This window comes from Rhineura floridana, chromosome 2, assembly GCF_030035675.1.
Source record: "Rhineura floridana isolate rRhiFlo1 chromosome 2, rRhiFlo1.hap2, whole genome shotgun sequence".
NCBI classification, from domain to species: Eukaryota; Metazoa; Chordata; class Lepidosauria; order Squamata; family Rhineuridae; genus Rhineura; species Rhineura floridana.
This window is the reverse complement of record NC_084481.1, coordinates 143,514,597-143,638,318: the sequence shown is the minus strand read 5'-3', so window position 1 is coordinate 143,638,318 and position 123,722 is coordinate 143,514,597. Positions and strand designations below refer to the sequence as shown.

Sequence of the window (123,722 nt, the reverse complement as noted above, 5' to 3'; positions counted from 1 at the left end):
TGTCAATATTCCACTCTCACAGATGATGCACATCTGTTTTGAAGGTGCTCCTTAATCTGAGGATGATTTATAACACAAACCTGTATCTCTTTACTGAAATAAATTCCACATGGGACTATTGTCTAGTAAGTAGATTTAATAGGCCAGTAACTTATTTAAATCACCTTTTAGGCACATAAATGTTTGTAGTTATCTTCTCCAATAAAATGTCATTGTACATTCAAGTAGTGCACCCTCACACTCTACATATTTTTATTTATTTATTACATTTATACCCCGCCTTTATTTTCATGATAGAAACCCAAGGCGGCTTACATATGGTTCCCAGGCGGTCACCCATCCAGGCACTGACCAGCCCTGACCCTGCTTAGCTTCAGCAGGGAGCTAGCCTTATGTACCTTCAGACCATAGCCTGGGACCAATTTTCATAGTCCAGCAGTATTGCCTACACCAAGGTGAGAAATCTCTGGTCTAGTGCAGGTTCCAATTTAGCCCACAAGGCGTTTCCACCAAAGCACATCCAACTGCCCCCCACCTGTTGAAACAGAAGGGAGTACAAAAAGAGGAAGGCCAAACAAGAGATGGATTGATTCCATAAAGCCACAGACCTGAACTTACAAGATCTGAACAGGGTGGTTTGTAACAGATGCTATTGGAGGTTGCAGATTCATAGGGTCTGTGTAAGTTGAAATTGACTTTAAGGCACATAACAACCAGCAGTTAAATAAAATAAAATAAATTACTTAAGAAGAGTCTGCTGGATCAGGCCAATGGCCCATCTAATCCAGCATCCTGTTCTCACAGTAGCCAACCAGAAGACTATGGGAAATCAGTAAGCAGCACCCAAGTGAGAGAGCACTCTCCCTTACTGCAATCAAAAATTCATGTATATAACATTGTACAATATCCTATGTATATTGCCTGAGGCACAGATCTTTGGAAAAAAATGGGTGCATAGTTGGAAAGTAGGACTGTCCTGATTTTGCTGCATTCACATTCAAGAGACATAGAATGTGACTAGTTACAAAGGTAAACCAGTATAACCTTTCTAAACATATAACAAATCTCGTCAGTTATCCGGACTGCAGACAAGTTTCATTTTTCAGCAATCTATAATATAGCCTCTGCAAAATAGTTTCCATTCTCTATGCTGGCTTGAAATAGTTGCTGCACATTAAGCATGTAGCCAAACATAGTTGTTCTCTTTTGCAGAGTGTGGATGATCCTTATGAAGTACAGAAAGTATTTGGGAAAGTATCAGTGAATAATATTGTCTCAACCTTCAGAATACATTAGTTTGCAAACTTGCTGATTATTAATAAATTCAGCACCACAGAAAGAGGTTTTAAATTTATGGAAGTGTTAAACATTAAGGATCTTAATAGTATCAGAATATACTTAACCATCAAAACTAATTACTTTATTGACTTGCATAGAATTGCTCAGTGGGAAATTCATGGGGATTTTTACTCCTAATTAGTAAAAAAAAAACCAAAATCTGTGAACAAGCTGAAAGCATCGTACTATGTTGCATTTACATTGGTTCTGCAGACATTACCCTGTCCATACATGTAGTTTATGACTGATGGTGTTGCTAGGTTGATACTATTAAGTTGGTGAGTGCTGCTGCCTTTACAGTAGTATTTGTTTGCAGAATAGTGTTTAAAAGGGGGGCTTGGTTGACAAAAAACCAACCAAGTAAACATGTTTAGCATAAGTAATAGTCAATAGTAAAAGATTCTAATATCAGGCAAAATTTTGCTACTTTATGAATCCAGGAAATGCAATGGAACAGGACATCTTTGGACATTAAGAGAAGCCAGCGAATAAACAAAAGAGATGGGAATTCAGGCATCTTCCACATGGTATGGAATGAGGTGACCCTCAGTCCACTTCACTGCAGAGGAGATGCTATGTTGCTTCTCTTCAGCCATTACTGTCTTGAAACAAAGTATTATTCACATATCCACTTTTTCTAGTTCAATGTAAACTAGTTGTCAAATAATCTATGTTGTCTCATCTGTATAACATTTATTATGGAACCTAAGTTTTAATTTTAGATATCACTTCCTTTTTCCCATTTGTTCTCACACAATAGGCACCATAGTCTAATTTCTCTCAGAAAACAGAGTAATCTAGTTGCTACTAAGATGGATGGGGAACCTGTGGCCCTTCAAATGTTGCTTAAGTCCAACTCCCACGAGTCCCAGCCAGCATGGGCCATGGTCAGGGATGGACTTGTAATCCAGCAACATTTGGTGGACCACAGATCCACACAACTACTCTTATTTATTTATTACATTTATATACCGCCCCATAGCCGAAGCTCTCTGGGCGGTTTACAGCAATTAAAAACAATAAAAACAAGCCTAATTGCCCATCTCTACAGACTTACATTAGCAGTGTACTCCCAGGTCTTCTCTGGTAAGCTACCATTTCAACACATGGAGCCAGCAACATTTTAAATGTTAAGCAGGTAGAATTATTCACATTCAATTTTCTTTTTTTACATCCCCCACCTTCCTAATTAAAACCAGGCCTCTTTCCACTCTATATTCTGGGATGCAAACTATCTGTGCTACCAGAAGTTCATTTGGAAGAGACTGGTGGTGATATCTAATACAATCATGATTGTTGGCAATGTCCACGTCAAAATAATAAAGCTTCTAATAATTTAAATTGCATTGTTTTAATAAAAATCCCAGTTCTCAAGCTTTTGCCATACAAGAACTACAAAATAAATGCCACATTGGTCTGGAGAAGTAAAAAGCAATGGTTTACCAACCTGATCTGCAGTCAAAAGTCCAGAATATAGCTGCAAAGGCACTAATTTCCGTTTCTGCCAAGAACGCCCAAATTAATCACTAACCTCACATTTCTAATGTTTAAAACTCACAGTATTTGCATAGATATGTATTATTACAAGCTTGGCTTTGAACAATTCTAACACAACATGCATTTTAATAAGCAACAGTCACAAGAGGGGTTACTCACTATAATTTAAATGTACTACTATAGGCACCCTTTCCTATCCAAATCAGGTGTGTAGGTTTAAAAATGAAGTCTGTACATTAGTTAAAAGGCTAAGCTGGCTGCAATACTAAACTTTGTTTGGGTGGAAAAAAATGAACATTACCATGGCTACGCCAGCATCACAGAAAAGGCAGGCAGGTAAAGTGGCGATAGAAACAAAAATGACCCAACATACATTTGAATGTACTGGGGGGTATTTAACAAAAAGTTAAACATCAGAGTCTGATGCCTTGAAGGGTTTTCTTAACACCGGTAGTATTTTAACATACACTGAAGATTAGGAAAGATGGTGTAATTGGCTAGGTTGCCGTGGAATTTGTAAAAAAATACATCCACAATGTTGAATTCTAAATGTCAGTTTTTTTTATAAAGTCATTGACTCCAAGGTACTGCAGTTAAAAAACAAAAAAACTTGCGGAAACACACCAAGGCAGGTGAAACAGTTCAGTTCATGTCTAAATTTTTTACAAAGCACTTTTCCTTAAATCATTCCCATATGCAAATGTAATTCCTACATTGTCTTCAATATGTGCTTACCATTCAGATGCAGAAATCGTAACAAGAGGGATTCAAAGGTGCTTTTTAGCTTTACTCATGAAAAACACCTAGAAGAGTGTAGATGAGCCGTAAACTGATCATGAAGACTGAATGGGAATATTCTATTTATATTATAAAGCAGTAACTCTAGAATGGGCACCACAAACATAGACACACCTTCCTTAAACAATTCACAGTACATCTGTAGATCTCATTACTAGAGACTGATGCGAAAGGCAGTACTTTACTGGATTCAAACAGGAATTAAACAAATTTATTATTTTATCAACATATTAGTTATTATATGGGTTTGGAGATCATACTGTTAAACTTCTGAATGCTGAAAAAGACGTAATTGGCATAAAATACTATCTTATTTCTTTCTGATGGTTGGTCACTGCTGAAGACAGGATGCTATAGTACAAAAGGATGGTCTGACCAAGACAAATAAATACAATTATTTTACACTGCTCCTACGTTGTTGGAACTGTAGCTTTTCTATCACAAATAGGCCCCTATTAAAGAAAGAGTACTTCACTTTTCTCCAAGATGTAAAGGCAGATGACCATTTCCCCATTCTAGATTATCACTTAAGATCCAATTAACATAAAGCATACTACTAGTGTAGCCAGAACAGAACCATATTGATCTTCAGCTCATGCTTAAATCCAGATACCTGCAGTGGAACTCTACTACAAAGACAATTTTTGGGGGAGAGGTGGGGGAGAGAGGAGGTAATTTTTGGTTACTCCTTGTCCTACACACTCCTATGCACCTTACAAATCTGCTCCAGAGGACTTGAAAAGCATAAGAAAAGGGAAAGTCAAGAAAATTGACGTTTCCCCCTTCCTCCAGGAGGATTGGTATTGCAGCTAACAGAATGGATGCCCTGGATCCAACACAATGTTGCCTAATAATTTTGAGTCAATATGAACTGAACAATGAATTTTTAGTATTTAAGAAAGTAGAGCTCAATTTTAAGATGTCTACTTTGGTTTCATTACATTCAGACATAGAAGGGATGCAACAGTGCAAAGTTGTGCCATAGAAGTGAAAGACACCAGCTAGTCCTCAAATTGATTTTCCCAATTTTGTATGAATTATTCCATGAAATAGTCTGAGAATCTTCAAGGGTTTCCCCCCCCAAAAAAAGACAGCAAGAGTTTCTGGCCATTATATCTACAAATATAGGTCCTAGAAAGTATAAGGATTGTCAGGTAAAATCTCAGAAGCTGAAAAAGGAACTGAACAGCATTTCTAAGTATTTCGAATGTATCGCTTGATTGTGCTGCATGGCTTCTTCCAACCTATAGCTTGCAGAAACAATTGCATAAAATAAACACAAAAGCATGCTATTTGCATAATGTATACGTGCACAATTTCTCTAGACACAATTTGGGTTATCTTTGTATTTTTTTTAACACACCCCATAATCCTGCCTATTGAGTTCCCAATTTACCTTTGGCTTCAGATACTGTTCCAACCTGTTAGAAGATTTGCTTAGTTTTTTTTTAAAATGGATGGAGATCATTTTTCAGTAATAAAAAAGGATATCTGTTAGTAATTACATAAATTCTTCCTTGAGGTTGCCCTAGGGGTTGTAACTATCATGATAGTTGAAGATTTGCTACTTTCTAGATACATGGAACCAGGTGCAAATGTAAAGTAACTCACTTGGTAACTGGAGATTTTAAGAATTCACACAATTCTCTTTTCCCAGTTCAGTTAACCATATCCATAAAGCAGAAACAGTCTGAAAAGGGGCTCAGTACACCAATACAAGGGCACTGCATATAAGCAGGCTTCTGTAAATATATTCCCAAATAATTCAGAAACTTGTTCAGAAGGTTCCATGGACTGGATTGCTCCATCCAGCAGGTGCCATGCAAACAATTCTCACCACTGGATCAGAAGCTTATGTACAGCTCCAGTGAGATGGCTGGAACAGTCAGCATTAACGGTCTTTAGCTGTGGAGGCAGAGGGAGAGATGACTGCATCTCCTCAGGGGATAAAAAGTGTTGAGACACCACACAAACGTCTACATGAGGGACATCTATTAACTTTTTGAATATTTTTGAACACACGTTAACATTTAAAGTTCAGGGAATGTGCGTCTGAAGTTTCTGTTTCCCCCTTACATTTGCATCAGTCACTTAAGATACGTTAAAAGAATACATTTTTTTATATAAACATGTTTTATTTATCTTGCTTAGATCTGCAACTGCTGGCTGTAATTTCCCTTAAAGGGGAAACCAATCCAAACACATACTGGTGCTTTTCAAAAGAGAGCAATTTAAAAGGGCAGCAGCAGGGATATGAGATTTCTTAAAACCTTCAGACTGCAAAAGAGAAATCATGTGACCAAAAGTGTAATGAACATCCATTAATTTCTCTCAGTACCGGCATCAGTTATTTGGGTAAAAATAATACAGCAAGATCAAGTATCGGTGACAGACAATGTGCAAGTCATAAGGAAAGATAAGAATACCTATCCTTACAAATGTCATTGCTATCTAGGAAATGTGTTCAGGAGAGAACTCTTTAACACTTCACATTGGAACAGATGTAGCCATTCAGATTACATCTTCTATTTCTTACAGAAAAATTTAAAGTGCCAATCAAAGCCTAATTTGGGGTTTACACAATTATATCAACAGCTACACAAAATAATTAATGCATCCCTTTGCCACAGCATGTCAGGCCTAGTAGAAAATGCTGTAACTAAGGGTGTGCCTAAGCTGTCCATCAGCTTATTAGTTGGGGTGTAGGCATCATTTATTATGCTTTGTATATGTTCAGTGCTTCAGTCTAACAGAAAAAGGTTAAATGCAATTGCTCTGTCAAACCACACTTCACTTCTTCCATCTTCCTTTCATGTAAAAGTTTAAATAAACCAATTGTTTAAGTAAAACATTTATGGATTTAGAGATTTTTATCCAAATTTGCTTCAGCACTTTATAACATCAATGGAGTCAATTGGGTTATTTCTGCCTGTTCAGTTAACTATGGAGATTTTCATCACCCTAAAACTGCCATTTTGCTTTTAATCAGAGCAAGGGTAAAAATTCTGGATCTCATGTGCAAGGCTGAAGATGATGCTTAGGACAGAACATGCAGAGTAAACGTTGTTTCTTTCCATATCCAGGTATATAAAGCCGACAAACTGTAGTCTTGTCTTTATGGGCAATGAAAATAATCCCTTTACTAAGAACTTCCTATAAAGGAGAACAAAGAGATAACTCTTCTGGAACATGTATGGTACACTGGCCAGTGTGTTTTTGGCGTTTAAATGTAATCCTGTGAATTAGTTTAATTCACTTGCTGAGCATTCATTTGAGGCATCCCTCTGTTGGGTCTCGGGGGCCCTCCACGACCTAGAAAATAAAAATAGCATTTTATTTTTGGATCAAGTGAGATCCTTTGATATTCAGAATGGCTCTCTTTCTAAAGTCTGGTCGCCTAGTAGGTTTGTCTCATAATGCCTACAGCCAGTAAGAAGAGGGCTGATACCTGTTCGCTTACAGGGGAAGACAGACTTTGAATGTACACAAACAACTTGCATCAGTCTTAAATCTAACCTTTGTTCCAAATGCCTGCCATTTTACTACTAGTAAGTCATAAGCTATGCTTTGTATACAGTTCTAAACTAAAACTATAAAAATACAGTAGACAATTCCTGTACTGATCCCAGAAATTAAAAGGGCAATATCTCTTTACAACTTCAGTGGTGTTCAGTATTTGAGTACATCAAAACAATTATAACAAATTTCTGTAATTTACTTTTGGTTCAAGAGGTTCTCTAGAAACATCTATCATCAAACTTGCACTAGATGAGATTTAGCAGTCTTTTCTGTCTCATGAAAATTCCTACATCCATTTCTAATTGGTCTATTTTAAAAAAACTGGCTCTGATCCACTCAAGTGCAAACACAGTGTCTAAATGTAGAGTCCATCCGCAGGACTAGAGCCCTTCCCCCCACCAATTGTGCACACGAGTGGCCTAAGGCAGCACTGCAGGGTATCAAAGATCTGCTCATGTGCTTCCTATAGCGCCATCTAGCTCCCTTCTGTGTGCCCTGTGCTTGTATTGACAAGGGAAATTTGGAGGTGGGTGGATAAGGGGCTCTATTGAGCCCTCTGAGATGACGTTTTGCATGGGAGGTGCACCCACATTCGACTGAACTAGATCCCCTGCTTTGCTTATTTTGCAATTACAAATTATTTTGTGTATATTCATATTCAGCAGAGCAGGATAAAGTTGTCAATGTGTAAATTACTTATGTACGAAACTGAATAGGTAGTTTTCAACAGATTCCATCTGAATACAAAAATATAGTAGAATTTAACTTTATGTAGCTGAAAACAAAATTTCTGAACAGTCTACAAATAATGCAAGATCTTTATTGAAATTTAAGTAGCAATAGCAAAACACAAATGCAGACACTACTGGAGCTTGGCAAACATTTCACAGTAGAATTACACACCTCACAACTGAGTAAGCTTACTTTTCAAGGGTTGCTTGTGCAAGAAATAAAAAGCAACCTAGTAGCCTTAAATATAAAGCTTAGAAAGGAAGCTTAACAATATACAATTCAAGAGCCAAATTCATTAACAACTTTCAACAAATGTCTACAACAGTTGAAATATATTTGAACTGAAACAGCTGAAAGTCTGCAACTCTCTAGACCCTCTCTACAGATTCAATCAGAGATTCACCACTTGAATATTACCTCGAGGGGCTCCCCGAGGACCACTTTGTCCAGAGCCACGCTTGAAATTCTGTTGATATCCATCCTAAAATAAAAAGAAGATCCTAAGAAAAGTACAAGTGAAGCTACATTTCAAAAGATTTTTAAGCACTTTTATTTTAGGATATTTTTGCAAATCCTTGCCCAAAGGGGCACACACACACAGAAGTGCTTTCTGTTTATACATGGGACAGTTGGGATATTGGCCCTGGTGTCAACCCTCACAATACTACAAGTTTTCCATAGTGCAATGTAATATATATATATATTGTGTGTGTGCGCTTTGGAGGGTTGAGGGAACTCCCAGAATGGGGAGGAAAGGGAGGGGAAGTTCCACTGCACATCTAAAAATGCTTGTGCTGGGGGAACTATTTAACTGGATGCTGCCCAGAGTTATTTCCTAGCTATATTGAAGGGGGGGGGAGGAAACAGTTCTGAAAAGTGGGAAAAGACAAAAGGCATCATTGCTCCTTCCTTTCTTCTACCATATAGCTTAGGGAGGGGATGTGTTTTTGTTTGTTTTTTAAATGTCACAGCATGCATTCCCTCCCAACTCAACCCCTCAACTCCAAGATACTTATTATATGTAGCCAGGGGCTTGAGCTGGCCAATTTCCTCTCTCTCCCTTTCTGCCATGTTCTCTCCCCTTCAGCTGACACAAAAACTTAGGGCCTGGTCTATTTGTACCCAATGAGAAAATTATTAGCCAATTATTTCTAAAAGTAGATTTTATCTAAGGTTAAAAAAATCTGAATATTAATTTCTTATCCAATGACATTTAGACACTAGAAACTTTATACTTAAAAATATGCATTTTCTCAAGTACTATAAACTAGGAAACCTTTTCAATCAACTTACCCGCTGGTAGTTTGAATAGTCCCGAGGAGCATTAAATTGTGCCTGTGTGTAACCACTATTTGGAGTGTTGGAAAAGGAAGGGCGGTAGCCATCATACCCTCCTAGAAATTGGGAGGAAAAACTAATTGAAAAGTATTGCACACCTTATATAAGATATATGTATGTATTCAGAACTACATGGCAATATTCATTCTGCGCTAGAGGAAGCAATCCAAATGTCATCTAGCTGATTGAGAAAAAACAGTGGGGGGAGGGAGATAACATGTTACACTGGTAAGTTTTTTAAATATATGGAACTGTAAGTCCAATAACATCTGGGGACCCAAGATTGAAGAGCACTATGCCAGATTTTCTGGATACAATGATGTCTGGCAGAAAAGTAAAGTACTGCTATGTCTGGGCCTTCCTGATGCAAAATAAATGGATAAGTGTTTAAACTGCACCTGGGCTCCCGTGCACCATTCAGTGTCTTCTGTTTTGTTCAAGACTTCACATTGTGTATAATATATATTTAGCAATGCCATTAATTTAAGTGATTTAATAAATGCAGTCACCAAAATAAAGAATCTCACTAAATGTCATAGTCTGAATAAATGAAAGACTTGATTTTGTAAGCCAAGAAACAAGCCCTGAAGAAGATGCAGCCATTTAGCAGGTCACAAATATAGAAAGTCAGTTTCATATTATGTTATGTTAAATTTCCACTGCAACAATTCCAATTGTTAGTTCCCACTCATGGCTTTCTGTTCTGTAGTTTTAATTTTGTTCTTATAGCAGAGCAAATGCAGCAAGCTTAGACAACTCTGTTGTATATTATTTCATTAAAAAAAATAAAAAATGTTACTATAATGCTTAAGGTTCTGGACATTTTGCATTTCTGAAAGACATTCAGAATTAGTCTCAAAAGGTTTTTAAGTTTTTACCTCTAAACCCATTGGCTGGTCCCCTGTATCCATTCATTAAGCCTCGAGTGCCGCGTGATCCACCACGAGACACTCCCCGGCTGTTATAATAAGGCTGACTGTTACGTGGGAACCCAGTATTCTGTTGTGGAGGCTGTTGGTGGTTACCTGCCACTTGATGGGACTGGTCCGGGGAACCATGGTAGGTGCCAACCACTACAATGAAGGGGGGAAAAGTGCAAATGCTCAGAATTTTCACTCAAGTTTCCTAAGGACTCAAATAATACCAAGCTAACTCACCAATGAACTTTGCTTAAGAGCCACCAAGTACGACAGTAAATGTTTACCTACCTAAAGAAAGATTGTTTGCAGAATTAAATCCAACATGGCAGTCTAAATACCTTAACATTTAGAATGTTCCCTAGATGTCTAGTAGAATAACCACAGAGATTTAATTTGAGTGTTTCTGTGGTTTCTTTTTTTTCTTTCTTTTTACCAATTGGGAAGTGGATTTTATCATCATAAAGGCACTCACATCATAAAGGCACTCACAGTAACTGTATGAACTGTACTTTTTTTCCTTTCTAGGTTCCTATAAATACTGTAAAGCTGCCTCCCTTCACCACACATGTTCAAAATGCTATTTCAACAATATCAATCAGATTTTGTTTTATTTGGTCTACATTATCTTGAAAACTTATTTTCAGAATAAAGCACTTAGGTTCTAGCTTTCACAAGTTTACCTGTCTGAAGCTGCTGTTCTTGCTGAAGTTCCGATTGCTCTACTTGGTGAGGTTGGCTGGCGAAAGTCTGGCTGTAACTAGTCTGGTATTGATTTTGTTGCTTTAGGGTTTCTGGCTCACTGACAGGAGGAACAGGTGCATTCATGTTAAATACCTGTATGGGAAGTAAATAAGAACCAAATAAGACTCAATATTCTGAATAAAGAAGGTATGTGCTTTTTACCAAATACTGTTTTGGAATTTGTGCAAAGCTAAATAGCTTGTAAACTACTGTTATTGTTCATGGCACAATTTACCATCATTTTATCAAGACACTAGCTTCCAAATATTTTGCCATCTATAATAAATATGTTTAGTACTTACTGTTTGCATGGACTGGAATGGAGCTGCGTTAACATTGATTCCGCTGCTATGCAAAGGTTTGCTAGAGGCAGCCTGAAATACCTGAGGCTGGGATGCAGTTGGAAGTGGTGATGATGTTGGTGTCTGATCTGCACTTAAGGTTATTGAAGCCTATAAAATAAATTTTAAGCTGATGTTAGCAAGCCATGAATCAAAATCATTTGATATCCTATTATGAAGCAGAGGTACCTGATGGTCAAGTGTTTCCATGGCAAGGATAAGCTATGTTTTCCATTGATGTAACAGTTATTGTGATGCTCTATATCACTGGGGAGAAGGACCTCAGTATTTACAACATCCTTAAGCCTGAATGCAGGAAATAAGTTCTTGAGCAGATCACACTGAGTCAGCAATCTTTCTTCTCCTTATCACAAAAATACCATTCATACCCTGTCACCTTCTGATTTATTTATTTATTTATTTATTTATAGCCCACCCTTCCTCCCAGCAGGAGCCCAGGGCAGCAAACAAAAGCAGAAAAAAACACTTTAAAAAGTCATAAAAACAGACCTTCAAATACATTAAAACAAAACAACTTTAAAAACATTCTTTAAAAAAGCTTTAAAAACATCTTAAATAAAAAGGGTTAAAAAAACATTGTTTAGGAAAAAAATGTTTTAAAAAAACATAAAAGCAATTCCAACACAGATGCAGATTGGGATAGGTCTTAACTTAAAAGGTTTGTTGAAAGAAGAAAGTCTTCAATAGGCACCAAAAGATAACAGAGATGGTGCCTGCCTAATATTTAAGGGGAGGGAATTCCACAGGGTAGGTGCTGTCATGCCCCTGAGCCCCTCAAGGCACCAGAAGTCATGCTTCAGACCCAATTCCCACCCTTAGGTTAATTGTTCTGGAAACCCAATATCCAAATTCCTCCTTGCCAAGGCTGTGCAAACTAACACCAACCCTGCAAGGCAGGAAGTAGGCTGCCACCACCCCTGTCACTGGTTCAACTCACAGCTAGGGGAACTCTGAGCCCAGAAAATAGGTAAACCAAGGTCCTATAGGACAAGAGCCAAATTTACACTCCTTGTCAGGAAACCTCTGGTAAAACCCCACAAATTAGACTTAAGCTTTTAACTTCTTTTCCCTCTTTGGTAGTTGTAGCTGAATGGTCAAGGTGCTGAATTCAGAACCACCCTTACCCTCAATGAACACACCAGGTTAAATAGAAGTAGCTTTATTCAAAAAATGTAAGTGCACATTAAAATATAGCAGCAAACAATTCCTCCAGACCATACACCCAAACAGGGGTTTAGGTACACATAAGAGAGTTCATTCACACAACAGGAAAATAACAACCTATCTAGCCTATCTACTTACATAGGAGGTAGTTGGTTGAAGTCACGTCTCTCCTCAGAGAGAATAGCATCAGTTACAAAGCAATGGAACCCTGCTTAGGTTGCCTCCCATAGGCAACAGTCAGAAGGAACCTTTCAGAACCTTCCTGAGGGAACAAAGGCTATGGGTCTCAAGCCCTATACTTAAGGAAAAGAATCCCAACGGTCCAAAATTAATTAACCAATCAGGGGCTGTCTGATGTAATCCCTTTCTAGATGTTTCTTCACTTTTCCACTCCTTCCAGGCCCCCCTCCCAACAGGGTTTCAATCTTCTCAGACACGGATGGCCTTGAGTGCCAGGCTCTTACTGATTAGCACTGATAACCAGGTGCCTCTGCTTAGCCCTCCCTTAACTGTTCTCAGCTGGGAAACGAAACTTAACATTTTTCCCTTTCCGAGGCCTGTTTCTCTAGCAGGATGACACTCCCAGAGTTCTTTGCACTGAGCCATGATGGTACATATAATGTTAATATTTTATGAACATATCCAGGTTCATGACAGGTGCCACCACACTAAAGGTCTGTTTCCTATGTTGTGCAGAACAGACCTCCTGATAAGATGGTATCTGCAGGAGGCGCTCACCTGCAGACGCGGTGATCAACTGGGTATATAAGGGGTAAGACAATCTTTCATGTATCCTGGTCCCAAGCTGTATAGGGCTTTGTACACCAGAACTAGAACCTTGAACTTGGCCCATTAGCAAATGGGCAGGCAGTGCAATTCTTTCAGCAGCGGGGTGACATGTTGGCGATACCCTGCCCCAGTGAGCAGTCTTTGATTTGATGTATAGAAACAAATTTAAATTACTTCTAATAAGGGGGTTAAAATAAAGTGTTATCCAACATTAGAAGACAAAAAAACCAGGACTCACACACAAGCAAGAAAATGGTCAAGCAACAGATACCTTGAAAATCACTTCAATTTCTGATTTCTTTCGGGAGCCATGCATTATCTATACATGCAGGAATGCAGCATGTTTTTCACCTTTCCAGAAAAAAATGAAGACTTGGCACTTGCCTGAATCTGGTCAATTGATTCTTTCTGAGGCCGTTGCTCTGTTGAATGCGAAGGCTGATACATGGGCTGGGATGCTGCATATCCCTCACTTGTGGAAGAAACCAAGGGGACCTGTCAAAGTTTTAAAGTTTAGCACAAACCCCTGCTAGGGCCTCTAGATAAATTCTTGACATGAATTTCATAAGATTTTATTGACATTGGTGCTAACAACTTTTTTCTGCATAATTTAATCAATTTTACAAACACTAAAAGATGGTAGATAACCTTTAGTATTTCTTTCTTTGAGTACATAACCACTGCTCTGGCCAAAAGTCTTATTTTGCAACAGTTCTCATCACAAATGAAAAAATTGTTAAAATGTTGTCACATCCTAGTATTTGCAGGCCTGCATGCAATCATAGCCTGCACTTAGCACTATAAACATCACTTCAGATACTTGGGTCCATGACAAGGGTTTTCATATGATGAGGCAAGACTAGAACTCAGGAACAAACATGCCAAGCAACACAAGAATAGTGGTTTGTTATGAGCTGGGTGAACTAAGCTTATATTGATTATTGGCAAGACAAGATGATCCTTTCCATTCCCAAAATGTTCCTACATATAGCCACTTACATGGGCACTTCTAAGGACCAGTTCCAGGCCTAAACATGTAGGAACATTAGAAGTTGCCTTACACCATCCAGCTCAGTATTGTCTACACTGACTGGCGCAGCTCTTAAGGGTTTTTTTTTGGGGGGGGGAGGGGAATTCAGCCAATAGTTTTCAAGGTACAGTTCTTACCTGGGTGGCTTCGGGTTGTACAGGAACCTGGGTGGGCTGGGCAAGCCTGGATTCAGTATGAACTGGAAATACAGTAATGTTAAGCATAATGAAACAGCATGTACATTATAAATTATCAGAATTACTGCATTTCTATTTGCTTAATACCAGCTTGCATTCAAGGCATATGAGTTTCCCAAAGAACACCTAACAGTTCCAAAGTCAGCCTCACACTGTATCAGATTCTTGTTTTTATTTTTATTTTTTATTATTTTTAATTGAATTTATATCCAGCCCTTCCTCCCAAAGGAGCTCAATTGTTAAGATACAACTGCTTGCTCTTTGGTTAGTAATTATAAACCCAATACCAAACAGACATCATCAGATTATAAGAAGTACTTCACATCCTATTAGCCCACTTGAAAATCTTAACTACAAAAAAAAGGGTTTCTACCAAACTTTCTTGAAAAGACTTAAATAATGCATATTTACTGATTTAGCTTTCTGAATTATTAGTAACTGAGAAGTTCTCCAGCTATACTAAAACCTTGCTTGATCTATGTTACCAACCTGGAGGGCAAACCATCTGTGGCATATCCAAGTTTTGTGCTGGATTCATTGGTTGGGCCGAAACAATAGCAGGGTCGAGTGCCTGGTTCTCAAATTCCAACATGGAGTCCTAAATAATTAAGACAAGATTGGAAAACACTACACTAGAAGCAGAATCCCTTAGAGAGTAACCAATCAGGCAGAGCTGGCCTCTCTGGTTTAAATGAATGCAAATGAAAATGCTCAGCTTCACCTGGATTGTAATCTATTTTTCTAATTACTGAGAATCCCTTTTGAGCAAATCATCAGCTTCAAACAGGGGAAATAACATACCTGCATGAAGTTGTAGGGGCCTTGCATTTGTGCCATTAGGTCCTGTACTCGCTGTCTCCTAACGAGAGGATCTGCTTGAGCCACAGCAGTAAGTGTATGGACATCAGGAACTGGAGGAGATGTAGCCTGTGGCTGTTGCTGCAGTGAATTTACCACCTACATCAGAAATGGCCAACACTAAAAATCAGTCTGTCAGAGGTTTCAGTTACTGGCCCTCTATTATGATTACAATAGCTACACTAACAGCAATTTGTTGTTGTTAGTGCGACCCTGTGAATCAGCGACCTCCAATAGCATCTGGCATGAACCACCCTGTTCAGATCTTGTAAGTTCAGGTCTGTGGCTTCCTTTATGGAATCAATCCATCTTTTGTTTGGCTTTCCTCTTTTTCTACTCTCTTCTGTTTTCCCCAGCATTACTGTCTCTTCTAGTGAATCCTGTCTTCTCATTATGTGCCCAAAGTATGATAACCTCGGTTTCATCCTTTTCGCTTCTAGTGATAGTTCTGGTTTAATGTGTTCTAACACCCAATTATATGTCTTTTTTGCAGTCCATGGTATGTGCAAAGCTCTCCTCCAACATCACATTTCAAATGAGTTTATTTTTCTCTTATCTGCTTTTTTCATTGTCCAACTTTCACATCCATACATAGAGATTGGGAATACCATGGTCTGAATGATCCTGGCTTTAGTGTTCAGTGATACATCTTTGCATTTGAGGACCTTTTCTAGTTCTCTCATAGCTGCCCTCCCACTTAGTCCTAGCCTTCTTTTGATTTCTTGACTATTGTCTCCATTTTTGTGAATGACTGTGCCAAGGTATTGATAATCCCTGACAGCAATGGATATGTAAAAAATGCATTTCATGTAAGGGCCAGCATTCTTTTATAAAAATACCTATCATAACCAAGAATAAAATTAATGACCAACATGGAATTTAATCCAGACTGGCACATAACCCAAAAGGTTCTCTTTCATACGGCTTGCATATTTGAGCATCTTCATCAAACGTGGGGATCCCCTGGCCCTCAAGTACCCTCCCACTTATCAGCTATTCAGCAGGGAGCCACTGTAAGAATAAAAGGGCTTTGCTGTTGTACAAAACATATAAATGCAGTTCCTCCTGCAAGATATGTAGCAAAATGAAAGCAGAGGAGAAAACATCACAGCAAAATGGCAGATTTATATTCACTGAAAATATGTAAAAAGTGTCCATGCATTTGGCAATTGCATGCATGCTATTTTCAGGATGCAATTGCATTCTCAAGTTAGGATTTCAATAGCTGTAAGGCAGGGCTTGCAGTTCTGCTGTGCACTGACTTGTTTGTATTCTTCTACTGGAATTACCAAGTTCTTTCTGCCTTTTGCAGAGTAAGGATGGATAGTGTGTAGGAGATATTTTGTTTTATTATAAGAAATTTTACATTTTAAAAAGTCTATGGAGAAAATAGGTGAAACCTGAGTGGAGGTACTAAAATTAGATGCCTCTGCTTCCATATAAAATAAGTGTGCGCGTGTTGTGTTAAGTTGCTCAAATCATATCGACCAATTATAGCATCTAAAGAAGAGATGGAGAATTTTGGTTCTCCAGATATTACCCTATCAGCCCCAGCCAGCAAGGCGAACAGTCAGGGATGATGGAAGGTGTAATCCAGCAAAATCAGGCAGGCCAAATGTTAGCCACCCCAATCTAAAACATACTATGCACTGATAATACTGCTTGAGCAACATAGCCTATATATATTGTCCATAGCATTTTATTTAAAATTTACCTCTTCCCTATTTACTCATGTGCTGTTTGGGGGAGGGGAGATTTTCTTCTAAAACTTTTTCATCTAGTGCTAGAAAGTTGCGAGTGTTGCTCTGCAAGCAAAGGCACAGAACCCATATGTGAGTCTGTAGAGATCATGAAGAAGGAAAAAAGCTCCAACGGATTGATTATTCAGAATGTCAAGAGTCAGATTTTTTCCCCCAGGACATCTACATGCACAAAAGAAGTTACTGACACAATTTCAGGTAACTATTCTTTTTTATAAATACAATTTCATTTGATAATAATCAACATTTTATTATGGATAGCCCTTGGATTACAAATGATAAATGCTTGTGGCTTTTAAAAGTATATTGAAGTTCCACATAACAATTCTGCAGCATGGCTTTAACTTAATGGAGATGGATGAATAAAATGTTGCAAGTCTGCTTCAGAAAGTCAACCGACAAATGCACAATTTCTTCAAAGGCTGAAGACAACTGTAGACAAAGCTGTAAATCTCCAAGTAGATTCTATTCTAGGGTTAGAGTGAACCAAAGCCTTACATTCAACCATCCTGAAAACACCTATGGTACCTAATGGGGGGGTTCACTTCAATTTGTCTATCAAAACAATCTGAAGACTGATAGCATGCTGCAATTGTAAATGAAAGACTGCAGAAAGTCTTCAATACTGTCAGCAAAAAGGTTCCTGAAATATAAGTACATATCTTAATTACACTATTTTACATATGATGGAAGGTTCCGCAATTGTTTTAAAGAGGAAGTTATAAGGCAGAAAAATCTTCAACTAGAATGTTGAATGACAGATACAGTTTTGGATCCAAAGCTGCACAAGCTGAACTCTGCTCATGCAAACAGGATTTTGCATCTTCTCCTGTTGCAGCCCCCTACCCTCAATCTAAAAAGCCAATCCTGAGGGTCAAGGGATTATTTAGAACAGTGTTAAATATGACACAGGGTGCTACAGAGGGAGTGGGATATTGGCAGAAATTGAGGGGGGAGCTTGTGCGAGCACCTTTGGATCTGAACCATTTTCTTCTAACATGTCAGTTGGTTCTTGGTTATGTATCAGCATATGAATTGTGATTTAGTTTACATATTTAATTTTCAAATGCAACTTTTTGCTGTTAACTGTGGGCAATAAAGCATAATAAGCACAGAAAAGGGGACTTTCATTCAATCTTGCTAAGATACCACAATTTACACAATTGGATTTACAGCTGCATTCAAGTTATGAGGGAATGAAAACAGACTGCAACTTTATGTAAACATTCAGAACACCTTACCTCAACAGTTTCAACTGTCCACTCATCTACCTGCTCCTTCTCACTACTGCTGAACTGAGTTTCTGCCATGAACTGTCTGTTTACATACTAAAATAAAAGTGAGAAAGTACAACAGTAAGACAGCAGCATTCCATTTTAAAAGGCAGCTACAATCTTCCCACTGAATAGTACCTCTGTTGATTCAACTTCGCTGGGTTCAGTGTATTCTTCCGTTGGCTCTGGCTCTAAGAGGAAAATACATGATTTTAGGTAAAACTATTAAAAAATATATAATCCTCACACTTTTAGTATACAATTGTATAAACAATGTTAGTATTGAGATAAAGTCAAGCAAAGTAAAATTATACTGTAACAAAAGAATGCAAATGTTCATGAACTGTTAAGGTTATGACTTTAGTAACGTATCTTGAAAATTAATCTCGATTTGTATTTTCAAAAAGTAAAATTTAGATAAAAGCAAAATTTTAAGTAGTAAACAATTTAGTATATATAAATTACAAGTCCAGTTCTCAAAGGTTGGTTATAATAAGAACACTATAAACTAAACACATCTACACTACAACCTTTACCATATTTTATAGGTCCAAAGGTTGTGTGGGTAAAGCCAATAAAAGTTTTAAAAATCAGTTAAAGTTTGTAGGAGAGATACAATCAGTTATACAACATCTTAATTTTGTTTATGATGGCTAATTCCAACAAACAAGTATAACAAAGGCTTCAGTAGGCCTACAAATCTACCAAGTCTGCAATTCTATGCACATTAACTTAGAAATAAAGCTCATTAACAAAGTACAACCTGCTTCTGAGTTAACATGCTTAGGATTAGGCTGTAAATGTAATTTTTGAGTTACCAGCTTCTGCAACAGCATCTTCGATTGCAGGTGCAGGCACTGTGTCCTCTTCTTCACATAATCCGTTCTGATGGTTGTGAGTACTGTCAAAGTAACTTGTTTGAAGAATGCGTTCAATAACTTCTCTTAGGGCCTTATCTGTGAAAAAACCCAAAAACAGATTTTAAAAATGGTTTCACCCATCAAATGTTTCAGACTGCTTCCCCTGTGTGTTCCATTAATTTTTATCAAATTATTTTATTTATTAAAATCCTAACAAAGAGCATTCTAGATTAATATAACCTTGCACTACCTAGCACAATGGTCTACTTTGCACATTTCTGCGTTTTTTAATTTTATATAATGAAGACTTACTTAAAGTGAATGCCACTTGTATATAAATCTTGATTCCTCAAGAATAATCTTGTATATCAATGGATGAGGTGCACACAATTCAACAAATTATTTTGGCCTTCCAATGCTTCTGTAAGATAAAAACTCTATCCAAAGCCTACATGCACAAGTAATATCTGACTTCTTACTCTTATTTTCACTGGAATGAGAATGGGAGAAAGGCACATGATTAAACAGGGCCATCCTGGATTGGCACTGGTGATAGAAGAGAAAAGGGAATTGCTCGTCTAAAGCTGATATCCACTGTTAGTCATACTCAGACTAGACCCATGAAGATCATGGACTCTAGAAACTTAAGTCCATTGATTTCAATGGGTCTTCTAAGAAAATGACTTACTTGGATATCACCGTATGTGGCTGTATCACTTATTATAAATGGGAAAGATTAAAACTGAAGAGAAAAGGGAAATGGAATCTCAAACAAGAATGAGACCATTTTTCTGTACTATTATTTGGCATGATTTGTCTGTCGCTGAAGCCACATGCACATCAACTATAGTAACACTGATACAGAGCCAGTGTTAGCAGTTGCCACCCTTGGGCCTTGGCACCCCAACAGGACCTAGCACTGACACTTGCCCTCAGCCTTCTTTTATATTTCTCCAGTATTGTGCTCAAACCAATCACCATTTTAATTTCTCACAATGGCCTAAAACAATCCTATGTCAAAGGCATTGTGGAAAACTTAAAAGACAGCTAGATCCAACAATGGGGCAATGCTCAAGAGTGCTGCTATTGTCAACTGCTACCCACCACTTCTTCTAGGGTGCTCTTGACAGATGGGGCCCACCAGATCCCCCTCAAACCTAGAGCTGGTACTGGATGTCTAGCAGACCAATTTATCTGGCAAAGTAGTGGTAACTTGCTTATGACAGTAGAGGCAACAGAAAGTGGGGCTGTGATCTTTAAAACTGATAGACTAAGCTCAAGTTTAAACAGAGAAACTGAACAGTCAGGACTAGGCATAGGGTATCTGAAAATACATGTTTGTAATGAACAATGTTTTGAGGACAGAATGAACCTGTAGCACCAGATAGCTAATAGGCATTCATATAATACAGAACTATTGAATTTTCAAATGGAGCAGGATTGAGCAAAACAAGACCATTACATCCTTTTTGGACATATCTTCTGGGTTCTGCAGTGCTGTACAGAAGGAGCTGACTCAAATTACTGTGTGAAGCAAACCAAGGTTTGGTTTCAGGAAGCCATTATGATCCACAAGGCCTAGGCTAAAGAGAGGCTGTGGAAACTAAAGAGATACTGGCCAAGCATTCTTGAGCACAGAGGATCATTCTTCTACTGTAAAACGTTTGAGATAATCATAAAGACAAGCCCTATATTTTTCCTGACAATGGGGCACCAGTCTAATAAGGGCCAAAGAGATGCTTAGAAGATTCAGTCCCCTCCTCCCAGTATTTTAAATGAACAGGAAAAGATAGTTTTTCCTTCTGTAGACCATTCAAGCCTATGCTGGAACACCACAGCATTTCTGTTTAACTGGAAATGAAATATTAAGCCATAAGGCTAATGGTATCTGAACTATGACCTGACCAGAACTCTGTACCATGTCAGGAACAGACGGGGTGTTTATTGTCCTTGCCAAAACCTGCTGAATCTTCCTTTGATAGAAGGGCGAAGTAATGTGAATCCTAAAAAAACTTTTTATTCTTAGATGGACGAAGTCCTGACGGGTAATAGTGATTGGTGTTATTCTTTGGTTTTAGTCTCTGTATGGTTTATTTTTATGTACACCACTTAGAAATGCTATAAATACCTTATATAAATACCTTAAATAAATAATAAAGCAAATTATCTTCATATATCTTTGTTAGCAGAACTTAAGAGTAGGAGCAGGTCTTCTACTACTTTAGAATATTTACTTTTATTCTTGCTTTGAAAGATCAGTAGAAGCCTATATTATCATGTACTGTATTTCAATTCCCATAAGCCAGTACCAGAACCTATTACACTGATCCATGGTGGGGTTTTTTACTTCATATATTACCTGTTCAGAGTTAAAGAATCGCTTACATTTTTGTGTGATTAAACTGGAACGGAGTATTTATGGAAAAGCACCACAAATATCATAAACCATAGGAATTGGGGCAAAAAGGGGTTATAAAACATGAAACAAGAATTTCAGGGGTGAGGTGAATGATGTTTTCCTGTATTATCTAATGACTATGTAGATGTGTGTAAAGTAAACCTAAGGATGAAGATTTATCTCCTAGAATGTTCTGGGGGTGGTCATGAGACAAAGCACATCACTTTTAAATCAATGCATAGTTAAAAGTTGATAGGTCCAGATGAAATTTTGTTTTTCCTTTTTATTCTTTTATGATTTTATTACTGGGCGGTTGATGCTACATGGTCTTACTGTGAAAACAGAACTCTGTATTTCAAGAGACATTAATTTTCTCTATTAAGAGAGAGAACTGGATGGCCTATTTTTTAAGTGTCCCAAAAGTTTAATAAAGCCCACAGTATTTATGAAATCACAGCTGGTATAGCACAGTGGGGAGGAGAGCCTGGCTGGGAGTCAAGAGTCTGTGAGTTCAAATCCCCGCTCGTGTCTCCCGGGTATCAAGGGCCAGCTAAAGATCACCCCCACAGTGAGTGGCTCAGGGGTTACATGCTCTGCCACCTCTGCAGCCACGGGCAAGCTGCATAGTCCCAAGGAGCCTAGTTGCCCCCCAGCTGGCAGTTACGGACAAGGATGGGACGGGCTTGTGCAGCTGTGGCAAGCTGAGCAGGCCCTAGCCACCTGGGAAGGACTAACCTCAGAGGGAGACAACAGTAAACCCCCTCTGAACACCACTTATGATGAAAACTCTATTCATAGGGTAGGCATAAGTCAGGATTGACTTGAAGGCAGTCCATTTCCATTTCCATTTATGAAATTAGAAGACCAGTTTCCTTTTAAACATCTTTTCCCTGTTTCAACGTAGAAGCCTCTACTTTGGGCAATTAGGTTATGAAAGGGAGCCTACACTGTTTTTCTTCCTCCTTTCACAGTGGCATCTCTCCTGAATGCTGAAGATATGATGGGTTAGGCTGCAATCCCGTACACAACTACCTGGGAGTAAGTCCCATTGAACCTAATGTACCTTTTGAGTACACATGTATATTCGATCGCAGCTTTAGTGTTCTTGGGAGATAGGGAGAGCTCCCCAATCATCCTGAGTGGTTTTTGCACAGGAATCTTCCCATGGAAACCAGTGGACCTCACCACAAGAAATCTGGTAGATATGGACCTTTTGATTAGTACTTTTCCAATTTACAATAATTTGTTTACTCATTATTCCCCAAAGTCTTTAAGTTCATTCCAATCCTAGGGGAGTAAAAGCATTCTTACTGCTTTTGCTCTTAAGTTAGATGGACTGGAGGCAAGGTGTTAAAGCAGAATAAAGCAATTCTCCTCCTGTTTTCCATCTGTAATTCCTTATTATACCTTAAAAGCAGTCGTTACAAATAGTTTTATATTTATTCTATTTAGTGTTTCTAGTAGCTCTACTTTTTCATCTATTACATTGTGATCATTTTAATGTAATTTTCTGTTTATTCCACATCATGCTTTCACTGTTTTTAGTGAATATATACAGTTTTTCACTAGTTTAAATTACTTTTTGTTTTGGTATGTTTCTGGATCGTTGGTAACTAGCCATATGCTCACCTGAGGAAATTTAATATAGTTAACAAATCCTCAGTCAACAAATTCTTGGAAAGAAACCCATTTTAGCAAAGTCTTTTTTGGGTGCAGGGGGCATAGTGCACTCTCTGACATAGTCAGAATGTGGCTCCTTGACTACTGGATTGCTGCTGCTGCTGCTGCTGCTGCTGCAGGCAGCTCTTATACGTATGACTGGAATGGTACTCCTTTCCAGGTGGTTCAGGTGCATCCGCCATAAACAGTGCTTTGGGTGCCCTGGAAGCACTGTTTACTGCAGACGCATCTGCTCGAGTATACAGAAAGATGGCAGAGAGAGACATTTCATAGGGTGGTGGTAGCGGCTGCCCCTTGCCTGCATGCCTGAGTGTATGAAGCCTTCAAGTGGTCTAATATGTAAGGCTTACCTGACCTGGCTGTTTCATTTCAGACATGCATATTATTAGTTCTGAATAAAAAGTTTGCTGAAATATGTTGAACTGCTCTTCTTTTTTATGGTGTAGCAACCTATCCCTATTCTTTCCAGGTTATTCCTACCTCTGGTACCAAAGTTTCTGTTAAAGAAGAAATGTCCAGGAAAACAAAGTAGATGGGTTAACAAACTGAGGTATTGCTGTATAGACTGAATTTAGAACCCATTATTTGACAAACAGAGAAGAAACAGTATTTTCCGCAAAAAACAGGACAAGAGCTTCTCAATATTAAAGACATAGATATGAAAGTGATCACAAATTCTATGATGTACCATTTACTAATGATCATCTGAGCTAAAATGAATACATCAAACCTCCTTCAACTATACGGGAGGTAACTATTCAGTCTTGGTTAATCCGATCAATGTGAACTATAGACATCTCTGTATAAGCCACCTTGGTGCTTACCAAATGTGAATTCAGCTCTATGAAGTGATTAGATCCCAGTGATTCGATGCCAACTCATGAAAATGTCTAGGAGTATATGCCTAGCCTTGATATAATTATATCATGAGTACTTTTAGCAGGTATGATAAGAGAGCACAGAAGGTAGATTTTGCCAGATCCATCTGATCCATCTTGACAACTCTGTTACAAATGTTCTGACATAGTTAACAATCTGGGAACCCAAGAATCCCAAGAAATATTAGGTGCCTATTTTGCATTTCCAAGGAACAGGAAAAAGCATTTATTTTCAGATTTCTTAGATCCACCCTTCCTTAAGACTACAGTAGAATCAAATGTAATGCATCCCTGCAAAACTCTTACAGAATGGGAACAAATTAACAGTATTTAGAAAGCAGTGCTCAAACCACTGTTCGCTCAAAAAATTAAATTGGATTTTCCCAATTAAAGTGACAGGCAACAGGTTTAAGATGTGTACCAAGAAACATATTGCCACACAAACCTACATTTTTGTCAGTGATATAAAATGGAGGAATAGCCAGCAGTATATTTTCCCTCAGATTAGGTCAACTCCAGGGTACCTCTATCAATGCTAGAAAGCCCAATAACAAGGAGAGAAATTCCCACATACAGAGACAGTACCTCCAATTACCACTAAGATATTGATGATTAACAACCAGATGGATTGTGTCTTTACATCCTCCTTGGGAACTATGTTGACTATATAACAGACCTAGCATGGAAATTCTAGAATTCTTACCCAAGAAACTTAATGAAATTAGCAAGAGTCGTACTACAGGAGGCTTCAATCTAAACATACCCATGTTGGGAAGGACTTGTATAAGTGTACTGCTAAGCAATATTCTGGGGAAAAATCATTGTCTCAAGCGGAGTACTAAACTGGTACCTGACACATCAACACTATTTAAACCAAGCCAGTTAACTACTAAATCACCCTCAGTTCCCACAAACAAAAAGTGCTGCCCTTTAAACAAAATTTTAAAACATTACAGTAAACTTTTTTATATAAAATATCTCAGTAAATATTACTACCCCCTCTAGGATGCACACCTTAACGTGGTGAGGGGATTTGAGAGTGTTGAAGAAGCTGAGAGCAATGCCATCAGGAGTCGAGACCAAGAGGCTAGACTCCTAGCAGGGACACCCAAGGCGGAATGGTCAAAGCTGAGACACCAAACTAAGATGCATCCAAACCCAGAGGAAGGCAATGGTCAACCACCTTTGAATACCTCTTACCACGAAAACCCTATGAACAGAGTATCCAAAATGCAACACAAGATAGTGCTGGAAGATGAGACCCCCAGGTCAGAAGGCACTCACCGAGCTACTGGGGAAGAACAAAGGACAAGTAAGAGTAGTGCTGTGACTAATGATACAGCTGGGTCAAAGCCGAAAGGAAGCCCAGAGGCTGATGTGCACAGATGCGAAAGGAGAGTCCAGAATTGTACAATGCACACAATAGGAACATGGAATGTGAGAAGTATGAACCAGGGAAAGTTAGAAATTGTCAAGCAAGAAATGGAACGTATCAACATTACAATACTTGGCGTGAGTGAATTAAAATGGACGAGAAGGGGATATTTTCAATCAGACAACTACAAAATATTTTATGCAGGAAATGAGAAATGAAGAAGAAATGGGGTTGCTTTAATAGTGAGAACTCATGTAGCAAAACCAATTAAGAACTATAACACGTCTGAACAAGTTGTATCAATGAGATTAAACAGGAAACCTATTAACATAACCATTATCCAAGTCTGTGCTCCAATGGCAAATGCAGAAGAGGAATTGGAGAGATTTTATGCAGAAGTACAGGAACAAATTGATCACACATCAAAACAAGATGTGCTGATAATCATGGGGGATTGGAATGCAAAAGTAGGGAACAAAGAAGAACTAGGAATTGTGGTAAAATGGGGCTTAGGAGATAGAAATGAAGCAGGAGAAAGACTTATTAAATTCTGTGAAGCCAATAATTGTGTCTCGCAAACACATTTTTCGAGCAACCGAAAAGATGACTGTACACATGGACATCACCAAATGGTCAGTACAGGAATCAAATCGATTATATGGTAGCAGAAGATGGGGAAGTCCCATACTTTCTGCAAAAACAAAGCCAGGAGCAGACTGCGGTACAGATCATGAACTGGTCATATCAAAAATCAGAGTAAAGCTAAAGAAGAACAAAGCAATCATAATGCCAAAATACAATTTAAATAACATTCCAGAAAAATATAAAGATTAAATAAGGAACAGATTTGAGGCTTTAAACTAAGTTGACAGAGAATCAGAAGAACTATGGAGTGAAGTCACGAGACATTATCAGGGAAGAATGCAAAAAGACAATACCTCTAGTTAAAAAGAGAGAAAGACCTCAATGGATGATGAAGAAAATGGTTAAAGAGAGAAGGAAAGCAAAAGCAAAAGTAGATAGAAACACGGTTAGAACCCTAAATGCAACAATACAGCGACTGGTACGTAGGGACAAAGAACTATTACAATGCTTATTGTATAGAAATAGAAGAGGACAACAAAAAAGGAAGAACAAGAGCCCTATTCCAAAAGATTAGAGAAATGAAAGGGAAATTTAAACCAAGGGTTGGGATGTTGGATAATCAACAGGGGAACACACTGACTGACTGAGATGAAATAAAAGGAAGATGGAAGCAATACACTGAAGAACTCTATAAAAGAGGTCACGATGACAGGTTCATTCATGGAGAAACTGTATGATGAAAAACCAGAGATTTTAGACTGTGAGGTGAAAGCTGCTCTTAAAATACTTGGAAGAAACAAATCACCCGGAACAGATGGCATACCAATAGAGTTGCTACCAGTTACTGAGACTGAATCTGAGCAAAGCTTGACAAAAATTTGTCAACAAATATGGAAAACTAAACAATGGCCCACAGATTGGAAGCATTCAATATACATCCCAATTTCAAACAAAGGGGATCCCAAGAAATGCAGTAATTATTGAACTATTGCCTTACTATTCCATGCAAGTAATGCACAAGATTCTACAACAAACGCCCTTACCATATATGGAGTGAGAAATGCCAGACGTCCAAGCTGGATTTAGAAAGGCAAGAGCACCAGAGGTCATATCGCAAACATATGCTGGATAATGGAATAGACCAAGGAATTTCAGAAGGAAATCACACTGTGCTTTATAGATTATAGCAAAGCCTTTGACTGTGTAGATCATGAAAAACTATGGAATGCTTTAAAAGAAATGGGGGTGCCACAGCATCTGATTGTCCTGATGCGCAACCTATACTCTGGACAAGAGGCCACTGTAAGGACAGAATATGGAGAAACCGATTGGTTCCCCATCGGAAAGGGTGTGAGACAGGGGCGTATTTTATCACCCTATTTGTTTAATCTATACGCAGAACATGTACGGAAAATGGGATTGGACCAAGATGAAGGTGTGAAAATTGGAGAGAGAAATATCAATAATTTAAGATATGCAGACGATACCATGCTACTAGCAGAAACCAGTAATGATTTGAAACGAACACTGCTAAAAGTTAAAGAGGAAAGCACAAAAGCAGGACTACAGCTGAACGTCAAGAAGACTAAAGCAATGACAACAGGAGATTTATGTAACTTTAAAGTTGACAATGAGGACATTGAACTTGTCAAGGATTATCAATACCTTGGCACAGTCATTAACCAAAATGGACAGATGCTATTGGAGGTCACTGATTCATAGGGTCGCCATAAGTCATAATTGACCTGAAGGCACATAACAACAAAAATATTACTAAATACCGTATATTCCGGCGTATAAGACGACTGGGCGTATAAGACGACCCCCAACTTTTCCAGTTAAAATATAGAGTTTGGGATATACTCGCCGTATAAGACTACCCCTGCTTATGACATGCAGGTACTTAGCAGGAAAACTGTCACTTATAAACTTATAAATATTAATATTTGGATTGTCCAGTTGTTTTGTTTTTGTGCCTAGGAATTACCACCAAAAACTGGGGAAAGATGTGAGAAATCTTTTTTTTAAAAGCAACATTAAATGCCTAGACTCTAGTTTCCAACACTATGGAGTATTTATTGATTGATTAAGAGAATTTATATCCTGCCCTTTTGCTGTTAAAAACAGAGCTCAGCACAGCTTACAAATATAGTAAAAACAATAAAAATACACAATCAGAGAAAAACAAGCCAAAATGTTAGGAAAAGGAGTCTTTCACACCACATGCTCAGTTGTAAATACTGTTGCAGCAAGTTTTACAAGTTCCTCCAGTATTCCACTGGTGCAGGCACTCAGACATTCAAAGTACTGTATGTTTCTTAGGTTTTATAAAAGCAGAGCTTTGCTTAACTCAAAATTTCTTCTCCCTTTCATAACCACATCTACACAGGTTCCACCTCCATACTCAAAATGAAACTGAGCCTGGAAGTGTACAACAACCCCACACATACCTTGCTAATTCGATTATCAATGCCAGGATGTCTGTCTTATCGACTACTCTCCTGCTCCCCCCCCCACACACACACACACCGGGCATCATGAAAGACCCAGTCCTGGGCTCAGAAAGAAAATAAATAGCTGGTCCTCTTCAAAGTATTGATAAGCCTCTTGTTTTAATTGAAATAATAATTATAAATTCTTGTTCTTATCACTAATGGGAGTTAATTATCTTGCATATGCTGCTGTTGCTTCTATGGCTGTAACGGAGTGAGGTTAAAGATAAGTGAAATGCAAATAGGAAAAAAAAGTACAGAAGGCAGTAACACTTTCCTAAATGTAATACCATACCAACCACAACAAGATTCCTATAAGGCAAAAAACTAAGCATCTCACAACCAGTCAGGATTCCTAACCAAAAACCAAAAATATGATAAATGAAGAAATATTTATATAAGCATAACTATCAAATATATTTATTATTTACACAAACTGTAAAGATATTTATAGTGCAATCCTAAAGTTATTTATTCAGAAGCAAGTCCCAGCGTATTCAATGGGGCTTACTCAAACAGGGACGGAAATGCAACCTCAAGTGATAAGCAACTTCATTCACACAACCCAAAATTCCAAATCATGCCACTTTACACTGTTTTGCAACTGTTTATACTTGTTTTTATGGTTATTGGATTTTAAATGGCTTTATTTCTTGTTGTGAGCTGCCTTGGTTTCCAACCCTACCTCACAGGGGTGTTGGAAAGACTCCATACACACACGCACACACTGCAGATGTATAAATACATACAGCCCATATAATAGTTTATTGTCAAACCAATTGGTCATTGCAGAAAAATCAGTATTAGTTTTTTAAAAATCAGTATTAGTTTCCTACAGAATAAAAACTGCAATACCTAAGTAAGCCCTGCCTACTTGCTTTAAAATAGGACTGGGGGGGGGGGGCAGAAAGAGAACACAAACACAATTCTTTTTTACATTCACTCCAAAGTCCCATTGATTTTCAGCACATTCATAATCATGTCTACTCAAAAGTAATTCCTACTGAATTCAATAGGATTTACTCTGGACATATGGGATTAGCACTGTTTTTACCCCCAAAAGCAACTATTGGGAAGGTTTTCAAAACACTGCCCAGGATCTGACTCCTACGCACAACAGGGGGAAAAACTGAAATGTATATACCTACCCAATTTATGAGATTTTCAGATAAACAGGAGGGGAAACCACCATTTTCTGGCCTCGCAATTGCAGACACTGCCACCAAACAAACACTTCACTGATTGGCTGAAATCCTGAACGGGTGGGGTTAAAGCTACGAAGTGCTATACAGTAGTTTAAAAAAAGATTTAACCGGGGGGGGGGGTGCCTGACGTTTTTATATATATCTCGAGAACCGCACCACCTAGAAACTTAATTTTTTTTTTAAATGAAAGCTGAGAATCCGGGCCACCTAAGGGGCTAGCCGGGCACCGGGTGGCATGCTTAGAATCCGGGTAAAACCCTGCTATCCGGGCAATATGGCAACCCTAATAAGACAACCCCCGGCGTATAAGACGACCCCCGACTTTGGAGAAGATTTTCCAGGGTTAAAAAGTCGTCTTATACGCCGGAATATACGGTACTTTACATATATTTAAATACACTACTCTTGGGTTATATACTTCCAGCTTTAAATTCTGCTGCTATAACTTCTTCCAGTCATTGTAATCGGAATTATTTTGGAAACAATGAACTCAACCCCTCTGTTAACCATCCTTTAGAAGACCCTAGGTTTATATTAACATACAAAATAGGACCAAAGGCAACAATTCCATTCCCTTTATGAATGATCACATCATATACAGGAGATTCCATCAACCCACATGCATCTAGTTTATTTAGTGTATCTGCTGCAAGATTTATCCCCAGCTATCAACTGCGACTCTCCTTCACTTGATGGCATACGACACATGTATTATTTTATTCCATCAAATGTAACTTTGTTTGAAAGGCTCTTTTGCTAACTCAAGTTTCTGGAAAGCAGTGTTGCTAAGCATCAGTCGCAAAATACTGATGAACAAACAGAAACTAGCAAATGGGTTCCATTAAGTACTGAGTAAGGTTACAGGATAACAGAATACCACATGCTATAAATTAGCATTTTGCCATCTATTCAGCTACTATATAACCTCTGACACTGGAAATAGCATGTAAAAGAATCATCCTGAAAATTCTAAAAACTTGGTATTTGAGGTACTACTTTTGTATATTGTTAAGAAAGGTAAACATACTTACAGGTTGTTCCACATACAGGTTTTTCTTTCCCTTCCAGTAAGTCCCACAGATGAATGGATGCCTGTTCATACTGTTCACTCAACCTTCAATAAAAATATTAACAGAAGCATAAGGTAACTCAAAACTTTTATGTTGCAAAGAAACTAACTGAATTACTCCATAAAACTTATCAGAATTATTTTGGCAATTACAATACCTCACATTCATGTCCCGTTCAGGTTCAACTAGCTTGTAAAATTCATCTAGTGTTGACATTTCTGTCTCTGTTAATACCGGCACTCCATTTGTTCCTTGTTTAAGGTCATTGCGCACTTCATCATCACCCAATTTGTCCAAAATAAACTGCAATTCAAGTACTGTTTTTAAACGTTTTTGTTCAGCTTCTTCTCTCATTAGTTGTTCCCGTCGAGCTGTCTTCTTTATTGTTTTTTGAATCTAGCATAAAGTACACCAGGTTAACAAATATTTGTGACCAGTTTAAACTGTTTTCTAGAAAGGTTAATAGAATGTGGCATGTCAACAGTTAAGTTTCATACGTGTATGCGTGTAGGAGTTTTGTATTAATCTGTTTTGCACTAATTTTTTCATGGTATAATGTATTTCTGTTTTTGTTTTTAAATGTGTTGTAAGTTGCTTGGAGGTTGGGTAATAAGCACCTAACAAGTCTAATGAAGATGATGGAGAAATTGCTCAATGACATTCAATCAAAATGGAACCAGACTACTAGCGCTTATCGAAAGGGTCTATGTAAAACATTCAAGAAAACTTGTTTTGATGACTGTGTAATAGGAGACTAAAGTTAAGATATCAGACAGGAAACATTTCAAATCTTTTAACTTTTATACATTCAAGAATAGAAAGAAGGTCAACAACTTTGTAACTGTTTGTGTCCTCTATCCCCTACTTTTCAGAAGATCTATGCCAATCAACCTTTTTAGGACTATCCCCCAACATCTATAATTAAAAAGATGTAAAGCAGAAATGCTGTGAGAATTGATAATACTAAACTAGATCAACTCTGTGTTACTAGATATGTGAAAGTTGTAAGAAAACATGATTAATATGAATCAACATTTTTAGGAATCTCATATTCACAGATACCACACTCATTTTGACCAACAGTGCAACATACCTAACCATGTCTATTCAGAAATAGGTTCTACTGAAATCAATGGGGCTTACTTCCAGGTAAGTGGGCTAAGGAGTGCAGACTAATACCTTAAACATGAGCTGAACAGAGAAGAATGGACCATTGTTCTCACCTGAAAGGTGGTTTTCCTAGGTATCATACCATCAGATAGGCAGTAGCGCCTCCTGGTGTCCAAAGGCAGGAATGCATAAGAGTCAAGACTTTGGCTGCTCCTTCTGGCTTGACTCCATTCCATTCCATTCCAGACGAACTGTACACTGGATCCATGCATCTCTCTTCAGACAAAAACCTCTCAGCCATAAAATAATATAAGGAGCAGCAAATATAATACACATCCTGATTCTGAACAGGAAATATGTACAAACAGTAAAAAAAAAACTGTAAAGAACAGCCTTAGCAGTAACATGACTCATGCAGTAAATGTAATGCAGGTAATGTAGTTCAAACTGGATTTAACTGAAACAAGTTGAAAAGTTTTTAAACAATGGCAAAAAAGACTAGGCAGCCACCCTCAACAGGGAGGGCCCTGATGGTATGCTACCTGGGGAAACCACCTTTCAGATGAGACCAATGGTCCGTTTTCCCCAGATAGCATACCATCAGGTGGGATGTACCAAAGCAGTCCCAGTAGGGTGGGCCCAGGCTGCCTAAGAGGACAGTACCTGTTGCAATCAGAAGCATACTGATTCACTCTGTAGTGCCTAATGAAAGAACTTGGAGTAGACCAAGATGCAGCTTTACAGATACCTGCAACTGGAACACTGGTTGCAAAGGCAGCCATAGAGGCTGCTGATCTAGTTGAATGAGTTGTGATGTTTTGGAGCACTGGAACTTTAAGGAACTCATGGACCAGGGTGATGGTCCCAATGTCTTTGAAGGAAAGGATACAAATAGAGATTCTGTCACATGAATGTCTCTAGTCCTGGCTAGGTAGACCTTAAGGGCTCGACAAACAACTGGAGAATGCCAGAGTCTCTCAACAAGTTGGCTTGAATGAGGACAGAAGAAGGGTAGGACCATGTCCTGGCTGCAATGGAAGGTTTAGGACACCTTAGGATGAGAAGCCCAATTTGTACCTAGGACAATGGAGTCCTGACAGGTGAGGATCAGGCTCCCAGATCAAAAACTCTGCGAGCGGGGGAGATTGCCAACAGGAAGAGCACCTTGAAGGAGAGCAAGTATAACAGAACAAACTGCAGTTTAGGCACAGTTATTCATGCCAAGTGACCTTGTGGAAAGAAACATGATGTAACGAGGCCCCGATAACTCTTATGTCAGAGAGACGGATGGAGACTTAGGCTAGCCAACGACCTGGGTACGAATGAGGTAAACCTAGAGAGCCCCTTGAACAACTAATGAATGCCCAGTCTTCTCCACAGGATGAGCCGGATTGAAATTAAATGGGACCAAAGGATGCCCTCTTAGTGAAGGTTGTCTTGGAGACACAACGTAAGAGATGGCTGAAACCTCCCAACACAGAGTGTTAGGCTTCAGTCACATATTCAAACCAGGAAGGACGTGTCCCCTGAGAAGAACACCACTTGGAAGGCATGACCCATGAACTCTGGTAGGATCCTAGCAATGATACCCTGAAAGAAAGCCCCCAATGACTTGACTGCCATTGCTGAGAAGACCAGACTCCGGAAGGTTGCCTGGGACAGAAGACCTGGCCTCACTGGCAACCCCCTTGAATCCATGATGGACAGACTCAGGAGAACTGAATACCACGGCCAGTGAGGTCAGTACAAGATGGGAATTCAGTCCGTGCCACCAGGAGTAAAGGAGGCCAGGCGTAGAGCAAACTGCCAGAAAAGCGCTGACTACCTCTGCTTCCATCTTGAGACAACTAGTGAAAAGGCGGGAAAAGCTGCATGTTATGAATCAAGACAAACAGATTTGCAGATGGAGGCCCAAACCTACTAGCAACTAGTGGAGACTTTGTGATGGGAGTTTGCACTCCCATGGCCCCCCTTGTTGCCTGCTAACCTGGACCACTTCCAATTCCATGTCACTGGTGAGATGCTTTGCCCTGAAGGAGCGAAGGGACACCTAGCCCAGGGGACTAGAGGAGTCGTTCCTGCTTGAAGACACATCAACAGAGTACCCCCCAAGGGGGATGAGCCAAGTAAAGAGCAGACTGATACCTGTGCTATATATCAAGCTTGAGGCCCAGAGAAATGATTCCTCTGAGCAGCATAACTTTCTTGTGCGACCAGATTGTGTTAAGTAGATTTGCAGAGGCATTTTAAGATGAGACCACGCACACCAAGATGGTGGCAATCATGTCCCCTAAAAAAACAGCATTCTCAGAAGAAGCAGTGAATTGACAGACCGGAGGGCCAGTGAATTGACAGACTAGGTCTGGAAGGTTCATTGGCCCCTGGGACGTTCAATCAAGCCTGAATGGATGCAAAAGAGGACCTTGAAAGCAGCATGGCTACATGCACTGGAGATGCTATAGTGGAGGAAACTCCCAACTTATTGTTTCCAGCAAACATGGCCTACTAGCCAAGGTATCTGACTACCACTACCATCATATGGTCACCTGGTAAAATTCAAATTCCTATTTGAAGAGGAAACCAGTTGCAAGATTAAACAACTTGATGAATTCCAAAATAAAAGAAACATCTTAGAGACTATTGCCCTCAGAAACCAATCAGAATTCCTTATGGAGTTTCTGGCAGAAGAAGAACATTGCACCTCCATGGAATCCATAAGTCTAGACAATTGCTTCATAAACTGAATCACTGTCTTAAGGCTACCCTGTTATTACACAGAGAGATAGCCAACAACTTGGGTATCCTTACTATTGTCTTACAGCTACTGTGCAGATACGCAGGGAGGGAGCCAGCAGCTTGGCTAAGTCCAAGAAGATAAGGCAAATACATGGAAGACAAGGCAGCAGTGGTCACCAGACATGATGAATATGCTCTGACTGCATAAACAGGGACAAAACGCTTCAAAACCCTAGCCATCCGAAACCGTGGGAGCATGCTGCTGCATTCATGTCCTGCGTCTGAGCCTCCTCTAGACATATGGGGCTGCTGGAGAATAAGCCACAGGTAATAAATACTGGAGAGTCAGCCACAGGAAGTGAATACCCAGGAACATATTCCGACTAAGTACCTGTGCAGTAACCAATCCACAGGACTACCAGTCAAAGCAAAGGGTAAAATGAACTGTTGGTTCTCACCTGAAAGGTGATTTTACTGGATGCCAGTCCATCACGTGGGTAGTAGTCTGTCGTCTGGTCCAAGGACAGGAAATGTGCTGACGTTTGCAGTTGCTGGCCTGCAGACCCCAGTTCATTTTCGGACGCTGTCAACCAAGGCGTAATACTGGAATAGCTTATGTGCAGTCCTGGCACAAATCCAGAGAGGTTAATAACCCTGAGACCAGCGACGGCCTAGTATAGCTAATGGAGAAAAAGGGCTACAGTGATAACGTAGGCAAAAAGCGTTCCATCTATTTACAAGGAAAAATGATTGGCCCAGAAGGTCAATTCTCTCTCTCTCTCTCTCTCTCTCTCTCTCTCCCCTTCTATGAGAGCCTTCGAATGCACTGGCAGCAGTTTCACTCTAAGTTAGAAATAGTGGCCGAGCCCCGATGTATCGAACTGGGCGGGCCGTGATGGACTGGCATCCAGTAAAATCACCTTCCAGGTGATGCCAGTCCATCATGTGGGACATACCAAAGCCGTCCCAGCTGGGTGGGTTGGGCGAGCCCACTAATCTGTAGAGATCGCTTGCTGCAGGACCCGTCTCCCGAAGGAGGCCTCGACCGAGGCGTAACGGTCTATCTTATAGTGTCTAATCAAGGTAGAAGGAGAAGATCAATTTGCCGCTCTGCAGATTTCTCTCAGAGAGGCGTTAGTGGAGAAAGCTGCCGAGGTGGAGGCTGCCCTCATTGGGTGGGCCATAATGCCCTGTGGTGGTGCCAAGTTGCTGGCCTTGTAGGCCAGCCTGATGCAAGTTCTTAGCCATCTTGCTAAGGTTGGAGTGGAGGCCTTTTTGCCCAGAGACCTGGGGTGGAGCGATATGAACATTGCCTCCATGGACCCCCAGATGCTGCAGCTGTCGGGAGGGGGCTAGGTGGCTCTTCTCATGGTTGACTAGGAAGCCCAGTCTGTTGCGGAGAGTTAAAGTAAGGTGCACATGGTCCCGGGCGCACTGTAAAGTGCTCTTGCTCAAGAGCAGGTCGTTGAGGTACTGATAGATGTATACTCCCTGAAGCCGGAGATGGGCCACTGTGGCCGCCATGATCTTTGTGAACACCCTCAGGGCTGACGAGAGGCCAAAAGGCAGGGCTCTGTACTGAAAGTGACGGTGCCCAAGCGAGAACCTCAGAAACCTCCTGTGCCCAGGAAGGATCGGTATGTGGAGATATGCCTCCTTCAAATCTATGGAGACCAGGTAATTGCATTCCTGCAGGGCTTCCCTGATGGAGGCTAGGGATTCCATCTTGCATCTGAGACTGTTCAATCTCCTCTACGGCCTGGATCTCCACCAGGTGTTGTACAGTCGCTGACAGATTGAGCTTTTTTGGTTGATCCCCTGGAAGCCTGGAGGAAATGTATCTGGGATGTGGTGGGTGGGAGAATTCTAATGAATAACCTCTGGTGACTGTGTTGAGGACCAAGGCATCCGCCCCAATGTCCTCCCATGTGGGGGCCAAGCATAGCAGATGGCCCCCGATGTGTAAGGTGTCACTGACAACAGGCCCGACCGCCATGCTTGGGGGCAGCAGCTGTGTAGTCTGAGCAGCATCCCTGAGCTGGACGCTGCTTGGTGTTGTAGTGGGGTCTAGCCCATGAGTAGCAGGAGGAGGGTTTGTAGTCTCTACCTCCTGGGGATTGTCTAGAGGCTCGAAAGGACTGGAAAGAGTTGTAGGGGGCATATTTTCTCTGGAAGCGCCTGCCCTCACGGTCACCATGTATGGCTTTCTCCTTTCCTTGGGGTCCACGAGCACTTCCTTGAGCGTCTCATCGCCGGACAGCTTGCCTCCGGCGAAAGGCCTAGTAGCGAGATTGGCCCTGGCTGTGTTGTCAGCCTCCCAATGCTTAAGCCAGACAGTGCGCCGTGCCACGATGTCGGCTGCCATGGATCTGGCCGTGATTGGGAGGAGTCCATTGTGGCATCTGCGATGAAGGATGCTGCTCTATGAAGCTTTAACAGCGTCATCTTAGTGCGCTCTGGGTCCTGCTCAAGGTTGTCCAGTTGCTTGTCCAGCCATACCAAGGAGGCCCTAGCGAAGGCTGATGCAGTGCTAGAGGCTCTGAAGGCAATGGCGACAGCCTCGTGAGCCCGCTTCAAGGCATAGTCCAGCCGGCGCTCCGTAGGGTCCTTTAGCTGTGTCTCCCCTTTAGGGAGAACGGATCTAGAGACGAGGCCCAGCCCTGGAGTGTCCACTGTCGGGATCTGAAGAAACTCCCATGACATCAGCTTCAATGATGTATAACTTGTCATCCAGGGCCCTCCTTCTACAGGACTGCAAGGGATTGTTCCATTCTGCCAGGGCAGACCTGCAGACCGGAGCTGGAATGGGAGCTGCGAGACAGGGTGAAGCCTGTTCTGGATTTATGCCCGTAGTAGCAGCCTTATCAACCCCCAGGCTTTCCATGCCCAAGGTAGTCCTGACTCTCCTCAAGAATGGGGGGTAGTCAGAAGGCTTGAAGAGGCACTGCAGAAGAGGCTCAAGCTTCTCGTCCTCAGAATCGGTGCTCCAACTCATCCGATGGGAGGTCATGGTCTTGTGGTTGGTCCTTGCGGAACCTGCCTCTCGATGCGTCAAAGGGACTTGGGGACAACTCCCCCTCCTCCTCTGGATAAGGGAGAGGCTCCGTCGTGCAATGAGACTTGCTCCTAGCCTTTTGACTCCCGGAAGAAATCGACTCGGAGGGGCGGGTAGAGACTGTGGCTTGAAGAGAGTCGAAGCTGCTAGCCATGGAGCTAAAGAAGGCTGTCAGCTGTGCACTGAGACAGCAGTGCAGGCAGGGCTGGAAATTCCTGGGTATTTACCAGGGCGGGAAAGTCCTTAGCTGGCAGCTTGGTCGTAAATCTGCCAGGCTAACAAGGATGAAGTGTGATAAGGGCAAGGCCCTTTCGAAGCTTACGTGCCAAGCCAGAAGTCCAGAAGCGAGGTCAGTAGAGGTCTGGGTTCAATTGCTAAGGGGTCAGTCCAAGATAAGGTTCAGGGAATCTGGAAACACATGAAGCCACACCTTACATTGTAGTCAGCAACAAGCTGAAGCCAAGGTTTGTCTTTTAAGGAGTAGGTTTGTCAGCAGGTGTGAGCCATCAGCGTTTGGGCCTTAAGTGGACAGGCCTGCCCCTCTTCTGCCTGACCTTCTGCTGTCTACGTTCTGCAGGTGAGGGGGGAGTATCCTGTTCACTGTCTGCAGGGCCTCTGCTGTGTCTGGGGTGCTCTGCAGCTGAGGGGGAGAAGCAGCTGGGTTCTCAGGAGTTTCCTCTGTTTCTCCTTCTGGGTCTGCTGCTGTTACTCCCGAGTCATCCTCGTCTGATGAGTCCTCTGAAGGGGCCATGACAAAGGCGTCCCTAAACTTCTCCATGAGATCCTCCTTAAAATCCAGAGGCTGGCCCCAGCTCGAAGTAGAACAGCTTGAGGAGGCATTAAGCAAGCTGTTCGCTGTGAGAGGTTACTAGATTCGCCATCTGAGGGCTCTACATTGGGTACATTGCCTGACCCCGGCCCTGAGGGGCCCTGGTCCCTGAGGTTATGGGCTGTCTGGGGCGCTAGGACCTGTGTCTGCTCCTCCTGCCCCATATATCTAGCCCTGCTGGAGGGCTGACTAGAGGGTCTCTTGGACTCGCTGACCACTGTGGTGAGTCCCTTTCTGCTCTTCCCAGTACCGCAGTTGGTAAGGGGTGGCAGCATTACATTTGAGTGCCCCAAAGGTTTGCTCTGCCCAGTACTGTGATTGGTATGGGGTGGTAGCATAACGTCTGAGTGCCAGCCAAGGCTTGCTCTGCCCAGTACCGCAAATGGTATGGGGTGTTAGCATGATGTCTGAGTGCCGGCCAAGGCTTGCTCTGCCCAGTACCGCGATTGGTATGGGGTGGTAGCATATAATGTCTGAACGCTGGCAATGGCTTGCTGTGCCCAGTACTGTGATTGGTATGGGGTGGTAGCGTAACGGCTGAGCGCCAGTCCAGGCCTACTCTGCCCAGTACGACGATTGGTATGGGGTGGTAGCATAAAAAACTGACTGTTGGTCAAAGGCTTGTGGAGGCTTAGGATTCCAAGGTATAAACAAGATCTGCTCTGCTCACTACCGTGATTGCTATGAGGTGGAGCTACATTATACAAAAAACTTGACTTGAATTCCTATTTCATCCTATTAGCTTATTCACATTTCTTTTCATAATTATCTTTGCTTACTTTTAATTTTTTTTAATTATTATTATTTTTGACCAGGAGGGGGCGCAGCAGGCTGAGCAACCTATTCCTTCCCTATTCACCACATGGGAAGCGGTTGCGGCGGTCCGCCAGCCAGCTAAAGGCTGGGGGGGCGGAAGCAGCAGTCCCATCAAGGGGCTGCCTGCTGGAGGACCGGGGGGCAGAGCAGGCTGCGTGCCGTCATGCAGGACCTGCTGTCCGGCTGCACACTCCGTGCGGCTGGGCTGGCCCCGCTGGGCTGCCTAGTGCTGGCGGGGTGCGAAGGACCCACTGGCCAGCTGATCGTTGGGTTGCTACTGGGTGGCCGAAGCCGCAGAAGGGAAGTCGTGACCTGCGTGGATCCCCCGGCCGTTGGGTCCCAGTCGATGGCTGCAGCAAAGAGCGGATCTCGCCTGCCGGCGGCTGCCCAACAGCAGCTGCAGCCGTAGCAGGAAGCACCGCTGCAGGAGAGAGGGGGCTGCCACTGCTCTGCGCCGGTAGGGCCGCAGAAAAGCGAGGCAGCCGAGCTGGGTCAGTTTCCCACACACGCTGCCACAGCGGAGCCCGACAAAATGGCACCCATTTGCACCAAAAACTTTAAATAACTTATAAAAAAGAAAAAACCCTTAAGGCTTAAAGGGCCTAAAAAAGGCTAAAAAGGGGGCCAGAAAAGAACAAGGGGGGAAGAATCTCCATCCCCATTGCCCTTAAATAAAAGGGAATTTAACCCCTAGGTAAGAACTCACGTGGAGAGTAGTTCTGATGCGTCTGCCTTGGACCAAGACAGGAAATGAACTGGGGTCTGCAGGCCAGTGACACCCCCTCAGACTGCAAATGTCAGCACATTTCCTGTCCTTGGGCCAGACGACAGACTACTACCCACGTGATGGACTGGCATCCAAGGAAAATCAATATTTTTTTTTAATCCACTGAAATGCCTATTTGCAGGTAGGGAAGCTGAATATGCCAATGTGTGTAACCTTGAGCCACACTACACAAATTTAACAGTGAAGTAAGCCTGACCAAGGGCTAAATCGTTTTGATAAATTTAATATGGAATTTTAAACTGTTGTAAGTAGCTCAGAGATCTTCATATGAAGGTCAGGAGCTGACTGAACAACCAAGTACCTTCCAGGTGAACTGCACCTCAGCACATATATGCCAATGTGAGTAACCCTGAGTCTAGTATCACAAATTGAAACAGCAAAGTAAGCCTTACCAAAGGCTAAATGGAATTTTAAACTGTCTTAAGTCACCCAGGAACCTGCTAGTGAAGGACAAGACTTAATTGAGGAACTAGCTTAATTTACGATATCCTGCTAAATTAAGCTTACACGGGAGGGTGACCAGCAGACCCTTTAAGCTTCCAAGGAAGTCTCTGGATAAATCCAAATATTTACTCAGACTATTATGAAGGACTGCAGCTTTTCAGAGAAGCAAGCTGGAGCTTTGCATTGACGCCCCAGAAACAGATAAGGCAGAAAACCTTGAGTAATTGACAAAGCTGTATTCAGCTTAATTTACTTATCTTGCTTATTTACGTTTTCCCACAAGAATGACAGTAAGATCCTCCTCTCTAAGGAAGTCACTGGATAAATCCAAAAATTTACACCGACAGTTATGAAGGGCTGCATCTATTCAGAGGAAGAGACTGAAGCTTTGAGATGAAGCTCATGAGGCAATTCATATACCTTCACTACACTGAGGTCCCCTTATGGGAACCACTAAGTTATGAAGGGCTGCAAAAATTTACACAGACAGTTATGAAGGGCTGCATCTGTTCAGAGGAACAGACTGCAGCTTTGAGCTGAAGCTCATGAGGCAATTTGTATACCTTCATTACACTGAAGCCCCTTAGAGGAGCTACCACATTATTCTACTACTGTCTCCGTAAATGGCCTGCTGCTGTTCAGACCTTGGGAGAACTGGAGCTTTGAGCTGAGGCTCAGGAAGCAGTTCATATGCCTTCACTACACTGAGGTCTCCTGGAAGAGCCACCAGGTTATTCTACTGTTGCCTCTAGAAATGGCCTGCTGCTGTTCAGGCCTTGGGAGAACTGGAGCTTTGAGCTGAAGCTCATGAGGCAATCACTACACTGAGGCCCCTTAAAGGAGCTACATTATTCTACTGGTGCCCCTGGAAACGGCCTGCTGCTGTTCAGGCCTAAGGATAAAGGGAATCGGGTCTCTTAGAAATATTGAACTTGCTGTTCTAGTGCCTCCAATAAAAAAAGGTGGAAATACTTCTCAGTTGAGGACTATACCATATCTCTGCCCAATAGTTCTGAAGGGTAAAGCTAGGCCCTTTCCACAGTCACTACACAGACTGAGACCATGTGAGAATAGAGGTACCATAAAAAGGGTGGGGAAATTCCCCAGCAGAGGACTATACCATATCTCTGCCCAAGGGTTCTGAATGGAAAACCTAAGCCCTTTCCACAGTCACTGGACAGACTAGGATCAAGTGGAAATAGGTACCATAAAAATGGTGGGAAACCTCTTCAACAGAGGCCTAAGCCAAATCTGTTCCCAAGGATTCTGAGTAGCAAGGCTAGGCCCTTTCCCCAGGGTTCTGAATGGAAAAGTTAAGCTCTTTCCAGTCCCTGGACAGATTAGGACCAAAACTGCAGCATAGAATAATAAAGGGCTGCCAATTTCTCTCAACCACAAGCAACGTCCATACAAAATGTTGCTGTTCTGGTGCAATTTCTGAGGAATACTTGGAAGGCCCAAGTTTGGCTGCCTTGCTTACCTTAGGGCCTGAGGTACCAAGGTATTACACACAGGAAGAACTGAGCACACAAGGTGAAGCCCAAATTACATTTCAACATTCTTCCTGGTGGAATTCCTTCTGATGCGGTCTGTGAGATAGATGGAACTGATGGCCCCTGAGATGGCTGCTGCTGCATATCACTGTGCTGTGCATCAACAGCGATATCCATAAAAACAGCACAGGATGGCCCAGTCATGGTTACATGCACACAGTAGAGGGGAGTGGTACCAGGCATTATATGAATAGATGCCTGATTAATCAACACATGCACAGGTAAGAGGGGTGCGGTGGATTAGCGAGGCCCAAAATAACCGCACACAATAGAGGAGAGTGGTTTGACCTCAAAATGCAGCCAAGAAATGCAGCCAAGGGCAAAAATCACCCCATACAGTGGAGGGGAGAAGTTAGATCTCTAAACGCAGCCAAGAGAGAAAATTCTTTTTTTATATATAAAAAAAATTACTGCCATGACTTCAGCCTTGTCTAAAGAGGAAAGGAAGAAGGCACAGACAGGAGGAACAGACTGGAGCCTGTAGAAAGGGGGGGAGGCAGAAAAGGGCGGAAAGCCTAATAGAGAAAAGGAGACAAAATAGTAGTTGTGAAAAGAGATTGTGAGGCTGTGACTGAAGCCGCAGCTGAGGCGGCAGCAACTGACAGGGAGATTCACCCCCGCTAGCCTCAGCAGCCAAAGGGGCAATCCGTGGCCGCAGACACAATTGGGCAGTAGGAGGAAAAAGAAGCCGCAACTGGGTGGTGTGGGGGGACACAGCTTCCAGATGACTTGAGGGGAGAATGAGGGAGATGCTAAGAGAAGAGAATCCCCAGTAGCTGCAAGGCTGCTGACCAAGCCTGAGAAAGAAGGCCAGCTGTATTAACACGACATTTTTTTTTAATAACAAGCAATTAAGGGAGAGAACAGTATACACAACAAAATAGAGGAACACAGTAATAGAGAACACAATAAAGGAACCAACTCACAAGAGCTGAGGCAGAAGGAGCCAACCTAGGACAAAGGTAGGAATGGACTGGAGTTAAACTGGAAGGAGCAGCCGAAGTCTTGACTCTTGTGCATTCCTGCTTTTGGACACCAGGTGGCGCTACTACCCATATGATGGCATGCTACCTGGAGAAAACGATCCAGTTCACAAATCCGCCAAACTCTAGGAAGATGGTGAGGACTGATGTATTTCCACTTGCTCAAATGATTCACTTTCTGGTTCAGAGTAGCCTGAATTTGCCGTATCACACAAAGCAGGTCAATGCCTTTGCAGATACAGTAGGGCCCCACTCATACGGCAGGTTAGGTTCCAGACCCCCACTGAAAAGCGAAAATCACTGAAAAGTGGAACACCGACAATAAAATGGCGCCCGATGCCCGAAAAAGTGGAACAAGCACCATATGAGTGGGGCCCTACTGTAATTGAAAACTACCATATTAGTGGAACGCCGAAAAGCAGGGCTCTACTGTACTAATTCTCTGTGCAGCCTATGTTTCAAGTATTCAAAGAATATTTCTGAAGATCTGTTTTTATTTTGTAATTAATTTATAAACATCCTATACACAGACACAAAGCACACACTTCTGCATAAACATATTTATCTTTAATAATGAACAAACTAATTTTTCTGTGGTTGATCTGTACTGAATCAGTCTGTGTCTATGTTGGAATTGCTTTTTAATATGTTTTTAAACCTTTTCTTTTTTTTTAAAAAAAAAGATGTTTTTAAAGCTTTTAAAAATGTTTTTAAAGATATTTTGTTTTAATATATTTTAAAGTCTGTTTTTATGATGTTTTAAAGTGTTTTTGGTGCTTTTGTTTGCCACCTTGGGCTCCTACTGGGAGGAAGGGTGGGAAATAAGTCAAATAATAAATAAACGTAAGTAATAATATTTACATCCTGGCTCAGAGCCATGAAACTCCTCTGCAGTTCCTTAGCGAATTCCAGGTTATTACTGACTTCCTGGTACTTGGACACAGCATCCTAAGGAGGAAGGAAAATTAATTTTGCATTTTTTAAGTGTGAAAATTGGCAGACTTTCCACAACTTTCATCCTCGCAAAAACCATCTATCAAATGTTAGTCTTTACTTTAGTGTTTATATTTTTTACAATTATTCAGGCACCTAAAATGTCAATGGCTAGGACAGGCCCTAAAATTCTTGCTGATTGATCCCCTTTACGCATGTTGCTTTTTTCCTAGTAACCTACACAGAATAATTCCTTTTTTTCTAATGGCAGAGGGAGGAAAAGGAAACGTGTACACATCTGTTTGCAGTGCACCTCTATTTAATAAAATAAAGAAGCAGTTATCAAGGACTCCATTATTCATGATACTGCAACAACTAGAACAGAAAGAATAAGGCCTAAAAGAAACCAATCCTTTATAGAAAAAATTGCCGTATACGTCAGCCAAAACATTTACCAATTGGTCTTGGTTAAGGCGTTCTCCTTTGTTCATTCGGTCCTGATAATCATCAAGTTTGCCCTGTAAAGAAAGAAAAATATTTCACAATATATATATACCTCAAACAAATTTAAATGGAACGAAGTGATTATGTTATATACTTTAAACATACAAGGCCAGTTTCCCATGTTCCACCGTTTAACTGAAGAAACCTACTGAAATTATTCACAGACAAATACCACAGGACATGTCAGAAAGTTGAAATGTATTTACTGAACTCTAGAACACTACTGTAACAGAACACTGCTAGGGTGGCATTTGTATTATTTCTTTATATATATATATATATGCATTTTGAAAGAAAAACAGTAATAGTCTGGGGAACAGGGAGTGGGTATGTTTAAAAAGTGTGTATGCAACATAGGATAAAGGTTCAAATGTTTTTCTGACACGAATTAAACAACTGAAATAAATAACTTAGTAGACTGTCACAAAGCAACTCTCAGAGAAATAAAAGTCAAGACTATGAAGCCCTGAGTGGATACAGATAAATAGATGCATGATAAATACTGCATTAATCACCAGCATTCTCTTAAGGAAAAAGATTGGATATCATAGAATCATAGAATAGTAGAGTTGGAAGGGGTCTATAAGGCCGTCAAGTCCAAACCCCTGCTCAAAGCAGGAATCCAAATCAAAGCATTCCTGACAGATGGCTATCCAGCTGCCTCTTGAATGCCTCCAGTGTTGGAGAGCCCACTACCTCTGTAGTAATTGGTTCCATTGTCGTATGGCTCTAACAGTTAGAACGTTTTTCCTGATGTTCAGTCGAAATCTTGCAACTTGAGCCCATTGTTCCGTGTCCTGCACTCTGGGACGATCGAGAACAGATCCCGGCCCTCCTCTGCGTGACAACCTTTCATGTACTTGAAGAGTACTATCATATCTCCCTTCAGTCTTCTCTTCTCCAGGCTAAACATGCCCAGTTCTTTCAGTCTCTCCTCATAGGGCTTGGTTTCCAGTCCCTGATCATCCTTGTTGCCCTTCTCTGAAACTGTTCCAGTTTGTCTGCATCCTTCTTGAAGTGCAGAGACCAGAACTGGACACAGTATTCAAGATGAGGCCTAACCAGTGCTGAATAGAGGGGAACTAATACTTCACCCCATTTGGAAACTATACTTCTGTTAATGCAGCCTAATATAGCATTTGCCTTTTTTGCAGCCACATCACACTGTTGGCTCATATTCAGCTTGTGATCAACAACAATCCCAAAATCCTTCTCATATGTCATATTGCTGAGCCAAGTATTATAACTGTGCATTTGGTTTCTTTTTCCTAAGTGCAGAACGTTGCATTTATCCCTGTTGAATTTCATTCTGTTGTTTTCAGCCCAGTGTTCCAGCCTATCAAGGTCCCTTTGAATTTTCTTTCTGTCTTCCACGGTATTAGCTATGCCCCCCAGTTTTCTATCATCTGCAAATTTGATAAGCATGCTCTGTACCTCCTCATCAAAGTCGTTAATAAAAATGTTGAAGAGCACTGGGCCCAGGACAGAGCCCTGTGGTACCCCACTCGTTAGTTCCGCCCAGTTTGAGAAGGAACCATTGATAAGCACTCTTTGAGTACGATTCTGGAGCCAACTGTGAATCCACCTGATAGTTGCTCCATCCAGCCCACATTTAGCTAGCTTGCGAATCAGAATATCATAGGGCACTTTGTCAAAAGCTTTGCTGAAGTCGAGATATATTATGTCCAAAGCATTCCCACAGTCTACAAGGGAGGTTACCCGATCAAAAAATAAGATAAGGTTAGTTTGGCAGGATTTGTTTTTGATAAATCCATGTTGGCTCCTAGTAATCACTGCATTGTTTTCAAGGTGCTTACAGATTGACTGCTTTATAATCTGCTCCAGTTTTTATAGGGATTGATATTAGGCTGTCTGGTCTATAGTTCCCCGGTTCCTCCTTTTTGCCCTTTTTGAAGATAGGGACAACATTAGCTCTCCTCCAGTCATCCGGCACTTCACCAGTCCTCCATGATTTTACAAAGGTAATAGACAGCAGTTCTGAAAGTTCTTCAGCAACTTCCTTCAATACTCTTGGATGCAGTTTATCGGGCCTTGCCGATTTGAACTCGTTCAAAGTGATTAAGTATTCCTTGACTGTTTGCCTATCAATCTCAAGGTCCAATCCTGCCCCTCTTCTACTTCATGTTTCCTGGGAGGGTCACAGACCCTTTTTTGGGAGATGACTGAGCCAAAGCAGGAATTGAGCACTTCTGCCTTTTCTTTGTCATCTGTTATCATTTTGCCATCCTCACTGAGTAGCTGTGCCACCATTTCCTTTCTCTGTCTTTTACTATGGACATACCTGAAGAAAGCTTTTTTGTTGCTTTTAGCATCCCTCGCTAGCCTCAGCTCATTCTCAGCTTTAGCCTTCCTGACGCTATCCCTGCAATTCCGTGCTACCGGCCTGTACTCTTCCTTTGTGGTCTGCCCTTCTTTCCACTTCCTGTATGTGTCCTCTTTTGTTTTCAGGTCATCTCTAAGCTTTTTGTGAAGCCACATTGGCTTCTTCTGCTGTTTCCCTCCTTTTTTCCTTGTTGGAATTGCTTGCCATTGCGCTTTTAGAATTTCCTTTCTTAGAAACTCCCACCCATCTTGGACTCCTTTTCTCATTAGGGTCACTTGCCATGGAACCGTACTTACAATTGTTCTGAGTTTATTAAAATCAGCTTTCCTGAAGTCCAGTGTGCGCGTATGGCTACTCTCAGCTTTTGCTTCGATTAAAAGCAAGAATTGAAGTATGGTGCGGTCACTTTCCCCCAAAGTTCCCGTAACTGCCACTTCATCCACCAAATATCACCGTTAGTTCAATTAAAACTCAATGGACTTAGGTAGCACTGAGTATGACTTAGCCGGCTATCACCCATAGGTTTTCAAGGCCTTCTTGAATGCCAGACCTGAAAGGGCTGAACAAATATTAACTGGAAGGTAGTTCCACAACTATGGCGCCACCACGAAGAAGCCATGTATCATGTGCTCACCAACCTATTAGATTTCACTAGCAGGATCTCGGATGCAGATCTTAGATTATGGGCAGGATCATACAGGTGCAGATGGTCCTTTAGGCAATTCACTCCCAAACCATTTAGCACCTTAAAGGTTAATACCAACACGTTGAATTGAGCCTGGAAATGCACTGGGCAGCCAGGGCAAATGGTGCTAACCTGGTGTCACATGTTCAGACCTCCTGGCCTCCATTCGCATCCTGGTGGATGCATGTTGTACCAGTTGAAGTCTTTGAGCTATCATCAGACAAAGCTCCATGTAAAGCACATTGCAGAAGTCCAGTCTGAAACTAAACAGAACATGAGTGCCAAAGTGACGGGGCTGCAGCTGGTGTACCAGCCTGAGGTGTTGAATGCACTCCTGACCACCGCCACTACCTCTCTCTCTAGATAGTGATGAGTGCAAGAGCTGCATACCCATGTAATTCTACCTAGGACCAGAGTAACTCCTCTATTCAGACTGACAGATCTCCCAACCCACAGCACCAACATCTTATTTGGATTAAGTTTCAGCTTATTCTCCCTCACCCATTCCAAAAATGCATCCAGGCACCTGTTCAGGAGTTTCATAGCTACCTTGGAATTTGTATGTGGAAAAAAGAGCTATACAGTAGGAGCCCACTCATACGGCGGGTTACATTCCAGACCCCCGCTATAAAGCGGAACTCATTGAATAGAATGGTGCGTGATGCACGAAAACTGCCATAAAAGCAGAACAAGCGCCGTATGAGTGGGGCTTTAGTTTAATTAAGACCGCTGTATTAGCGAAGTGCTGTAAAGTGAAGCACTGTAAAGTGGGGCCCTACTGTACATCATCAGCATATTGATAAGCAGCACAGTTACTACCCTCAGGAGTTTCATATAGATGCTGACATCACCAACAAGCAATAGACCATGGGATGGAACAGAAGCCCCCCAGCACTATTTTCTGTGAACGATCCTCCAATATCATTGTAGGATCCATTGTAACACAATGTCCTAAACTCAGCTTGGACAGGAGACATAGAAGGATTCTATGGTCAAGTGTATTAAAAGCTGCTAGCAGAACTAAGAGAGCTATACTCCCACCATCCAGTCCATGGCTTAAGTCATATTACACAGGAGAACTATACAAAAGCTTACATTTACAAAGCACAGAAGTCCCAGAAAGATTGGGATAATAATATTACATGTATTTATCGAGAGAGAGAGAGAGAGAGAGAGAGAGAGAGAGTCTGATAAAATTGATGAAGTTACACAACCTAAGCTGCAATCCTATACACACTTACTATTCAATTCAATGTGCTTTACTTCTGAGTAGCCATGTGTAGGCTTGCACTGTAAGGCTTTATGTAGTTTGATGAACACATCACAGTTGTTTCTTACTTCTGACTTTAATTCATTCCACAATGTTTGAAGGGTTTTTCCAACTTTCAAAATTTTAGAACTTCTGAGCAATATCCGAAGGCAGTCATACTCAGAGTAGACCCACTGAAATCATGGTACTAAAAATGCTTAAGGTTTTAATGGGTCTGGGTATAACTAACATTCGATATCAGCCATTCTTCCCAAACACAAATGTTGATCTCTTGACATTAAACAACATTTACAGTGTTTCTTCTGATACAAACTTTGTATCACAGGAAAATTTGGATTTCAGCTACTAAGATGCCTCTTTTAATTTTATGACTAAGCAGTTTTACTACAAAAAAATGAAAGAAAAGTGTGGAACATTAACGACTATTATGCAATATTCCAAACCTATGCATGCTTTTTGGAAGAAAGCTTCACTAAACCCAGTGGTGCTTACTTCTAAATGTGTATGTTTAACTTTGCAAAATACACTGTTAAAATGCAACCAATCTTACAAAAAAAAAACTACTAGCCAGATGTCAGAAATGCTTTCAGTTCTCAATGAATGCAAGGGCTGAAAACTGAGACGACCATGCACCATAAATACAACGGCAAGTGGATATGCTGAAGCCAGCTCTTAACATACAAATGTCCAGGTTTTTTTCTGACTTCTTGGTGGACATGGCAAGCCTATCCTATTTCCTGTGATCTACAAAACTCCTAGATCCTAATTCTTATTTTAAGTAGCAGCATGATACGCTCCAGATATTATAGGACTACATCATTTTCCATAATCCCAGACTGTTGGCCATGTTTTTGGGGGCTGGAGACCAGCATCTGGAGGGCACCACATTGGCCACATCTCTGCCTAGACGGTGTCACCCATCCTGTATTTGTACATCTACTTTTGCTTATCTAATGCAGATGTTTGCTATTTATCTCTATTTAAATTCATTTTGTTAGTTTTGGTCCAGCTACCATTCTGAATCATGAATCCTGTTTCGCTCTTCTAAGGTATTAGCTAGCTCTCCCAATTTGGGGTCATCTGCAAATTTGATGAGCATCCCCTCTATTCCTTCATCCAAGTCATCAAAAATTATCTGCTAACTTCTAACCACTGTGTAGTGTTAGGACTGTATAGGATCTAATACTGAAATCAACTTTCCTGAGATAGACATGCTATAAGTCAGCATAGTCCTAACTATGCTCAGCTTTCTCTTTTCTGAGGTACATGAATTCCAGAACTGTGTAGTCACTCCTACCTAATTCTTCTCTGCTGGTGAGGATCAGGTCTAAAAAAGATCAGATCTAAGATTTTGCCTGTTTTTCCACCTTCTGGAAGATGAAGTTGTCAGCAAAGTTTCTTGCTAATAATTTACCAATTATATATATCCTTTTTCCAAAACCTTTTGAGCTCATTAACCTCGCTTCTGGAAATATCCAAATACAATACTGCAAATTAGGTCTTAGTACTTTGGAGTGACTCTTTCAAGTTTTGGGAACAATGGGCTGGATCCAAATATGGCTTTTTGCCAATGGAAAGCCTATTTCACTATATCACAATGGAAAGCCTATTTCACCCTGTTCTTTCACAGAAGAACACTCTTAAGAAAAGTGACCCCAAAGACAGAGGAATGCATCTACTTGCACAGGCTTTTGTATAAGACTGCACAACCTCATTCTCAAAATGTTTTTGGCCTGATAAGAGTTTACACGCCACAGTTGTAACATCCTCATTCACTTCTTCTTATACTGTAATTCAACCCATGATACACTGACACACTGCACTGTGAAAAGTGTGCTGCTACATCTTGCACAGGAATGCAAACACTGGTGAATTTTCTCCTGTTCATGGTTCTTCAGATCCATGTCTTTAAGTACAAAAGTGGCAGCAGTAGTAACTGATTTTATTATTCATTCTATTCACAGATCCTCAAGTGTGCATTCCATGAACCACCATAGCTGATACTTTAAATACAGAATAATCACCCACCAGAAGCCATTAGATCACAACTATTGTTAATTACAAGAGGAAACAACAGCTTATTGCACTGTCAAGTTGTTCCTTTATAAAATTAATAAATATTTCTATTTGTTTATTTCAACTGTCTTTACAGGTATATTTTCTGTAAATGACCATGAAAAGCTAAAGGATACCTTTTAACCATTTCAGAAAGAACATTACATATAAATCCTATAAGCAAGAGTATTTCTAAGGCTCAAAATGTCTTGTTCTCACTGTTTCTAAAATAATCTGACTCTGTAAATGCAATGACAATTACAGTTTATAGGTCTAAACCTAGCATTCTGGCTTCAGAACAAAAAATAAGAGCATAGAAAATATACATCCACAGAAAATGTTGTAGCAAGTCCTTTTTTCACCCCTTTAAGACAGTAACTCAAACACTAACACACACAGAAAAATTCAACATATTTTGCAATCAGATTTAATACCAAGATCAGCTTTCTATGCATGTTTACTAGAACTTATGCTTTAACATTCCACAGTAGAATTGCCTGGGATCTCCTATCAAAACTGGAAAATGTTTTTCTAGTTTCGGTATGATGTTAAGATGTGTACATAACTAAAGCCAATGTATGTTTTTCCAGTAAACTTAATAATCACATACAATAAAGAAATTGCTATTGTTTAATTTTCACAAACTCTCTATATTCTGCATTGCAGAAGATTATTGTAGTTGAAAGCAGCATATCATCATGGCATTTTAATTTCTAAGTGTTTGTCTCTAGAGTCCAAGTTACATCACTGAGGACCATCATACTACATTATGCCATCTAATTAGGACCCTGCCACACCACGTTGCAATGTACTCCCATACCTGTGAATATTCCCTATTCAGGGCTCCAGAAAACCTTGCAAGAATCTTGTAGTGCAGTTCAAACTCCTAAGGGCTAGAAGAGTTTCAGAAGGGATTAAGGATAACTTTTCTCCTCCCTGCCATTCTCTTGCTGTGCCACCATTCCCAAACTTGAGCCTTTAAGTATATGTTAGGGGAGGTTTGGTTCTACCCCTTTTTCATCTTGAAACATCCCTATATAGCACAAGGAGGAAATCCTAATTAGGATACTTACCATAAATTGCTCAGGCTTAATCTCTCTCTCTGCTATCCACTTTCCCTTTTTTGTTTTCCATAACACCCTAATATTCTGTGCCACAACCATACACTTATACTCAGACACTATGCCTGATTTCTGGTTCCTTTCTGCTGCTCCACTGCTGCAGAACTGGCCACAGAAAATGGGGAAACCCAGAATTTTAGTATAACCATGACTGGACAGAAGCATACCCGCTCCCCGAACAAAAGGAAGCAACAAAGACATGAGTTCCCGTCTTTGGCACTCAATATGAATCTGGAAGCCACATAATTCATTTCCAGACTGGATTCAAGGTGCTCAAATTAGTGTTTAAAGCCCTAAATCTCCTAAATGAGATTTTTGAAATACTAATTGGTTTAGAAATGCTTTTAAATACAAAACAACCAACTTAATATATATATATTTACCATTTGTCCAGAGAGTTTGGAACAATTTAAAAATTACATCAACTCTATCCATCCCTCTATTAAGTTTACATTTAATAGTACAAATGACAATCCGCACATCCCTTTTCTAGATGTCCTTCTCACCATTGAAAACAACAAAATAGCCACTGATCTCTACAGCAAACCCACTGATGTCCACACCTATTTAAACTGGAAATCCTGCCATCCTAGGCATATAAAGAAGATTGTGTATAGCTTAGCTCTGAGAATCAAACTTATTTGCAACACTGAAGATAAATACCAGAGAAGGATCAGTGAACTTAAAGAACACCTTCTTCTAACAGGATATTCTCCACATATTATCAATTGCAACATCCACCGAGCCTCCATTCTGTCCAGAGAAAACCTCCTCCATCATACTGAGGTGTCAAAGAGCAGAGAGCAACGGATTCCATTTGTGGTAGATTTCCATCCAGCATCTCCTAACTATCACCAAGCAATCAGGGAGAGCTACCCATTGCTGGCAAACTGTGAACATCTTACCAGAGCCATCAGCAGGCCTCCTGTTATAGCATTTCGTCAACCTCCTAATTTGCGCAGACTGTTGGTGAGAGCTGTGCTTAAGCCACGTATCACCAATCCAGGGTCTCATCCTTGTCACTCCAAACGCTGTATCACCTGTGTGTACCTCAGGGAGACAGCCACTTTTACAAGCACTAGGACAGGCAGGACATATTACATCAAATAGAACATCACCTGCAGGTCCTGCAATATAGTTTACATCATCGAGTGCAAAAGACCAGGATGTCATATCCAATACGTAGGAAAAACCACAACTGATCTATGCACGCGCTTCAGGAACCACAAGTCGGTAATCTTGACCAAAAAAGTGGAGCAACCAGTTGCAAAGCATTTTAACATCGGGGGTCACAGCCTGTTGGACTTTTCCATTACAGCGATAGAGATGCCAGCAGATCCAGCAGCACTGACGAAAAGGGAAAACTTTTGGATTTACTCCCTGGACACATTGGTACCACATGGCCTGAACCTGGAGGACAGTACCACCACTACTTAGCTTCTGCAAATGAAGCCCCTCTGAGCATTCCATCCTCAAAGCTCTATAACTGCCACCTTGGTAGCAGCATTTGTATGCTAGCAGCTGATGAAGGCGGAAGCTGAAACGTTGTAGAATAAAAACCTCTGTTTGGTTATTCACAATTGCACGCACGCACGCACACACGCGTGCACGCACACCGCCCTTCATCCTAGCAGGAGCCCATGGCGGCAAACAAAAGCACTAAAAACCCCTTAAAATATCATAAAAACAGAGTTTAAAATACATTAAAACAAAACAACTTTAAAAACATTTTTTTTAAAGCTTTGAAGACATCTTTTTTTAAAAAAGTTAAAAAACATATTGAAAAGCAATTCCAACACAGAAGCAGACTGGGATAAGGTCTCAACTTAAAAGCCTTGTTGAAAGAGGAAGGTCTTCAGTAGGTGCCGAAAAGATAACAGAGATGGTGCCTGTCTAATATTTAATGTTGTGCAGAAATGACCTCCTGATAAGATGGTATCTGCAGGAGGCCCTCACCTGCAAAGCACAGTGATTGACTGGGGATATAAGGGATAAGATGGTCTTTCAGGTATCCTGTTCCCAAGATTTGTATAGGGCTTTGTGCACCAAAACTAGAACCTTGAACTTGGCACTTAAGCAATGAATATCTGAAAGACCATCTCTTTCCTTACAGACCATCTCAGGTGTTCAATCACCTGAGAGAGCCCTCTTGAAGTTTGTTTATTTAACAAAATTTATGCGCTGCTTGATTATAAGAAAAACTTATTAAGAAATATTAAAATGATCAATAAGAGTTAAAAAACAAATAATTAAAACATTTAAAAGCCAATTAAAACAGTAATAATCTAAAAGAGATTACAACAAATCAACATCTATGTGTCTGGATAGACTTGTCTAAACAAATGTTTTAAGCAGGTATTAAAAAAAATTAGCAATGAAGATGCTTGCCTGGTGTCAATAGGCAGGGAGTTCCAAAGTGTAAGTTCTGATACACTAAAAGAACGATTTCTTAAAAGTACGGAACAAGTGTTGTGGCATTTGCAACAGTGCCTGTTCCGCAGACTGAAGCAGTCAAGCAGACACTGCCTTCAGAGGTTCAGACAGTAGCAACCCAGGCGAGGACACTCTCAGCACCAGCTTCTAAGTTGTGGCATTCCCTCCTCACAGAAGTGCATCTGGCATCATCATTGTATACGTTTTGTTGTATGCTAAAGACACAGCTCCTTACCCTGACCTTTGACATCTGAGATATTTTTAGGACCCACCTTATTTTTCTCATTACAAATTCTTTTAACTGATTTAATTATCACAATTTCCATTGTAGTAACCTGCCTGGGACTGTATGGTGAATCTAATAAATTATTATAATTACTATTATTTCAAGGTAATGGGGTGAATTATTTCTCACTACCATATTAGTTGGATGGGCCCATTTCACTTATAAACCAATAGGCTAAAACAACCTGGGCTCACTGTAAGATATAATAATACTGTCCACAAAAAGTGAAAAACTGCCAAAAAAATCAGTTCAGCTTTTTTCAGAAGTGGTGGAAGAAACAAAGGAACTGATTTTCAAATGGCTTGTTACCTGTTTTATTTGTATTATTATGAGTCACCTATGCAAACGTCTCTAGGTGAGCTACAGCATACAGTATCATAAACACAGTATTTTAAAATACAATAAATAAATACAAAAATTCACTTATAAAAACAACAGAACTCCACTTGAATAAAGCAAAACACAGGGGGCACCATGACTTTTTAGCATATGAGAACAAGAAACCTTTTACATACAATAACTGGAAGACAAGTGTGCACCTAACCATAGTTCGGACAGTCTTGCTGTCATTTTATTTTGTTCTATTTTCCTTTACAAGGTCCTCATGCCAAGAGAAACAAGTTCAAAATCTGGAGGCTCATTATGCAGATTAAATTCAAATTTAAATTCATTAAATAAAATGAAATTTCACTAATAGGCAAAAAAACCTTGCAGTTTAGGAACATACCCATAGCCAACAGATATTTCTATCAAACTTTAAAAAGCAGGGAGATTGGGCAGCTATAGTAAATGCTCCAGGGGAGCAGAAGACCTGACCTCCTCTCTGAGATATTGGACTGCCCTACAAATTTGTCAAAATGCAAACACAATTTGGGTTGGTCTTTCACAGTCCAATCCACTTCCTGTGTAGCTTGGAAAACTTTGGTAACGTGCCTCTGAGCATACGGTGAGTGGTGGCAACACCTGCACTCAGCCAAAATAATAGAAAGAAGATATGTGCTGTGCTGATCTTGTTTTAGCAGAGAGGAAGCAACAATATTAAGATACAGTTGATATATCCCTCCTCCCCTCCCCATCCCGTGTCACCTATCCTAAGCATAACTGAAGGAGAGTGAATCCCACTGAACTCAATAAGCATGCAAATAATCAATGCACTCTCAGCAAACTCGCACAGGATCCCATTTCTTACCTCCTGGATTAAAAAGCAGAGAAATTCACTAACAGGCAAAAAAAACACCTTGTGGAACGTACCTAAAGCCAACAGATATTTCTATCAAACTTTAAAAAGCACAGAAATTGGGCAGTTATAGTGAATGCACCAGGGGAGCAGGAGACCTGACCTCCTCACTGAGATATTGTACTGCTCTACAAATTTGTAAAAATGCAAACACAATTTGGGTTGGTCCTTCACAGTTCAATCTTAGTTCTTAAACTGCAAGATTTGGGGGGGGGGTTGCCTAGTAGTGAATTTCTCCGCTTTTTAATCAAGAAAAGGGATCCTGTGCAAGACAGGTTTTATCATTTGCATGATTACTGAGTTCAGTGGGATTTACTCACATGCAATCATGGTTAGGATAGGTGAAACTAACTATGGTGGAGGAGGGGGGCTGGATTGGGCAGGGGAGGAGAAAGAGGAGAGGAGGAGGGGAGAGGAAGGGGAGGGGACGGGAGGGGGAGAGGAAAGGCACTCTGATCATCTGCATGCTTATTGAGTTCAATGGGATTTACTCATGTAATCATGCTTAGGATAGGTGAAACTGACCACAGGGGAAGAGAAGGGGGAGGGGAAGGGGCAGGAAGGAGGGGAAAGGAAGAGGAGGGGAGGGCAGGTTTGATCATTGTCTGCTTATTGAGTTCAGTGGGATTTACTCCTGTGCAATCATGCTTAGGATAGGGGAAACTGCCTTGAGGGAGGGTCAAGGGAGGAAGGAAGGTAGGTAGATTTGGTGGGTGGGCACTGGGCAGAGGGAAAGCCCCTTTCCTTTCTGAAAGGAAAACATTGTGAACAGTATCATTCTTTTTCAGGGTTTCCCCCACCTTTTTATTCTACAGCAGGCACATGTAGCCTCCCACCCAAATTTAAACCAAAGCTGTCCCTGGCTAATTCACACCAGACATTTATGCCACTTTAAACAGTCATGGCTTTCCCCAAAAAATCCTGGGAAGGGTAGTTCTTAAAGAGTGCTCAGAGTTGTTAGGAGATGCTCTATTACCCCCTCACAGAGATACAATCTGGGAAGAGGGGCTGACTGTTAAACACCTCTGGCCACTGGAGTTCTGTCAGGGGAATAGGAGTCTCCTATCTCCTCTCAGCACTCTTCAGAAACTACACTTTCCAGGATTCTTTGGGAGAAGCCATGACTGTTTAAAGTGGCACAAATGTCTAGCGTGTATGTGGCCCCATGATTAGATGTTAGTCTGGCTTTTAAAATACTGATAGTTGGCTCTTACTGACCATTATTACAGACTCCAATGTTAAATTTCTTAAATGAATTAAAAATCAGCCATGCATTTTTTTTAACTTTTAAACTGCAGAAGATGAAGATCAGAGTATAGGACAAAGTCAGTAATAGGATTACAGGTACTCTGTGAACATGGTTGATTTTTAATTAATTTCAGCAAATTATGAGGCCACTGACTGAAAAAAGTCAAACAGGAGTCTGGATTTTTTCCCTCATTTTACACTTTGAACTCTAGATTCTCTTTGAGTGTTTTGTGTATCTCTATGAATATTCAGAGGGCTGTTAAGCAAGCGTTCCTGAGTTCTGGAGTTTTGTAAGATTTTGTTTTGAAATGAGCTTATGGGAAGCATCAGAATGGCATGGGGATATTTTCAATTTAACATGACAGAATGTGAAAAATCCATGCTGGCTATAGTATACAGCCACTCTTGTGGGTGTATAATAAAAAGAAGGAAAAGCAAAGCAAGACATTTACTCAATAACGTAGCTGGAGAACCAGGCAGAATTGCCCATATGAACTTATCCACATGGTGACTAATCAATATAATCTGAAAATGCGGGTTCCATGTGCCTTCACTCTTAAGAAAGTAAATGTTTTTTTCTCTGTAATCATAGACTTGGTTCCATGTGCCTAAGGGAGCACCGGACTCCTGCTTCTTGAAGAGGAGCTCTCTCCCCCACTACCCAAAACATGCCACAAGGCAAGTCTATTTTGAAACAGAAGAAAGTTATAAAGCCCGACAGAGGGCCTGTCATTTAAAGAAAAAATGCAAAACTCTCGTGTTATGTAGCTCTTTGTATCCAAGCAGGTGTAATTTTACCTCTATTATAAAATGTGTCAATAACCACAATATACAAACCCACTTGTTTATGAGGACAGTCCTAGTTTGCGCCATTAGCTGTACTTAGAGCCCACTGAGTCCCACACTGTGGTTAAAGTAAGGATGAATTTTTGGGCAAGAAGATAGGTATACTGAAGTCCATGGAACAGGAGCGGGCAAGCAATTTTGCACTATGCAGATATGGAATTTGAGGAAGAGAACAGAGAAAGCCTGCAGCAAGAACTCCTAATCAGTAATTTGAGAATTGTACATCTGCATGAGGCTAATAATGTAGCTATGTAGTAGGCTTATTTAAATCTACTACATATTCTATGAGTGTACATAGCTACTGCTCTTTTAGAAAAATTCTAGGAACTATACACATAGAAATGATAGGGAAGTATGGCGATTTAGAGTGCAGAGCCATCAATATGTTATAAGCTCCACAGTGCCTAGAGTTGGTAATGGGTAGATTAGGATAAACAAACTGAAGTTTAATCCAAACAATACAGAAGTGCTTCTGGTAAACAGATCAGCCAATCTGGGACAGGAATTCATCCTATTTGCATGAGGTTGTACTCCCTTTAAAGAACTGGGTTTCCACACTAGGGGTGCTTCTTAATCTAGCCTGCTCAAGAGTCAAATGCGGCCCAGAGTGCTTTTGCCCATTTTAGGTCCGTGTGCCCGTTCCTTGAGACATGAGATGATACACATCTTAAATTATGCCCAGATTTACTACTGCAATGCGCTCCACATGGGCCTGCCTCTGAAAAGTGTCCAGAAACCTCATCTGGTGTAGAATGCAGCAGCCAGACCTAATCAGAGCTGGTTACTGGATTCACGATGGGATCATCATATTTAGATCTTCCTGCTGTAACACTTACACTGGCTTCTGAGTTGTTTCTAGGCACAATCTGAAGTGTTGGTCATAACCTTTGCAGCGCTAAACAGGACAAGCTACTCGGTAGACTGCTTACTCCTCCCTCTGTTATTCAGATCTCCTGGAAAGGCTCAGTTGTGTCCCCCACCAATTTCTGAGTTGTAAGAACAAGAAAGGGCATTTTCCATGCTGCCTAGAGTGCAGAATTCTCTTCCTACAGACACCTCGCTCCCATGTCTCTGCCTTTGGTCTGTAAGATTTGTCTTATGCTCCTGCTACTCTTTCTATTGTTAATGTTATTTATCTGTTCTTTTTTTACAGATGTCATATTTTGTATATTTGTTATATTAATCCGTCATTTTTGCTACTGTATTGTTAACTGCCTTAATTTATTTCTGTATTATTATTATTATTATTATTATTATTATTAATCACCTTCAGCATGATTCAAAGAAAGATGGGATACAAATATTTATGATAAATGCCCACACATAACACTTGAAAACTCTACTTTGAGAACTCTTTATTGATATCACACCTTTCAGCCACAACTAATTTTTATGTAAACAGTTGAAATGCACTCCAGGACAAGTAATCAAAATATCTCCCAAGGAGCAATTTCTACATACAGAATAAAGCAAGGAGAAGAATATTAGTTTTAGGTACCAAATTAAATGGGCAACACATGAATGTTAGGCAGAGACAGAAAAATCTCTACTGCTAGGATACTAAGTGAAACTTGCAAGATACACTCAATCATACTTCATTTTCAATTTGGTGTCACTTTCTGCTTATCATATGGACAGGTAAGAGAGCTAGACAACTGCTATCTGCAATATAACATCTGTACATTTTGGCAGTTGAGCGTCAGATTTTTTTAAACTGAAAAACTATTTGACACAATGATTTGTCTCAAGGACCAGTGTGATGTAGTTGTGAAAGTGCTGGACTAGGACTTGGGAGACCAGAGTGGCCATGAAGCTTGCTGTGTGACCTTGGGACAGTCAGTCTCTCAGCCTAATCTACCTCACAGGGTTGTTGTGAGGGTAAAATAGAGGGAGAACCATGTACACCTCCTTAAGGAAAGGTGGGTTATAAGCATAATAATAAAAGAAATATATATAAGGAGAAATACAATTTTCCTTATAGTAAAAAGGCTTGTTTTCATTTTTCATAGTTTAGCTTACCTTTTTTCCAAAAGCAATTCCCAAAACATACAAAACACATATTAAACATTTTACAAATGGCTACAATCTTATGTACTCTTACCTGAGAGTAAGCAATAATTAACACAGTAGGACTTCTAAATAACTAGGTTTAGAATTGCACTTATAAATGCTTGGCAATTTGAAGGAATACAGCTATGTAACCCTGTTCCTAAGGACAGAATATGGAGAAACCAATTGGTTCCCATTTAGAAAGGGTGTGAGACAGGGGTTTATTTTATCACCCTATTTATTTAATCTATACGCAGAACATATCATATGGAAACAGGGATTGGACCAAGATGAAGGAGGAGTGAAAATTGGAGGGAGAAACATCAATATGCAGACAATACCATATTACTAGCAGAAACCAGTAATGATTTGAAACAAATGCTGATGAAAGTTAAAGAGCAAGGCACAAAAGCAGGACTACAGCTGAACGTCAAGAAGACTAAAGTAATGACAATGGAAGATTTATGTAACTTTAAAGTTGACAATGAAGTCATTCAACTTGTCAAGGATTACCAATATCTTGGCACAGTCATTAACCAAAATGGAGACAATAGTCAAGAAATTAGAAGGCAGCTAGGACTGGCGAGGGCAGCTATAAGAACTAGAAAAGGTCCTCAAATGCAAAGATGTATCACTGAATAAAGTCAGGATAATGCAGACCGTGGTATTCCCGATTTCTATGTGTGGATGTGAAAGCTGGACAGTAAAAAAGGCAGATAAGAGAAAAATCAACTCATTTGAAATGTGGTGTTAGAGGAAAGCTTTCCGCATACAATGGACTGTGAAAACGACAAATAATTGGGTGTTAGAACACATTAAACCAGAACTATCACTAGAAGCGAAAAGGATGAAACAGGTTATCATACTTTGGACACGTAATGAGAAGACAGGATTCACTAGAAAAGACAATAATGCTGGGAAAAACAGAAGGGAGTTGAAAAAGAGAAAGGCCAAACAAGAGATTGATTGATTCAATCAAGGAAGCCACAGACCTGAACATACAAGATCTGAACAGGGTGGTTCACGACAGATGCTATTGGAGGTCACTGATTCACAGGGTCACCGTAAGTCGTAATCGACTTGAAGGCACATAACAAAAGGCTGTTCCATATGTTACATGGCTGGAAATATGTGCACATGCCCTATATACACAGTGAGGAACCAAAGCTAATTGCAGCTTCATGGAATGTGTACCTGTGAGATGCACAGATATAGTAGTGGAGATAGTAATTGTGCACATATTATATCACATTTATATGCCATCCTTCCCTCCAGATGCTCACGCTGATGTACATGGTTACTCGCAAAGCAATCCTATGAGGTCTGTTAGGCTCAGAGGTGGAAACTGGATCAAGGTCTTCCAGTGAGCTTCATAGCTAAGTGGGGATTTATACCCAGTCTCCCCATTCCTAGTCCAACACTAACCACTAAACCACACTTGCACTTTTTGGGGATACACTGAAAATCTGAACTATGAAATGGCTTTAATTATTACACTTTCAACCTTAAGATAGCAAAGAAGTTATTTTCAGTTTCTATTCCAAATAAAGTCTTCTGCTTTTTTCACATTAACTTTTACCTTTGACAAATACTTTCTTTTCACTTGATCCAATACAATCAAGGATGCTGAAAACTAAAATACTGTTGTGGTTAGGTCTAAATTTCATTAGCATGAATGAAATTTGTTTTAATGAGAAGGGAATTATCAATCTTGTCATGGAAATTTAAAATAAAAATAGTATTTTCTACCTGCTTGAAGTAGTTATTAACTGAACCTACATTCTTAGATCATATTTGATTGCACAGTATATAGCAGATGAAAAATCCTTCCCGCTTAATTTTGGTATTTGGAGCCAGATTTAGCATCACCTTAAAAGCAGTATATTCGCATTAGAAAACTGACCAATGGCTTCTTCCAAGAGAATTACTGTAATGTTCTCATCTTACATCCTCCTTTCAAACTACAGTTACTTCTTGAATTGGGAGCAATGCATGCATACAGAGCATTTATGGACCTTCTGCTCAGATTCTATATTTAATATATCTAGTTGACATTGTGACATGGATCCAGGGTTGTGCTCAGTGGAGTTCTGTTGACACTGGAGAAAGTGGGCAGGTAGGTGATCTTCACTAATTCCTCCTTTCCTGCAGCACCTCTTGAAAAGCTGCTCTAGATGGTTTGGAAATCCACAGCAGCATGACAGGTAGTGTGAGGGTTGCAGGAGAGAATGAGAAATCAGTAAAGAATGCCTCCCTCTCTCGTTCAGTGGGGAGACTCTGCTGGTTCTCAGTGCATTACATGTAAATCCAACCCATTATGTTTAGCTTCACATAGTTTTCTAAGCATTTATTTAATTATTTTATTTTACATTTATTTACTTACATTTATATCCCATATTTCTTTCACCATGGAACCCAAGGAGGCAAGTACTAACTCATCTAACTGCAATATTGTTTTGGCTGTCACCCACTCCTTATCATTATTTGCTTTTTAAAACTACAGAAGAATCCACTGGACAGTCACTGTGTTGACAAACAGTCTGCAGAAGCATCTACAGTAATTCAGAATAATCTATACATCTACAAACTTGTAGTGGCTTTGAACCTTCAGGAAGCTGCTCTCAATGCAACATGCATCTGCTACACAATCTGATAAATGAACTAAATAATGTATAAAATATACTATATGTGAACAAAACTGTAAGCAATGTTTCTTACAGAGAATTCAGAGGTAAAACTCACAAAATGTTCAATTCTTCCATTTCAGCTGTTGGTATATGAAGACTGGCACTCTGACCTAAAAAAAAGCTTAGTACCAGATCCTCAGATTAAAGCGGTTGAGTGGGCATAAATGGGGTAGACGATCTGTCAAGTAAACTGATTTCAAGCTCTTAAGGGCTTTATATACCAACAGTAACACCTTGAATTTGGCCCAGTAGCAAATCAGCAGCCAGCACTGATCTCTTAGCAGGGTGTAATATGCTGACAGGGTCTCACTTCTCTCAGCAATGGTGCTGCAATATTCTGCACTAACTGCAGTTTCTGGACTAAGCACAAGGGAAGCCCCACATGGAATGCCTTGCAGTAATCCAATCTTGCAATCCACCAATTGCAATCTTGAAGTCACCAATGCCTGCACTACTGTGGTCAAGCTCTCTCTATCCAGGAGCTGTCATACCAACCAAGACTAGTAAAAGGCACTCCTAGCTATGGCCACATGAGCCACCAGTGACAAAGACTGGATTGAGAAGCACCCCCAGACTGTGAACCTGCTCCTTCGGGGGCATGCAACCCCATCTATATCAGGCAACTGGCTAATTTCTTGGACATAGGAACCTCTCACCCACAGTTCCACATTTTGGCAGGATTTATGCTCAGTTTATTTCCCCTCATCCATTCCACTACTGCATCCAGAAACTGGTCCAGGGTCTGTACAACATCTCCAGATTCAGATGTTATGGAGAAATAGAGCCGAGTGTCATCAGCGTTCTGATAGCATCTCACTGCAAAATTGGTAATGACCACCTACAACAGCTTTGTATAAAATAACACTGGGGATAAAATAGTGCCCTGCAGCATAACTGTTAGGGGCTGAAAAGCACTCTCCCAATGCTGTTCTATGGACTCTGTCATGTAGGTAGGACCAGAAGCACTGGAATATAAGAGGATACCATGGTTTATGATCGCAAAAGCCACAGAAAGACTGAGAAGCAGGAACAAGGTCGCACTCCCCTTGTCCTGCTCTGGTAAAAGTCATCCATCAGAGTGACCAAGATCCAACCCGAATTCATGACCAGGCCTGAACCCAGGTTAGAATGGATCTAGATAATTTGTGTCATTGAAGGATGTGTGCAGCTGCACTGCCACTACCTCACCACTAGAGATGGGAAAAAACAGGAAAAAATCAGAAAAAAAGCCTTCTGAAGCCTTTTTTGTGTTTTTCTGAAAAATTGGGAAAATGAAGAAAAAATTGATTATGGAATGTTTTATCTTAGCATTATGAATAAAATGTTTAAGACAAGGTGTTCATATATTTACTTCTCCAAATGATTTCTAAAAACTATGTACAATATCAGATTATTACAATTTCTGTGCACCGAGGACAAGCAACTCCTAGGTTGCAAACTGAGACTACAACTCTCAAATGCAAGAGCAAGATGCATTTCTGCCTCTAGGGGGCACTGCCATTGTCACAAGAGAAGGGAAAAGGTTTCAGTTTCTTATTTGCTTGTGGGTGGATCTGTTTCCTTCTGTCCTCTTGACTAGGCCTCACAGGACTGGAAGAAAGTACAGGGCAACAAAAAGGAGCTTAAAGTATACTTAATTGAAAGGTAAGAGTTTAAATTTATCTGATTTCAGAAAATTGAACTGCATTATTTTATCTTCATAACCCTTATGTAAATAATAATTTAATTCCTACTAATCTGATGCTTTATTGCCCCTCATCATAGCTTAGTGTTTACTTGCAAGCTAGCCACTAAATTATTTTTCTCCCCCCCCCGCCCTTCAGGAAAATGGTGAGACCAGCATCCGTAGCATATGGAGGCATTTCCACACTACAAGTTCTTCTGAGAAAAAATGTGATTTGCAAATACTGTCAGATAAAGTATGCATTTCCAAATGCTACTAGGATGACAAAACACATTCTTGTATGTAACAAGTGTCCTGTAGATGTTAAAAATTCCTGTAGATATTAAAAAATCCTTCATGGACCTAAGTGATGAGGACCATAATGATGAAAGTAATGTAGCTTTCCCCAATGTTCTCATTCAAGAAGTTCTCTTTCTGCTCCATCTGTAACATCAACATCATCAAAGTGTTGTCCCATCAGCAGCATCTTCAAGTAAACAAATACTGAAAACAACTGCATCCAAAAAATACTCAATAGCTTCATTTGTAGACAAGATGACACCTGAAGATCAGGAAAAAATTGACCAAGCTCTTGCAACAGCAATATATTCTTCTGGAATCCCATTGTCAATAACTGAAAATACATACTGGCAGCAAGCTTCTAAATTACCAAGACCATCATACCATTTGCCCAGCAGACACTCTTTGAGCAAGCCTCTTTTAGAGTCAGAATATGAACGTGTGGTGGAATCTGTGCAAGGAAAAATCAACAAAGTGCTGTGTCTTGCAGTACTTACAGATGAATGGACAAATGTGAGAAGGAATTATAAATTTTGTGATAACACCTCAACCAGTTTTTTACAGAAGCGTTGAAACAGGAGAGAACAGACAGCATATCAGTTGTAAAATATGCGAAGTCCTACAGAAAATTGCTGACTGACAATGCAAGTAATATGAAAGCAGCATGGGAGGTCATAATGGATAAGTATCCACATATTACTGCAATAGGATGTGCATCTCATGAGCTAAACTTGCTTCTTAATGATATTATGAAACTGGACACCCTTTAAAGCATCTACAGAAGAAAAGAAGTTATAAAACATGTGAAAGCTACTCATATTGTAGCTGCAGTTTTGAAGGAGAAATAAAAAAATAAAAAATGCAAAGAATAAAATAGTGACACTGAAGCTCTGTAGTAAAACTTGGTGGGGTGGGGTTGCGATCTCCTTTGAAAGTTTACTAAAAACAAAGAAGCTCTTCAATAAACAGTAATCGTTGAGGATCTTAAAAGTACTCAGGAGTGTAAGGAACACTGTACTTGACGAGGATGTCTTCTGGGTTCAACTGCAGAATTCCTTGAAGATTCTAAAGCCAATTTCTTCAGTAATCACTGCATCTGAATCAGACAGTGCACTTTTATCAGAAATTCCTTACCAATTTTCTTTGTTATTAATGTTGATGGTTTCTTTGGTTGTTTTTTTTAATTGTTTTTTGCCTGCTCCTCATATACAGGCAAAATCAAAGAGGTTCCTTACAGCTCAGGTGTTCCTTACAGTTCAGGAGCTTGTAGCTCCATTTGTTACAAAAAAAGTAAACATTTTAAAAAATAAATTCAATTTGTAATAACTGTTTGAATAAAATGTACTTTCAATATACCAAATGTGATAATTTTATGCCAAACCAACTTGTACATAATTACATTTTATGTTCCTGAAGTAACAAAGTGACTTTCAATCTGTGAAAAAAATGCTAATGTTGCTTTTTTTCCCCCAATTTCCCCCCAAATTTCTGTTTTTTTCTGGAAAAAAATGTTTTTCCCCCACGGATTCAAAATTTCTGTAAATGTTACATCTCTACTCACCACCACCTTCTCTAGAAACTGAATATTTACAACTGTTCAGTAGTTATCCAAAGGGTTCAGGTCTGATGTCTTTATTTATGACTGGTTGTACCACCACATCTTTCAAGGCAACAGATACCACACCCTCACACAATGAAGCTTTAAACACTCTGAACACAACCAGTCAAACCCCTTCCACAAGATTTAATAATGTAAGAGGAACAGGGTTCAAGAAGGCATGTGGTCAGGCATATAGCCACAAATACCTTATCTTCCGGCTACATAAACTGAAACCAATCCCATAATACATCATAGTCTGTAGCACTGAGTACTTCAACTGGAACTGCAACAACTGCAGAGCCAAGGTCACTCCCAAGTGACCTTTATCCTCAAAATGTGCAGCCAGTTAGCTGCAGCAGGGCCTCAAATGCTCCAGCAGTTTGGGAGTCAACGAACTGAAACAGCAACTTCAGTTGGCTATTTGATGATGCAACGCAGGCTGTGAGATGTCACTTGCAGTGCCAAATAGTAGGCACAATTTTGTGCACTACCCAATGTTTGTGTTTGGTCAGAATAAGACCTGTGCCACTTATGCTTTGGTCTTCATCCATCTTGTTTCATAACCTGTAGCTCTTCAGAATACTGAGCCATTTGAACTCTGCAACGCTGGAAAGGATGCTCGGGATTGATATTAATCACACATTTCACCTCACCATTCCATAGCAAGACCAGGATTATCAGGTTTCTCTGCTGGAAAATCTTCCAGAGCATTCAGGTACCCAGCAGGTCCATCAGCCTCTAAAGGTGGGCCATTCAAACAGGGCAACCACACTTTCAGGGGCGAATTGACACCACCTATCCAAACTTTACCTAATAACAATCAGATCATAACAAGGGATTGCATTGCAACCCACCAGCAGCAGCTGCAGTCCATCCCTCATATCACTTGGGGTAAAGACTACATCAAGGGTGTGTGTGTGTTGGACCAATGACCATTTGAGACAGCTTCATGGTTATTATGGAGGCCATGACTATCCAAGCCAGCCCAACAACAGCCTTCACGTGGATACTGAAGTTGCCTAGAACGATAGTCCTGGGGTCCTCCAACAGCAGGGAGGTCAATACACCAGCAGCATTCCCAACTTCTCTCTCTGGTCCAACACCAGATGCAAACTCTCTAAGACCAACCCAATGTCAAGAGATTTTCTGGCAAAGGAAATGGTACTTCTATGGACAATGACAACATTTGCCCCCTCCCCCCCCCCTGCAAATGTCTGGCTTGATACTGTACCAAGTTCCCAGACAAGCACAATGAGTTATGTCAGGCCCACTTACCTAGCAAACCCAAATTAGTCTCAACAGTACATGCCAGCCCAGCCCCTTTGTCCATGATCTAATAGTAGATGAGCATAGTCTTGTTTTGGACTGACGTGGCATTAAGTAGCAGCAGCACCACACCATAGAGCTCATAGTATAAGCCTCCAGAAAGGGTCTGAAACAGCAGTTGGCCCCTCCACAAAGTATCCTTCCCCTGCCCAATATCACCACCAAGATTGGGGCGGCATCTTCATAACTCCCTGCCACATACTCAAACAGACACATACTGACAACATCATCCAACATTACTCCACCAAACCAAAAAATTCTCCTACACAAGCTCTTATCCTGGGTTACAATCACAGGCCTGTTTCTCCTACAGCACCTGATGTACAGTTCCAATTCCTAACTGAAAGTAGGGGCACCTCTGCACCTCCCCAAAGTCAAGTTTTGGTGCTGGCCCCTTCAGGGATATGGCAGAATCTGTTCTAATAGCCAAGATCAGGCTCTGTACCACCCACATTCCAGCTGTACTCACTCAGCCAGTAATTAAACAGTTCACACTTTGAAATCAGCCAGAAAAACCCCTCTTACTTTCAGGCAGAAATTAAACTGGACAAGATAAAACGAACACAAATACTCCACATTCCCACTGGGTGAGAGGGCTGCAGTCCAAAACATTTTGAAGGCACGAGGTTGGGGAAGGCTGACTTAGGCTACAACTGTTTCCATCATGCATGGTCTGGGGGTGCTCCTTGATCAATCTTTGTCATTGGAGGCCCAAGTGGCTCCTGTGGCTAGGAGCATCTTTTTCCAGCTACAACCAGTACAATAGTTATGGCTGGTCCTGGACTAGGATAGATTGGCCACAGCTTGGCATACTCTGGTAATCTTCCAACTAGACTACTATCATGTGATCTACAAGCACTTCACTTGAAGATGATCTGGAAACTGAAGTTAGTACAGCATGCTACTGCTAGAGTGATAACTGGCACTTTGATGTGAGATCACATAACTGTGTTGCAGAATCTGCACTAGCTGCCTATGTTACTGTGACCAAATTAAGGTGCTGGCATATAAAGCCCTGAATGATTTGGGACCTAGGCAATGTCAAACTGGCTGGGCCCAGAGATCAACAGAAGATCTTGTCGATCCTCCACCACCAATAGTTATGATGAGTTGAGAGATAGGCCTTTCTTGAAAGGTGTGTCACAATTATGAAACTCTTGCCTTAGTGGCAAGATCAGCTACATCTTTGGTGATCTTCCGCCACCATCTGAATACATTTTTATTCTCCAAGTCTTACCGTGGATCTAGTTAGCTGTTCTGATCCATGAATCTTTAGATTTTAAATGTTGTTTGATTATATACACTTTTATGATTCCTAAAAATCAACAGAAAAAGATCCTAAGCCTGGAATTTTCTGCTTGTACCTAGGGATCTGAAATATTTTCATTTATTTCCAGGATGCGTACATAAACATTTGATTCTGGGTTCAATACAAGAACTATTTAGCTTAATGGTGCACTCCTGTGCACATTTACTTGGAAGTAAGCCTTACTAAACACATTATTTACTCCCAAGCAAGTTAAAACTACAAGAGGTCTACTGGGTAAGATCAAAGGCCTATCTAGCCAGCAGTCTGTTCCCCACAAGACAAGCATGTGTGCAATAACCATCACCTGCTATCGTTCCCCATCTAATGGTCCTCTGATCCTGGAGGCTGTATACCACCATCATGAGCTAATGTCCTCCATGAATTTGTCTATTCCCATTTTAAAGCCATCTAAGTTGGCAGCCATCACTAGACCTGACAATAACACATTCCAGACTCTGTACTGAATCAGCTCCATTTGATGACCCCTGGTTCTAACATTATGAGAAAGGGAGACACCTTCTCCACACTATGATACATGTGCATCATGTCTTTCTTTACTTGTTTTTGTAACCTTCTCACAAGGAAATTCCTCCAGCTCCTTGATCATTTTGATCCCTTTTTTCTGCACTTTTTACAGCTCTACAATATCTTTGAGATCCAGCATTCATTTTGTCATTTTAAGCAGTTCATCTGCTTGAAATCTTTCTAGGCTAATTAACTCATTACAAGAACTGTAACTAAGGAATCATGCCTTCGTTTTCTTTTTTTCCCCTCCCCCCCTCAATTCCTTGATATTGTCTGTCAGATTGCAAGCCTGGAGGCAGGGGCCTATCACTGACATTTGTAAGCAACTCCAGACTTTAAGCTGAAGAGTGGGACAAAAATGCTTTAAATTAACTAGTTAACAAGCAAGGTCATACATACAATACAGAAAGCTTCTTTAAGCAGTACTATAGAACTCATGGGCAACTAGCGGAATTCTTATCATATTTTCCCCTTCACTACTAACTTTTCAAACTCCTTGTTTTTTTAGAAGTGGTTTGCCACATAAATTCCACTGAATATGCAGAGGAAGCTACATGGTTCTCTGAACTGTAACCTGAATGCGATTTTTTTTATCCCAGTCATATATCGCTTTTGCAGGAAGAAGAAGAAATATGGTGGAAGAACAGGTTATTTTGGCAGTATAAAGATAGCAAAAAAGTCTCAACTCTAATCAAACATTCACAAAATCCTCAGTATTGAGAAGCGGCTTAATGCTATGCATGCTGCCTTGAGGGGAACAGCATCCCAGGTTCGTATACAAAGGCAATCCTAACATAGATAACATAGGACAACTTAGTACTCAGTAAGTACTTAGTACTCCTTTAAAAATGCTGTTCACACACTATCCTTGATATGGCCCAGCCTTTAGTGTCAACTTTCCCACAAGAAGCCTGAGCTCTTGTCACCCAGAATAGAGCAGCAACTAAACTGCTGGAGACGTTTAATAAATACTAAAGCCCTTTAATACTGCAGTTCACCAGGGCACACCCGTCTTTACAGGGCAGCGAAGTCATGTTTTCATCTCGCCTCTACTCCTCCGACACTATGGAAATAGTAACTAAAATGGGAGAGGAAGGAAAGGGGGGGCGCGCACGCACACAGAACCGAGACCGCGCGTCTCGGGCAGGAAGGAAGCCTGCCGGGCCTTTGTGCAGCCGCCGCTCACACAATGAGCCTCCCTCCCTAGGAAGAGTCCCTGCCTCTCGACGCCGCCATGTTGGGTCCTGGCCGGCTCCATGTGCACCGGGAGGAGGGGGGGCAGGGAGAAAGAGGAAGAAGAGGAGTGCGTCGCTTGTAGGCGGCTATAACAGAGGCTCGTTCCAGGTGAGAGGCAGGGAGAGAGAGGCTCGGGAAGAAGGAAGCCCTCTAGGGCCAAAGACACCCGTTTGGACCTAAAAAGAACAAAGAAAGGAAGCCATGCCGCCTCCCCTCGGCATCGGAAACAAAAGAGGGGCTAGGCCGGGAGGCGCAAGCAGACGATCTCTTCCAAGAAAGGAGCTTTCTCTCTCTCTCGCACACACACACAGACCCGCGCACAGCAGTGTCCCAGGAACCATTCCGCTTTAGGCACTGTGCGTGTCTCTTCACCACCCGCCCAACGCTCCTTCCCAGCCCCAAGTTAAAGGAGGGAGGACTTGTATCCACACCTTTTTCTTCTCCAGGTTGCGCAACTTCTTGTCGATGACGCCCAGAATCTGCTTCATTGCTTCGGTCTGCACCGAACTCGTGCTACCGCCTGGAACCGCCGTCACCGTTTGAGATGGAGCTCCCGCAGTTACTGTCACTGCTGGTGGTGCTGGTGCCGCCGCCTCGTTTCCCGCTTTGCTGCTGTTACTCGCCATCGCACTGCTGGTGGCCGAGGGCATCGCTTACTGAGGAGAGAAGGAGGAAAGCGGATGGAGTGACGGGCCGCCAGAGGGGACACTACGCGGAGAGGAGGAGAGGCGAAAGGAAACGCCTCCCACCAGGATTCCCTTTATTCTTTTTTTCCCATCTCCTCCTCTCGAACGCGTGACTCAGACCGCACCTGTCAGCGCGCGCCCAACGATTCTAGGCAACCTGATTCGTAAGGTCCGCCGGCAAAACCCACCGCGGGCTCGTACTCGACACTCACGTGACCAGCGGCCTCATCGCAACGCCGTTCCCCATCCTCTCCCCCCCAACGGTCTTTTAAGAGCCACCCTCCGATCTCCCAATCCTGGTACTTCCCCACCCCCTCCTCACCGTGTGTGGTGCGTGCGCACGTGTGTGAGTGAATGGAATTGAGTATCCCGGGGGGATAAGGTAATGGCTCAATGTGCGCTTGCTGTGTTGGTACGGCCGCCTCTGCCCGCTCCAGCCCCGTCACTTGCACCGTTCCTCCTGCTACCTTTACACCGAGATAAGGAGGGGCGGAGAGAGCGAGCAAGGAGCGATCCAGCGAGAAAAGGCAGAGCGCGGGGACGCGCGAGGAGGGCTGGACGGGGTGCGAGCGAAGGGGGCCCTCATCTGGTAGGGCTGTCCTCAGAGAATGCCTGATTGACAGTGAGAAAAGCTGGCCAGTTCAGCCTCATGTAGTCACCGAGTGCGCCTTCGCAGAAGCCTGGATCTTGTGACGGCGGTCTTTCAGGCGCACGGCCACCTAAAAGTGGAACACAATGGTGAGGGGGAGAGACTTACTCGTATCAAAGGGCCCTGGGGTGGAGTTCCGCGGGGCAGGGCTTGAATAAAGCTGTTCTTTTGTTGGAGTCGTAGGTTCGAGTGTGGGCCTTTAATGGTGGGAGGTGAGCCTCTGTGAAAACTTTTCTTTCCAGAATGCTCCCAGTGAAAAGAATCTCCACGTTTAGATCCCAAACCTAAACACACGAAGAGGAACGCTTTCTTTAGAATCAATGAGATTGCATAACTCTGGCTAGTTAACTTACCAGTTCCTTAGTTGGCTGTTTTGTAAAGGGTTTTGGGGGGGGGGTGATGTCTTATAGGAGGATAGAAGTAGTCAGGAGAAGCATCGGAACTGGATTTATCAGAGGGGTCCCAAAGGACAATATGCTTAATGGAAAGCTAAGGTGATGTATAAGTTGTGAATTGGAAATTATGACTGAATTATACCCCAAACGTCTGCAGTCTTCTGAGCAAACTAATACTACTTTCAGGAGAATCATTACTGGAAAATCTTTAGTGGTGCAGGAGTAAGAGTACTGAATTTTTGAATGTATATGTTGGTAACTTGACTTAACTCTATATATCTTGGGCTAGTCACTATCTCAGTAAAATCCTTATTTTGTCGTTCTTCAAAAATGTAAGGCAAATTAAAAGATAAAGGCACTCTTGCAGACATAGTTGCCTGATGAAAATTTCAAAAACTGAATATTTGGGAAGGGATACACTTGTTTCTGGTAAATGATGATAGTAAGTTACAGTAAGCAATTAAATTAAGTCCTTAAATTATATTGCAGGAAAGTTACCTAAAATGCTCATGGATGTCCACAAAAGGCTTTATAGTGGTTTTGATCCTAGTATACCTTTTGGTGATAACACTGTGACTAGGTGTGAACATCTTTTTCCATGTCAGGGTTTTAGAGAAGGAGCCAACGTTGTTCAATATAGCTGTCTTCATGTCCATGGTAAAAAATAAAAAGTATTGCTTCTGGGCAGGAAAATGGCCTGAATTCTGACGGCATATGTAGTGAAGGAACTGAGCTCTAGAAACACCCTTACAATGGCACACCCTGGTACTTGTGTTGGAACCTGCATATACACATGCAAGTGTACAATCACTGTTTGCCCAGAGTTGCTGTGACTTCCTTTGATCTTAATGAGGAGGCAAGAAACAGTTTTGATGCGCTGATAGGTCATGAGAGCTCTGACAGAATGATTCTCTTTGTGATCATCTCGTCATTTAATGGACATCACGCTTAAGAGCAACCTTGTGCAACAATGAAGTTTTAGGCCAAACAGAATACTAGGGTGTTTTTTATGGAATAGTCTCTTTGACTTAGGGATGTATGATTTGGGGTTGCCCAGGGCTTATTTTGGGGGTACAACCCTCCAGTTCCTTATTCATTAATACGTGTTAGGAAGGAAAGAATATATATTGGCAACGAAAGAAACTGGCATCACATGTGACAGTGACTTCCACAAAAAATGTGTGCATGGAAAAAAAGGGCAAACTTCCATTAACTGTTTTTCAGAATAAAAGAGTCAAACTTTTATTGTGATTGGGGGATAGAATTTAGCCTCTGAAAAAATATTATGAAGCTTCAGTTATGCCAACATTATCTGATATTCAACAATAAAGATGAGCTCTGGGTGGACATGGAACTGTCAAGTTCAAAGGATGTCCCTTGGCAGGTGCAACCTTTCCTTCCAACAAATTCCCATGCAATTGCAAAATTCTGTAATGCTTTTGCATGGTATACATTTATGGTAAGGAAATCATGGCAATCCAAACAATTCCAAGTTGCTCCCCGTCCCCCATATTTGTATTGAATCATCTATTAAGGGGAGGGACTGCTATATGTCTTCTCACGGAAGAACAGTTGAGAGTTAAATTAGCCATTGTCCAAATCAACTTAATGTCCATTAAATCAGTTATTTTATTTCCAACAGAGTGATTTAGCAGCCAGCTACCAGCAGTCTTATGGATTTTGAGGCTTTGATTTTGGGCATGATGGATGAGCCTGCCTTTAAAATTATATTCTGCATTAATAGAAGATACCATGAACAAGATGGTTGGCTTTAGGGTGTTTGGGGGGGGGAGAGAGGGGAGGAAATCTCACCTAATGGAATAGCAACTGGAAGGTGAACCGTTGTCATGGGATAAGCAAAACAGAATGCCTTTTTTGTAGAATGGAGTAGTTTTTTCCATAAAGACATAAGGACATCTTGAGCCCAATATTTTGACAATTTGGAAAAATAATTAATGATACAAGTGTCTGGGGAATTATCATCAGTTAATGTTTATGATGCCTTAAGTCCCTCTGCCTAATGAGTATGATTACAGTGATTGTCTTCAGCATTAGAGCCATAATGAGAGTGTCATGTTAGCTCAGTTGTTATGAGAGAGAGTTATTAGAGAGAGTTATGTTAGCTCATTGAAGTCATTGGACCTTTTACCTGGTCTAGAGTTTGACTTGCTTATTGGTGATTATGTTTGATACATGTAAAAATTGTCATTCTCAATAAATTAACAAATAATAAAAAAATTAAAAAACAACCGTTTTAAATACATTAACCTAAAATAATAAAAACCTTGAGTTGAGATTGCGCTTATTCCAATCATCAGCTCTTCATGATTTGGGCATCCCAAATCAATAAGGAACTGAAAGCTAGGAACCAACTTCAGCCCTTATATAATGTCCAGCTATGGGATTAAGCTTCCTTGATTACCATACCATGTGTGCCTCTATACCTTTCTCAATGGGATAGTCTTTTGAATATTTTATTGCTCTTGCTTGCTGGTGCATTAATGTTTTAACATCCAGGGCCTAATTATACTTCTTGCTTATTTACTAAAACCTGTTCGAGTTTTTATTATTCAGAGAATGAATCTTGTTTGACTATAATTTTATTATGAGAAGTTGGTCAAGATAGTATTTTGGACACAGCAAGATTTTGCTTTTGTTGGGCTGATCTTCTGTTAGCTTTTGAGAACAGCTTGATTCATGTTAATCTTGTAGAAATGTCTGGCGATGTGAAAAAACTGCAGTTAATAAAAGTCTCAAATGTCTATACCTCTGAGGGGCAGAAAAATTCTGAGAATATTGTATCACTCTTGTGGCATCTGATTTTTGCTGCTATTTCCACTGTCTGTTGAAATATTTAAATTGTATTACTTCTTACACATATTGCATAAATATTTTCACCAAGCTTCATTCAATTGTTTGAAAGAAAAAGAGGTTACACGGTAAAATAAAAAATTAGCAAGTTTTTATATTTAATACTGCTATAAACTGCCTAGAAAACCTATTTATGTAGGTGTATGCAAATGGAATAAAATAAAATAAAATTTAAAATGTGCATCTTGGAGGGCATGCATAATTTTAACAGCTGTTAAAAATGTGCAGGACAAAACTTTCTTTGTTGTTCCCAAAGTGCACTAGTGGTAGATTTGAATAATGCACCATTTACATCACTGTCTCTGAAAATTCTATGCAGTGTTCTAAGAAGGACTTATGGGCAGCATCCAACTAACTCATTCCATCAGCACAAGGATTGTCAGTTGTACAAGAGAACTTTCCCCCTCTTCTCTCCCCACATGCATCCTATGGCCTCTTCAAATCTGCTCCTGAGGGTTGGGGGAAAACCCAGAACAGATTGGGGGGGAGGAGTTCTGTTGCTCATGGAACAAGTTAAGTTGGATATTGCCCTATGTTGGGACTGTATTGTCTCCAGCATGAGCACCAACTTTTCAAAAAACTTTTTTAAGGAGAAAGCAACAGAAAAGGAGAAAAATGACTTGGTTAAAAAATGTGAGACAAATATTAAAGGTGGATTGTGGCCTTGCTGCTGCTCTAGAGTAATAGAAAGAGCTTACAAACAGCAAAAGTGGCAGGGGAAGAGATGCAAATAGCAGGAAGGCAGGGTACAATTGGCCCTGCCATACTTACTTTTTTATTTTTAAAAAGCTTTTTAAAATGTTATTTTTGTATATAGTTTTTTTTTTAAAAAAATGCTACTATTAGGCTCTAAGAAGAGTCTTCAAGAAAGTTTACATGAAAAGAAAATCAGTTTAAACATCAACAGAATGCAAATATTAAAAACAAGGAAGAGCAGAGTTAAAATTTAAAAGGTAAAATTAAGAACTAGTAGAAGGCAGGCAGAATGAAAATGTTTTTGCTGACTGCAGAGGATCAAGGATAGGCCCAGCCCAGCCTATGTTTAATTTGCTTATGTTTCAATCCATGTCTACTCAGAAGTAAGCTCCATTGAGTTCAATAGGACTTACTCCCAGGTAAGTTTGTATTATAGACCCTCCGTGGTGCAGAGTGGTAAGCGGCAGTAACAAAGCTGAAGCTCTGCTCACGGCCGGAGTTCGATTCCAACGGAAGGAGGAAGTCGAATCTCCAGTAAAAGGGGTCGAGGTCCACTCAGCCTTCCATCCATCCGTGGTCGGTAAAATGAGTACCCGGCATACGCTGGGGGGTAAAGAAAGGCCGGGGAAGAAACTGGCAATCCCACCCCATATATACGGTCTGCCTAGTAAACGTCGCAAGATGTCACCCTGAGAGTCGGAAACGACTCGCACTACAAGTGCGGGGACACCTTTATATTTACCTTTAAGTTTGTATTGGATTGCAGCCTCAATCATGTTTTATCCTGTTTTTCTACAATATGTAAAAACAAAAACCTAAATCATTCAAATTGCTAAAACAAAAATATACAAGTTAAAACTATGTAATTGTTAAGCTATGGCAGCTGTACAGTAAAGCTAGTTAAATATTTCAAACAGCAGACCCCTAGATATTAAAAACTGGCTTAAATGCATGAGAAGGAGCACAGCATATCTCTGCATGGAGAGCATTCAATAGTTTTGGTACCACCACCCAAAAGGACCTGCCTCCTCCAGTATTTCTAATAGTGAGTGGACACAGAGCAGGACCTCTAAAGCAAATCTTAGGGCACAGGCAGGTTCATGAAGCAGGGAAAGAGAAGAGATGGATCTTAAGCTGATCCTGAGCTTTTGTCCTGTTAAAAGTTGTAATAGTTGGAACTGGCACTTTGAATCAAACTGGAAACACATAGGCAACTTACAGAAATGATACAAAGTCAGAGACATATGGTCTGGCTGCCAGGCAGCTGCATTCCAGACTAATTGTAGTTTTTGGACCATCTTCAGAAACATTTCCACATAGAGAACATTACAATAATCCACCCTGGATATAACTAGGGCATGAGTAACAGAGACCAGATCTGTTTTCTCAAGGAAAGACTGCAGCTAGTAAACCAAATGAAGCTGGTAAAAAGCTCTTCTAGCTGCCATGTCAGTATCCAGGGTCAATACTGAATCCAGAAGGATCGCAAGCGCCATACTTTATCTTTCAGGAAGATTGAAACTCCAACCTACTTCCTGATCAAACAAACTCTGACCAATAGTACACCTATCTTCCCTGGATTACAATTTAACTTTTCACCACCACCCTTCGTTCCTGTACTGATGGCAAACAGTTTAAGGTAATAACTGTTCCTGTAATAGCAATATTTAAAGGGAGCCTTTCTGGACCATTGTTTTGTGTTTTGTTTTTACTCCAGCAAAAAGTGTGCTTTTGCTTATTCCAAATATTTAATTGTTGACGTTCCAGATGGCCAAACATTACAAAGTGATCTTAACTAGAAAGGCTTTTTAAAGTTTTAATTAAAAAACTTTTTTAAAAGGTTTATTGTGATATTTCTTGAAAGAGAAAGAAAGCTACTGTTTTATTTCAAAAACTTCACATTGTTAAGGAACTAGATCAGGGCCTTCCCTGGGTGTTAAATCTTGGTTCCTCTTTATACATGCAGCCTGCACAGAAGTACTGTAGTAATAGTATATTAATGGTGCAAACACTGTTAACAGTGATTATCTCAAGGGCAGGTTGAGGGAGCACCTGTAACATGTGAAGAGACATGTAGCTGGCACACTAGCCAGCACCTTTCTTGCAGTATCAGCTTACAATGCCACCGACTTTTCCAGTGTAACAAAATAATGTTGACATGTGTAAATTCTTGTGCAATCAGATGAGAACATAACAAAGTCCAGCTCTTTGTACTGACCTGCTTATCTTAGGCCGGGTCATGCATTTCCCTTTGTCAGCCTAGTGTAATCTCTTCCATATGACAAAATTTCATCAGAAACAGAAAAATAGACCACTTTCACCAAATAGCTGTAATAGTATAGTAACGTGGGGAAAGGTACATCAGGTTAAATGGCACGGTTAAAATGTGATAATCTCAAGCACCCACATTTTCACAGAAATAAAGGGATATAACAGCTTAGTGAATACAGTAGGGCCCCACTCATACGGCGGGTTACGTTCTGGACCCCCGCTATAAAGTGAAAACAGCTGTAAAGCGGAACTGATTGAATAGAATGGCGCGCAATGCCTGAAAACGTCTGTAAAAGCGGAACAAGCGCCGTATGAGTGGAGCTTTAGTCTAATTGCATCTAATTGAGACCGCTGTATTAGCGAATCACTGTAAAGCAAAGCGCCTTAAAGCGGGGCCCTACTGTACTTGTCTGAACCATAACATGAAGTCCAGTGTAGCCCAGCATTGTATGAATCGTGGCAACATCATTTGGAAACCATTACAGTTGGAACTCCATTACTCTTCTGTGTGGTTAGAGGAGAGGCCTTAGACAGGCACTGGATGAGCTTCAGCTAATCACTGTTTCCTGGCCTAATCTACTTCACAGGGTTGATGTGAAGATAAAATATGGGGAAACCGGGAGAGAACCATGTATGCCACCTTGAGCTCTTTGGAGGAAAGATGGGCTATACATGTAATAAATTAGAAATAAATATGTTCTGAAGTTGTTAAAGGTCCTTTTGTTATGTGAAAGATCAGCTCAAATTTCACCCAGTGATGGAATAAACTTTGTGCCACGTGTTCAGTACATATTGAGCAATGTGAAAGTTGGGTGCTGGTTTAGTTAGTAAGTTTTGCTTGAATGTTTGCATGATGTTCAGTTACCAACTTGCCAACTGTGTACAAGACCCAGTCAGTTTCCTGTTCTATCTTTTGGACTATCCTGGGGCTGGTGTGTGTGTATTAAAATGCCTTCATACTGCCAATAGCTCTACACAGACATCCATTCTTTTCCATTTCTAAACAGGCCAGCTGTGTGGGAGAGAATTTTAGAGGTCAGTCATCTTTTCTCCCTTGAAGCACATGAGCAAATGTAGTAATAATTTAGTGCATTGCCATGAAATGGCAGCTTTGAGTGTCCTAACATTCACATACACCTGCTGATGATAGGAATTAAAAGGCCATAATCCATCAGACTCAGTAGCTGATCAGTCAATTCTTCCCTTTTCTCTTTCTGGGAAGAAGGGTGGCGATGTATATATATAAGCATATAAATAGATAAAAATAGCTGCTGAGCTTAAAAATTACAATTTTAGAAATGATCATTTTTCCCAAAAGTGCCTAGATATGAACATGATGCCTATATAGAATCTTCTGTGAGTCTATTGTGTCATTGAAAGAACTTTCAATTTTTCTTCCACGGTATTAGTAAGTGTAACCAGAGCATGAAGCTGTTGTTCCCAGTAAAGCCAAAGATGCCTAACATACATAATTTGTTCTGTGGCCACATTAACACCATGCCAGGCTGAGTCCAAACACAGAGGCAACCTCATATTTCCAAAAATCAAGGCAATTCACAAAGACTTCAGAGATGAATCAAAGTAAAACATAGAGTTTGTAGTTTTTCAGTTGTTAATTGTTTTATTTAATAGTTTGAAATATTTGTAGATGGAGCCCAAGAAAATACTCTCACAGACAAACTCAAGAGATGTGCCAACTATTAATCATCCCTAAAACAATAAGGGCATTTGTTGTTACTGTCTATTGCCTGTTCTCAGCTTTAATCTGTCTTTTGGATTTGACAGTGCCAGATTTTCAGAAGTGGGTCACCCAGTTTTTTCTGGATTTTGTGCTTCTGCTAAGCAATTAAAATTAGTATTTTCTATTATGCTGCTGGAGATTTTGGAAAGATCTTGAGGGCTAGTTTAGTAACACATTTCCTGAAAATCCCCTCCCATAATTTCTGATAATAAAAAAATCTGGTAATAAAAAAACCCAATTCATAAGTACAGAAGAAAAACCTAAACAAGTAATGTACTCAAAGAGATGGATCAGTGATGGTAACCAGCTTGATCTCTAAAACTAGAAACTACTAATTAGCATAAGTAAAAGGCTGTTATGTTACAGTACTGTGTGAGAAGTAAGGTTGCCAGCCTCCAAGAGGTCTTCTGTATCTTTAAAAGTTGTGCAGGGGGAAGGAAGAATTCCACCATGTGGTTTTTCCCATTACAGTGTTGTAAGAACACCTGCACTTGGCTGACTTTCTCTTCTCCTAAAGATACAGGATCAGTCTCAGGCCCTGAGCCTGGCAACCCTAATTCTCACACAGCTTGCACTTCATACAATAACTAAGGTCTGTTTAGCTGCCTTTGTAGTAAGTAAATGCAAGGATTTAAAAGGTTTCTTCACCCCAAAGCAATCAACTCCATTGCTCGTATCTGGTTTAATTTAAATAAGAAGAAATGAACTATATATTCTGCCTATCTGCCACTAGAGGGTGAGAGCTATGTGACAAAAATAATTGAACATTATAACTAACCTATTCAAGGCTCAGGAATTAGCATTTCAGCAGGAATATTGGCCAGTGTCTTTGAGCCTGCTAGAACAAGTTGCAAGTGGCTAGGGTTCAGAATATTCAGCAACAAATTAGCACAACTTTTCATCAGTTTGCAAGATCCTTGAATTGAGGAACACTCCTCTTCCTAGCCACATACAAAGCATCTGAACATCTTTTGCTCTCCAGTGTTTGCTTGGCATTCATAATATTTATTTGGAATTAATAATGTAATTTATCGTATGTCTAGTTCTAAAGTTCAGTGAAGACTATTTGAAAGTAAATGACATAATTTTATACTATGTTTCAAATCTTGTATCCTTCCTGGAGAATTTGACTTCTGCATTTGGTGATTAAAAATAACATTGCATTATTTTAACTTATACTTGTTTGTAATAGATTAAATTTAAAAAGTGCAACAGTTAATGGGTGGTTAATGAGACCTATTTTGTGTAAAATTCCACAGGTGTTTAGGCTACTGCCTAGGACTGATCATTTTGCATTTAAAGTCAAGATGAGCTGACTTCACTCTTGCATGGTCAACTTTTTAAAAGAAAAAAAATCAAAAATGTTCTACCAGTATATTTTTAAATTTTCAAAGCAGTAATGCTTACTCAGGTTTTCTTAACTAGTTATAGGATAACTTAGTTACTGTAAACTGCCCAGAGAGCTTCGGCTCTGGGGCGGTATATAAGTACAATAAATAAATAAATACTCTGTGGTAACTGGTCCTAATTAAGCACTCTTTGCTTAACAATGGAAGAAGGGCCTTGCCAGATCTGATCAAGGTCCACCTAATCCAGCACAGGAAGCTACCTTATCCTGAGACATCTAGCCCAGTATTCCCTGCTTTGGCTGGCAGCAGTGCTCCAGGATTTCAGACAGATTCTTTCTCAGGCCGGCCTGGAGATGCCAGGGATTGTATCTGGGACTTTCTACCTTGCAAAGCATGTGATCTACCGCTCTTCCCCAAGGCATACTCTGCAAGAATCCTACAATGAGCAGGTGTTAGATAGTCTGAGAGAAATTGGCCAGTTGTCTAGTGGGTTTAAATTGCACTGTCCTTATGCCGTAATTGTATTTATTTGCGCCACTCGCTGGATCATCACCTTGCAGTGGTGAGTGGGCTTGTGTGTTCCAGTGAACCCTGTGAGCGATGCCGTCGGGAGTCATGTACTCCCAGCAGGGTCACCCATGGCGGTAAGGTCAAGGAGAGGAACCAGACAAAGAACGATCCAAGAAGGTCCTCAACGGCAGAACAGGTGGAGGATAACAATGTATATGTTACAACGGCTGTGAAGGCGGATGAAGGCTGCAGCAGATAAAAGACTTCCAATCATCGTGGTATCCATGCCATTGGATCAAAGCCTTTTTCTGTCAAGATTGTGTGTTGAACGTCGTGCACTGATCTCCCCACATAAAACAAATTCATGCACAGGCGTCTTCCAACCAAACCAAAAGTCCCATGGCAATCGGCAAATGGCAACAGGGGCAGGACTGTGAAATCCGGAAGCCCCTAGTCACGGACTAGCACATGGGCGGTGGATACAGACTCAGTCATCCTGGCTGAAGGACTGAGGTAGTTGAGTAGGCAGCTATACCCACAACTGAGCAGTCCTATTCAGGATCCACTCTGCTCACCCCATATGGGGAGGGGGCTAGAAAAGGTGCCCTAAACATAGTCTGCCTCATCTCTCTCCCTGACTGGATCACCGCGTCCAGTGGGGTCACCACTTAGTGGTCGCAAAAGACAAATGAACTTTGGAGCGTGGAATATACGGACATTGCTAGACAATACAGATAGTGAACGTCCTGAACTCAGGACTGCCATCATTGTGAGGGAGTTGAGACGTTTTAATATTGACATAGCAGCACTCCAAGAAACTGGAAGAGCAGGAGAGGGACAACTGAAGGAAGAAAAAGGAGGTTATACCTTCTTCTGGAAAGGACTGCCTGAACAAGAACGACGAATACATGGAGTAGGCTTTGCTATTAAAAATGATCTTGTGAAGCTCTTGTCAGAAGTTCCTACTTGCATTAATGAACGACTCTCAACTCTCCAATTAAAACTCGCCAAAAACTAGCAGGCAACTATTAGATGCTGATGAAGACATCAAGGAAAAAATTTATACCCAGCTGGACACCATCTTATCAGATACCTAAGGAGGATAAAATTATCCATCCTCCTGGGCGATTTCAATGCAAGAGTTGGGCGTGATTTTGATTTATGGCCAGAAACCATTGGGAAAGAAGGAGTTGGCAATAGCAACCTGAATGGCATTCTACTTCTGACTAAATGTGCAGAGCATAATCTTGTTATTACAAACACACTCTTTCACCAGAAAGATAAATTTAAAACATCATGGAAGCACCCTCGGTCGAAGCACTGGCATCTCCTGGATTACATAATTGTCCGTGCCAAAGATTGTTGGCTGGACCAGCCATGTTGTTCGAATGCCTGATCTCCATCTTCCAAAGCAGCTACTTTACTCCCAATTTAAGGATGGAAAATGGAATATCGGTGGACAGCAAAAGAGGTTTAAAGATGTTCTCAAAGCTAATCTAAAAAAATGTAACGAACATCGAGAACTGGGAAGCCTTGGCCCATGAGCGTCCCAATTGCAGGTCGGCCATTATCAAAGGTGTTATGGACTTTGAAGAAGCATGAGTACAGGCGAAAGGGACAAACGAGCTAAGAGGAAGGCACGTCAAGCAAATCCTCATCATGACCATCTTCCACCTGGAAACCTATGTCCTCACTGTGGAAGGCTGTGTGGATCCAGAATTGGCCTCCACAGTCACTTACGGACCCACTGTTAAAGACTTTACCCTGGAAGACAATCTTACTTGGCCATGAGTGATCGCCAATGAATGGAATGAATTTATTTGCTATTTAATTCAAGAATTTGCAATGGTGGTTTTTTTTAAACTGGCCCTTGATTACAGATAGGCCTTGTGTTCAACAATGGGGGAGACCAAGACAATGTAAACAGCTTGTTTGGTGCCACCACATTGTGTTTCGCTTTTGAAATACAGTTGCTATAATCAGCTTAGTAAAACAGCTGCTAGTACTGTGTCTCATTAGTGAAATGAGCAGGGAACTTTAATTTTCTCTCTATCCAGGGCAATATATTTTTGCTGGCCTCCAGGTGGCACCAGTGCTTAAATGATAAAACCTAGCTTTGACCTTAAAAAAACCACAGCATCTTTGTTTTGAGTTTCTCTGTGTAGTAATTAGATGTGGCTTGGGACCAAACTACATAAATTAAAGCTTGTCCAGATTGGGGGGGGGGAGCAGGACAACTACTCACATTTGGCTCATAGATAAGTTTGTTTCTAAAAATACAATCTGTGTGCTCAGTTTGATGTCATTGAGTAGGCAATTGGTATCTGCTGAAGGAAGGCTCTTTGATCAAGCAGATAGCTTCTCAAGTTGCAAGTCTGAAGACATGAGTCATTCTTAAGCTTGCACAAATCGGCAAACTTCTTGTATTAACTAGCAATGCATACACCTGCCTCTCTGGCATACCTGTAGCTCTATAAATGGTTCAGAAGTATTTCTCATGTCAAAAACAAGCATAGGTTTTACAGTAAAGACGCTTTTTGTTAAAAAAAATATTAAGCAGCTTTGTTGGGAGCTTCTTCAGCCAGATGCAGCTTCTTTAGTGAACCAGAGAATTTTCAAGGCTAATTCAGTGTTCTAATGCACACTAAGAATTCAAACTGTGTCCACTTTCCAGAAAGTCATGTAAATGAGACTCTGTTTTCATTTGTCTGCAGATGATCCATATCTGCAAATTTTCTAGGGCTTTCATATCCAAGTTACTTGAAATCATGATGAAGTGGTTTTTAGACTGCTTGTACCATCATAATGCCTTGATTTTGCTCTGTGTAACAGCTTTTCTGAAAAATAATAATTTTTCTATTGCGAAGATGATTTTGTGCTTCAATGGATAGGTTTTGAAAGTGTCTGGAACTTATTGTAACAAGCAGAAATGATATTTCCTTTAGTGTTATCGTCTGAGCCATACATCATGTTGATAAAAAAGATTATTTAAATCCTTTTTTCTATTAAGCTACCATTCTCCCTTTCATTTTCACATAACCATGAGAGGTTCCTATCTTGCATCTATTAGAAGACTGATGTATGGCTTTATATCTGCTGCGTGATCGAGAATATTACATGAAATTCAAAGATAACACAAGAATGCTGTTGACAGTTATTGCTTATATTATGGCACCATCTTATTACATTTATATTGTATTGTTCATCCCAAAGATTTCATGGTGTTTTACAAATAGATACAGATAGATAAATTAGTTCATTCGCACCTTGGAAAAAAGGACACCTTTTCCATTAGAAACCAGATGAGCAGCCATGCCTATATAATTTTTTCCTCTTTCTGCTTTTAGATTTAAAAAAAATCTCAAAAGAGCAGGTGCCTTTTTCTTTGTTTTTCTTTCGGTCGTGGTAGAAACATGGATGATGAAGTCAGTATGATATCCCCCTCGTTTTGCTTTTTTAAACTGTCCTAGGCTGCAAGTGGATCTTAGCCTACATTTTCTGCTGACATTGCTCTACTGAAGGCTGTTATGTCTTCACTTTTTTTGAGTTTATGAACCCAACATTTCCAGCTAACATAATTAGGCATTGTGTCATTTCAGGCTGTAAGGACCATGTATAGGGTTGCCGTAAGTCAGAATCGACTTGAAGGCAGTCCATTTCTATTTCATGTCTACGACATCCTGTACAGTAAATGCATTTGAAATTGAAAAACAAATTGATTGCCCTAGAGATCTTTCATGCCCTTTCACTCATTGCCAAGGCACATACATTTTTTCATGTCATAGTACTTATGGACAAATCTTCTTTGCTAAAACACCTTCTTCCAGCTCACTACACAAGCGGAAGCTGAGGTAATAGAGCTGGTATACGAAGTGGTTGTAGAATTAGTTTGTCCAGCTTCCATTTTGTAGCTGCAACAGGAAAGTGTCCTCTTCTCTGTTCAAAACAACAACATGACACTGTTTTTTTGGATCCTGCTTCAGTTGCTATCATTATAGAAACTCCTCTTTTCAAGGTATTTGTCTCTGTGTTAAGACTGATAATGACATGAGGGTTGGAAGAAATACCACTCCCAGTCTGACCACATAGCCTTTTCCCTTTCCTTTGTTGCCTTCTTATCCTCACTTCTGGGGTGGCAGGATGTATGGGAGGAGGGATAGCTGTTGTCTCATTATCATTGTGCTGCAGATAATAGACACACCAGTGCATTTATTTGCAGTGTGGATGTCTTTCACATAGGCTGTCCATTAGTCAGTTAGCAATTCTTGTGCCACATGTATGACAGTAAGCAGGGCTGTGTTTGACATCGGCTTTTCTGTATATGTGGGGTTAAATGTGAGAGCTGGCACACAATCTGGCACAGAATCCTTAGTGTCTCATCTGTTTTATGTTAAATGTTCAATCAACATAAACAATAGTTTTGAAATTGTGCATACATTGTTTGCAAATAAGTAGAATATTTGCATAGGTCTCCTTGTGTGCCCTACACAATCATTTCTCATAGCCTCTTGCTGAATACCCTTCACATGCCAAAACAACACCTGGAATGTTCATGCTTTCCATTGCATTTTTTATTGCAAGGGTAGTCAACCGGGTACCCTCCTGATGATAGACTCCAATTCCCAGCCACCATGGCTAGTGGTCAGGAATTATGGGAGTTGTAGTCCAACAACATCTGGAGAACACAAGGTTACCTACCCCCTGATTTATTGTATTTATATTTCAGTTTTCTTCCACTGAGCTCAAAGCAGTGTTCATCAGATTCTCATAAAGTCTTCTATCCAAACAAACTAACCAGGGCAGAATGCTTAGCGTTTGCAAGGTTAAGTGCCTTCTGGTCATGCCATGAGGCATAACTGGTGTTATGCTTTCATTTCTTTTGGGCAGCACTGTACCTTAGAGTAATTTCTGGGTTTTAGCCAACAATATGCTTGTAATGCCTAGCTTTGAAGGCCATAACTTCCACCCATTTTCCCTTTAAAATATTTGGTTCTCCAAAAATAATGAGCCAGGTTGGCAGAAAGAAATCTTTGTTCTCCCTCACCATCTCCAATGTGAATCATGGGCCCAGACCGAGGCAGGTAACCTTCCCAGTGTCTCTTGCCCTCCAAACTCACAGGGGGTTGGTTGTCTCTCACTGCTGGAATTTGCTCCGGGATTGCACCCATCATGTGTGGCACCCAAGGGACAAAGTCACTTGGGGATTTTATCTTGCTCACCTTCCCAGTTCCCCTTCGACTTGCACTCCCACCTCAGGCTTCTACTCCTGCACTTTTTCTTGCACAGCCATTTCTCCAGGTGCTGGCACTCCTCTCATACACACACCTCCTTCCCCCTGCACTTTCTCTTCCACAGCTGGCACATATGGGGTGAAAAAAATCCACCAACAGCTGCTCTTCTCCAGCCTGTAGTTCGCCTTTCTCCAAGGCCCTTTCTTCCTCCTGCACTACTACTTCAGGCACACATGGAGTGGAGAAATCTATGAGCAGCATCTCTTCTCCAGCCTGTACTCCACTTCCTTCCAATGCACCTTTTCTGTGGTGGCCCCTGAGTTGTGGAACAGCCTCCCCGAAGAGGTACGCCTGGCGCCTACACTTCCATCTTTTTGGCGCCAGGTAAAGACCTTTTTATGCTCCCAGGCATTTTAATCTTCTTAACTTTTTTAATCTTTTAATCTGTATTTTAATTTTTGTAGTATTTATTTTGTTTTTGCTGTGCTTTTCGTTGTTTGTTTGTATATGTTTTTGTATTCTTATTATGATATATTGTATTTTATTTTGTTTGTTCACCGCCCTGAGAGCTATTTCGCTAAGGGCGGTATATAAATTGAAATAATAAATAAATAAATAAATCTTCCTCTTCATTCTCCAGCTTTAATTTTTCTTTTCAGCCTTTTCATTTTGCTTCAGTTCTTAGAGCTTTACATCCAGCTTTCTGGTGTCTTCCCCCCTTGCAGGCTCCTGGACAATCAAGGCCTCTTCTTCCTCCTCAGCTACAGACTGCAACCCCTCACCGTCCAAGCCCTCCAGCTGCCCATCCACTTTCTGGATCTCTTTAACCACCCCAGTCTGGGTGCTCTGCAACTGGACTCTTAGGTCACTCTCAACCCCTTGTAGCATTCGATCAGGCAGGGCTCTCATCTCCTCACATGGGGTCTCCTTTTCCCTCCAAAGGTGCTTCCAAATATCTCCCCCATTCTTTGCCAGTGCTTGTGGTGCTCTCGTTGCCTTTGCTGCTGGTCCTCTTGGTGATTTTTCTCAATCTGTTCTGTTTGCTACTGGAACATGAATTTCATCTGTTCTGGGAGGGTTGCTAGTTCTCCCTCCATTTTGACTCAGGCACACCTTGCTCCCAATGCTTCTTCTAGGAAACTCAATATCGCTCCTTACAACAGTGTTGCATGCCACCCTAATCTCCAAGCAATGAGAGGTCCCTGGGCTCACCCAGGGTTTGGTGTCCTTGGAAAGAAGGTCAGCAGAGTCTGTGGCGTGTTTATGAAATATGGTTTCTCTGTTTCCATACATTCCAACCTGAGCTTAAGATGGAGGGGTTCAAAGCATCAGCAGACCAATAGTTCTTGCTTTTCCATAAGGCTTACTGGAGGCATCCTAAAGCCATGGTGCAGGGAGCCAGCCTCTGCGTGTCTCCAGTTCCCATCCTTTCCTGAAATTCAACTCAAAACACAAGCCTCTGTTAGGCTGGGGGGGGGGGGGCTCTCCTGAAGAGTTTCAATAACAGTTTCAGAAGATTAAAGTAATGGCAACAGAAGATTTATGTAACTTTAACTTTATAGTTGACAATGAGGACATTGAACTTGTCAAGGATACCTTGGCACAGTCATTAACCAAAATGGAAAGAATAGTCAAGAAATCAGAAGAAGGCTAGGACTGGGGAGGGCAGCTGTGAGAGAACTAGAAAAGGTCCTCAAATGCAAAGATGTATCACTGAACACCAAAGTCAGGATCATTCAGACCATGGTATTCCCTATATGTATGGATGTGAAAGTTGGACAGTGAAAAAAGTGGATAAGAGAAAAATCAACCCGTTTGAAATGTGTTGGAGGAGAGCTTTGCGCATACCATGGACTGCGAAAAAGACAAATAATTGGGTGTTAGAACAAATTAAACCAGAACTGTCATTAGAAGCTAAAATGATGAAACTGAGGTTATCATACTTTGGACACATCATGAACATAAGAACATAAGAAGAGCCTGCTGGATCAGGCCAGTGGCCCATCTAGTCCAGCATCCTGTTCTCACAGTGGCTTCATGAGAAGACATGATTCACTAGAAAAGACAATAATGCTGGGGAAAAACAGAAGGGAGTAGAAAATGAGGAAGGCCAAACAAGAGATGGATTGATTCCATAAAGGAAGCCACAGATCTGAACTTACAAGATCTGAACAGGGCGGTTCATGACAGATGCTCTTGGAAGTCATTGATTCCTTGAAGGCACATAACAACAGGATCTCCCTGGTCCATTCACCAGCTAATGGGCACTTGATAGACCCATTAGCCCACCTGGCCACTCTATTAGATTAACAAAAGAGACTCCTCTAACCAGTGGAGCAGGTTTCTCTGCTGCAGAGCCCACCTCCAGGTGCAGGGTTCCAAATCAGAGGCTGGAAGGGAACTCATAGAAATCATCTATCTCAGCCCCCAATCCATAACAGTATGGTGTGTACACAGCCTGTCTTTCAGGATCACCATAGGAACATAAGAAGAGCCTGCTGGATAGGCCAATGACTCATCTAGTCCAGCATCTTGTTCACACAGTGGCCAACCAGGTGCCTATGCAAAGCCCACAAGCAGGAACTGAAGCACCCCTCCTGTGGTTTCTAGCAACTGGTATTCAGAAGCATACTTCTTCCAACCATGGAGGCAAAGCATCCATCCTGGCTAGTAACCATTTATAGCCTTACCCTCCATGTATTTGTCTAATCCTATTTTAAAGCCATCCAAGTTAGCCATCACTGTCTCTTGTGGAAGTGAATTCTGTAGTTTAATTACTTTCTTTTCTCTGTCCAACATTTAGCTTCATTGGATGTGCATGAATTCTAGTGTTATGAGAGAGGACAAAAAGCTTTTCTGTATCCACATTCTCCATGCCATGCATAATTTTACACACTTCTATCATGTCACCTCTTACTCACCTTTTCTCTTAACCAAAAAGCCCAAAGCTGTAATCTTTCCTCAAAGGAATGTTTAGCTCTTGAGCAGTTCCAACAACAGATGAGTTATTTGCTTTGAGGCATTGAGGGTCCTGTGCCATATGGATGATGTAACTATGGAACAGCATGAAACACAGTTGTGACAGGTCCTCCAACAGCTCCAGAAAAAAGGTCTTCAACAAGGAGAAATGTGAATTTGGAGTCTAATGTGTATACTTTCTGGGACATGCTATTGATGGAGAGGCAGTACAATATGACCTAGAGAAAGTGATGGCAATTGGGACATTTGCAAAATAAAATGGATTGAGGAAGTCCAGATTCTCTTGGAGCTTCCTAGAACACTTTCTGCTTCAGTTATCAGATCTTTCAAACTCACTCAATGAACTGTTGAGAGTAAACAATTAGTTTCTCTGGGGTCTGAATCAGAAATAAGTTTTGCAGGATATCAAAAAGGCTCTGACCATAGTACCTGGTCTAGTGGCATTGGGACCAATGAGTCAAACCGTATCAAAATTATGGCCAACTTAATCCAATTGCTTTTGTCTCAAGGACATTACCCATAATGGGAAAGCTTTATGCCCAGATTTAAAAAGAGGCTGTAGATGTCATAGGTCCCATGGAGGACTCTTGGTAGAGAGATCAGGAGGAAAAGGAGAAGAATAAGACCCTGAGGAAGGATCCTGTAGACTGCAGAGAGAGATGGCTGAAACAGGAGAAGCTTAGACAGTGACAGCTCCCCCTTTTGTTCCAGTTAAAACAGAAGAAGCGCTGCCTGACAATGAGCTGGCCCGTGTCTGGCCTCTCAGTTCTTCCTTGTCTGCCAAGCCACCACTTGCACCATCTCCTAAAAAGGAGGGGAATAGAGGCTCAACCAGCAGTGGTGTCAGAAGAGGATCTGGATGCACTGTCGCCATTGCCAAGGACATGCTGGCAGATGCACAGTCGCTCACAGATAGCACCAACTTTTCAACCTATTTGTAAGAATGCTTGCCTGCTCACACAGTCCCATTCAGAGAAGCCTTCCCCACGCAAATAGAAAGCCCACCCTGAGCCTACTTAAACGGTCTCAAGGGATGTATCTAATTGCTGCAACAACGTCTCAGCTTGAGTAGTTACAATTAATTATGGTTGTGTAGAGATGCAGAGTGTTGTATAATCTGTAAACTGATCTATGAAACACTAAGCTAAGATTCCACATTAAACATAATGGAGAAAAACACACCAATGAGTCCAAGTCTGAATCTAATGGGGTTGGCCAGGACACTAGCAATTAGATGGGCATGTAAATGCTCAAAGATTTTACTGTTGGACTACATTTCATGATCAAAGTGGACCATGAACTCCTGGTCCCTATTTTTATGACCAAAAGATTGGATGACCTTACATCTAGAGTTCAATGTAGTGGTGCAGTAATCATTTGGCATCACTTATGTACCAGCAAAAGACCTGTGGGTCACTGACACCCTTTCTAGACAGCCATTGACAGACTGTGGAAGTGGTAAACTAGAACAAGTCATTGCCAGCCTGCAATAAAATCAAATGATGAATAGTTCTAATGTTCTAAAAGTGTTACAAAATCCTCTGTGTTGCGAATATACTTGCAACCTCCCGTTCTAAAAAAAGGAAGTTTGAAAGGCAGAATTGCAGACAATACCAACAAGGAAAAAAGGGGGAAGACAGCAGAAGAACCCAATGTGGCTTCACTAAAAGCTTAGAGGTGACCTGAACACAAAAAAGGACACACATTGGAAGTGGAAGGAAGGCCAAGCCACAAAGGAAGAGTACAGATTAACAATGGGCTCTGTTTCTGCAGTAATCGGAGTTGTCATCGGGTTAATTATTATTTCTGATACTCTCTGTCTTTGTGGAAAGAATGTTGAAGTAGCAACTCTCCATGCCTGATTTCTGATTAATCTTTTTCCTGACTTGTTTCTTTAATTGCTTTGAAATCATCCATAGTGTGAGTGATACTTTTATCAATCTACTTTCCATGTGAGCTGTTCAAATGTGTATTCCCTTTCACTGATGTCAATGGGGTATTGATTGTGAGGTATTGATTGTAACTGACAGACAGAAAGCAGCAGGGAAGAATTAGGTGTTGATTGTAAGCAGCAGAGGGAAAAGACACTGACTTGATTATCTGGCTTAATCTGTCTGCAATCCACTTGAAAAGGAATGTAAATAGGCAATCATTACAGAGTTCAAAATAAATACCAGTGGAGACTCATAAATAAATAGCAATTACAATATTGATAATTCTCTGCAAAGTAAAAAAAAATCAGAGCTGAACGGGACAAATAAAAAGATATCCATCCCCAGTACAGTCAGGTAGCGCAGAATTGCAGGGATGGCGTCTGGAAGACTAAAGCTGAGAATGAGCTGAAGTTAGCAAGGGATGCTAAAAGCAAAAAAAAAGCTTTCTTCAGGTACTTTTATAGCAAAAGACAGAACATAAATATTGTTTCATATAATCAATGAGGATGGCAAAATGATAAGAGATGGCAAAGAAAAGACAGAAGTGCTCAATTCCTACTTTAGTGCAGTCTTCTCTCAAAATAGGGTCTGGGAAGCTCCTGGTGTGAGGGACAAGTTGAAGGGACAGGATTGCAGCTTCAGATTGATAGGCAAATGGTCAAGGAATACCTAATTACTTTGAACAAGTTCAAATCTCCAGGGCCCGATGACTGAAGGAGGGCTAATGTCCCTATCTTCAAAAAGGGCAAAAAGGAGGAAGTCCTCAATCCATAAGCACCTGGAAAACAATGTAGTGATTGCTAGAAGCCAACATGGGTTTGTGAAGAACAAAACCTGCCAGTCTAATCTTAATCTAATTTTTTGATCTGGTAACCTCCCTGGTAGACTGTGGGAATGCTGTGGCCGTAATATTTCTCGACTTCAGCAGAGCAAAGTGCCCCATGAAATTCTGATTAGCAAGCTAGATAAAGGTGGGCTAGATGGAAGATGGATCCAGAGTTGGCTATAGAATCGTACTCAAATAGTGAGGAATCCATGGTTCCTTCTGAACCTGGGGGGAGGTAATGAGCGGGGCACCGCAGGGCTTGGTCCTGATCCCAGTGCTCTTCAACAGTTTTATTAATGACTTGGATGAGGAGGTGCAGGAAATCTTATCAGATTTGCAGATGATACAAAATTGGGAGGGATAGCTAATACCCTGGAAGAGAGAAACAAAATTCAAAGGGATCTTGATAGGCTGGAGCATTGAGCTGAAAACAACAGAATGAAATTTAACAGGGATAAGGTCTACACCTAGGAAAAAGAAACCAAATGCACAGTTATAAGATGAGGGAAACTTGGCTCAGCAACACCACATGCAAGAAGAATCTTGGGATTGTTATTGATCATAAGCTGAATATGAGCCAACAGTGTGATGTGGCTGCAAAAACGGCAAATGCTATTTTAGGCTGCATTAACAGAAGTATAGTTTCCAAATTGCGTGAAGTACTAGTTCTCCTCTATTCAGCACTGGTTAGGCCTCATCTTGAGTACTGTGTCCTCACTGCATTTTAAGAAGGATGCAGACAAACCGGAACAGGTTCAGAGGAAGGCAACAAGGATGATCAAGGGACTGGAAACAAAGCCCCATGAGGAGAGACTGAAAGAACTTGCCTGTATAGTCTTGAGAAGAGAAGACAGGGGAGATATGATAGGACTCTTCAAGTACTTGTAAAGTTGTCACACAGAGGATGGCAAGGATCTCTTCTCAATCATCCCAGAGTGCAGAACACCGAATAATAAGCTCAAGTTACAGGAAGTCAGATTTCAGCTGAACATCAGGGAAAAAATCCTGTTAGAGCAGTACGACAATCAAAGCAATTACTTAGGCATGTGGAGGGCTCTCCAACACTGCAGCCATTCAAGAGGCAGCTGGACAGCCACCTCTCAGGTATGCTTTAACTTGGATCGTGCATTGAGCAGGGGGTTGGACTCAATGGCCTTATAGGCCTCTTCTAGCCCTACTATTCTGTGATTCTATACATTCAATCCATTGTTGCTGGTTCTCCAGTATAAGACAGAAAAGTTTGGGTGAAACAACAGGAAGATGCAATACTGCATAACTATTAGAAGAATAGTGAAGAAGGCATAAGTATTAGAAGAATAGTGAAGAAGGCTGGCCTGAAAAATGCATATTAGATTAGGAGTACCAGAAGTTTTGGCAACTGTGGCATGAGATAGCTGTTCAAGAAGAATTATTAATGAAGGGAATCATCTGTTTGTTCCAACCAATATACGCAGAAAGATTCTCATATCCACATTGGACACCAGAGGATGCAGGGAGAGCATCCAGCTTTAACCTATAGGAGCCCAAGAACTTTCCTGTACATCCCCCCCTCCCCCACAAAATTTCCACCCCAAATGTTGGCATTTTTCTTTCCCAGAGAGTTCTTAGTTCTGGGGAGCCTAGAGTGAGAGTGAGGAAGAGCTTAGATGTTTGTGTTATTTGCCTTGATAAGTTGTGGAAACCCTTGATCAAGAACCACTAATGACACAGGCATGATTAATCTTACTTCAGGACTGTAAGCTTCTCTGGACATCATAGAATCAGAATAGTAGAGTTGGAAGGGGCCTATAAGGCCATCAAGTCCAACCCCCTGCTCAATGCAGGAATCCAAATCAAAGCATTCCCGATAGATGGCTGTCCAGCTGCCTCTTGAATGCCTCCAGTGTCAGAGAGCCCACTACCTCTCTAGTAATTGGTTCCATTGTCGTACGGCTCTAACATTAAGAAGTTTTTCCTGATGTCTAGTTGAAATCTGGCTTCCTGCAACTTGAGTCCATTATTCAGTGTCCTGCACTCTGGGATGATTGAGAAGTGATCCCGGTCCTCCTCTGTGTGACAACCTTTCATGTATTTGAAGAGTGTTATCATATCTCCCCTCAGTCTCCTCTTCTCCAGGCTACACATGCCCAGTTCTTTCAGTCTCTCCTCATAGGGCTTTGTTTCCAGTCCCCTGATTATCCTTGTTGCCCTCCTCTGAACCAGTTTGTCTGCATCCTTCTTGAAGTGCAGAGACCAGAACTGGACACAGTATTCAAGATGTGGCCTAACCAGTGCTAAATAGAGGGGAACTAGTACTTCATGCAATTTGGAAACTATACTTCTGTTAATGCAGCCTAATATAGCGTTTGCCTTTTTTGCAGCCACATCATACTGTTGGCTCATAATCAGCTTGTGGTCAACAACAATTCCAAGATCCTTCTCACATGTTGTATGGCTGAGCCAAGTATCCCCCATCTTATAACTGTGCATTTGGTTTCTTTTTCCTAAGTGTAGAACGTTGCATTTATCCCTGTTGAATTTCATTCTGTTGTTTTCAGCCCAGTGCTCCAGCCTATCAAGATCTCTTTGAATTTTGTTTCTGTCTTCCATGGTATTAGCTATGCCCCCCAATTTTGTATCATCTGCAAATTTGATAAGCATGCTCTGTACCTCCTCATCCAAGTCATTAATAAAAATGTTGAAGAGCACTGGGCCCAGAACCAAGCCCTGTGGTACCCCACTTGTTACTTCCGCCCAGTTTGAGAAGGAAACATTGATAAGCACTCTTTGAGTACGATTCTGGAGTCAGCTGTGGATCCACCTGATAGTTGTTCCATCCAGCCCACCTTTAGCTAGCTTGCTAATCAGAATATCATGGGGCACTATGTCAAATGCTTTGCTGAAGTCGAGATATATTATGTCCACAGCATTCCCACAGTTTACAAGGGAGGTTACCCAATAAAAAAATGAGATATTAGTTTGGCAGGATTTGTTCTTCATAAATCCATGACCCCACCCTTCAAAAGCATACAGTTCTCCACAAGAGGGCTTGCCCCATAGTTTGAATTCCACCCCATTGTGCTTCCAAAATGCTAACAGCTGATTCCTAACAATTTGGCTCAGCAGTATAATTTTAAAACTCATTCATGTGTACTTGCCAACATATTAATTGTTGACAATGGTAAATAGCCTTTTTACAGAATTGATTTTGGAAATAATTGACATCCTTTATTGGGAATCCTGATGTTTATTTTCAAGGCAGTAGAATATAAAAGACTAAATAGACTAGCAAACAAAATTTAGCAACAAGCCACAATTTAAGACAGCAGTTTTACTAACCCTTACATATGAACAAATCAGACACACAGATAAAATAATCAATGTTTACAGTACAAGAATTCCCTACCTTTCCTGATATTTTTCATAAAAGCCAATAAAGAAACACAGAACACCACAATCTGTTAGATGTATCATTTCAACAGACGTTTTAAAAATGAATATGAAATTACCCATTATACTACCTAAGGAAAATTACTTAGCTTAGTCAATTGAAACAGTGTTGACCATTTTCATCATTTTTTTATTCTTGCAGCATTGATCCTGCTGTGAATATTCTCTTCAGATGTTTAAGACTTATCACTGATTTGGGAATGTTTCATGCACTCCCAGAGAAAATATTGCTTAGGGAAGAACATTGTACTTGAACGTTGTATCTAAGTTATAATCAGGGTAGATCCACTCAAATCAGTAGGCTTAAGTAAACCATGACTAACACATCTATTGATTTCAATGAGCCTATTTTGAGTATGACTTAGCTGGATACAACTCACAGGTTTTGTCTAGAATAGAAGTAATTTCACCCCGTGCAATAAATTTGCGCAAATGCAAGGTATATTTGTACTAAAAAACAATTTTGTAGCAATGTCCTAGTGCAGCCTTGCATTGGGAAAGGTAATTATTCATTTAGTAATCATGCTTGCTATGTTATCTTCTACATCTTTATTTCAGAATCTTCACACTCAGTCTGCATCTTCACCTTTAATAATGCAACATGTGTATTATACATATTATGCTATGCAAGGAAGATCTTACGTTTTGTATAGCACAACTTTAATTATCTCACAATGTCATGAGTAAGGGACTTAGCAGATGATCACATGAGACTCCTAGGCTTTCAGATTCATAATGGGATTTCAGCAAAGTTGGCTGCATTATATCTCCCAACATTTGAACTAGGCAGAGTACTTTATGTACTTTTCATAAGAGAGACGAATGAGCTTTTTGAATTGTGCCTCTCTTACGGTATTCTGACAACCACATGCAATATGCATGTTTTGTGCTCCAACTCTTCCACTACCTTTTTATTTCACAAGAGGGAGACTAGATGTTTTCGGCTTTGCTGATAATGCATGTGTTCTGTTGTAAGACAGTTATTTCACAGGGACAGAGAAACACAGCAGCTAGATCATTTTAATTAAATTGCAAGATAGATTATTATTCTCATTTAAAATAACTGATGTTCAGAGTATGATATTCACATTTGCATTTTTTTTAAAGTATCTCTGGTGTTCCTTGTCCCTTAATCCTCTTTTTTCTAGATTAATAAACCTATTTAGCCCTTCTTTATTGAGGTAAACCTGTTTTATTTTCAGTCCCTCTCCTAAAAAACTGAACAAAAAATTTATGGGTTTTTTTTGTTGCAGATGTCACAAATTAGAACCAAATTAGATGAGATATTGGAAAATGCAATACCACATTTAGGTTTGCTTGTTTAGCCAGAGGGTTGTATATATCCCCAAAACCAGGGGTATTCAAACACCTCAATTCTGCGGAAGAGAAGCTTTTACTGTCTGCCTTCAGGAGGGAACAGCAACCAACTACAGGCTGCCTTCTTATCACTAAATCAAATATAGAATGTCCAATTTTACTTTACTGGAGATGCTGAGGACTGAACACATGACTTTCTGCAAAATATGTGTTCCACTACTGATCCAGATGGGCTTTTGTTCTTATGAGCTGTGGTCATATAAGTCCCCGTAAACATCAGCAGAAGAGTGGGGTCAATACTGAATGAGAAAGGAAAACTCCAAAATGGTGCAAAGCAGTATGAGTTTCAACATATTTCAAGCCAATCCTCTTGATATGGGAGTAATTTTGATCAAAAGACAGATCTGCAGTTTGGGCATGGGAGTTTTAATAAGAATGCTGTTCTATTGCTCTCTTGCATTTTCACTGTGAACACAGTTATGGTCCTTAGTCTAAGCTACAGTATAGGATTGTTAAAATTAGGCTATATTGCAGCATTCACTGAGGCCTTGAAAAAAGGAAGACTATAAATTCTAAATGCACAAATGACATTTCATCTTGAAAATAGCTTCTTGGTTGCATGTTGTTGCCCTAGGATTTTGAAGATTAAGGGAGGCATACTCTGATCTCTGGCACTAGCCAGGCCACCAAGAGCCTCTGGGAGGCTGCATCCCTTCCTCCCAAGAAGATTATCTCGGCAAGGGGGAGACCAACCCCCCTTGCCAGAGAAGGAGCAGCTGGAGGGAGCTTACTTTCCCTCCCCCTGCATTAAAGAACTTTCTGCTCCAAGTGCCAGTTATTGCAAAAGTAAAGGGGGCAGTCATGTGACCTATGGCCATTTGGAGGCTACAACCCCTGCCTCCCAAGAAAAATGTGATGGCAAGGGGAGACTAATTAGGCTCAATTCATTGGCTCAATTCAGTAAAGGAGCAGCTGCTCCAGTGCTTCTTTGCTTCTACCCTACCTATTCCTTTTTCCTTTTGGATCACATTTGTTAGATTATGAGCTTGCAGACCATATAAATTGCTGAATTTTAATCAGAAACAATAAATGGACAGTACATGCCTACAGTTTTTACCAACAGAAATAAGTAAGTAGCAATACTGTCCACACCATGTCAGCACTAACAGTAACTTATCTCTTGAGTAAATCTGTCCAAAAATACATTTGAGAGGCTGGGGACCTCAGCACATTGCCATTGCAGTTATCATATACAATAAAATCATATGCGGCATGAGCGGCAGCATGAACGGGTTCCTGTAAGGTTGCAAGAAGACAGCAGAGAGCAGTGGGCAAGCTGCTGGTGCTTTATTTTGAACACTTTCACCATTTGGGACCTGTGCAGAGCAGTTACCAGCAGAGATGAAGTTGTGCTACCTTTAATTTTGAAAAGCTCTTGCCGCCGCCTCTGTGTCTTCCTTGCCGCTGCCCTTCCTGCTGGGCTTTTTGTTGTCCAGTTTGGCGGAGGGGCAGCTGTGCCACCTTCACCTTTGAAAGCCCCAGAGCCACCAAGCACTGCCACCGTGTCTTTTTTGCTGCCGCCCTCCCTGCTGGGCCTGTTGTCGTCCAACCCAGCCCTGATGGCAGACCCGTACCAACTCTCCAACAATATAAGCTCTGGCGCCCCTTTCCGAGCCCATCGTTTCCACCTTTGCAACGATCTACAAGAGCCGGAACGTCAACCGCTTCATCCCCGTGATCAAGTTGAAGTACTGCTTACCGTGGATATTGTCTATGTTAGCAAAAAGCTGGACTGCTCCTGCCCCTTTTCCTATATTAGGACTGGCAGCTGCAGTACCAGCAGGACACCTCAGTGGTATGTTTTGATGTCAACATATTGATGTAAGAACTAGTAGACAGTGCCTAATTGTTAGGAATTTGTTAGGAAAATGTTAGGAAAGTGATTTGTTATTGTATTTTCATTGAAAGTTGTTATTGTCTTTTAATAATGTTATTACGGAGGCCCGGAGGGTGATGACAAGATCTAGGGCCTTCTCAGTGGTAGCCCCCGAACTATGGAACAGTCTCCCCGAGGAAGTACGCCTGGCGCAGACTCTGCTCTCCTTCCGGCGCCAGGTCAAAACCTTCCTATTCTCTGAAGCATTTTAAGTTACACTGATTTACTTTTAAAAATGTTTATTGTATTGGATTGTTGATTGTATTTTAGTATTATTTTGTTATTCATTGTATTTTTATGCTATTTGATGTTCACCGCCCAGAGAGCTATTGCTAGTCGGGCGGTATATAAATTTAATAAATAAATAAAAATAAATAATTTTTTTGTAAATTGTACAGTTTTTATTGATATGTATTTCTATATTTGTGTTTATTTTTTGTAAGCTGCCTTGAGGGCCTTTGGCCAAAAGGCGAGATAGAAATAAACCATCATCATCATAAAAGGAAACCATACTTCAGAAAATTTACCTCTTGTACTTTGCCTCTAGATAACCTATAAAGCTAAGGCTGCATACACACCATACATTCAAAACACATGACTTCCCCCAAATAATCCTGGGAACTATTTTACCCCTCACAGAGCTACAACTCCCAACACCCTGAACAAACTACAGTTCCCAAGATTCTTTGGGGGAAGTCGTGCTATTCCTGTATAGTGTGCACACAGCCGAAGTTAGCTTCTCGGCCAACACTACTCATCATGCCCTATCATGCCATCTTTACATAGAGAAGCCCTCCTCTGAAATGAGCAATTTCCATACAAGCTGCCACAAATAACTGTACAACCAGAAATTTATGAATCACAGTTTTGTTACTCCCCGTTAAAGTAATAATACCAAGGCCAGGCCAGTGCAATAGGTCTTAATCTTGGCACATTCACACTTGGGAATGGCACATCAAAGGGGGCATGCTGCATGCCTTCCATGGACTCCACCTAGTAAGGAGGTCAAAACAAATACACCATCATATATATTGAACTTTATAACAGACTAGGGACTCTACCCCTGCTCTCTTCATTCGCCAACCCCGCCTACCGTTGCCAACCCCCCTTCCCTGCGGGTCACCAAAGCACACCTCCCCCTCCTGTGGTTCACCGTAGGTCTCTTCCTGTTCCTCCAGGGGTCGTCAGAGCTCTCCTCCTCCTTCTCTTCCCCCCCCTCGGGGTTGTGAGCGCTCCCTCCCCTTCTACTCTTTCCCCCACCCTGCCAGGGAACTGAGGCCTACTTAAGAGGCCAGGTGATCCATCCCACCACCACAGATGGATCAGCATGCTCCTTTTAATATATGCACAGTGCTTATAACATTTTAGGTACTTTCTATGTGTTTAATAATAAATAATAATTTTCAGTGCAACTTTGGGCATTTTCAACTTTTATTGCATTTTAATAGCATTCAGAAGTATGATGGAAAGAGGCTACTGATTCATTAAATTCTTCCTTTAGCTGTTCATTCTGGCTTCCCTCAAGCATGCAACATTCTTCTTGTCTCATAATATCTCTGGACCAGTTGTGACTGTAATTTCATTGCTGCTAAAGTCTTTATGCACTTCTGAAGCAGGAAGTTCTGGAACAAATCATTATAATTTAACTGTACTGCTGGATATTGCAACACAGCCCTTCACCTTTACCTTAATGGATTCCTGTTGGCCACTGTATCATCTCTATAAATCCTATTACTATATAATTTTTATACACAGTCCATGCAAATGTTAATTATCTTATAACATGGAGTTTGAGGTGATGCAACCTGATGCTGCAGACACAACTCAAATATCACACCAAAACATGGGAAAAGCAGCATAACTATGATTTGGGGAGATGTTCAAATTGTCAAACCATAGTCTGTGATCAGACAGCCAACAGGAATCTAAAACACGGACAGAAGTGTGTTTGCAAACTATGGTTTATGCTAGCTATGGTTTGACACGATGTCTGAATTGACAGACCATGATTATGCCTTCACCTCATGAGGTTGCTACACTAACACCACAGAAGCAGGAACAGTTCTATATCATCATGTGTATGTTTCGAAGCTGAAATCAAGGTTTGGCATGAACTGAGTCAGAGTGAACATATTCACTACCATGTACACTGCTTAGAGATTTCTGAAATATTAAGTGGTTTATAAATGCTTTAAATGGGCTCTTGCAATAAATAAAATAAATATTGTGATAATCATAAACGGTGACACTCATGTTTTTCTAATGTCAAAATCCAAAGTAAGCCAGGAAGAATCACAGCTGTTAATATCCTTCACGAAATTCTAGGTAGAGGTTTCCAGCACGAAGTCTCCTTCAGGTGAACAAAGCATTGTATATATGTATCACTCCCTCATAATATCAGATTATAACTTTCAGTACATGATTAGGGCCAAATCATTCAGAAATAAGAATAAATAGACTTTTCAGTGCATTTTCATTTGTTCGAAAAGTCTTGGAAGGTTTCAGCACATGTCCATAGCCTTACTTGCCACATCCTGACTGAGATATTTCAGACCTAGCAACATACTATCTGTCACATATGTAAACATGCATAAGACCCTTTGGGGGCTGTGATTTGTTAGAAAGTGAGGTTACACGCATCACAGTTTCAATTGTCCAAATTACAAAAAAACATTTTTTAAGTTCATTTATATCCCATTCTTTATTAATTTTTATATTAAAAATAATCAAAGTAGCCATTATGTTAACTGCAACACATAAAAGCTTGTTGTAAGAGCAATCTCTTACTTCAGACCTCAGCATCTGCTAGACATTATGAAGTGAGTGAGGCAAGGTTCAGAGAGTGCCTCTCTAAGGGCATTAGATAGTTATGCATACTTGCCAAGATGATCCAGGCTCATTTCAGGTCATCCCTGGAGGCATCATCATTGCAGTAGGCCTTATTTAAGAATCCTCAGATTGGATGTAAAAGTAGTTTCCTGGACATTTTTATCCCAGTTTTACCCAATTCATGCCTACTATTTATTGAGGTTCATTCTGATTTGTTTATAGGGAGATATGACATTGCTTCAAACAAGTGTTATCCTACATTTTCCAATGCATTTCCCTGTCATTTTCCATATCACAAAAAGTCCAATTTTTGGAGGAAATGTGTTTGTTGCGCAGGAGTGCCAATTCAGCTTCAGTTGCACAACCTGAATTTGCCAGTATGTGACTGAATCCAACCTGAAAATAGTGACAGTCTGGAAGTGTCCTATGACACACAGGCTCATCTTTATCAGAAGGAGCAATTGCTGATTATCAAAAAATGAGAGGGGAAAGAAAATGGAGTAAAAGCTCTAAGGCAGCGTCCTTTTTCGTTCACTTTGCTGAAATTTCTATTGCGTTAAAGAACAAGCAGCTCATTTGTTTCAGAGGTGCTGCACATCTGTTTCTGTGTCTAATCACTGTTAATTATAAAGGACCATGTCGCAGTCATATTCCCAGACCCAGAGCTGTGGTGTGCTTGTTGCCTTAGTCTGCAGTGCTTATTGCCAACGTTTGACACTGCCTCGTTTCATTATCACACACAAAAAGGTAAAGCTTTTACTGGATCCTTGGCATACACTACAAACTATCCAAGCTTAGTACTAAAGCAGTGACTAATCAGGGAATTCCCATGAGGAAGCTTTGTAATAGCTCTTGCAAGGGTAACAAGGACAATTTCCATAGCCGTGATGTTTTAAGCCAAACAAAATGCAAGCAGCATGATTTCTCCCCCATCCAGCATAGCCAAACACGTACACACACGTGCACGCTCACACACACAGAATAAATGATGTCCTAAAACAGAATGGCTGTGTGCAAAGTTTGTGCTGCTTTATCACAGAAGGGCTAATAGCAAAATTCTATTAATTGATGGATGCTGTTTTGTTTGGCAAATCCAGGAAGCAGTTTACATGGCTACGCAGTGCTCTGGTTCACAGCGCTTCTGAAACAGTATTATTGTAAAGGACTAATACTGATTAGGGACAGTTCCCCGGAGGAAGGAGGGCCTTTTGATGATTGAGTCATTTCCGTTCTCTGTTCTGCTTCAGTGATACAGTGCTTCTCTCATCCCAGATACGCACCCCTTCTATCCAGAGAGTCCCTCCAACAGAGTCTTCAGAACTTCATGCCTTGGCCTGATGTGGAGAGTGTTGTGTTCATGGCTCCTGAAGCAAGCAATAAAACAAGTATTGGCTGACATACATTGACAAGTCCAGGTGTTCCTCCATCATATAATACTGCAGACTTCTCCATCGCCTGGACCGAAAGACTCTCACTTTTTTTGCAAGTAATTTTCCAAAAGCCTATGCAACAGATATATAAAATCCTTAATGTCATTACACGGTAAGGTTGTCCAATGTCCAGTGGAGCCTGGTCCATTAAGGCAAGTGGGGCCCTGCCCTGCCCTGCCAACCTCAGTTGGCTGTCAGCCAGTCCCCACCTTCCTGCCTTCTTCCTTGCAACCACCATACCAGCAGGATGACACTGGCTGTCAGCTTCCTCCTCCTTGGTCTCAGTGTTGCCATTTCAGAATTCATCTAGAAGGGGGAGGGGGACCACATTCACACCATACATTTATTCCACAATCATTCCATTTTAAACAGTGGTGGCTTCTCTCAGTGGTAGAGCAACTGCTTTACTCGCAGAAGGTCCCAGTTTCAATCCCTGGCATCGCCAGGTAGGGCTGGGAGAGATCCCTGCCTGAAAATCCTGGAGAGACGCTGCCAATCAATGTAGACAATACTGAGCTAGATGGACCAAGGGTCTGAGTCAGTATAAGGTAGCTTCCTATGATCCTATGGCCTCCCCCAAAGAATCCTGGGAAATGTAGTTTGTGAAGGGTGTTGAGTTGTTAGGAGCCTCCTTTCCCCTCACAGAACTACAATTCCCAGAGTTCTTACGAAAGAGGAACTAACTGTTAAGCCACTCTGACAATTGTAGCTCTGTGAAGAAAATAGGCTCCTAACACTCCTCTCAGCACTTTTATCAAACTACCCTTCCCAGGAGTCTTTGAGGGAAGCCAGGGCTGTTTAACATGTCAGTAATGTTTATCATTAACATTGATTGACTGACTGATTGATTGATTGATTGAAGAAGCAACACTGTGAAGCACTCTAAATAAAACTGAATAGAACAAAAAGTAATCCAGCAGATGGTGGATAAATGACAGGGAAAGAGATGGTCCATTTGTCCTAAAAGTGCACAAGAGTTTGCAGGCTTCCTTTTAACTCTGCCTTTCACCCCAAATAGTAGTAAACGGGAAAGCTAGCCTCAACTGACCTTGCAATCTGCTCATGCATTTCATGTGGCAAATCTGTAGCAAGAACACTCTCTATAGCAGTGGTGTCTAACCTTGTTTTGACCCAAAGTCCACATTCACCCTTGGCCAATCCTTGGGAAAGGGGGTGCATGGCCAGTGGTGAATGTGGCCAAAAGTAGGTGTAGCAATTCCACACACTCTCATGCACACTTCCATGCACATAGGCACACAGCCCCTCCATTCAGCTGAGGAGGGGAGTTATTGCCCTCTCTCTGCTTGGCATGGACAAATCAGTCCATTTCAGTTCTCTCAATTTCTCGTTTTCCCAATCTTAAATGTACTTCTCCACATTTCTGCAGCAATTTGCAATTTTTTAAAATAAAAATCCTCACTAACATCTGCCAGTATTTTAATGCAAACATCTCCTAATAAACACATTTTTGTTGGCAGTTTTGATAATGTACATATTTTGCAAGCAATTTTCCTCAATATAGTGCATTCTTGCATACTATTTTCACTAGTATATTCATTTTTATGCACATTTCCCACTAATATATGCATTTTTTTAAACATTGGTAAGAGAAATGCATCTCAATATTCAAAGTGTGAATTTTGAAGGATAGCTGTGTTTTGATTCCCATGTTGTTTCAGAAAGTGCAAATTACATAGTTTCACCTTTAAATGTGAACTGAGTCAAATTTCTCCCTCATCCCTACTCTCTGCTCATCAAATTACTGATCCTATGGCCAGGAAGGGAGTGATCTGCATCCCCATCAAGGTACTGGGCTCCGCCCACTCTAGCCCTATGTCTACCAAAAAGAAAAAAAATAGTACTGCCACCCAAAATGGTGGGGTCTTGGGGACAACAGAAAAATTGGAGGAAGCTGAATCAAGTCCCCAAACTGGTGTCTCCCAACCCCACCTTAAGAACATAAGAACATAAGAAGAGCCTGCTGGATCAGGCCAGTGGCCCATCCAGTCCAGAATCCTGTTCTCACAGTGGCCAACCAGGTGCCTGGGGGAAGCCCGCAAGCAGGACCCGAGTGCAAGAACACTCTCCCCTCCTGAGGCTTCCGGCAACTGGTTTTCAGAAGCATGCTGCCTCTGACTAGGGTGACAGAGCACAGCCATCATGGCTAGTAGCCATTGATAGCCCTGTCCTCCATGAATTTGTCTAATCTTCTTTTAAAGCCATCCAAGCTGGTGGCCATTACTGCATCTTGTGGGAGCAAATTCCATAGTTTGACTACCTTTATAGGAAATTTCACACAAAATACATGTTGATTATCATATGATTATCCTAAAACATATACACATTTGGAAACTGCTCATGGCTCCCCAATATGCTGCAGAAGAGATGCCAGCTTGCTCTACATAGTCCAAGTGAACTTTCAGTAAATCACAGCAATCTCATGCTGCAACAACCTTTGCAGAAGAGCCTATTTTATCAAGATGTTGCAGATATTATCCCTATTATCCATTCGTTTGTGGTTGTCACACATTTTCTAAATGGGTAATTTGAAATGACATTTAAGGCCAGCAAGGGAAGGCTATCACATCTAAGCGAAGCCTAGACGTTTTAAAGTGCTTTCCCTCTGGAGGTGCAGTAATTGCTTTATGATTAGACAGGAAGCTGTATCAGCATTATTGCTCTAAAGGAGCCAGTGTTATCAAAAAACAACACTTTGGGGGCTGTCCTCACAGGAAGGGCATCGTGAATAATCAAAACCGCTTTAATCCAATTGGCTGTGGGACCCTTTGTGTGGATGGTATAGCATTTAGGGGGGAAATCTGGTCACCATTATTTTGTCAGATAACCCGAGAATATAAATTTAATAAATAATGCCACTACCATGGATACAAAGGTTTGGGTTTTGTTTTTTTGGTTATTTAACCCCAATCATATGCACATAATGGTTTGTATCCAACCACAAATACATTTCCTTCTGCCTTAATAAACACTTTTTCAAATGTTAAAATCTTTTACTTTGTTTCTGAATATGAAATTTCACAAAGCAAGTAGGAGGTTATCAAGGTGTTTAATAGTTGCTTGCAAAATGCAATAAATCCTGATTAGATGTACAAGAATAATGGATCCATCTTTTTTTTATAAAGATATTGATGACACCTTGCTTCAGATTATCTGTCCTGGTGGCTTTTGATACATTGTATACCACAGAGCTCTGTGGAATCATTATCTTCTGAGACCATCCAGGAAGGAATGGACCTCGTTCCCAGCTGACCAGCAGAATGTGGTGACCAACCATGTTAAATATGCTGGGATGTCCAGTAGGATAAGCAGGGTAGTATGCCCCTTGTTGGTTGGTGTACATGGATTGACCAGATCTATAGTGAAGTCACCAGGATATTTTAAAACATTCTTCAAACATGAAAGGGCATTATCGTGCCTAATAAAAGTGGTATGTATGATATTTCAGTGTATTTCATTATTATTTTTAATCATATGTGCAGGCTAATTTAGTCTGGCAAGGTGACAGCTATTGAGAAGAGTTACATCAGGTCCCAATGGTATTAACTAAATGATTGTACATACCTGTTCAGAATAAATCCTCTACCACAGCATAGATCCTTAACTACTTGAGGTGGGAGCAGTGGCTTTAGGATCTGAACTCTGTTCTGGGTTGTAGATCTGAAAATAAATGTGTTCTTTGTAGTTCATTCTGGAGATTGGCAAAAAGATGTAAATGTGAAATAAAATAATCCTCAAACAAACTAGTCATATTGGGAAACTTATAATTTCATCTCTCCTGACAATAGTTTGATGCCACATTTACAGCAAAAATAATAAAAACCGTGAGCTTTAATTCTGATCAGTGCAGTTAATCAACTACAGTTTTTATAGCAGATTGAAGTCCCCTTCCTCAATAAATTATTTTTGTGGCTTATAATAAGCAAACATCAATGTCAGAGGAAGTAGCTCAGTGGTAGAACATCTGCTTTGCATGTAGAAGGCCTTAGATTTAACCTCTGGCATCTCCACATGGGGCTGGGAGAGATCCCAGCCTAAAACCCTTGAGAGCCACTGCCAATCAGTGGAGACAATACTAAGCCAGATGGGCTAATGGACTGACTCAGTATAAAGCAGCTTCCTATGTTCCTATAATGTCCTGGAGTTTTGAAGGGCCACACAGACAAACTAGTTCATCCCATCCCTGTAGAGGCTTTGATGAAAACAAAATTTAGATATACCCTTTTTTGTCTTCTTATTTCTAACAGAAAGATTTTCTTTCAGGCTGAAACAATTTTGTTTTTCATTATAACTAAGAACACCTGATGATAACTGATGCTGAGAATCGAAAACAATGCCTATGCATCTTCTTAATCTATTCTCCAATACTAGTAGGTCCTGAACTTGTTTCTTTTACGGGCCTATATACTTTATATTATTGTTAATATATTATAAAGGATGCATTCTGCATTCTCAAATGTGATAACAAAATATTGAAGATGATTTTTCTTCTTCTACCAATATATGACAGACTACCTTACAGAGTGGTAGTGAAGAATATTAATTAGGCATATGATAAATGCTAAGATAAGCATATCATATAATGATAGTAAGCCACGAGCCTTAGATATGGGAAATTCCTATTGAACATCATGAATTCTCAAGTTAGAGCCAAGAGTATTACAATGATATATTTTGGATTTGGCTCTTAGTAACTTGGTATATGAATGTACTTTCCCCAAAGGAGCATTGGGGCAACCTTTTGAAAATCCATTTCTTAGAAAAGGAGCATGTGAAAGACACTGCAAAACCATTGGTTCCCTCACATGGATTTTCCTAACCCCCCCACCCCACCCCGAGCTTCCAAGCAAGCAACAAGTCAAAACAAACAAACACCTGGTGTTTTTGTGTTGATCAAACTTTCCCAGAGATCTACCTCCCACACCAGTTTGAAAAGAAAATATGCAACACAGTCACACAACATACTGGCTCAAATTGGAAAGGGGAATGTGTTTTTAAAAAGAAAAGCACACATGCATTCACTTCTAGCCATACCCCTGCAGACTATGCACAACTAGGGATGGAAAGATCTGTGAATTTTTGTTCTTGCTGTTTCTCATTTTTCCTATCTTAAATTCAGTTCTACAAATTTCAGCAACAATTAAAAAAAACTCCAAAAATTCTCCAACATTTTAGTGCGAATTTCTCTTAATAAACACATTTTTGTAGGCAGATTTGACTAATGTACACATTTTTGCAAGCCACGTCTCATCATATAATGCATTTTTGCATGTTATTTTCACTCATATATTCATTTTATGCACATTTCCCCCTAATATATGTATTTTTGAAAACATTGGTTGTCAAAGTATATTGCAACATTTGAATAAGTGCATATTTCAAAGGATGGCTGTGTTTTGATTCTCATATTGTTTCAGAAAGTGCAAATTTGATATATGCGGCTTCAAATGCAAACTGAATCAAAATTCTTGCCCATTCCTAGTTCACACGGAGAGCAGGGTGTGTGTACACATGATTCAGAGAAAGTTAGAGCCCAATCTTCCAGTGGAAGTCCCTCACTAAGGACAGGTGGGGCACTGCCCACCCTAAAGCCTCAAACCTATAGCCCAGTCTTTCTCTGTTCCTTACATTCATATTCAATACAATACCCTTCATTTAGAGAGACACTCTGGACTTGTTTCTGTCCATCTTTTGTTCTGGCCAATCATCTTTGCATACCACAGCCAATCACAATAATTGCTATGGTCTCACCAGGGGTAATAATAATAATAATAGTAATAATAATTCTAGTAGGAGTGGCTTAGGAAGGGCGGGGTTCCCCTCAGCACCTCTGGGATCTCCATTTTGATTTTATTTCCCATAGAATAAGCTCTAACCAATCAAGAGGAGTCCCCCAGAAAAGCATTGGAAGTTCCATAGTATTAGGGCAGACTCTGAAGAGCCTTTCCAATCCTCAGAGGCATGCATTTCAATCTGAGCCAATCAGATGCATGCATTTGCAAAGTACTTGTTGCTCTTCTGTGAGGCTGAGTTACTTTCCCCTCTTTTTGCAAGCACCACCTTAAAGCATCAGCAACCTAATCCTTTTCTTTTCTGTGACTAGCCAGTCACTCTGAAAATCTTTAGCCAAAGACTATTACCCACCATACTTGAATCTGCTGCTCCAAGTTAGGGAGAGAATGAGCCAGGCATAGCTTAAATAAAACATAATGTTCCTGAATATAATATTTGCTGTGACACATAGTCTCACATATATAGTGGTTAACTATACTGGGGAGGAGGTATGGTTTAGCTGAAGTAACTAACATAATCCCAGAGTTTGGAAGTAATTAGTTACAAGTAATTCATTACTTTTTTGAGGAACGAGTGGGTAATTCTTTTACATTTTGATTGTAATAGAACTAGGAGTAATTTTTATTATTTTGGTGAAGTAACTGTAATGTTTCCAGCATTACTTTTGGGCATTACTTGGGGGAGGGAAGCAGGGGAAGTCTTCTGCTCCTCTGATTTGTGGATGAAAATCATGTGCCTCAAACTAGACTTCTGTGCAGCATTGCTCTTCCCTTGTGCTCTGTGTGTGGGTAGGAGGTGACGAGGGAGTAGATGGAGAGCGAGAAGGGGTGGAGTGGAGAAAACAATGGACAGTGGTGGTGAAGAATGGAGTGGTGGGAAAAAGGAGCTGGAGGGCAAGAACATGGATAAAGGAGGAGAAGGAGGCAGCAGCAGAATTGAGTTAAAGAACTGGAGGTGAAAGATGACGTGTGTGCGTGTGTGTGAATACTGTGTTTGCACTTGGCACACAAAGTGGCCACCGTCCTCTCTGGCTACTGTGCTGCATTTGCAGTATTTTAACTTTTTTTTGCATCTCAGGGGAAAATGTTTGCTTGGGTGAGTGTCCCTTCGTTGGTGGCAAGGCAGGGTCCAGGAGGCGGTTAAGTGAGAGAGATTATGCTTGCTGGCTGAGTGGGGGGTTGCACTTGGTTTGATGTGCAAAGATCTGAGTAGTGGCCTCTGCTTCCCTCCCCGCCTCCCTTACCAGCTGAGAGACCACCATTGCTATCTTATGGATAAAAAGAGTTATTCTACTACCTCTGTATGTGTGTGTTTATTTTTAATGTTGTTGTAGGCTACTTAGACGTGCAGCAGCAAGGCCAGCACCTTGCAGACATTTTTTAAAAAGTAACTGAAATGTAATTGTAGTGATTACTTTTGAGTAAAAGTAAAGTAATCAGTTACTTTCAGAGCAATTGTAATTGCAATGCTAATTACTACTTTTTTGGGCCATGTAATTGTAACTGTGAGAGTCAGCGTGGCATAGTGGTTAGAGTGTTGAACTATGACCTGGGAGACCAGGGTTTGAATCCCCACATAGCCATGAAGCTCATTGGGGGACCTTGGGCCAGTCACTGCCTCTCAGCCTCAGAGGTAGGCAATGGTAAACCCCCTCTGAATACCGCTTACCATAAAAACCCTATTCATAGGGTCGCCAAAAGTCGGAATCGACTTGAAGGCAATCCATTTCTATTTTTTCAATTATAACTGTACTATATTACGTTTTAAAAATAATCTCCCAAACTCTGTGTAATCCTATTCATTTTACTTAGAAGTAAGCTCCACTGTGTTCATTAAGTGGGTATAAAATTGAACCCTTGTCTTCCAGGTCCTAGTCCAACACTCTAACCATTAAGTTTATACAGTTACAGATGCTCATTTTAAATAGGTTTTAATTTTAAAATATATTATCAAGATCTTCCATATGGAAGACCTCTGAGCAAGGTGCAACACTCCATTCAGAGGTTTTTAGAGAATAGGCAACACTTGGAATAGTATCGAGAAACATATAGGGTGCTAGTGCAACTGTCTTAAAATTAGTTTAATGTGATCCTGTCCACTAGCCAATTAGAAGAAGAAGAGTTTGGCCCTTGTCTGGATTAAATGCCAGATGGTTTATCCTCATCCATTTGATATCCTGAGACTGTTATTCCTTGACTGGTAAACTAAGAAGGAGGAATCTACTTGTCATCAATATCATCATTATCATTCCCTAACTGCAAGGAAAACATGATTCTTTCTACCCTTTTATCCTCACCACAATCCTGTGAGGTAGTTAGGATAAAAGATAGTGACTGGCCCAGTGTCACTCAGTGAGCTACAAGGCTGAGTGGGGATTTGAACCTGGATCTTCGGGATACTAGTCCACCAGTTCCGTTCTTTGCACACCACATGCACATACCTATGACATCTCACTCCGCTTCTCTACACAATCTGTCTTAGAGACTTATATTGATGTTAAACAATAAAGGAGACAAGTTGGGCTACTTAAGGGATCCCATGGAGTAGTGAGCAAAAAAGTAATTCTACATATTAATAGTGAAATCCTTCTCCAAGTGTGGATCCTCATGTAGCCAAAATACAACCATCACAAGAGGGAGGTATTCACTGGCTTGTGTGAGTGTGTGTGTGTGTGAGAGAGAGAGAGACAGAGAGAGTAATGTAGCATCCTGGCAGAGAGGATGGCTGGTTGGCTGGAACACTGAACAGGAACATTCCACAGATTCTCCTTGTAATGGTCTCCTAATATCACTTTCTGTGGACATCATTACTACAAAACACATACACACACACCTTCTAAACCAAAACAGTGCCTTCCCTTGCGCTCCTGCAAATTCTTTAGAAGATACCACTGACTTTTCTTAACTGGAAGGGCTATAAAGTGTTCCTGTTCTGGCAAGGACTTTGCCTGGCCAATTATAGTCTTTCTTGTTTAATCTCCCAGCTCTCACCCGACTTGACTCTTTGCTCTTGGTTCCCAGCTTCTGGCTCCCACTTGATGGCTGCCTACAGTTCAGCACTGATGCTACAGACAGCCAATAAAGATAACAACTTCCTTTGGGGGCAAGGTTTGACAGCCTTATTAACTGCAATGACTTGAGGCAGCAGAGCACTGTTAGAACCGGGCTGAGACCTCTGCAGTCCTGCCGAAGATTGAGTGTTCTGATAACATCTGAGAACCTGTTTATACATCCATGTTAATTACTCCAGAACTGTATCAAGTGAAAATCTGTGTGATCAAGCACCACAAATAGTCATCTCAAACACGAGGGGTCAATCCAAAATAACAAGAGTTCAAATGTAACAGAGAACCCTGGTTAGTTTAAAAGTGGAAGTAGCTGCTTCTGATGGCCCCATCAGAGGGAGGCCTGAGGCTTATGTAGATTTATACACATAATGCTAAAACATAGTTTAATGCTATGTCTGAACTGGACCAGAGCTTCCTAAGAGTGAATTTCATGATTAAAATAACTGAAAAGCATGATACCGTGATGCTGGTTGGAGAATTTTTCACTAAGCTTTGTATGTAAAGGAGCCAGGTCACACATTATGTTTTCTGAATGAGTGCATCCTCAAGGAGAGTTGTGAATGTATTGTGTAGAGAAAAAAACCTGAACATGAACTAGCTCCAAGTACTGAACCAAATGCTGCCAAAATGGCTTTTCCTTAGTCAATGCCAGTGCCCATCTTTCCTGTGCTGCACTGTGTGGACTGTGGAAAGACCACGCGGGCAGCATCTGACTCTTGAAAGAACTCTTGTGTGTTTCTACCCTGAAATCTTCTGATGTACCAAGTTTCAGAGCCAGTTTCCACAGCCATGAACTTCACTTTATCATCACTTGATTACTCAGCTCCAAGGCCTGGTGCTTGAAATGGTGCCACTCAAAAATAATTGTCACCTCAACATACACCGCAGAATGTACTGAAGGAACTGGCTGATTTCCACCACATATTCTTTAACATGCATTGCACAGAATCGGGTCCTTTAACAGCTGGCCTACCTTTGTTATGATGAATACTCAGTTCTAATTGTTTGGTGAAAAATATTGCTCAGTGACTATGTAAACAATTTTAATTGGCTCAGGAGCCGAAAAATGTGCTTTTTTTGTTTGGCTGCCAAGCCTGCTTTCTCACTCACTAATTATGCTGAGCTCTAGCTTTTAGCAAAAACAGGAAATAAAGCATCCATTACTCAAATGACAACTTCTCACCCAGCCTGCATTTCAACATCCATTGTGTAATTTCCTATTCTTGAGCCCAGTTAAGAGCCAAACACATTTTAAAAACAAGTTGCCCCTTTTTGTAAGGGCCACAGTACGGTTTATGCTACCCATTAGTAGACTGCAGCGCTTGCAATTCTAGATACACTCAAAAGAGGTTAGCTGCTCACCCAGCATGCATCCATGAGAGAGAAGTCATTATCTCTCAGTATGGCTCCCGATGCCTACCTATTTTCAATAAATAAGCCCACTATAGGACTTGTATCAGCCTTCAGGCAAGACAACAGGTAACACTGCCCTGTGGGATTGCGAGTCATTGTCCTTCAGGGGTAACCTCTTTCTACACTTCCCAAGAAAGAGTCATTGTGAAGCATCAGCCACCCTCAATACACTTCCCCACTCCAAAAATAGATTCAGCAGATTTGCTCAGCTTTATCTAGCAGCAAAGAAATAGATTTATTGACTGTTTTACACAGATATAATTGGACAATTGTTCTCATGGGAAGTCTCTGCTTTTGAAGTGAGACCTTAGAACAGGAAAGAAGGAAGAATGCAGCTGTGACCTCTTGGAGGTGGAGAGGGACTTGAGAACTTAAGATAGAGAGACCTTGTCTTTCCCTGGCATAGCAATTTAAGGACAGCTTGCTAGAAGGGGAACATTTCACCACAGAACAGCAGATAACTTATGAAGCAGATTTGAATTTTATCAGGGATGTTATTACGGTATTTTAATGGTGACCTGGCACAATTAGTTTGGTTACCTTTTCATGGTTTGCATGTAAAAAGGGGGGGGGAAGGGGAAGAAACTGCACTGGCTGATCACACATACACAGTACCTCAGCCTAGCCATTAGAGTCTTAGGGTAAAGATAATCTAACATTTTTAGCACTGGTCACAGCTGGATCTTTGCTCACTGCGAGAACGCAGCTTCTCAATTTACCTTGGACATGTATACTTTTTGCACTGCATTCTAGACCAGCCGTTGGTCTTGCCTCCTCATGCTTCCTCATGCTGTCTGCTTGTTAAATATTTTTATGTATTGTACAACATGCACATCTCTTAATTAACAGAAAAGCCTTTGATTGAGTAGATACACATCAAGCCTTAGCAGTCAGTCAGGTCAGGCACTGGCCAAGGGCCCCAGGGGCTTGGAAGGGCCCCTCACTGGCCTGACCCAATTGTGCCGCCATAATTTAGCATCCTTCCCACCAAGCTCCCAGATGCTTTTAAGCGGCAGGCAATGGTGTTGGTTTCAAACGGGAGCCAAGCTCAGCTGTGTCTTGTCCTGGTGGTGGAGTTGTGGGCCTATTGTCAGCACAGTAACAAGGGCCCACCAAAATCTGGCCCTGGTCCTGAGTGAATGTCTTCCCTCCTCCTATGTTGCCATTCTGTGCTGCTTCTATGTTATACTTATATTGGTAAATTTTGTGGTTTTATTTTATTATTTTAATTGTACACTATACTTATTTTAAGTGTAATGTTCTTGTAACCCACCTAGGGACTGTTTTGTAAAGGCCATAAGTACTAGGGCTGTGCACAGCTCCCTGATCCAATTTGGGGGGTGATCCAGCACTTCCAGTGGCCCTGATCCAACCCAAGATGATCCAGAGCTGACTCAACCTGGATCCAGGCCCCAAACCAATTAAGGGGCTTTGGGTAGTAATGCGGTCAGATAGGAGGGAGAAGATGTGCCTCTCTATCTATGTCCCCCCCCCCAACTGTATGTGTAATCAGGTTTTAAAACCCCTAATTAAACATGCAGTCAGGAGGGGAAGGAGAAAGAGATGCGCGTCATTCCACCTGCGCCTGGCCACCTATTTAATCAGGGTTTAACCAGGGCCAGGTGACCATTAACTTGCTTGGCTTCTAAATCAATTGGACTCCTTGAGTGTTCATATCAAATGCTTTAAAAAACCCTCAATAGGTTTCTCCAGTGTTCTGCTTGAACAATCAATCAGGCCAGTTCCTCTTCACCTCCTCTGTTCTCCTTCCTTCACTGCCGTGCTGAAGAAAAACAAATCCTTACCTTGGGCAAAGGGAATAACAGACAGAGTAGGAGAGCAAGGCAGGCAGCATAGAGCTAGCATATCAGTTTCAGCCGGAAGCCATGTGGCTTCCAAGCCCCATGATCTCTGGCTGCAAATGGTCACAGTGAGATGTGAGCCCAGCCCCCAATATGACCCAGGACAAGCTCAAAGTGGGTCTGTATCGAGGTAGGATGTCTCAAATTGTGGGTGCTTTAATTCAAACAGGGATGCTCCCATTTTCAAACTCTCAGACTCTTTTATTTATTTATTACCGCTTTGCAGACAATACACGTAATCAACTTGCTTAATATACACTGTTGTTAATTACCACACTAGGTAAGAAACCTTTTGCATTCACAACATTCACAAGATGGAATTCCTCTATTTGAAGGCTCACTGTAACTCTCTTGCCTCTGCTAAAGTGCACATCATCAGAGCAGCACAACAGTCCCCACTCCATCATACTACAGGCTTTGTGCTTGCAGCATAGCTTTCTGTCTCCTGCCTCATCTCTCTCACCACACCCCCTGCAAATCAAATGTGTCTACAAGGGATATCACACTATAGGGATTTGTGGGAGTATTCCACAAAGGATAAGATGCATTTGGGACACCCTTCACTTGATCGTGTGGAAAAACCCTTTATCAAGGTGGAGTCAGTTCATGTTCTGTCCCTGAAGATTTGGATAAGCTGTGCTCTGAGGAAAAGAGGGTTCCAGCTCCTGACTCAGTGTGGCTGATGAGCTGAGCTCAACCCTTATACAATCTTTTCCCATAGCCTTTCTTTTTTCAACACGGTGATTTATGTCCCTTTCTCCATTGTTAGTTACAATTTCATAATGGGATGAGGATATCCTTCAGAAACACATCGTATCCAGCACTGGAAAATACAGAAAGTGTAGAAAATGACATAATTGCTCAGATCTAGACAGAAGTAGTAAAATCCATTTTTTAAAAAAATCTTTGTGCTGTTTTTTCAAAATACATTAGAAAGAACCACAATCATACATGTCTATTTCAAAGTAAGTTAATTGGTGGTGATGGGGTTATTCCCATGTAAGTAGGATTACATCCTATATCACAAAGTGGTCAGGTCTTGTCAGGCCCAGGATGTGACTCAGGAACCAGACCAACGATTGTAGTTAATTCGTGTTTTATTAGGGTAATGTCCAAACAAAGACTGCGTTTTCTCATGAATCAATACAGGGATACAGGTCCTGCGGCATTGGGAGAAAGTTGACAGAGCAAGGGACTTCTTCCCGCCTGTTCTTTAAGAAGGGGCCAAACGGGCGCGCAATCTTTCACTCCTCCTTAACTGCCCCTCAGGTACTGCCCGCCTTCCCCCCCTTCTCTCCTGTCTTTTCAGCTGTCTGCGTGTGCGCGGTGAGGGGGAAAGCATCACCCCCTCCTCTTCTGAAGTTTCCGATTCCAGGATGGGGGATAGGGGAGGGGCTGATGGTAAACTGCCTCCCCGCTTTTCGGCTGTGAGCAGCCCTCCCTCTTCCCCCTCTTGCTCTGAGCCTGAAAGAGGGGGAGGCGTGAGAATGTCCAGGGAGGGCTCAGGCTCCCCGTTGCTAAGCGACCTTATCACTGGCAGTTCCTCTGTTTCGTCTTCGCTCCAAAGGGGGGAAGTTCCTCCCCCTTCCCTCTGCCATCCATCCGAATACTCTTCTCCCAACTCTCCGGGATCCAGCTCCCCGGGATTGGGACCCCAGCTCTGCCTTCTGACAGGTCTTCTCTCTAACCAGTGTGAAGTACTTCACATATCCTGGCCAAGAACAGAATAACATCTACCCTGGGCTATGTTTTTCCCTTACTGGAGCTCAGATGAATAAGCACCTAACTTTTATTTTACAGTATCTCCCTTCCCTGCCACAATGATCTAAACCAGCCCAACCTTTTCCCATAGTTATTCATGGGCTGCTCTTAACTGATGAAGTGCAATTATGTGCAACTGTCGTCATAATTGCTTCCCTCTTTTTATATGGCAGTGGTAACAATGGCAGGCTACAGGCCAAGTCTGGCTAATTGTTTATTGCTGTCTGGTCTACTGACCAGGAACCTCTGATGGAATCTTGCTACATAACACAATACAACAATATAGCATAACCTTTGAGTATATGTGTAAGCTGCTTTTACTGCTGTTTTTATCCCTGTGTTAATGTTATTATATATCATTTTCAACAATGTTGTCAGCCACCCTGGAAAAACAATGAGTTGAAGGGTAATCAGGAAAAGGAAAAAGGGAGAACTGGAGGAGCCACGTGGATGGCTACCCATAAAGACACCCACACCATACATTCAAAGGACATTCAACACACATTTAAGGCATGTGGCTTCCCCCTAAAAATCCTGGAAACTGTAGTTTACCCCTCATAGAGCTACAATTCCCAGCACTCTTAACAATTCCCAGGATTTTTGGGGGGAAGCCATGTACTTCAAATGCACATTGAATGTGCTTTAAAAATATGGTGTGGATGTAATCAAAGACAGAAGATGGGCCCAGCTATGAGTTAAGTGGGAGTTGAACATTTTCCTGGAGAAGAGTTGGCCTACAACACCAGGTAATGCCTTAATATAGTTTTGGAACAAATAAGCTTATTGACCCCTGTAAAGTTTTAGGGGTGGTGTTTGCTGATCTCTCATTTCCTCTCTTAGCATGCCACATTGCCTCATCTTTATTCCTTGCCCCACCTTCCTTGACTGATATGCACTAAGCTTCTTCCACTTCCCTGCTATATATTCTGTCTTGGAACTTTTTATATAATTCTGTCAGCACCGCATTCATACAATGTGATCCTATACTTATCTACTTAGAATTATCCTCCACTGAATTCAATGGAACTTAGTCCTACAGGGACTGGTTCACATAGAGAGTTAATGTGAGAAGGGTGCCACCTGCACCCTAGTTTAATTTGCACAGCTTACATGACATTGCAGGCAAAGGGAAGGTGTATAGCTGCTTTTCCCTTTAAATCCAAATCAAAGGAACCAGCTGAAAATGCAATAAGTAAAGGAAAAACCATCTCTGCTTCACTGCAGTCCTCCCATGTAGGCTCTTTACTCTGAAGTTTTTTGCTGTGCGGTGGATTGTCACTTCAGATATTCCCCTTTCTCCACTCACTAAACTGTTCATGAATTCTATTTCACTTCCCATCGCTCAAGAAGCAACTTCTGACTGGCTGCTCCCAAACTGCTGCAGCCCTCATTTCTTTCACACCTCACCCAGTAAACTGCCTTTTTTCACTCCTGTTCTTTCGAACTCTTTCCACCTAAACTCCCTCGGGCTTTGCAAAAGCAAAACTGAACTACCCCACGACTTTCCCGCATAGTGGGGGCAGGGGCAGCGGCAGCTACTTTTCATTGCAGCATCGTCTCTCACACACACGCACACACACACAAAAACCTGTCTCCGACTACCTAATTTAAAAAAAGAAAAAGAAAGGGTTTTGCTAGGAATGGAGGGGGTCTAGTCAATGTCATGTCAATTTCAGGCTGAGGAGCTCTCCCGGCTTCAGACTTTAAGCCCCAACAGTCATGGGGATTGCACCCCTCTCTCCATTCTAGTTCCATACGCCCAATTACCGATGTGACAGAAGGCATGTGTGCGCACACACACACACACTCTTCCACTAAAAATTGAAATGTACTTAATAAAAAAGGGGTTTTGCTATAAATATGTCAGGAGGAAATGAAACTGACAGAATAAAGTATTTTATGTAAATTGCACCCCACGTTATCTGGGCTTCAGCAAAGCCCCTCCCCTTCTCCATTAGCAATACTCCGGAGGAAGCAAACATGTAAATTTGGGGGCAGGGCCACAAGGAAATAGCTATAGTATATGTGACTGGACAACAGTGGATTGCAAGGTAGTGGAAAACAGCGGATTGGAAGATGTGTGAACACTGAAATCTATCGCAATGGGAAAAGCTTAGTCTTTAATACGAAGTTTGGCTCCCGTGTGAAACGCCCTAGGATTGCAGCAAAAATGATTCTGGGTTGCCTTCTAATTTTGAGATGGCACTCAAGCTGTACCTTAAAGCCACCTATCCAAGACCTCTAAAATGTTTTGCAGATGCAGCCCACATATTTCCAAGATGTTTCTTCAAAAGATGAAGGCTGAGGTTCCTTTTGGCATATCTCATATGCCAAAACTTTGCAATAAACGTAGGTGATTTGACACTTGTAATGATGTTACTGTACTGAGAATAGAGCTGTGGGGACAGGCACTTAAAGAGAGAATAAATGAGAAAGTAGCATATGTTTTAATGCACCGCTGCTATCACCATTTGATTAATATATAATCAGGTATTTCACCTTACATTAAGGAAGTGGTTTCAAATTATTTAATATGGACTACATTAATGGAACATAAATGAAGAGGGGAAAGAATTAAGGACAAATGAATGAGAGAGAATAAAAGCAGGAGGGAGCTCTTCCACTCACCATGTTCCATATTATACAGCCACGAGTATAGCCAGCTTGGATTTTTCACATTCCGCAATGTTAAATTGAAAATACCTTCCCATGCCATTCTGATGCTTCCCATGAGCTCATTTTAAAACAAAACCTTACAAAACTTATAGTCCTGAACTCAGAAATGCTTGCTTAACAACCCTCTCAATTTTCATGGCAATACACAAAACAATCAGAGAGAATAGAGAGTTCAAAGTCTAAAAAGACTGGGGGGGGGGAAACCAGAGCCCTTTTGGACTTTTTTCTGTCAGAATTCTCACAATCTGTTGAAATTCATTAAAAATCAGCCATGTTCACAGAGTACCTGTAATCCTGTTAATGACCTTGCCCCATACTCTGACCTTCATCTTCTGCAGTTTAAAAGTTTAAAAAATGCCTGGCTGATTTTTAATTAATTGAAGAAATTTTGGCTGGAACCCAGTTATAACATCGGGCATGCTCAGTAAGAACCAACTGTCAGTGTTCTAAAAGCCAGACTCACAGCTGCTGGGCTTCCCTAATCAGGGGGCCACACCCACACCAGACTTTTATTTCACTTGAGGCAGTCATGGCTTCCCTCAGAGAATCATGGGAAATGTAGTTTGTGAAGGGTGCTGAGAGGAGACTTCTGTTCCACTGACAGAGCTTCAGTGGCCAGACTAGTTTAACAGTCAGCCACTCTGATTGAAGGTCTGTGAGGAGAACAGGGCATCTCCTAGCAACTCTCAGCACCCTTCACTAACTACTCTTCCTGGATTCTACCAAATTCTTCCAAGCTACACAGCAAGTGGATTGGACTGTGAAAGACCAACCCAAATTGTGTTTGCATTTTGACAAATTTGTAGGGCAGTCCAGTTATCTCAGAGAGGAGGTCATGTTTCCTGCTCCCCTGGTGCCTTCACTATAGCTGCCCAATTTCCCTGCTTTTTAAAGTGTGATAGAAATATCTGTGGGCTCTAGGTGCGTTCTTCAACCGCAAGGTTTTTTGCCTATTAGTGAATAGGTCTTTATGTTAAGTACACCACAGATAATTAAGGATATAATGGAATGACCAACAAAATACATCCGACGGTAACTGATGCTTCTATTTCTCTTTCCTGCCTCCCGTTCTCCCTATCTGGATTACTTAATTTGTTTTGCAGAGATGATTGGAGACAAAGGTCTCTTGTTCAGGCACAGAACAGGTGCGGTATGAGTCCAGGCGGTAGTTAGTATTTGCCCTGCACTGTGCTCTGCTAAGACGTATCCAAATCTCACAGACCTCTATTTCTGCTCTATTTTTCTTTAAGGCAGGTTCCTCATTTCTGATATTGTTTGGGGGGTTCAGTGATACACCAGGCCTATATTGGTCATTGGTCAAGGTTGAGCTGTCCAGCTTAACATGACTGTCATCTATTTTTAACATGGCCAAACTCCATTTTAAGAAATATCAAAAAGCAGTCAGTCCTAGTGGAATGTGTATCTGGGTATTTGTCACTAGTGCAACTAGAGGAAACTGGCTAGACTCTCCCAGACTGGTGTCAGATAGAACACTAGTCTTCAGCCTTTTCAGACTCAGGACCCACCACTAACCAAAACTGTGACACAGGACTCAAAGAAAGGACTCTGTCTTCTTCAGGACATATCTACAATGCAAACATATTGGTTTAAAAGTCATTCTCCTTGGAGACGAGAGCTGTAATCGTCTGGGGAGCCACCCAAAGAATTCTTACTATGTTAACCAACCTACAATTCCCAGGATCTGAGAGACTGATGTATGGAAAGTCATGCAGTATAGTACTGAGCCAATATAACTGGATGATGCAGACATTCCCTGACTTTTTTCTCCTTGTCTTTCCAGTCTACTCCACCTTCTTGTTACTTAATTTTTAAAAAAGCAAACTTTGAGGTGCTACTGTGCAGTCAGGCTGCAGAACTCTCATGTGGGTCAAAGCAGACTCATAGAAAGCCAATGAGATGAAAGAAATTCTATCCTTTCTAGAATTCCAGCTCAAATGTTGAACAACTAGTAACTCAGTAGAAATATGTTGGCCCCACTTGTACATTCATATCATTTTAACAAATCTTGCTTCCTGTAATCATGTAAGATACTGATTAATCCACACCCTAAAGTGTAGAGAACACGCCTATTGCCCAATTCTGAAGAGTTTTCCCTGTTGAAGTATGGGGCTGTTGTACCAGTTACATTCACATAATCAGATTCAGATAGGTAAGTTTCCTTTTTTCAGAATCTCCTGCTATTGAAACTGTTTGTTATTGTTTCTAGATAATGTTCTTGGGGTTCATGGAATTTGCCATACTCTTATACCCTGGAACTTGGCTTTAAGAAACAGGCTCTTAGCAAAGCATGTGTTCTACTACTACGGGATAGGAAACTTGTAGAAATGTGTTTTTATGTTTTGAGTTCCAAGTTATCTGACTTCCTAGTAATGTGAACCCCTATTTATTTAAATGGTCTACTGTACTACATGAAACTGATAAATATTTTGGTTGTATGTGGGGGGGAAAGGCATTTTACTGTGTATGTCATTTAAAAAATAATAATATAAAGAACAATCTAAGGGGACAAGGTTTGTTAAAAACAGCAAAACAAGGAAAAGTTTGCCTGGCCAAATGGGTTTTCTGTACTTCCAGCCTATACTTTTCAAGAGCATTTATGGCCATTTAAATATCTTTGTAATCACAGCTCATAAGACCAAAATGCAATTTACTAGAGCTGTCAATTGATTCATGGCTTTTTTAGACAATTAATTATCTGCCTTCAGCTATTTAAACAATTGCTTGATTATTTCATTTGAATAAATGGGTATATTATAGATGTGTTTTATGAGACTGAAGAAAGTTTTAAATAACTTGTAGGCTAGTGAACAAAATGTACCATTCATTTTCAGACAGAATGCTATTTTTAATATTTTGCTTTTCAGACTCTTACAATAACATGCCTATAGTATAATTAAGCGCATACATATTATTGGGCTGTGGTAGCCAAAGCCAATGATGAGTATAAGCCATATCATTAGGACAAATAATGGTGCCCTTTAAATAGTCCATAAAAGCACTAGATTCAGAGTACCTAGGTTTCCATAGGCAATTTGCTAAGCTTATTGATTCTCTTCTATTTAAATTAAAGTTTGATGTGCCAGAACAGGCTATTCAGCACAAAGCACTAATAGAGTAAGATAACTGAGATACACAGACACATATATGTCTACAATGGAAATATTAACCTGCACACAGAACAACAAACTGGATATGAGCTGCA

The 123,722-nt window shown here is 41.0% G+C and overlaps 2 protein-coding genes and 1 long non-coding RNA gene across 5 annotated transcripts in view; 1 reads left to right on the top strand and 2 right to left on the bottom strand.

Moving 5' to 3' along the window:
• Positions 1-2,670: 2,670 nt before the first annotated feature.
• CAPRIN1 (cell cycle associated protein 1) lies at positions 2,671-72,072 on the bottom strand. Of its 3 annotated transcripts, none has more exons than XM_061610740.1 (19): positions 71,839-72,072; positions 71,262-71,486; positions 44,562-44,624; positions 44,035-44,121; positions 31,018-31,256; positions 30,822-30,904; positions 19,136-19,273; positions 18,456-18,508; positions 18,285-18,371; positions 15,227-15,382; positions 14,915-15,023; positions 14,366-14,427; positions 13,583-13,693; positions 11,186-11,335; positions 10,823-10,976; positions 10,248-10,295; positions 9,178-9,278; positions 8,302-8,365; positions 2,671-6,945 (listed from the first exon to the last, which is right to left on the bottom strand). In XM_061610740.1, the coding sequence occupies exons 2-19, from the start codon at positions 71,478-71,480 to the stop codon at positions 6,881-6,883; spliced, it is 1,989 nt and encodes a 662-aa protein (XP_061466724.1). In that variant the 5' UTR covers positions 71,481-71,486; positions 71,839-72,072; the 3' UTR covers positions 2,671-6,880. The 3 variants fall into 3 exon arrangements, with proteins under 3 accessions (XP_061466724.1, XP_061466722.1, XP_061466723.1); XM_061610738.1 differs by having other exon boundaries at positions 10,101-10,295; positions 71,839-72,069; XM_061610739.1 differs by lacking the exon at positions 71,839-72,072 and adding an exon at positions 71,642-71,745 and having other exon boundaries at positions 10,101-10,295.
• Positions 31,273-43,709, bottom strand: LOC133377199 (uncharacterized). Its single transcript, XM_061610741.1, has 2 exons — positions 35,165-43,709; positions 31,273-32,260 (listed from the first exon to the last, which is right to left on the bottom strand). The coding sequence occupies exon 1, from the start codon at positions 37,069-37,071 to the stop codon at positions 36,073-36,075; it is 999 nt and encodes a 332-aa protein (XP_061466725.1). The 5' UTR covers positions 37,072-43,709; the 3' UTR covers positions 31,273-32,260; positions 35,165-36,072.
• Positions 72,073-122,610: 50,538 nt separating the features above from the next.
• LOC133378325 (uncharacterized) overlaps positions 122,611-123,722 on the top strand; it is a 16,799-nt gene continuing 15,687 nt past the window's right edge. Inside the window, exon 1 of the long non-coding RNA XR_009760952.1 lies at positions 122,611-122,669. This is a non-coding gene — a long non-coding RNA (uncharacterized LOC133378325). The remainder of the gene's footprint in view (positions 122,670-123,722) is intronic.

Coding starts and splice junctions, on each gene's coding strand:
- CAPRIN1 (XM_061610738.1), bottom strand. CDS start 71,480: ATGCCCTCGGCCACCAGCAGTGCGATGGCGAGTAACAGCAGCAAAGCG. Junction 30,905..31,017: donor GAACGGGACATGAATGTGAG/GTATTGTAATTG, acceptor TTTTTATTGAAG/GTTGAGTGAACAGTATGAAC. Junction 10,977..11,185: donor CATTCCAGTCCATGCAAACA/GTAAGTACTAAA, acceptor CTTCCCATACAG/GTATTTAACATGAATGCACC.
- LOC133377199 (XM_061610741.1), bottom strand. CDS start 37,071: ATGGCAGCCGACATCGTGGCACGGCGCACTGTCTGGCTTAAGCATTGG.